General features: G+C 36.3%; 3 protein-coding genes across 3 annotated transcripts; all 3 read right to left on the bottom strand.

Annotated features, from left to right (window-relative positions):
• Positions 1–41,071: 41,071 nt before the first annotated feature.
• On the bottom strand, positions 41,072–59,273 carry LOC114259447 (uncharacterized). The gene is made up of 7 exons (XM_082921871.1): positions 59,027–59,273; positions 58,843–58,905; positions 56,468–56,750; positions 53,894–53,986; positions 53,716–53,808; positions 53,022–53,621; positions 41,072–41,381 (listed from the first exon to the last, which is right to left on the bottom strand). The coding sequence occupies exons 1-6, from the start codon at positions 59,128–59,130 to the stop codon at positions 53,529–53,531; spliced, it is 729 nt and encodes a 242-aa protein (XP_082777997.1). The 5' UTR covers positions 59,131–59,273; the 3' UTR covers positions 41,072–41,381; positions 53,022–53,528.
• A 10,317-nt stretch (positions 59,274–69,590) lies between these two features.
• LOC145822151 (protein FAR1-RELATED SEQUENCE 6-like) lies at positions 69,591–94,145 on the bottom strand. The gene is made up of 4 exons (XM_082918754.1): positions 91,962–94,145; positions 91,703–91,873; positions 91,495–91,612; positions 69,591–69,814 (listed from the first exon to the last, which is right to left on the bottom strand). The coding sequence occupies exons 1-4, from the start codon at positions 94,143–94,145 to the stop codon at positions 69,591–69,593; spliced, it is 2,697 nt and encodes an 898-aa protein (XP_082774880.1).
• Positions 94,146–96,392: 2,247 nt separating this feature from the next.
• Positions 96,393–97,576, bottom strand: LOC114259448 (zinc finger protein ZAT10). The gene has a single exon (XM_028199470.2). The coding sequence runs from the start codon at positions 97,275–97,277 to the stop codon at positions 96,549–96,551; it is 729 nt and encodes a 242-aa protein (XP_028055271.2). The 5' UTR covers positions 97,278–97,576; the 3' UTR covers positions 96,393–96,548.
• Positions 97,577–144,179: the final 46,603 nt, after the last annotated feature.

Raw genomic sequence — 144,179 nt, 5'->3', positions numbered from 1 at the left:
AAAGGTTCTTAGGTTCCCTCAATTACATTGCTGAGTTTTACAAAGATCTTAGGAAAACTTGTCAACCTTTATTTGATAGGTTAAAAGATAATCCTCCTCCTTGGTCTTCTGTTCATACTTCTATTGTTAAACAAGTCAAACAATATGTTAAGTCTCTTCCTTGTCTTGGTATTCCCACTGAAAATTCATTCAAAATTATCCAAACTGATGCCTCCGATATTGGTTATGGTGGCATTCTTCTTCAGCAACTTACTCCTCAATCATCTGAACAAATTGTTCGCTATCATTCTGGTGTCTGGAATAAAGCCCAATTTAATTATAGTACTATTAAAAAGGAAATTTTATCCACTGTTTTATGTATTCAAAAATTTCAAGATGATGTTTTAAATCAAAAATTCTTACTTCGTGTTGATTGCAAATCTGCTAAATTTATTTTAGAAAAAGATGTTGAAAATCTTGCTAGTAAACAGATTTTTGCCCGTTGGCAAGCTATTTTAAGTGTTTTTGATTTTGATATTACCTATATCCCTGGTTGTCAAAATTCCCTCCCTGATTTTCTTACCCGGGAATTTTTACAGGGGGGTAAGAGATGACTGCACCATTTACTGCTTACCATAAATCCCGCATTACCTATTTCAAAACTCTCATTAAACAACTTACCCATCGCATTCACCGCCTCAAATCAGCCAGACCCACTACCAAAAGAGCCCAGTATATCAATTACCAACAGATTCAAGCTCGCCACAATTTACTTGCTCACAACTACAATTGTTTACATCATCATCAAGATTATCTAGATCTTCTTTCTGGTTGCTAATCACTGTTTATTATTTCACAGATGTCTCGACCAAGGCCTCCTTCAAAGGCTTTGGCCTCCACTTCCCATAAACCAAATCAACTCATTGTCCCTTCTCCTTTGGAGTCAGTTACCCCCTCTTATTCACTTGACCTCATTAACCGTTACCAAACCCTTGGTACTATTCAACGCCCTGATTATTCATCTGCATTGGCCTCTGATCCTTCTGTATCTAGCCAATCGGTTTCAGTTACTCCATTCCCAGTTAACCCTGTTAAATCATCTCGGTCTGACTATACCAATTCACACGTTACCAACCTGTTCTATAAAGAACCCAGTCACCCAAGAAATCAACCCATCAATGACATTGCTAAATTCCATTTTGGCTCTGGATGCCATTTCACCCTTTCCCATCCAGAGAAAACTTTAGCCTATTACAAGGATATTTTAATCAACCATCATTCCATCTTAATCAAGCCAATTCAGGACCGCACCTATGCCTATAAGGTCCTATACCATTCACTCTATATTCACAACATTGTTTCCATGGCTGAATGGGGAAATCCTAACCAGCTTCGAGATCTACCTGGTCATTCTATTCCATACAATTATCATGATTACGTTGATGCTTGGTTCAAGATTTTCTTGTACCAAAATGAAACTTTTAGTCATTCCTGGTGTAACGCCCTCAAAATAATAACAATAAACCCATCAGGTAAGGCATGCATTTACATTTAAACTAACCGCATTCCAAGACATAAGTATTACATGTTAACCTTATAACAAAATGCCCTACGGGCTTACAGCTTTCCAAGTTAACACTTGGTTACAACAAAGAGTTCTAACTCGTTTACACATTAAGCCCTTGGCTTGAAATTACATGTAATACATCAAAAGTAAAACGACAAAACTATGCCCGCCACTAGCCTCCCAGCTATGTCCTTGGAGGTGGCATGCTTCCTGTACCTGAAAATGATATTCCCATATAGGGTGAGCCACAGCCCAGTAGAAATACACTAAACCAACCATGGACAATGACTAAAACATTAGCAATTGATAGTTGGTCATCACTGATACAATCACATAAATTACATATTTATGTCAACGACTTACAAGTCCCAATTACTTTTCATTTTCCCTTTTTCAACAGATAAGCATGCTAGCTCTATCATCATTTCCACAGATATGTATAAAAACTATATCTTACATTCAGATAAGCATAAAAGCTATATCCACATTCTCAACAGATATGTATATCAACAATATCCACAGATAAGCATACAAGCTGTATCCACACTCTACAACAGATATGTATAACCACAATATCCACAGATAAGCATACAAGCTATATCCACACTCTACAACAGATATGTATAACCACAATATCCACAGATAAGCATACAAGCTATATCCACACTTCACAAAGATAAGCATATGAGCTCTATCTTCACTTCTCTAGACAAGCATATGAGCTCTGTCTACGGAGTTCATCCCCTATCTCCTCCCAATACCTATCCGGTTTAGAGGTACATCCCCTATCTTCCCCTAAACCGCGGAGTACATCCCCTATCTCCTCCTCTACACATAACGTATATAAACACATTGGTTCTATATACAATCACACAATACAAACAATTAACGTATTCTATCAACTGTCAAGTTCCATGACACATTCCATTGATTAGTTCCCATTTACTTAATCATCATGCATTGTCTACAACAATCCCGACTATCCTCCACCGATAGCCCAAAGCAGTTATTTCTAAAACAGAAAATAAATGCACAAATGAATATTCAATCAACATTTCATTTCCTCATTTCTCACCAATTAATTATCCCAATTAATTAAACAATGTAATTAGGCCATTTTCCATAATTACCATTTCAACCCTTAGGTCCCATTTTCATCAATGATTCAACAATCATTCCATTTTTCCATGCCAAACATGCATCTAGGTTTATTATGAATAAAACCCCAATCTTTGTAAAATTACACAAAAGCCCCAACTTTCACAAAATTACCAAACCAACCCCAACATCTCAAAATACCAAAATTTAAAGACAAAACCCATAGAGAGGAGTAGGTTATCCCTACCTCAAATTCGGAGTCCCAAAGGAGAAGACAACAAAACCCAACGTGCTCCAAAACCCGTCATTTTCAGATTAAAATGTAGCCCTCGACGATCAACAACCTTTTTGTAAAGGCCAAAGGTGAGCCAATCACTCCTACTAGATCAAAACCTAGAGAGAAGGTAGTATCTAGAGAGAAAGACTCAACAATGGTGTTTTTGGAAAAGTAAGAGAGAGAAGAGAAAGTGAAAAAGTGATTTGAAAAGTCACAATTTCGGGACTTTAACCCAGGTCTCCGCTCGAGCGTAAAACACCCCGCTCGAGCGGCCACTCACAGACTCCCGCTCGAGCGGCCAACCTCCCGCTCGAGCGCAGAATGCACTCGCTCAGCACTTTTGCAGAACCAGGCCTCCGCTCGAGCTCCCAATCCCTACGCTCGAGCTCACAACACTGCACAACAAGATACTGGATGGATGTATTCCCCGCTCGAGCGCCAACACCTCCGCTCGAGCGGACAGGCCAAAAATCTAGGCAACTAGTTTTGGTTTCTAAACTCAACCAACCTGAAACAAACCTTCCCAACACATCCCATAACTCAAATACTAAGTAAAAAGGATGCAAACAAGATGATAGACAATTACCAACATCCACGGACACATGTCCGGATCACGGTATAACAAGGGTAAACCCGGGATCGCTATAACCTCCCCCCCTTAAAGAATTTCGCCCCCGAAATTAAGCACAAGTTGCAAAACAAGCTTTCCTCCATTTTAAACAGTGTTACACTTGAACAGTCAACAATTCGACCCATTACCGGTCATCCCATCCCTTAAACAAGAGACATATCACAATATGTAAACAACATATGTACTTTCAACATGCATCAACATTATGCACTATCCTTTCAATTCCAACAATATATTCAACAGATATAATGTTACATTCAACTTCCATATGAGGCAAGTTCCAAAACATACTTTCAATAAACCAAACATTTTCAATGTTTCACAACTTAAGACATATATAAAAGCTCTTAAGTTCAACAAAACGTAAAATTTAAATACAAGATCACACATCAACAAACAAGTCCGGATATTTCTCACGGACTTCCAACTCACGTTCCCAAGTGGCTTCCTCCACTCCGTGATGTTTCCACAAGACTTTCACCAAAGGAATGGTCTTGCCACGCAGGACCTGATCCCGCCTATCCAAGACCCGAACCAGTCTCTCCTCATACGAGGCATCCTCATCTACCTCTAAATCGGTCCAATCCAGCACATGTGATGGATCTGGCTCATACTTCCGAAGCATACTCACATGAAACACGTCATGCACTCCGGACAACTGCGGCGGTAAGGCTAACCGATAAGCAACCTCACCTATCCTCTCAAGGATCTCAAAAGGACCTATAAACCGAGGGGATAACTTCCCACTCTTCCCAAACCTCATCAGGCCTCGTCTAGGTGATATCTTCAGAAAGACATGATCACCTACCTCAAATGCCAAAGGCCTCCTCCTACGGTCGGCATAACTCTTTTGTCGACTCTGGGCTGTAACAAGCCTCCTACGGATAAGCTCAACTTTCTCCGTCGTCTCCCTAACCAACTCCGGACCCAACAAAGGTGCATCACCCACCTCGGCCCAACAAACTGGAGACCTACACGGTCGGCCATACAAGGCCTCAAACGGTGCCATACCGATGCTAGACTGAAAACTGTTGTTGTAGGCAAACTCTACCAATGGCAAGTGCCTCTCCCACGTCCCACTAAAGTCCAGGACACAACCCCGAAGCATATCCTCGAGGATCTGAATAGTACGCTCGGACTGCCCGTCAGTCTGAGGATGATAAGCCGTACTAAAGGTCAGCTCAGTGCCCAGTGCACTCTGCAAACTCTGCCACAACCTAGCAGTAAAACGAGGATCTCTATCTGAGACGATCGTCACTGGGACCCCGTGCAATCTCACTACGTCCCGAATATACAAATCGGCTAGGTGATCTACCGAATCTCTCACGCGCATAGGAATAAAGTGCGCCGACTTAGTCAACCGGTCTACAACCACGCAAATGGCATCACTACCTCGCTGAGTCCTCGGAAGACCTACAACGAAGTCCATAGTGACATGCTCCCACTTCCACTCGGCAATAGGCAAGGGTTGCAACAAACCCGCTGGCCTCTGATGCTCGGCCTTCACTTGCTGGCAAGTAAGGCATTTCGATACGAAAACAGCCACATCTCTCTTCATACCCCGCCACCAAAACTGGCGGCTCAAATCCTGATACATCTTAGTGCCTCCCGGATGCACCGCAAGGCGCGAATGATGAAACTCTCGGAGTACTTCCTCTCGGCAAGACTCCGGTACAAACAAACGGTCTCGGTATCTCACACTCAGGTCGGGATACACCGTCAAACCCTTCTCAACTTTCCCACTGGAGATCTTCTCTCGGATGGATTCTACCTCAAGGTCACCTCTCTGTGCCTCTAACACTCTAATCACAAGTGTAGGTTGCGCAACAACGGAAAACAAGGCCGCAGCCTCAACAGATTCGCCCAGTAGCAAATCAAACTCGCCAAGTGCTCCCAACATCTCCCATTCCCGGATGGCTATACAAGCTACATCACTAATGGTTTTCCTACTAAGGGCATCGGCCACAACATTGGCCTTTCCCGGATGATAATGCAACTCAAAATCATAATCCTCGATGAACTCCATCCATCTCCTCTGCCTCAGATTCAAGTCTCTCTGTGTAAACAGATACTTCAAACTCTTGTGATCCGAGAATACCTCGAACCTCTCACCATAAAGGTAGTGCCTCCAGATTTTCAAGGCAAAGATCACAGCTGCTAACTCTAGGTCGTGTGTGGGGTAATTCTTCTCGTGTATTTTCAACTGACGTGAGCCATAAGCTACCACTTTCCCCTCTTGCATCAACACACAACCCAAACCCTCTCGTGAGGCATCACAATAAACCGCATAACCCAACCCTCTCTCCGGAATAATCAATACCGGAGCGGTGGTCAATCTAACTTTCAACTCTTGGAACGACTTTTCACAAGTCTCACTCCACACAAACTTGACTCCCTTCCGAGTCAGTCTAGTCAACGGTGACGCTAACCTGGAGAAATCTTTCACAAACCGACGGTAATACCCAGCTAATCCCAGAAAACTGCGGATCTCAAACACACTCTTAGGCTGTGCCCAATCTTGCACTGCCTCAACCTTGGATGTATCAACAGACACCCCTTTTCCGGATACCACGTGGCCTAAGAATTTGACTTCCCTCAGCCAGAACTCACACTTCCCAAACTTGGCATACAGCCTATGGGCTCTAAGCAATTCAAGCACCACTCTCAGGTGTTCCTCGTGCTCTTCCTCAGAAGGCGAATAGATAAGAATGTCGTCCACGAAGACGACCACAAATCGGTCTAAGAACTCCCGGAAAATCTGGTTCATCAAGTCCATAAAGACTGCCGGTGCATTGGTAAGCCCGAATGGCATCACCAGAAACTCGTAATGGCCATACCGCGTACGGAATGCCGTCTTCAGAACATCTTCCTCCCTGACCCTCAACTGATGGTAACCCGATCTCAAGTCTATCTTAGAGAAACAACGAGAACCCTTCAACTGGTCGAACAAATCATCTATACGGGGCATAGGGTACTTATTCTTAACCGTAGCCCGATTCAACTTCCTGTAGTCAATACACAATCTCAAGGCACCATCTTTCTTTTTAACAAAGAGTGCCGGTGCTCCCCACGGTGAAACACTAGGGCGAACAAAGCCCTTATCTAGCAATTCCTGGAGCTGAACTTTCAACTCAACCAACTCTGCTGGAGCAAAACGGTAAGGTGCCATAGAAATCGACGCCGTACCAGGCACTAAATCAATAGAGAACTTTATCTCTCGGTGAGGTGGCAAACTAACAAGATCTTCGGGAAAGACATCCGAATACTCACAAACCACCCTCGGTAACACAACCTGGGTCTCACCACTCTCACCACTCTCACAGCTAGCAAGTAGACTACTAAGCTCACTTCGCCCTCGCGAATCAAACCCCGGTGGCAAAACACTACCAACCCGGTCTCCCAAGAAATGGAACCACTCCCCGCTCAAGGTACATAACGTGACCCTCTGGCGGTAGCAATCAATAACAGCCCGGTATGACGATAACCAGTCCATACCCAAAATAACATCAAAACCCTTCATGGGCATGACAACAAACGGAAAAGGAAGCCTATAGTCGGCGACCTCTATATCACATCCTCTAACACCCTGTTTCAGGATCAACTCACCGCCCAAAGGCGATACCACACAAATAGGAGATGCTAACTGTGCTAACTCCAATTCCAAAACAGATGCAAATGCAGCAGATACAAAAGAATGAGATGCACCCGTGTCTATCAACACATTAGCAACCGAGTTGCAAAATAGAAAAGTACCTCTCACTACTGATGGAGCCGGTACTAAATCCTGCGCGGTAACAGCATACACGCGCCCCGTAGGCCCCTGGTCTACCTGCTCACCCCTCGGAGCAAAAGACTGCTGCACAGACTGAGATGACGAAACTCCTGGATTGGCCCTCGAGGCCTGCACAGACTGAGCTGGCTGAAAACCCTGCGTCTGCCTAGAACCAGACGCTCCCGAAGTGGCACTCAACTGTGGGCAAAACCTCTTCATGTGCCCAGGTTGTCCACACTGATAACAAGTCAAGAGCTGCCCCCTGCCCAAACTCTGACTCTGCGGTCTAGCTGAAGAAGAAGCAGCTTTCTGACCCCCACCCTTCTGCGGGCAAACCGAAACCTTGTGACCCAACTGGCCACACTTGTAACAAGTGAATTCCCCCTGACTGCCTCTCCCCGAGCCTACACTCGGCACTGGGAAGGTCGATCTAGAGACTGCACCCTGAGACTGCTGAGGGTTATAACCCTTCTGTCTCCTGCCATCACTCTGACTATCCTGGCTCCTCTTGGAGCCTCTCTGACCCTCATCCTCCTCCTGCATCATAAGCTCCATATGAGCTGCAGCGTCCACTAGGTGTCTATACTCTCTAATATAAGACCCACCAATTCTCAACTTGAGGCCCCGCCTCAACTTCCGCTCAAACTCATAGCAACGGCGTTCCTCAGACGCCACCAGTTCAGGTGCAAACCTGGACAGACTGGTAAAAGTAGCCTCAAACTCGGCCACTGACAAGCCCTGCTAATTAAGCCGGCTAAACTGATCCCTCAGCTTCTCCCTAGCTACTGCAGATAAAAACCTCTCCTGAAAAGCATTCACAAACGCCTCCCAAGTACCACCAACACGAGCTTTCTCGTACTTCCACCATTGACCCGCATCTCCCTTCAGTTGAAAGGATGCCAAGGTCACTTTCAGTGCTCCGTCCTCGATGCCAAGCATCTCAAACGTCTTCGTTGTCTGTTCGAGCCATTCATCTGCCTTAAGCGGCTCTTTAGGATCCCCGATAAACTCGTCCGGATTACACCGGAAGAACTCCCTCTTCAAGAAGGAAGGTCCTGTCTCAGCTGCCTGATTCCCAGCTCTAAGAATACCCAAAGCTCCTGCTATCTCTCTGGCCAAGGCACCCATAGCCTGCTGACCTACTGGCTCGGCCACATTGGCCTGCCCAACTCCCTCCTGCACTGCCGGAATCTCACCCTGTAACGGTACTTCCTGCCTCGCAGGTCTACCACGCGTAGCACCTCTTCCTCGTCCTGACATCCTAATAAAGGTAACACTGAACGTTAGCACATTCATAGGTGTGCCGAAACTGAACACTCACGTCCTAATGCATGGACAAGTGTAATTCACTCCACATAAGCACATAAACACATAAGCACTTACGAATTTCATTTCCGGATAATGACAGTCCGAGGCGTTACTAGAGTTCCGGTTAGAAACAGCATTGATCAAGTGCTTTTCCAACAAGACTCCCAGAAACTCAAGGATCCAATCAACATCCCAGAAATTAAATCCCATACCCACATAGTCACATAAGCATGTTATCACTTAAGCACATAGCATATGGTACTACATCTACGTCTCTATCAAGCGAGACAAACCCATTGTGATCCTAATCACTTCCCACGTACCCAAAGTATTCGAACCCGGTACGCTCTGATACCAAGTTGTAACGCCCTCAAAATAATAACAATAAACCCATCAGGTAAGGCATGCATTTACATTTAAACTAACCGCATTCCAAGACATAAGTATTACATGTTAACCTTATAACAAAATGCCCTACGGGCTTACAGCTTTCCAAGTTAACACTTGGTTACAACAAAGAGTTCTAACTCGTTTACACATTAAGCCCTTGGCTTGAAATTACATGTAATACATCAAAAGTAAAACGACAAAACTATGCCCGCCACTAGCCTCCCAGCTATGTCCTTGGAGGTGGCATGCTTCCTGTACCTGAAAATGATATTCCCATATAGGGTGAGCCACAGCCCAGTAGAAATACACTAAACCAACCATGGACAATGACTAAAACATTAGCAATTGATAGTTGGTCATCACTGATACAATCACATAAATTACATATTTATGTCAACGACTTACAAGTCCCAATTACTTTTCATTTTCCCTTTTTCAACAGATAAGCATGCTAGCTCTATCATCATTTCCACAGATATGTATAAAAACTATATCTTACATTCAGATAAGCATAAAAGCTATATCCACATTCTCAACAGATATGTATATCAACAATATCCACAGATAAGCATACAAGCTGTATCCACACTCTACAACAGATATGTATAACCACAATATCCACAGATAAGCATACAAGCTATATCCACACTCTACAACAGATATGTATAACCACAATATCCACAGATAAGCATACAAGCTATATCCACACTTCACAAAGATAAGCATATGAGCTCTATCTTCACTTCTCTAGACAAGCATATGAGCTCTGTCTACGGAGTTCATCCCCTATCTCCTCCCAATACCTATCCGGTTTAGAGGTACATCCCCTATCTTCCCCTAAACCGCGGAGTACATCCCCTATCTCCTCCTCTACACATAACGTATATAAACACATTGGTTCTATATACAATCACACAATACAAACAATTAACGTATTCTATCAACTGTCAAGTTCCATGACACATTCCATTGATTAGTTCCCATTTACTTAATCATCATGCATTGTCTACAACAATCCCGACTATCCTCCACCGATAGCCCAAAGCAGTTATTTCTAAAACAGAAAATAAATGCACAAATGAATATTCAATCAACATTTCATTTCCTCATTTCTCACCAATTAATTATCCCAATTAATTAAACAATGTAATTAGGCCATTTTCCATAATTACCATTTCAACCCTTAGGTCCCATTTTCATCAATGATTCAACAATCATTCCATTTTTCCATGCCAAACATGCATCTAGGTTTATTATGAATAAAACCCCAATCTTTGTAAAATTACACAAAAGCCCCAACTTTCACAAAATTACCAAACCAACCCCAACATCTCAAAATACCAAAATTTAAAGACAAAACCCATAGAGAGGAGTAGGTTATCCCTACCTCAAATTCGGAGTCCCAAAGGAGAAGACAACAAAACCCAACGTGCTCCAAAACCCGTCATTTTCAGATTAAAATGTAGCCCTCGACGATCAACAACCTTTTTGTAAAGGCCAAAGGTGAGCCAATCACTCCTACTAGATCAAAACCTAGAGAGAAGGTAGTATCTAGAGAGAAAGACTCAACAATGGTGTTTTTGGAAAAGTAAGAGAGAGAAGAGAAAGTGAAAAAGTGATTTGAAAAGTCACAATTTCGGGACTTTAACCCAGGTCTCCGCTCGAGCGTAAAACACCCCGCTCGAGCGGCCACTCACAGACTCCCGCTCGAGCGGCCAACCTCCCGCTCGAGCGCAGAATGCACTCGCTCAGCACTTTTGCAGAACCAGGCCTCCGCTCGAGCTCCCAATCCCTACGCTCGAGCTCACAACACTGCACAACAAGATACTGGATGGATGTATTCCCCGCTCGAGCGCCAACACCTCCGCTCGAGCGGACAGGCCAAAAATCTAGGCAACTAGTTTTGGTTTCTAAACTCAACCAACCTGAAACAAACCTGCCCAACACATCCCATAACTCAAATACTAAGTAAAAAGGATGCAAACAAGATGATAGACAATTACCAACATCCACGGACACATGTCCGGATCACGGTATAACAAGGGTAAACCCGGGATCGCTATACCTGGTTCATCTCATTTGATCAAAAATTCAAATCTGAATTACCAACTTGGTTTCTGAGATGGTGGTCTCACTATGGCGCCATTTCAGCTATCCTTCCTGATGATCTCAAAAATATAATTCATTATTTCAACTCTGTTTATCCATTTTCTGCTCACCAGAAGCAATTTCCCTTATTACTCATATTCATTGCCAAATACAAGATTCCATGGATATTCAAATGGCATTATGGGATTGATGATAATATTATCATCCGCCAACACACAGTTAAATGGTGGGATAAATTCAATGTTCCCAGAATTCTTGAAATTGTTCCAGCAGAATTTCCACCTGATCAATATGCTCCAACTCCTGCTCTTGCTCAAGCCCAGCAGAACCCAACTGCTGCAAGCACTCAAGGCAGCCAGCCCAGTCTTCCTCCAGTCAACCTTGGCAGCCCCTCATCCAGTGGCTCCAAGCCCAAATCAACAAAATCAAAGTCCAAAGCTGTTGCTGCTCAACCAGCCCAATCCAAGCCCAAAGCACAATCCAAAGTCAAGGCAAAGCCCATTCCACCTCCTGTTCAGCCCAAAGGGAAATCCAAAAGTAAAGCCCAATCATCCAAAGCCGACATGATCCAGTTAGCCCATCAATTGTTGAATCAAGCTAAAGCCCAATCCACCGATTCAGATAATTCAGATGATTCAGCTCAGGACCATTCCTCTGAAGAATCAACCAATCAATATTTCGGACCAGAGTTTCAAGATGCTCAAGACCCATTTATCTGATCAACATTGGATTCCATATAGATACAAATTAGCTTCAATCAATACTCTTTTGAGAAAAGCTGCCAATTTGTATTTATATTGATTCATAATTCACATGTTCCACCGAAAGTAATGAATAGTAAAAACTACTGTTCACTTTTACTGTTCACCGTCACTATTCAACCAATCAACTTTTGCTAAAGGCTGCTCAGTTGTGTAATCACTCCACCGAAAGCATCCGACAGCATCTGCTTTTCACCTGCTCGGCCAGCTGCTTTCAGAATTCACATGCTCACTGTTTTGCTTTTTATTCCTTTATATTGTAATCAATTGTAAGCATTCAGGCATTCTTCAATTTTCTTCTCCATCGTTGTTGTAAGAAAAACCAGAGTGTTTTGAGAGCCTTACCCGTTGCCCCGTTGTACCTATTTAAGATCCTTGCAGTTGCTACTAATACAATTGTAAGTTATGTTAATGTTGTAAGTTTTAAGTTTTCAGTTAATTAAATGAATTTTAATTAAATTCCAGTGCTTTCCAGTACTTAATATTCCTGTTTTGATTTCGTAATCCATCTCCTTCATTTGTATATGCTGCTTCCGCCTTATTATTATTATTATTATTATTATTATTATTTAATATTTATTATTTATTTATAAAAAATTATTTTTAATATAAACATTATATTGGAGAATTCATCATACCAAGTTCAGTTCTAATATAACAAAATTGTTCTTCGTTTAGAGGCTTGGTCAATATGTCAGCTAATTGACGATTTGTAGGCACAAATTCGAGTTCAATGTCACCTTTGAGTACATGATCTCTTAGAAAATGATGCTTTATTTCAATGTGTTTAGTGCGTGAGTGCTGAATAAGATTTTTTGAAAAGTTAATGGCACTTGTGTTGTCACATTTTATAGGAATATGATCCTAGTGAAGTTCAAAATTTTGAAGTTGTTGTTTCATCCAAAGCAATTGTGCACAACACCCAGCGGCAGCAATGTATTCTGCTTCAGCATAGACCATTGAGTTTTGTTTTTTGCAAAACCAAAAAGTGAGAGAATGTCCAAGAAAATGACAAATGCCACTAGTATTTTTTCGAACAAGTCTACATCCCGTAAAGTCGGCATCCGAGTAATCAAAAAGTTCAAAGTGGTTCCCTTAGGATACCATCACTACAAGAAATCTAGGCTATTGTGACAAAATTTGGTGACGAAACTTTTTTTTGTCTTAAAATTTAACCCAAAGATGACAAAATATTAATTTTGTCATTTGTTTTAATTTTTCTCAAAAGTATAGGAGATGAAAACAAAATTTCGTCTGCAAAAATGAGGCGCCAATTTCATTTGCATTGGCACGAATTATTTTAGCTCATTGGAGACGAACATTTTTGTCGCAAAATATAATTTTTTTTGTGACGAACATAATTCGTCGCCAATAAATTCCATACCTATTAAACGTTGTCGTTGCATATTTCCATTTATTAGGCGACAAATATATTTTTGTCTGGGAAGGATAAGTTATGGAAGACGAAAATATTTCGTCACCTATAAACACTCCATCATGCAGACAATGTCATTTCATCTTTCTATTAAATAGGCGACAAATATATTTTTGTCTCGGAAGAATAAGTTGTGGGAGACGAAAATATTTCGTCAGTAATAAATTCTAATTGATTGTGTGACAAATATATTTTTCGTCTCATAAGGTTAAGTTGTGGAAGACAAAAATATTTCATCACCAATAATAAATTCTTTGTTCTGGTATTTAAGGATACAAAAATATTTTATCACTAATCATTTTTCTTTATTAAAATGTCGTGGTTTTGTGTTTCGAAACATTGAAACTGTGACCCCAAGAGATACACTCTAACGCTTATCACTCATTTTCATGCACACGGACCTTGAAGTCGTGACCCAAGAAGACACTTTCTACAAACCCTCATTTCTCTCTCGCACTTGAGTCTACTCCTCTCTCACAAGTATTGAAGTTGTGACTCAAGAAGACACTTTGTAAACCATTTCTTCTTTTTCGCGCTAAAGCCCCTCTCTTCTGTCTCACCCTTTGTGCATCCCAGCATTGAAGCTATTATCCAAGAAGGCACCCTATGCAAACCCACTATTCTTTCTCACAGTGAAGGCCCCTCTTGCACGCAAGCATTTTTTCTCATTGTTTGAACCAACTCTACCCTTTTCGTCTAGAGCACCCATTTCAGAAAATTCGAAGGTCAAAACCTCTCTCCACAAAAAAAAAAAAAAAAAAAAAGATAATTAATGTAGCTTTTTTTTTTTGAGAAAAAATACAGAGAAACAAATAATAAAAAATTTGTAATTTTCAAAATTAATAGAAAACATTACCTTGTTTAGTATGGAGTTTTCAATAATTAATTTTTAAAATTTGGTGATAAAATTTATTTTCGTTTTAGAACGTATCCCAAACATGACCAAATATTACTTTTGTCGTTTCGTTTAATTCTTCTCAAAACTATAGGAGACGAAAAAATAAATTCGTCAGAAAAAAAAGAGGCGCCAATTTTTTTTCTTGTTGGCGCCAATTGTTTTAGCTCATTGGAGACGAATATTTTTGTCACAAAATTTAAAGATTTTTGCGACAAAAGGAATTCGTCACCAATAAATTCCAAACTTATAAGACGATGTCGTTTCATTTTCTTATTTATTTGGTGAAAAATATATTTTTTGTCTGGGAAGGATAAGGTATGGGAGACGAAAATCTTTCGTCACCAATAAACTCTTTGTGCTCGTTTTATCTTTCTGTTAATTAGGCGACAAATATATTTTTGTCTTGGAAGGATATGTTTTGGGAGACGAAAATATTTCGTCACTAATAAATTCTCCATGTGTTGTGTTGCATTTTGATTGATTGCGCGACGAATATATTTTCGTCTCATAAGGTTAAGTTGAAGGAGACGAAAATATTTCATCACCAATAAATTCTCCATCCCCACACAATGTTGTTTTTGTATTTTTGTTGATTAGGCAACGAACATATGAGTTTAAGATGAAAATATTTTATCGCTAATTATTTCTCTTTATTAAAATGTTGTTAGAAACTAAGAGGCATTCTCACCTTAATCATTTACTTTCACACACACACAAATACTAAAATCATGACCCGAAAAGACACCTCTACAAACCCTCATTTTTCTCTTGCACTTGAGTCTCCTCTCTCACAAGTATTGAAGCTATGACTCGAGAAAACAATCTCTATAAACTATCTCTTCTATTTCGCACTGAAGCTCCTCTATTCCCTCTCACATTTAAGCCGTTTGTGCATGCAAACATTATTATCCAAGAGGACATTTTGTGTAAAGCTACTATTCTTTCTCACAGTAAACCCCTCTCCACAAAAAGAAAATAATAATAATAATAATTAAACAAGGAAACAAAATATAAGAAATCTAGGCTATTATGACAAAATTTGGTGACGATTTTTTTTTTTTTTTTTGTATTAAAATTAACCCAAAGATGACAAAATATTAATTTTGTCGTTTGTTTTAATTTTTCTCAAACGTATAAGAGACGAAAAAAAATTTTGTCTCCAAAATTTAGGCGCCAATTTCATTTGCATTGGCGCGAATTATTTTAGCTCATTGAAGACAAACATTTTTTGTCACAAAATATATATATATTTTTTGCGACGAACGTAATTTGTCACCAATAAATTCCATACCTATTAAACGATGTCGTTGCATATTTCCATTATTAGGCGACAAATATATTTTTGTCTAGGAATGATAAGTTATGGAAGACGAAAATATTTCGTCACCAATAAACACTCCATCATGCAAACAATGCCGTTTCATCTTTCTATTAAATGGGCGACAAATATATTTGTCTCGGAAGAATAAGTTGTGGGAGACGAAAATATTTTGTCACTAATAAATTCTGATTGATTGCGCGACGAATATATTTTTCGTCTCATAAGGTTATGTTGTGGAAGACAAAAATATTTCGTCACCAATAATAAATTCTCTGTTCTTGTATTTAAGGAGACAAAAATATTCTATCACTAATTATTTCTCCTTATTAATATGCTATGGTTTTGTGTTTCGAAGCACTGAAACCGTGACCCCAAGAGACACACTATGACCCTTATCACTCATTTTCATGTGCACGGACACTCAAGTCGTGACCCAAGCAGACACTTCCTGCAAACCCTCATTTCTCTCTCGCACTTGAGCCTACTCCTCTCTCACAAGTATTGAAGTCGTGAAGCAAGAAGACACTCTGTAAACCATTTCTTTTATTTTCCCACTAAAGCCCCTCTCATATGTCTCACACTTAAGCCCTTCATGCATGCTAGTATTAAAGTTATTATCCACGAAGGCACCCTATGCAAAACCGACTATTCTTGCTTATAGTGAAAGCGCCTCTTGCATAAGCACTTTTTCTTATTGTCTGAACCAACTCTATCCTTTCCGTCTAGAACACCCATTTTAGAAAAATCGTAGGTCAAAACCCCTCTCCACCAAAAAAAAAAAAAAAGAAAAAAAAAAGATAATTAATGTAGCTATTTTTTTTTGTGAGAAAAAAAAAACAGAGGAAAAATTAATAATAATTTTTTAATTTTCAAAATTAATAGAAAACATTACCTTGTTTAGTATGGAGTTTTCAATAATTAATTTTTAATTTTTAATCTATATTTTTTTAGTGAACATTTTTTAATATTATATATTTTTTTCTTTTTTTACTTTTTAAATCCCTTTAATTTAGATGAGGGCAAATTGCAGCAGTTGTCCCGGTACTTTGGTCCTTGTGTCATATAAATGGTATGTGCCATATCTATATCTATCTATCTATATCTATATCTATCTATACTATATATTAAGCAAAATGGGGTTTTTAACTCATAGGCCTTGTGAGAGCTCCAATATCCTAATCCTCATTTTCTAATTTTTTATTTTTTTTCTAACCCCCAAGCCTTGTGGGAGCTCCAATCTCCCAATCTTAATTTTCTAAATTTTTTGTTTAAAAAAAAAACTCAGCATTTATTGATTTGGTCAAAATCTCCTGATCAGCATTTATTAATTTTTTCCAATCCACATGTCTTTCCACATGCCTGCATTTATTGATTTGGTTAAAATCTCCTAATCAGCATTTAAAATCCTCTCATACAAATAATTATAGATGCAATCTGTGCATAGTTACTACAATACCCTTTTCAACTTCTCTCATACATTATGATTAGGGATGAGATTGTTAAATTATTTTTATAAAAATCTTTAAAAACATAATTTATGTATTAAAAAAAAACTAAAACAAATATGAATATCTATAATTATCCCATGCAGAGCACGGGTGATAGGCTAGTATCTATCTATACTATATATTAAGCAAAAATGGGTTTTTAACCCCAAGGCCTATGGGAGCTTCAATATCCCAATCTGAATTTTCTAAATTTTTTATTTTTTAAAAAAAAAAAACTCAGCATTTATTGATTTAGTCAACATCTCCTGATCAGCATTTATTAATTTTTTTCAATTAATCTTAAAAAACATAATTTATATATTAAAAAAAATCTAAAACAAATATAAATATTTATAATTATCCCGTGCATAGCACGGGTGATAGTCTAATCTATACTATATATCAAGCAAAAGGGGGAAAAGATAAATGCAAAACACGCAAAAATCCAAAGCACTTCAATTTACGACCCCTACAGAACCTTCCTATTCTAACTATTGTTGGGAAAAAGATAAATGCAAAACATCTCTCTTTGATCAATATCACATGCCGAGGTAACCATTTTTTTTAGTCCAATAGATGAGTACCACAATTTGCCTACAAAAATTCAGATGTAGCATAAGTTGTACAAGCTCAGGCCACTAAAGTAGAGCATCAAATATTTAACATTACATGATAGCACAAAAAAGTAGAAACCTAAGCAGTGGTCTTCTGCTTAGGAACTGCGTCAACACTTGAGTATGCAGGGTGGAGCAGATGGCCTTCCTTGGGCTCAACATGCACCCACTTTTGTCCACTCAACTTATGCCGTTCAAACTTGACACAACCTTCCTTCATAGCATAGAGGGTGTGATCATTTCCCATTCCGACATAGTTTCCTGGATGGAAGCGGGTTCCTCTTTGGCGAACAATGATATTCCCAGGAATCACTCTCTGCACAACGATGAGAATATACTTAATGACGTGATAAAGGTTTATATGAATAGGAAAAATATGATATCAGTATTTGACTCACCTCTCCACCAAACTTCTTCACCCCAAGATTCTTTGGTTTCGAGTCTCGCCCATTCTTTGTGGATCCTACTGTCTTTTTAGTAGGCCCAGCGCCTGAATGTCAAACTCAATCCTCCTCCAGTAACATCTAAATTAAATGTAATAGAAAGGTCAATAAAGCAACAAACCAACAATTTACAGAAATACCAAATTCTACGAAGTAATAGGAAAGCTTTACCACTAGCAGTGCTATAGATAGGAACATTTGTAACTAGAAATTGGAGGGTGTAATCAGTTTTCCTATCTACTGAGGTTTCTAATAGCCAAGGTTTTGTAGAAACAGGGGGGCTGATTAGTGGTTTTGCAAAGGTTCAGTGTAATGTGGGTGTTGTGTGTTGCTTTTTTCTTTCTTCTTTATCTTTTTTTTAAAACTTTAAAACAATGCTGACCTTTATCTCCCCATGTGCGTGTCTCTCCCTCTTTCTAACGTTTTTATTTATTTATTTATTTATTTATTTATTATTATGACTATCTCTTTTTCTTTTTGAGATTTTTCTGTCAACCACTCAATTTCCTTTTGATCAATGCCCATCTGTGAGCTCCCCCAAATCATCATAATCTATATTCCATCTTTTGTTTATTTTATTTCCACCATCGAAACATCATCACGCATGTATTCTCTTCTTTTATTTATTTTATTTTATTTATTTATTTATTTTTATTTTTTTGAGTCATTATAACCTACCCTCCTTAAAGAAATTTCGTCCTCGAAATTAACTCAAGTAATGTAATACATTCTACAGTCACCCACAAACTATCTCAGGTACTTACCAATGCATCAACAAAAATTCTTCGACTACTACATGAGTCTCAACGAGTCACACCGGTAACGAACTAAACCATTACTTTTGCACCACAATTGGTTATAAAAACTCTTACTAGTATAAACCATCAAGTGATTCTTCTATCCACATCAATACCCTGAAGTAACAAAAATAGGATCTAATCCCTTAAGCGTAACACAAATTTTGACAAAATGTCTCCTCAAAATACTAAGACACCATACCTTATTGGTGATAACCCAACTTCAACGAACTATCTCCATCACTTAATGCACAATGCACCCCAAGGTCAAAATAACTACCGTTACTCCGTAACATATACAATGTACATCCTAATATCAAAATAGCATTTCTATCACAATTCCCAAACGTCGATAAGAAGGTCCGGATACTTCTCACGGACTTCAGCCTCACGTTTCCAAGTCGCCTCCTCAACCCTGTGGTGTCTCCACAACATTTTCACCAAGGGACAAATATGAACAAAAGATACACAGACACATTTGGAGAATATGCCGTTACTGACAAGGAATATTCTGTCTACGGACGTCAGTGAGCATATGTCGTTACTACGATGGAATATTCCGTTAGCTGACGTCATTACGCGTAAGCAAAACATGCAAAAAGGAAATAAAACACGAATGCAGGGACACAGTGTTTCGAACCCCTAACCTCAGGCTTTGTCCCTTGATCCCTCAACCACTGAGCCAAACCATTAAACCCAAGTCACTCTTGTGACCAGATATAGTCAAATAAATGTATATAATGCGTAAATATACAATATAGATACTTATATGTATACAACTTTCCCGCTTCTCTCTCTTCCTTCGAAAACTGTGTTTGACACGCAGCCTTGTTTTTGCATCAATTGGCTGACAAAAGCAGACCTCCTCGATTTGTAAGCTCGCCTCGGCTCTCTCTCCCTCTTGTCTTCTTCTCTTCTGCATTCTTTTGAATCAGTATCTTCCCTCTTCTACTTATTCACTCATTTTTCCTTCTTCTTCATCATTCTCTTCCATCTCCTTCTTCTTCATCACTTTGTTTTTGTTTCTTCTTCCTTATCGAGAGAAACGGAAGAGACAGAATAGAGGAGAAAAGTTGTCCCCAAACTCAATCTATTCTCTGCTATTTCTCGGACTCTTCTTTCTTTCTCTTTACATCTCTCACTACACATGGCCTCATCCCGTCCTCTCACTCTTTTTCCGGACCTCAATGATCCAAGCTCTCCTGGACTGAGTGCCTCTACTCCTACTCTTCCTAACCTTCCTAGACCAAGTGTTCCTGCTCCCACTCTTCTTAAGTTTCCCATGATGTCAGTTGAGCAAATCATGGCTGCTCAATCTGGCATTGAGGCCAACCACTTCACACTGAGCTATTGCATGGAAACAGTGACTGCGGTTACCAAATTATCTCACCGGTTGCAGAATAGGACCACTGAAGTACAACAGTTAAATTCCCAACTTTCTCTACTCCAGCACACGTACGAAGATGCGCAGGCAGAGATTTGTGCCCTGAAGGCAGAGAATAAGGAGTTGAAACGAAAGACTACCGTCTTGACTCAATTCGGAGCACCTTCGTACTTCACCTTTGACAACCAGTAGGGAGTCAACTCTTTCGGCGGTCCTATACACACTGAGGCGGAGCCTTCAAGGGTCTCCCAAGGCGACAAAAAACAGAAAGAGCTCGGCGAGAGAGTCGAGTAAGTGAAGTCGGCATGTGACTATTATTAAAAACAAGATCCCTCTTCCTTTTTTCTTTTTTTTTTTCTTTTTTTTGCCTATGTAATCGGGATGTCATCCCTGACTTCAATAAAATCATTTTCTCTTTTTTTTTATATTTATAATCTAGTGCAATAATTTACTTAATATCCATCCAAAGTGATTACCTCAAGACTCTTAACCAACGAGAACACCCTCCCTTTAAAGACACAATTCAATGAATTATTTTTGACACCCAAGCAAAATCTCAAACGAAGGCCTTTCACATTTAAATACTAATTTAAATAATTATTATTTAATTTTTTTATTTAAATATAACTTTTCTTACTTTTCAAGATGCAAAATTACTAAATTTTTACAAATGAAATTTTTCTAACATAATTTTTAGTTTATAATATTTTTAATCGATTTACTTCTATCCCTTTTTTGGGCAAGATAAGACATCATTGCGCATCATACATATAACGACCCCGGTCTTTTCTCTTTAAATTATTGTATCCGGACTTAGGTTCCGTGGATCCTGTCATTACTTATTGGTTGTTGTTGTCCTTTAATCTCTTTGTATTTGAAGTATAGGTTGTGTTGGGCGGGTCTGTTACAGGTTGGTTGATTTTAGATGCCAATAGGTGATGCCCAGATTTTGGCCTTCACGCTCGAGCGGAAGTTTTAACGCTCGAGCGGTCCCTTCGTTGTTGCTTCTCCGCTTGAGCGGGAATTTTGACGCTCGAGCATGATTTTCCATCTCCCAGTATTTTGCTCTGCAGTTCTTCCGCTCGAGCGGTAGTTTTTACGCTCGAGCGTGATCCCTTGTTTTTGCTCCTCCGCTCGAGCGGGGAGTTTGACGCTCGAGCGGGTGCCAGCGCCTGCAAAACTTCTGGAAGGGTGCAATCGACGCTCGAGCGGCTTTCTTCACGCTCGAGCATGATTCTGTGTCTTACGCTCGAGCGGGGCTTTCTACGCTCGAGCGTAGAGTCGATTATATCAGTCCGTGATTTCACTTTTTGGATCACTTTTTGACCTACTTTTCCTTCATAACTTTTTAAAAACCGCCCCTGGAGTGTTTTTATCTCTCTCTCTCCCTCTACACACCTTCTCTCTTACGATTGATCTACTTAGAGTGAGTTTCTACCTTAGATCCTTTATTAAAAAGTTAGAGCGAGTTGAGGGCTTCGTTTTAATCTGAGAAACTTGGGATTTGGAGCACGTTGGTCTTTGGTCTTCATCTCCATCTTCTCCATACGGGTTATTTTCTTCGAGGTAGGGATTTTCCTACTCCATTTTATATGCTTTGTTCTAAGTTTTGGTATTTTAATAGGTTGGGGACACTTTGAAAATTTTGGAAAAAAAAACCCTAGTTTAATTGCTAAATTGATTTGAGTAATTAATTTAAGGAAATTGGGGAATTTGGTTAAATCCATGAAATTGGGGAATTTATTGATTAAATGGTGTAGTTGGATAATATAAATCACTCGCCTATTGAATTGTTAGTATATTTATTTTTTTTCGAGTCTAGAAATAACTGATTTGGGCTATCGGTGGAGAATAGTCGTGCTTGTTGTAGACATTGCATGCGGATTAGGGAAAATTGAAACTAATCAATTTGTTAAGTCATAAATTTAGACTATTGAATTAATACAGAAATTACATGTATTGATTGAGCATTGCATATGCATATTGTTTGGGAGGAGATAGGGGATGTACTCCACGGTTTAGGGGAAGATAGGGGATGGACCTCTAAACCGGATTTTTGTTTGGGAGGAGATAGGGGATGGACTCCATTAGCACCATTTTTATGTGTGCTTATTATATTGAAGTGTTTTTACATGATTATTGATACAGCACTAAAATGTGTATCAAATGGGAAGTATGAAGTGTTTTGATATGAGCATGAGTCTCATTTGTTTTGTTGATATTGGAAGTAATGGGAATATGATATATAATTCACTGTTGTAAGTTTGGCCAGGTTCTGAGCCATGTTGATAATAATGGAAAGTGAAATGTGTCTTAGACATTAGTGTCATGAGACTGTTTAATGATAAAATTGATTATCTTGGTTAACCATCTATTGAATGCTATAACTTTATTCAATGCTTATATTTGGTTTAGTATTTTTCTACTGGGCTGTGGCTCACCCTTTATGGGAACATCATTTTCAGGTTCAGGTGATAAGCTACCTCCATGGACTTAGCCTGGAAGGATTTGATGTTTGGGATTTTGAAGACTTGTCTTTAGTTATATGTTTTATTTTGTTATTTTTGAGATTTCATGTAAACATTCAAGCCTAGGGCTTAACTTGTAAATGAGTTAGTACTCATCCTTTTTGTGTCCAAGTGTTAGCTTGGAAAGATGTAAGCCCTTAGGGCATTTATTTTGATGTTGCAGGATGTTACATGTGATGTCTTTCAATAAGAATACTCTGATGAATAACTCAAATGATTTGTTTTCTTTTATAAATGTATGTTAATGTTATGGTTATTATGGGTTTATTTTGAGGGCGTGACAATACATCAGCCTACAAACTCTTAATTATAATTAACTTTATAGAGAGGATATGTTAATCTTCATATATGTTAATTAGACTTTTAGCACACATTATTATTTTGAGGCCAAACCCAAAAAAAATAAAAAAATGTAATTTTATCTAAAACATTCTAGGATGTGTGTTCCATTACAAATATAGAAGGAATAAAAAATTACATGTAGCTTCGCTGCTGAGTTTTTTTTTTTTTTTTTTTTTAATTATGATTTGGGCATGTAAGGCCTTATCAACTTCATTTTTAGATTTAGAGAAATAATAAACTTCATGAATTTTGTTCATTACTAGAGTCTTCGTTTAATATAACAATATATATATATATATATATATATATATATATATATATATATATATATATATATATATATATATTGTATTTGATAATGAAAAAATTTAATGAAAAAAACGACTTGAACCACCACGTGAATGCCATTTACCAAAAAAAATATCTCTTGTGTGTTGCTCTTTTCTTTCTTCTTTATCTTTTTTTTAAAATTTTAAAACAATACTGACCCTTATCTCCCCATGTGCGTGTCTCTCCCTTCCTCTTTCTAACCTTTTTATTTATTTATTATTATGACTATCTCTTTTTCTTTTAGAGATTCTTTCTGTCAACCACTCAATTTCCTTTTGATCAATGCCTATCTGTGAGCTCCCCCAAATCATCATAATCTATATTCTATCTTTTGTTTATTTTATTTCCACCATCGAAACATCATCATGCAAAACCATCTTTAATGGGGTTTCTAATGAGAAACCTCATAAGCCTTACCCTCATATCTAAAACAAATATTTTAGTTTGTCTTTAAACAGTTTGTCGTTTGTCTTTGTTGATTTTTTTTTCATATTTTAGTTAGTTTTTATTTTTTACCATTTAGATGTCCAAAAAATACCCCAACTTTTCGAATTCAACAACCGACTCTATTACATGCCCTGTTTGGCACGTCTTTTTTCCAATCAAACTCTAAAAATACCCAACCTTTTCGCACTCAAAATCCTTCTTCCTTTGTCTCTCTACTTTCCTGCTTTTTCTTTTTCGTTCTAGGGTTTTCTCTCTCCACCAGCCGTTTTTGTGGAGGTAGATAGATTCAATTTTCCTTTCTTCCTTTCCCTCATTTTCTTATACATTTTCTGTTTGTTTCTCGTCAAAGTTCAATTTTCTCATTAATCCTTTTCTTTTCCCTTTCAATCTATGTCGTCCGTTTGTAGGTTCCGAGTCTGACATCTCCACCTGATTGAACAAATCAGGTATTGCTGTTGCTTCCATTTTCTCTCACTTTCTCTCTTGTTTTCTTTGATGATGGAAAAATTTCTAGGCTATTTTATGCAATGTTGTTGGTTTCTGGTTTCTTGTGCAAGATTCATGCTTGGGTGTTCTTTTTTATTATTTTGTGATGAGGTTTTTTTTTATCATTATTTAATTCCAACTAGTTTCTAACCACCTATTTTGATCGTCTTTGATGACCACCTGTTTTGATCGTCTTTGATGAATTATATATCAGGATATTCTATCTTGTGTGTATGTGTATTTGTATACATAAATATATATTAGTGGTAACCCATGCTATGCACGACATGTAAAAAAATTAATAATATATTTTTATATAAAATAATATAAATAGTTAAATTTTTGTATGCAAATTATGAAAACAAAGAAGATTGAAATTTACAATTTAAGTCCTACAATTTTATCACAATTTATTTATTATTATTTAATTTGTCACAATCATATAACTTTCAACCCTTCTTGCTAGAATTGTAAACTTAGGTGAGCTCAACCTAAGCAACTTGAGTCGAGCTTAATTGTAAAAAGTATTTATTTTCGAAAAAAAGTAAAAAGTATACTTAATTGTATTTTTTGGGTCACATCACAACTCTACTTTTCGGTACATATTTTTGTGAAAAGTAAAAACTATATTTATTTAGCACTTCCCAAACTATCACTAAGTTGATATTAAAAAAATTTACTTTTTATAATGGCATAAATAATTTAGATATGATTTTTTAGAAATTCTTTTTAGTTTAAAAATTACAATAAAATATTAAATAGAATAAAAAAAATTTCTTAAAAAATAAAAGTATTTGAATAAAAAAAGGTAAGAAGAAAATTTAATATGGTATTTTTATTTAATCTGAATATAATTCTAGATGAACAACTTTGTCCATGGACAGCAGCAGCTGCTCTTAGTGGTCTGGTTCATAATTTGTTTTGTTTTGGCCAAATTCAAACAATTTGAAAATACATTAGTCTACATTGTACTTTGCAACTTTACTACTTAAATATGTTCCATCTCAATCTATGTTATATACTTGGAGAACTAAGGAAAGATTAGAGATAGACAACGTCATATGATTTTCTTTGTATGATACACATTGTGCATTCCTAAATGGAATAGGTTAATAGTACACATGATGTGTTTTATGACATAAACAAATTAAAAAAACTTGATCTTTCATTTGTGATCAGACATGGACAAGAGTTGGATTGCATTGGGTAAGACACCTAATGGAAGGATGAGTCAGCCATTTATTGATGGGGTGACATCATTTATTAAATTTGCAATGGCAATTGTTGACCAAGAAGGTAAAATTTCATGCCCATGTTTGAATTGTGTGAACTATTATTCCCAAAATCTTCAAAATGTGCAAATTCATTTGCTTCAATATGGGATTATGCAAATGTACACTATTTGGCATGAGCACGGGGAACCGCGTGTATCAAATGAGGCTCACCATGAAATGGCAATTGATGAAGATGAGGTTTTAGGTGGTATTGAAGCCTAAGTGGAAGATCGAATATGAGGAGAACCCAACGATGCACCCCAGAATGAGGAAGTACAAACGTTTGATAAACTATTGAATGATGCCAAACATGAGGTGTACTTAGTGTAACACCCTCAAAATAATAACAATAAACCCACCAGATAAGACATGCATTTACATTTAAACTAACCACATTCCTTTCATTCATTAGAATTCCGTTACATAAGTATTACATGTTAACCTCATAACAAAATGCCCTACGGGCTTACAGCTTTCCAAGTTAACACTTGGTTACAACAAAGAGTCCTAACTCGTTTACACATTAAGCCCTTGGCTTGAAATTACATGTAATACATCAACAGTAAAACGACATAACTATGTCCGCCACTAGCCTCCCAGCTATGTCCTTGGAGGTGGCATGCTTCCTGCACCTGAAAATGATATTCCCATATAGGGTGAGCCACAGCCCAGTAGAAATACACTAAACCAACCATGGACAATGACTAAAACATTAGCAATTGATAGTTGGTCAACACTGATTCAATCACATAATTTACATATTTATGTCAACGACTTACAAGTCCCAATTACTTTTCATTTTCCCTTTTTCAACAGATAAGCATGCTAGCTCTATCATCATTTCCACAGATATGTATAAAAACTATATCTCACATTCAGATAAGCATAAAAGCTACATCCACATTCTCATCAGATATGTATATCAACAATATCCACAGATAAGCATACAAGCTGTATCCACACTCTACAACAGATATGTACATCAACAATATCCACAGATAAGCATACAAGCTGTATCCACACTTCACTTCACAAAGATAAGCATATGAGCTCTATCTTCACTTCTCTAGACAAGCATATGAGCTCTGTCTACGGAGTACATCCCCTATCTCCTCCAAATACCTATCCGGTTTAGAGGTCCATCCCCTATCTTCCCCTAAACCGCGGAGTACATCCCCTATCTCCTCCTCTACACATAACGTATATAAACACACTGGTTCTATATACAATCACACAATACAAACAATTAATGTATTCTAGCAACTGTCAAGTTCCATAACACATTCCATTGATTAGTTTCAGTTTGCCTAATCAACATACATTGTCTACAACAATCTCGACTATCCTCCACCGATAGCCCCAAGCAGTTATTTCTAAAACAGAAATTAAATGCGCAAATGGATATTCAATCAACATTTCATTTCCTCATTTCTCACCAATTAATTATCCCAATTAATTAAACAATGTAATTAGGCCATTTTCCATAATTACCATTTCAACCCTTAGGTCCCATTTTCATCAATGATTCAACAATCATTCTATTTTCTTCATGCCAAACATGCATCTAGGTTTATTATGAATGAAACCCCAACCTTTGTAAAATTACACAAAAGCCCCAAACTTTCACAAAATTACCCAACCGAGCCCAACATCTCAAATTACCAAAATTTAAAGACAAAACCCATAGAGAGGAGTAGGTTATCCCTACCTCAAATTCGGAGTCCCAAAGGAGAAGACGACAAAACCCAACGTGCTCCAAAACCCGAGATTTTCAGATTAAAAAGAAGCCCTCGACGATCAACAACCTTTTTGTAAAGGCCAAAGGTGAGTAAATCACTCCTACTAGATCAAAACCTAGAGAGAAGGTAGTATCTAGAGTGAGAGGCTCAACAATGGTGATTTTGGAAAAGTAAGAGAGAGAAGAGAAAGCAAAAAGTGATTTGAAAAGTCACAATTTCGGGACTTAAACCCAGTCTTCCGCTCGAGCGTAAAACACCCCGCTCGAGCGGCCACTCACAGACTTCCGCTCGAGCGGCCAACCTCCCGCTCGAGCGCAGAATGCACTCGCCCAGCACTTTTGCAGAACCAGGACTCCGCTCGAGCTCCCAACCCTACGCTCGAGCTCACAACACTGCACAACAAGATACTGGATGGACGTAATCTACGCTCGAGCGCCAACACCTCCGCTCGAGCGTACAGGCCAAAAATCTGGGCAACTAGTTTTGGTTTCTAAACTCAACCAACCTGTAACAAACCCGCTCAACACATCCTATAACTCAAATACAACGTAAGAAAGGATGTAAACAAGATAATGAACAACTACCAACATCCACGGACACATGTCCGGATCACTATACAACAAGGGTAAATCCGGGATCGCTATACTTAGGTTGCACAAACTACACTCTGTTGAAGTTTGTCATCGAGCTGCTTAATATGAAGGTAACAAACCACTGGAGCAATAAGTCGGTTGACACACTGTTGGAGTTTTTAACAAAACTTTTACCAAAAGATAATTTGGTTCCAAAGTCATTTTATGAAGCTAAGAAAATATTTCATGATTTGGGCTTGTCATATGAGTTACTTGATGCTTGTATAAATGATTGTGTACTCTTTTGGAAAGAAAATGCAAGGTTAGGTAAATGTCCAAAATGTAAGGCATCCAGATACAAGATCAATCGTGGCAGGGGTAAGAAGATTCCCCATAAGGTGTTGCGGTACTTCCCATTGACACCAAGGTTGAAAAGATTGTACATGTCAAGGAAGACTACTGAGGACATGAGATGGCATAAAGACAAACGTATAGATGACGGAGTATTGAGGCATCCCGTCGATAGTGATGAGTGGAAGGAATTTGATGTGCAACATCCTCAGTTATCCCTGGAGCCTCGAAATGTGAGGCTAGGGTTGGCTATTGATGGGTTCAATCCTTTTAGGAACATGAGCAACTCATATAGTTTGTGGCCTGTAGTACTCATTCCTTATAACTTGCCACCTTGGTTGGTTATGAAAGATCCCTTTCTTATGATGTCATTACTTATTCCTGGAGAATCACAACCAGGGATTGATATTGATGTCTACATGAGACCTCTGGTGGATGAGTTGAATGAGTTGTGGGAAAATGGTGCATTATCTTATGATGTCGTAACTGGTGAGTCTTTCCCGATGCGTGCAGCTTTGATGTAGGAATTAGAGTACATGTGTCATAACAAAGTTGTATTATTCCAGTGTGAAGGTACAACACAGGAAACACAGGTCGAAGTAGAACATTGCGAACCGATGATTATTGCATAAGTATTGATGTCATAAGTCGGTGGTGTCAACACGATCCTTTCATCTTGCCTAGCCAGGCTAAGCAAGTCTTTTACCTAAATGATACCAAATGGGGACAACCTTGGCAAGTTGTTCAACGAGTGCAACATAGGGGTGTCTTTGATGTACCAGAGGTAGGTGATGGAGAATCATTAGATGAACCAGAAGAAAACGATGTGTTCTAACAACAAAATATTACCGATGTTGTTCCAATTGACAACGGCCCTAATGTTCAATGTTATAGAGATGGTGTTGAAGCAGAAGTTGTTACAAGGGTTAGGTCATCTGATGAAACAATGATAGAGAATAGAGCTGACAAACAAAATGAAGAGTATGACGAACTTGATGTGGATTACGATATGGATCTTGATGTAGACTAGGATTTGTAGTTATTTTGCACTTTCTATGTGAACATTGTTCTTAATTAATGTAGTTGAATTTCAATTGTGGGGTTCATCCACTGTTATGTAGGTTTATCGTTGATTGGTCATATTATGTGTCTGATGGATTTATAATTAATTTGTTCTATGATAAGTAAATGGTAAAAACAAAAATCATCCATCTCACTCCAGCCATATTTCAATGATTTAGAGCCTATATGACATATCCACTTGTTGAGATTGTTGTTGTTTTATGCTTTATATATAGAAATATATAATTATCTTTTCTTTACATCTAACGTTCAATTATGCGTATCCACCAAAAAAATGTTCAATTATGCTTTATAGTTGGGCAAAATGGACGTTACAAAAAAACAGTTGACCAAACCAAGTACCGCAACTAAGAAGGTAACAAACTATGAGAAACAAAGAATGAAGAATATTAATAAAAACCGTGAGAGAATGAATGCTCTAGGAGTGAAGAATATAACAACTTGTTTGAAGGCTGCGTTCAACATAAGAAATTAAGGAAGGAAAAATAAATACCAATTGAGGAAAATGACGATGATTATCGACCGTCAGAGGCTGAAGATAGCAGTGACACTGAATCCTATGATTCGTTTGAGCATGAGGTACTATACATTTATGCATTGTGAAATATATTCTTTCTTGTTACTTTCAATTCATACACACATAGACATGTATATCTTTCTACATATATTCATATTTTATTATGTTATTCAGCTGTTAAAGATACCATCGAGAGCCCGTTCACAATCTCATCGTGAGGCATTGACCCACGCATCAGAATAGCGGGATACCTCTTCACGTCCTGAGGTGGCTAGACATCTGCCACCACCTCTCAATGTGGAGCCTCAACTTGAGGTGATTGCTGGTAATACTATTGGTAAGACACACTCTTTATTTACATTGATTTGAGATCTTAATTAAATTTGTTCACGTACTATTTCAATATTATGGCTTCACAATATCAGTTGCTAAGCATGTTCATGTCCTGACTCGAGGTAAAGAGGTTCAAGGCCTTGTTGATAGAGATGGAAAGCTTAGCGTGCCTATCTCTCCAGAATTTTGTGCACCGGTAGGGGACTATGCCTTAAAACTAGCCTCAAAGATTGGTGTAGAAGTGCGAACTCGTTTACCAAATCCAAGTGTTCGTAGGTGGAAGTATGTTGATGCCTCCGTTAAGGAGGCGATGTTTCAACGCTTGAATGTAAGTTCATTGTCTACTCTATTATAGGACATTTTACTCATTTTTATAATAGGTTAGAAATCTTAATTATTTATTGTAATTATTTTATTTTTTATAAGAATTAACTATGACTTATCTATTTTTTGCAGGATCAATTTGATTTACAAGGAGACCCTGTTGATATAGAGAAGGCAATGAACATAAAATTTGGTCGGAGATTGAGTAACCATACCTATAGGCTGCACAAACAATTCATGGAGCTGAAAGAGGCTAAAGGGGAGGAGTATGCAAGAAACCACCCATCGAAGAATGTTGATCCTACCAAGCGGATAGATCTTATTGATAAAAAGTGGAACACTAAAGAATTTCTGGTAACATTTTCATCTTTTTTATTATATTAGCGAAGAAAGAATTTGATTAGAATAGGGAGAGATTTAAAAAAAAACTAGAAAGAACACAATCAATTTGCTGTGAAATTCCATGTCTTCTTTTCCCTTTATCTTCTAGGCATGTAAGTGGAACATAATAAAAACCAAATAAGTGGGAAAATGAGAAAGGGAAACTATTAAACATGGATTGGAAGGCTCACATAATAGGAGATTAATTTATGGTTCCTTAAAGTGCATCTTTCACATCATAGAATAAAGAACTAAGATTTCAATTTCTATGATTGTATTTTATGTTTGTTCATGTGTTTGGTCTGAAGTTTCATGATAATGGTAAGCAACTAGCTAAGTAACTAATACAGGGTATTGAGACAGAACTTTAGATTTGATAGAGTTGTGGAAGAAAGAAAGGGTTATGAGTTTGGTATCAGTAATTGTTCCATATCTTGTGAAATGTAAATGGATATTTTTGCAATCTATCTTGCCCATGCTTATATGCCCCCTATTTGTGAACGGTGTAAATTACTCGTTTTTCTTTTTTCACCTAGAAAAATCATCTTATGATGAAATCTCAACAAGTACTCTAATCTATTTTTTAAAGAATTGAATGAAACTAGTGCATAATTTGAAATATCTTTTAAGTTGGAACGATATATAGGAAAATGATAAAGAGGAACAATGCAATTTCTTTATTATCAAGCATTAAATTTGTTTTACTAGTGATACATTTCATTGTTATATTGGTTCATTATTACTTACAAGAACAATCAAAAGCCAACATATTTGTCTTACTAATGATACATTTCATTGTTATATTGGTCATTCTTCCTTATAGGAACAATCAAAGGCCAACATCGCGAACAGAGAAAGGATGTATACAAAACATAGATGTGGTTCTAGGTCAATCCCTGTTAGAGTAGAAAAACTGGTACGTATCCTTGCACTTTCAGAATTATATTAGATTCTTAGCTTTATTTATTGAATATTTGGACTATCGAATTAGGCACGAGAAAAGAAGATGCTACCTGATCTAGCAGAGTTGTACAAGGAAACTCACTATAATGAGAAAACACCTGAGTGGATCTCATCTCAAGCTCAGTGTAATTATATGAGTATATATTGCAATTTTTATTAACAAAATTTTAGAATACTATTTGTTATGATCTTATTTAATTTTCTAATAATTATTTAATTTTTTTTATATTTGATAGGAAAATATGATACAGACACAGGCTGATCACCTCTCACAGCTGGGATCAACCCCTTTGACTGCAGAAGAGTTGTTAATCAAAGTCCTAAAGCCAAGGTCTGGCTATGTGAAGAGACTTGGCATGAGACCTTCATCCTCTATTAGGAGGACCACTACCAAATATGCTGAAACAAATGATTATGTGAAGCGCCTTGAGATGCAAATAGAGACACAGAATGAACAAATACAAATGCAGAACAATAAAATAGAAGATCTTGAAGAGAGTAAGAAGAAGCAAGGGGAGATAATGGTTGATGTTGTCAACTTTTTGAGGACCAAAGGATTCACTGGACACTTTGGAAGTGGAGGGGACTCATCCACAAGTGGACATGCTTCTTGGTAAAGTATATTAACTTTAATATAACAAATTTTATAAAAGAATATATGTTTGAAGAATTAGGAAGTAATGGAAACATGCATATGACATCCAATTTGAACAGGTGCACGGGATGTATAAATTGTGAATTAGTCTAAAAAATATATTTTTTCTCTATACTTAAAGCTTCAAAAAAGGCCGTCGAAATGCTAAATTATCACACAACTACAGATTTGTACAAGAACCAATAGAAACACCTTAGGAGGGACCAATATAAGTTGTATGAACTTACGACACATTAATGGGATGCATCATTTGTGAATTAGCCTTAAAATTAATTGTTTGTTCTCATAATCTCGAAAAAAAGTCTGTTAGAGGAATAAATTGTATAATTGATCTAATTGTAAATTGATGAGTTACTAATGTTTTTAATCTTTTGTATAATTGATTAATTACTAAAACTTTAATTTATTTTTTTGCAGATTGGATTGGGGTGACATTTTTGACGTGCAACAATGATATAATTTGCTTGAATGTTCATTTTTGTTTGATAAGGATACACATACTTTGTGAAGTTGCACTAGTTATTGTTGGATGTTTGGTGGAATTGAACAAGTTATAACTTTTGGATATTTTGTGGATATTTCACTATTTTATTGTATTAGGATGAAATTATTTGTAGTGATGAATGGATATTTTCATTTTGTTAATTCATAAATGTGTTGATAACAGGTTAGGTTAAGTTGTGATAGAATTGTTATATTCAACAGGTTTCAACATGAACAGGGTTATATTTGTTGAACTAGAATTTAGATTTTGATAAAATAGGTATATAATGTGGAATAAAATATTATGGAATTATTGACAAAATTTTCCATCCTTAAAGAAGGTTTTTTTGTCTCTTATTTGGTTTAGGTGGATGATTAATTTTGTCATGAATTCTTTATTTCGTCGCTAAATGAATTTGTCATGACAAAAAATATTGTCATATTTTGTCACTATTACTCTCAATGTGTGACGAATTTTTTTTGACATTATTTCATCATTTTTAATGATGAATTTGTTTTTGTCTCTATTGGTAGCTTCTTTGACAAAAAAATTTCGTCTTCGTTTATATTAAACATGACAAAATTATTTCGTCTCTATTTCTTATATTTATGAGAAAATACTTTTGTCTCTAATTTCTTCCTTTAATGACAAAATATTTTGTCGCTAATTACTTACAAGTATGTTCCCAACAGAGTGTATTGGAGACAAAAAAATTCGTCACAAATTTATCATTTTTAATGATGAATTTGTTTTTGTCTCTATTAGTAGCTTCTTTGACAAAAAATTTTCGTCTTCGTTTATATTAAACATGACAAAATTATTTCGTCTCTATTTCTTATATTTATGAGAAAATACTTTTGTCTCTAATTTCTTCCTTTAATGACAACATATTTTGTCGCTAATTACTTGCAAGTATGTTCCCAACAGAGTGTATTGGAGACAAAAAAATTCGTCACAAATTTATCATTTTTAATGATGAATTTGTTTTTGTCTCTATTGGTAGCTTCTTTGACAAAAAAATTTCGTCTTCGTTTATATTAAACGTGACAAAATTATTTCGTCTCTATTTCTTATATTTATGATAAAATACTTTTGTTTCTAATTTCTTCCTTTAATGACAAAATATTTTGTTGCTAATTACTTACAGGTATGTTCCCAACATAGCGTATTGGAGACAAAAAAATTCGTCACAAATTGATCATTTTCAATGACGAAATTGTTTTTTCGTCTCTAAGACCCTTTAGCGACGAGGCTTTGGCAACAAAACGGGTGACGAAAAATTTTCGTCGTAATTAGTTTGAGTGATGAAATATATACATTTTGGGACAAATTTGTTTCGTCTTTAAATCCCAAATTTGTTGTAGTGCATAATCTCAAATTTGGAGTGCCAACAAGATATCTGAAAATACGTTTGACTGCAGTGATGTGTGACTCTTTCGGTGCAGATTGAAAACGTGCACACATACAAACACTAAACATTATATCAGGTCTACTTGCAGAGGGAACCAATCATACCTCGATATTTCTTTTCATCTATAGGTTTACCTTGCTCATCTTTGTCAATTTTTATTGATGTGCTCATTGGAGTTGCTGCAGGCTTTGATGATTCCATTTCAAACCTTTTGAGTAGATCCTTGATATATTTCGTTTGATTTAAATGGATTCCATCATTAGTTTGTTTAATTTGTAGACCAAGGAAGTAATTTTACTCTCTCATCATACTCATTTCAAATTCACCCTGCATATCTTTAGCAAACTCTTTGCACAAATTTTCATTAGTAGCATCAAAAATGATATCATCAATATAAATTTGAACAATTAGCATATCTTCCTTTTTAGTTTTTATAAAAAAATGTTGTATCAATTTTTCCTCTAGAAAAACCTTTGTCAAGTAGAAAATTACTCAATCTTTCATACCAAGCTCTAGGAGCTTGTTTTAAGCCGTATAAGGCTTTTGAAAGTTTGAAAACATGATTCGGGTATTTATGATTTTCAAAACCGGAAGGTTGTTCAACATAAACTTCCTTCGAAATGTACCTATTTAAAAAAGCAATTTTAACATCCATTTGATATAATTTAAAATCTTTAAAACATGCAAAAGCAAGTAACATTCTAATAGCTTCAAGTCTAGCAACTGGTGTAAAAGTTTCGTCAAAATCAATACTTTCCTATTGATTATAACCTTGAGCTACTAATCTAGCTTTATTTCTAGTAACAACACCGGATTTATCCATTTTATTTCGAAAAACCCATTTTGTACTAATAACGGGATGATCCTTAGGTCGAGGAGTTAAAAACCAAACTTCATTCCTTTCAAATTGATTTAATTCTTCTTACATTGCTAAAATCCAGTTTTAATCATTTTCAGCTTCTAAAAACGATTTTGGTTCAATTTGCGAAACAAACGCTAAGTTACCACAAACATTTTTAACAAATGAACGAGTTTTTATACCTTCCGTTGCATCACCTATGATGAGGTCTTTGGGGTGGCCATGAGCATACTTTCATTCTTTTAGTAGATTTGAGTTGTTTTCTAGAAGAGCATATATTTCTTGAAGTTTCTCTATTGTCATTTTTTCTTCACATTCGCGTAATTGATTTTTTTCATTTTCTTTTATGTAAATGCTCTCCATGCTTGGTTGATTTTCTACAATATCATTACTTACAAGATTCTTGGAAATAATGTTGTTAGATTCATCAAAAGAAGCATGCACAAATTCTTCAACAAGTAGAGTTCTTTTATTGAATACTCTATAAACTTTACTGAAAATTGAATAACTAAGAAATATAGCTTCATCTGATTTAGCATCAAACTTTCTTAAGTTATCTTTATTATTACAAAGCATTTACAACCAAATGCACGCAAGTGACTAATATTAGGTTTTCTACCTTTCCAAATTTCATAAGGTGTTTTTCTTAATAATAGGTCTAATCATAGCTCAGTTTACAACATAGCATGCAGTGTTAACGGCTTCCGCCCAAAAATATTTAGGCAAATTATTTTCACAAAGCATAGTACGGGCCATTTCTTCAAGAGTTCTATTTTTTCTTTCAACTATACCATTTTGTTGAGGAGTTCTAAGGGTAGAAAAATTATGATCAATTCCAAACTCATCACAAAACATAATAAAATCATCATTTTCAAATTCTCTACCATGATCATTTCTAATACTACAAATATTAAGATTTTTTTCATTTTGAATTCTTTTACAAAGTCTTGAGAAATTATAAAAAGCTTCATTTTTGTGTGCTAGAAAGAATACCTATATATATCTAGTATAATCATCAACACAAACAAGAGCATACGATTTTCCTCCTAAACTTAATGTTCTAGATGGTCCGAATAAATCAATATGCAAGAGTTGAAGTGGTTTAGTAGTTGAAACGATATTTTTGGATTTAAAATAAATTCTAGTTTGTTTTCCAAATTGACATGCATCACAAAGTTTGTCTTTATCAAAAACAATTTTTGGTAAACCAATGACTAACTCACTTTTTGAAAGTTTGGAAATTAAATCAAAACGAGCATGTCATAATCTTCTATGCCAAAGCCAACCATTATTATTTATAGCGGATAAACATTTAATATTAAAATGAGAAGACATATTATGCAAATCAAACACATATACATTCTCATGTCTATAACCTACAAATAAAGTTTTGTTTTCTAGGGCGTTCTCAATAGTGCAATCAGTTTTCTCAAAAATAACTCTATATCCTTTATCACATAATTGACTAATGCTATGCAAGTTATGTTTTAAACCTTCAACAAGTAAAACATTTTCAATAATAGGAGAAGGATTTTTACCGATACTACCTACACCTATGATTTTACCCTTGCTATTGTTGCCGAAAGTCACATATCCACCATCCTTTGGTTGGAGTGTGGCGAACATAGCTTTATTTCTAGTCATGTGCCTCGAACATGCACTGTCGAGATACCATCTATCGTTACTGGATTTTGTCTTGAAACATACCTACACAAATTTGATTTTTCTATTGGTACCCATATTTTCTTTGGTCCATAAAAGTTAGAATTTGTCACTCTTGAAATGTCTTTAGGGACCCACATATTTTTTATTTTAACGAAAGGATTTCTTTTAACTGAACATGAAGGTGAAATATGACCTTTCGTACCACAAAAATGACATATGAGATGAAAGTGACTAGAAGATGCATACACAAAACGATTTTTGACAGTTTTTACTTTTGAAAAAGGTTTATATCCAATTCCGACTCTACCAAAAGTACGATTTTGATTTTTAAGAATTTTATCTAAAGTCTCTCTACCTTGAGTGAATTTTGAAAGAGTATTTTTCAAGTCTTCAATATTTTCTTTCAAAACAATTTGCTCTTTTTTTAAAGACTCATTTTCTTCTTGTAATACAACTAATTTTTTCTCATAAATTGAAAACTCTTTTCGAGTTAAAATCTCATTTTTCTTTTTCATTTTCATGGCTTCATTTTCTAAAGTATTTATTTTGGAAGTTAAGGATTCATTTTCTTTTGATAAACTTGAAATCATTTTCTTTTAACAGTTACTTTTCAAACTAAGTTTTATAAATTCAGCATGTAATTCATCAAAAGCTGATTGTAATTCATCAAACATAAAATATTCGTTATTTACCTCATCTTCGTTTCCAAGTGCCATTAAGCATAGGTTAGCAACCTCATTTTTGCAAACTTCAGTTTTTGAGTTGCTTTCATTGTTATCTTCTCTCCATGCTCCAATCATGGCTTTCTTCTTGTCTTTCTTGAATTGTTTCTTAAGTTCCGGACATTCTGATTTGTAGTGTCCAGGTTTGTTGCATTCGTAGCAGGTAACTTCAGATTTTTTGTGATTTTCTCCCCTTTGAAAATCCCTATTATTGAAATCTTTTTTGAAAAATTTTCGCACACCTTGTTTCTTTTTCACAAACCTTTTGAATTTCCTAGTAATGAATGTCATTTCCCCCACATTATCAGAATCATCTTCCTCATCCTCTTGATGTTTCGAGGTGGATTTTGTCAAAAGAAGACAACCCATCAATATCACATTTGTCAAGATAATACAACCAATCAATCGATTTTGTCAAAATAATACAATTAATCAATTTTAATTTTGTCAAAAAGTGAATAGTGATCAGCCAGCTAATCAATCAATTTTTCAAAAATATGAATAGTGATCAGCCTAATTTTTCAAAAAGTGAATAGTAGAGTTTTCAAAAATATTTTTATTTAAATAATATTTTGTGTTAAATAATATAAAATATGTATATTATTTACAAATTTTCAATTAATATTTTAGACATTATTAAAATTAAACAACATGATTAACACAAGGAAAATTCAAGTATTTTAAAGTTTTTAGGAAGAGAGGTCTCATCTACCCAATAAGGGTATGACTTTCTAAATATTGGCCCATTAGGCCTCCTTAGGACTGGGCCATACATTTCTTGTATTATTTCTATGATCTGATGTATGTTAACCTGGGCTAGCTCAAAGTTTAGCTCCTTATGATAGGCGTTATATCCCATCCCTTCATTCATTTGTGGCTGAAAGTTCGGTGCAGCAAACCGCTTATATAGTTAGAAGTGTTGTTGTCGAGGTGGGTGAAGACCAACACCTCCTTCCTTAAAATGTTGAGGGGTAGTCCAGGCCTTCTCTGTGGCTCATGATTTCTGAATCCCTGCTCTTGGTATACTTGCTGCCTAGGTCTTTGGTTGCCTCTTGGCCTTGGGGTTATCATAATTTGGCTGTCAAAACCTCTGGTCCGCAAAGTTGTACTGCCCTAATCTTGGTCTGTCGACGGTAGCTTCTTCATACCTAGGGGCTTTAAATTGCCCCTTGGCATAGGCCTGACCATGTCATTTATTGGTTCTTCCTGTTCTGGGAGCCAATTTTGCCCCCCTTGCATCGGTCTATTATTCATTTCAAAGGTTGGATTATAATGTGACTTCCCTTCCAGTGTCTCTCTTTGAGCAGAAGGCCTAGATAGACTAGATTACCCTCCATAATTGATGTTAATTTTAGTTTCTTTATATATCTAATTAGGTTTCATTTGAAACCTCTCTTGCTCTTCCTCTTGGAGAGTTAGAGGCCTATAAAAAGAGGCATTACCCTAATGAATTTTACTTGCCTTAGGAGTTTGGAATTATACCTTAATCACATATGCTTCCATTTTGGTTAATGGTAAAGGACTAGTAGTAAGGCTGAATCCCCAAAACATCTTGAGTTTGGCCATCATACTTTCTATGAGGTGTTTTGGTCTCATTTCAAAAGTGTAGCCAAGCAGGATAATCATTCCTCTATCTGTTCAACCACTAGGCTGTGGTACTGGCATGCATTAGTCGTATCCTAGTCATCTTTCAGTCCTTCTCCATACTTGGCTGCCACTAATTGGTTGTCTACAATGACGGCCATGTTTTCCCTGAACTAGGGAAAGCCAATACGGACACCTGTATCTTCAGCAGGCCTCTTACTTGGATCTCCAAGAAGGCCTGACTCGTTAGTAACTTTTATGCTGGCGTCAGTAGTCTTAGTTTTTTCAATTTTTTTCTTCACAATTACTCTAAAGTTAGAATGGACCTACCAGGCGTGCCAATTTATGTTAGCAAAAATTCGGTTTAAGCCCAATCGACAATGATTGATCAACAAACTTAAACATATTTTAAATAAACACAAAACATCAGACTTTGTGGTTGAGTTTTATGCCTTAAACAGATTGAGGACTTCCCTAGAGGTAATTAAATAAAGAATAAATAGAATAGAACAGAATATGTATTTATTCAATTAAATTGTCACTTGCTATTAATTACAAAAACTTAAACAAGAATAAAAAAATGAAACAATACAACAATCAACAGAAAGAAGAGAAGTGGGGGTTAGAAAAAGCTATTATTAATCTACTCCTAACAACGGCTAAGTTAAACTACTCTTAGTTCTCTCTTTTATACTTGACTTCTGGCCTGACTCTTAGTTCTAATCTTCCTTGATTCTCTGACTTTCTTTATGTCTATCTCCATATTCTAGGAACTGCTTCTTTGAGTTTTTGATTTCACTACAAGAATTCGCACTTTTGCCGACTAAATTTTTGGTCGGCAAAAGTCTATTTTTAGTCGGCAAAAGTTATTCGCGACTAATTTTTTTGGTCACCACTTTGGTCGCCAATTGAGGGTCGCGGAAAGTAATTAGCGACTAAAAAATTTTTTAGTCGTGAAAAATTATATTTTCCCGACCAAACATGTTAGTCGCCAATTCGCACATTCAACGACCAAAAAGTTTGATCGGCAATTGTAATTCCTTTTCCACGACAAAAAACCTTGGTCGACAATTGTGATCCATTTTGGCGACCAAAAAATGTGGTCGCCAATTGTCACATTCCACGACCAAAAACTTTGGTCGGCAATACATTCCGCAACCAACAAATTTGGTCGGCAAATAACACATTCCACGACCAAAAAGTTTGGTTGGCAATTGTGGCCCGTTTTGGCGACCAAAAATTTTGGTTGCCAATTGTCACATTTTGCGACCAAAAAGTTTGGTTGCCAATTGTCACATTCCTCCACCACCAAACATATTAGTCACGAAAAAGAATGTTTACGCAACTAAAACTTTAGTCGGCAATTGACCTATTAACGACGAAATCCTTTGGTTGCCAAAATTAATGATTTTAACGACTAATTATTTAGTTGCCAAATGTACCCTCTCGCCTACCTTATTTAGTTGGCAAAAATATTAGTTATCTTTCCCGACTAATCAATTGGTCTCCAAAACCAAAAAAACAAATTCAAAATTTGGTCGCCAACATCCAACAAAATAAACCTATAATTCATAACAATTCATCCAATCCATTCAATATAATATGTAATTTGCAAGAATCATTCAAATCAACTGAATTATAAACATTCGACAAAATACATAAATCATCCAATCTTGAACCTGTTTAATGAAAGTCATCAACTATTATAAGTTTTCATCCACAAGTAATTTCAAACTATATATTCCTCCAATTAAAAATCCACTTGTAATCTATATAATCATCCAAGTCACATCCATCTAACATAACAATTACTTGTTATTATGTTTTAAATTGTTATCCATGCGCATCTATCAAAAAATATACACACTAGTAATCTACCCAAATATTTTCCATACACATCCATCCAAAAATATAACTACTAGTCTATCCAAAAATATAACTACCAGTCCACCCAAATCTTTTCCATACATACATCTATCCAAAAATCTATATTCCTTCCAAAAATACTTATACTGCCAATTAGTCCTGTACAATTTAGCTTCGTGCACGAGATCATCCATCTGTACCAAAGAAAATGAGAAATAATGTCAGGCAAATTTTTGTTGAAAATATTTGCACATCACTTTATTGTAAAGTTGGACAAAAAATGAAAAAATTTCAGTGGAAAGTAAAGGAAACATTAACAAATTAAATTACTAGCAATACCATTTTGTAAATAAAACATCATTCATATGTATATATCAATTCTAACTATTGTTCAACTTTACAATAGTTAAACATCATTAACATCATCTTCTAACCTGTTACAGGTGTTCATAACAATGACAGCAGTTACAATTGTGCAATTGATTCACATTGCCAAAGCAGCTGTAATGGGTAGCTGTAACGCCCTCAAAATAAACCCATAATAACCATAACATTAACATGCATTTATAAAAGAAAATGAATCATTTGAGTTATTCATCAGAGTATTCTTATTGAAAGACATCACATGTAACATCCTGCAACATCAAAATAAATGCCCTAAGGGCTTACATCTTTCCAAGCTAACACTTGGACACAAAAAGGATGAGTACTAACTCATTTACAAGTTAAGCCCTAGGCTTGAATGTTTACATGAAATCTCAAAATAACAAAATAAAACATATAACTAAAGACAAGTCTTCAAAATTCCAAACATCAAATCCTTCCAGGCTAAGTCCGTGGAGGTAGCTTATCACCTGAACCTGAAAATGATGTTCCCATAAAGGGTGAGCCACAGCCCAGTAGAAAAATACTAAACCAAATATAAGCATTGAATAAAGCTATAGCATTCAATAGATGGTTAACCAAGATAATCAATTTTATCATTAAACAGTCTCATGACACTAATGTCTAAGACACATTTCACTTTCCATTATTATCAACATGGCTCAGAACCTGGCCAAACTTACAACAGTGAATTGTATATCATATTCACATTACTTCCAATATCAACAAAACAAACGAGACTCATGCTCATATCAAAACACTTCATACTTCCCATTTGATACACATTTTAGTGCTGTATCAATAATCATGTAAAAACACTTCAATATAATAAGCACACATAAAAATGGTGCTAATGGAGTCCATCCCCTATCTCCTCCCAAACAAAAATCCGGTTTAGAGGTTCATCCCCTATCTTCCCCTAAACCGTGGAGTACATCCCCTATCTCCTCCCAAACAATATGCAAATGCAATGCTCAATCAATACACGTATTTTCTGTATCAATGCAATAGTCAAAATTAATGACTTAACCAATGTGATTAGTTTCAGTTATTCCTAATCCACATGCAATGTCTACAACAATCACGACTATTCTCCACCGATAGCCCAAAACAGTTATTTCTAGACTGGAAATAAATATATCAACAATTCAATAGGTGAGTGATTTAAATCATCCAACTACACCATTTAATCAAAGAATTCATCAATTTCATGAATTTAACCAAATTCCCCAATTCCCTTAAATTAATTTTACAAATTAATTAATTAATACAACTAGGGTTTTTCCCAAAATTATCTAAGTAACCCCAACATCTTGAAATACCAAAACTTAGAACAAAGCTTATAAAATAGAGTAGGAAATCCCTACCTTGAAGATCACAACTGAAATAGAGAAGATGGAGATGGTGACCCAAAATCCAAAGTGCTCCAAATCCTCTCTTTTTCAGATTAAAAGAAAGATCTCGCGAAGCTCTACCTTTCTTCCAAAAGAACTAGGGTAGAAGATCACAAGGAATAGATCAAATCTTGGAGAGAAGGTAAGAGTAGAGAGAGAAACTCTCAAATGGCGGTTTTTAAAGGTTAAGAAAGAAAAGGTAGGTCAAAAAGTGATCCAAAAAGTGAAATCACGGACTGATATAATCGACTCTACGCTCGAGCGTAGAAAGCCCCGCTCGAGCGTAAGACACAGAATCATGCTCGAGCGTGAAGAAAGCCGCTCGAGCGTCGATTGCACCCTTTCAGAAGTTTTGCAGGCGCTGCACCCGCTCGAGCGTCAAACTCCCCGCTCGAGCGGAGGAGCAAAACAAGGGATCACGCTCGAGCGTAAAAACTACCGCTCGAGCGGAAGAACTGCAGAGCAAAATACTGGGAGATGGAAAATCCCGCTCGAGCGTCAAAAATTCCGCTCGAGCGGAGAAGCAACAACGAAGGGACCGCTCGAGCGTTAAAACTTCCGCTCGAGCGTGAAGGCCAAAATCTGGGCATCACCTATTGGCATCAAAATTCAACCAACCTGTACCAGACCCGTCCAACACAACCTATACTTCAAATACAAAGAGATTAAAGGACAACAACAACCAATAAATAATGACAGGATCTACGGAGCCTAAGTCCGGATACAATAATCTAAAGAGAAAAGACCGGGGTCGCTATAACCTCCCCCCCTTAAAAGAATTTCGTCCCCGAAATTAAGCACAAGGTTTTAAAAACAAGTTTTCTCAAATTCCAACAATATGTTAACTCAATAAAAAACAACTTGACCCAACACCGGCCATTCCATCTCTTAACTAAGAGGCATGCCACAGTATGCAAAACAAACATATATTTCAACCTGCATTAAAACTATGTAATTTTCTTTCAATTTCAAGGATTTTCAATATATTCAACATATACAATGTTCCATTAAACTTCCATTTCGAGACAAGTTCCAAAATATTTCCATTAACCAAAACATTCACAATGTTTTACAGCTTAAGACATATATATATAAAGCTCTAAAGTTCGACCATATTACAAAATCTACATACAAGATTACAAATCGATAAGCATGTCCGGATATTTTTCGCGGACTTCCAACTCACGTTCCCAAGTGGCTTCCTCCACACCATGATGTTTCCACAAAACTTTAACCAAAGAAATGGTCTTGCCTCGCAAGACTTGATCCCGCTTATCCAAAACTCTAACCGGTCTCTCCTCATACGAGACATCCTCGTCAACTACTAAATCGGTCCAATCCAATACATGTGATGGATCCGGTTCATACTTCCGAAGCATACTCACATGAAACACGTCATGTACTCCGGACAACTGCGGTGGTAAAGCTAAACGATAAGCAGCCTCGCCAATCCTCTCAAGGATCTCAAAAGGGCCAATAAATCGAGGGGACAACTTCCCGCTCTTCCCAAACCTCATCAATCCCCGTCTTGGTGATATCTTCAAAAAGACATGATCACTCACCTCAAACACCAAAGGTCTCCTCTTACGGTCGGCATAAGATTTCTGACGACTCTGGGCTGTAACAAGCCTCTTACGGATAAGCTCAACCTTCTCCGTCGTTTCCCTCACTAACTCCGGACCCAACAGAGGTGCATCACCCACCTCGGCCCAACAAACAGGAGACCTACACGGTCGGCCGTATAAGGCCTCAAACGGTGCCATACCGATACTAGACTGGAAGCTGTTGTTGTAGGCAAACTCCACTAATGGCAAGTGCCTCTCCCACGACCCGCTAAAGTCAAGAACACAACCCCGAAGCATATCTTCAAGGATCTGAATAGTACGCTCGGACTGCCCATCAGTCTGAGGATGATAAGCTGTGCTAAAGGTCAACTTAGTACCTAAGGCGCTCTGCAAGCTCTGCCATAATCTGGCAGTAAAACGAGGGTCCCTATCGGAGACGATCGTCACTGGAACCCCGTGCAACCTCACTATGTCCCGAATATACAAGTCGGCAAGATGATCTACTGAATCTCTAACGCGCATAGGAATGAAGTGCGCCGACTTAGTCAACCGGTCTACAACCACCCAAATAGCATCACTGCCCCGCTGAGTCCTCGGAAGACCTACAACGAAGTCCATAGTGACATGCTCCCACTTCCACTCGGCAATAGGCAAGGGTTGCAACAAACCCGCTGGCCTCTGATGTTCGGCCTTCACTTGCTGACAAGTAAGGCACTTAGATACGAAAGCTGCCACATCTCTCTTCATACCCCGCCACCAAAACTGGCGACCCAAATCCCGATACATCTTAGTACCTCCCGGATGCACCGCAAGGCGTGAATGATGAAACTCTCGAAGTACCTCCTCTCGATGAGACTCCGGCACAAACAGACGGTCTCGGTATCTCACACTCAGGTCGGGATACACCGTCAAACCTTTCTCAACCTTCCCACCAGAAATCTTCTCACGGAGGGATTCTACCTCAAGGTCGCCCCTCTGAGCCTCTAACACTCGAGTCACAAGTGTAGGTTGCGCAACAACAGAAAACAAGGCCGCAGCCTCAACGGATTCGCCCAGAAGCAAATCAAACTCTCCAAGTGCACCTAACATCTCCCATTCCCGGATGGCTATACTAGCTATGTCACCAACAGGTTTCCTGCTAAGGGCGTCGGCCACCACATTGGCCTTTCCCGGATGATAATGCAATTCAAAGTCATAATCCTCAATAAATTCCATCCACCTCCTCTGCCTCAAGTTCAAGTCTTTCTGTGTGAACAGATATTTCAGACTCTTATGATCCGAGAATACCTCGAACCTCTCACCGTAAAGATAATGTCTCCAAATCTTCAAGGCAAATATCACAGCTGCTAACTCTAAATCATGCGTAGGGTAATTCTTCTCGTGAACTTTCAACTGACGTGAGCCATAGGCAACCACTTTCCCCTCTTGCATCAACACACAACCAAGACCCTCTCGTGAGGCGTCACAATAGACTGCATAACCCAACCCTCTCTCCGGAATAATCAAGACTGGAGCAGTGGTCAGTCTAACTTTCAACTCCTGGAACGACTTTTCACAAGTCTCACTCCAAGCAAATTTGACTCCCTTCCGAGTCAATCTAGTCAAAGGCGAAGCTAATCTGGAGAAATCTCTTACAAACCGGCGATAATACCCAGCTAATCCCAGAAAACTGCGGATCTCAAACACACTCTTAGGCTGTACCCAATCTTGCACTGCCTCTGTCTTGGATGTATCAACAGACACCCCTTCCCTAGAAACTACATGGCCTAAGAACTTCACCTCCTCTAGCCAGAACTCACACTTCCCAAACTTAGCATAAAGCTGATGGGCTCTAAGTAAATCAAGCACCACCCTCAAGTGTTCCTCGTGCTCTTCCTCTGAAGGTGAATAGATAAGAATGTCGTCCACGAAGACGACTACAAAACGATCTAGAAATTCCCGGAATATCCGGTTCATCAAATCCATAAATACTGCCGGTGCATTGGTGAGCCCAAATGGCATCACCAAAAACTCATAGTGGCCATACCGCGTACGGAATGCCGTCTTTGGAATATCCTCCTCCCTGACTCTCAACTGATGATAACCTGATCTCAAGTCTATCTTCGAGAAACAACGGGAACCTTTCAACTGATCGAACAGATCATCTATACGGGGCATAGGGTACTTATTCTTAACCGTAGCCCGGTTCAATTTCCGGTAATCTATACAAAGTCTCAAAGCACCACCTTTCTTTTTAACAAAGAGGGCCGGTGCTCCCCAAGGCGAAACACTAGGACGTATAAAGCCTTTATCTAGTAACTCCTGGAGCTGAATCTTCAACTCAACTAACTCGGCTGGGGCAAAACGATAAGGTGACATAGAAATCGGCGCCGTGCCGGGCACTAAGTCAATAGAGAATTCAATCTCTCGATGCGGTGGCAAACCAACAAGATCCTCGGGAAAAACGTCCGAGTACTCACACACCACCCTTGGCAACACAATCTGAGTCTCACCGTCCTCACTAATCGAAAGGTTAGCAAGTAGACCACTAAGCTCACTCCGTCCCCGCGGAACATACCCCGGTGGCAAAACACTACCAACACGGTCCCCCAAAAAATGAAAACACTCACCATTCACGGTACAACAAGTGACTCTCTGGCGGTAGCAATCAATAACTGCCCGGTATGACGATAACCAGTCCATACCCAAAATAACATCGAAACCTCTCATAGGCATAACTACAAAGGAAAATGGAATTCTATGGTAATCAACCTCTATATCACAACCCCTAACACCGTGTTTCAAAATCAATTCACCCCCAAGAGGCGACACTACACAAATAGGAGATGCTAACTGTGCTAACTCCAACTCCAAAACAGATGCAAATGCAGCAGACACAAAGGAATGAGATGCACCCGTATCAATCAAAACATTAGCAACCGAGTTGCAAAACAAGAAAGTACCTCTCACAACAGATGGAGCCGGTACAAGGTCCTGCGTGGTAACAGCATACACGCGCCCAGATGACCTCTGATCAACCTGCTCACCTCTAGGAGCATAAGATTGCTGCACCGACTGAGACGATGAAGCCCCCTGATTGGCCCTCGAGGCCTGACCCGACTGAGCTGGCTGTTGACCCTGAATCTGCCTCAAACCAGATGCACCAGGTGTGCCACCCAACTGTGGGCAATACCTCTTCATATGCCCTGGCTGACCACACTGATAACACGAGAGTGGCTGGCCTCTACCCTGACTCTGGCTCTGAGATCGAGCCGCAGATGATGCTGCTCTTTGCACTCCTCCCCTCTGAGGACAAACTGGAGACTTGTGGCCCAGCTGGCCACACTTGAAGCAGGTAATGCCTCCTTGACTGCCTTTCCCCGAACTAGCACTCGGCACAGGAAAAGTCGATCTAGAAAAGCTACTCTGAGACTGTTGGGGATTAAAACCCTTCTGTCTCCTACCATCACTCTGACCATCCTGACTCCTCTTGGAGCCCTTCTGTCCTTCCTCCTCCTCCTGCATCATGATTTCCATGTGGGCTGCAGCATCAACCAAACGCCCATAATCCCAAATCATAGTTCCCCCAACTCTCAGCTTGAGGCCACGCCTCAACTTCCTCTCAAACTCAATACAACGGCGTTCCTCAGACGCCACCAATTCAGGTGCAAACCTGGATAAACTAGTAAATGCAGCTTCAAACTCGGCCACTGAAGAACTCGACTGCTTAATCTGGCAGAACTGGTCTCTCAGCTTCTCCCTAACTGCTGGAGATAAAAACTTCTCCTGGAAAGCATTCACAAAAGCCTCCCATGTACCTCCTATACGCCCCTTAGTGAACTTCCACCACTGACCCGCATCCCCCTTCAACTGGAATGATGCCAAGGTCACCTTCAACCCCTCGTCTTCGATGCCAAGCATCTCAAACGTCTTCGTTGTCTGTTCGAGCCATTCGTCTGCCTTAAGCGGCTCTTTAGGATCACCCACAAATTCATCCGGATTAGACCGGAAGAACTCCCTCTTCAGAAAGGAAGGTCCTGCATCCGCAACAACAACCTGGGCTTGATTCTCAGCCCTAAGAATGCCTACTGACTCCCTGAATGCCCCTGCTATCTCTCGGGCTAAAGCGCCCATAGCCTGCTGGCCTACTGGCTCGGCCACATTGGCCTGGCCAATTCCCTCATGAACTGCCGGAATCTCCTCTGGCACCGGTACCTCCTGCCTACCCGGCCTACCACGCCTACCGCGTCCTCGTCCTCGCCCTGACATCCTAATAAAGGAAACAAACAAAGACGTTAGCACATTAATAAATGTGCCGAAACTAAACACTCGCGTCCTAATGCATTGGACAAAATAATTCATTCCACGTAAGCACATAATCACATAAGCACCTACGAATTTCATTCCTGGATAATAATAGTCCCGAAGCGTTACTATAGTTCCGGTTGGAAGCAGCAGTGATCAGGTGCCTTTCCAACAAGACTACTAGAAACTCAAGGGTCAAATCACCATCTTAGAAACTACATTCCATACCCACATAGTCACATAAACATATTATCACGTAAGCATATAACATTACACTAAGTCTCTATCAAACGAGACGAACCCATTGTGATACTAATCACTTCCCACGTACCCAAAGTATTCAAACCCGGTACGCTCTGATACCAAGTTGTAACGCCCTCAAAATAAACCCATAATAACCATAACATTAACATGCATTTATAAAAGAAAATGAATCATTTGAGTTATTCATCAGAGTATTCTTATTGAAAGACATCACATGTAACATCCTGCAACATCAAAATAAATGCCCTAAGGGCTTACATCTTTCCAAGCTAACACTTGGACACAAAAAGGATGAGTACTAACTCATTTACAAGTTAAGCCCTAGGCTTGAATGTTTACATGAAATCTCAAAATAACAAAATAAAACATATAACTAAAGACAAGTCTTCAAAATTCCAAACATCAAATCCTTCCAGGCTAAGTCCGTGGAGGTAGCTTATCACCTGAACCTGAAAATGATGTTCCCATAAAGGGTGAGCCACAGCCCAGTAGAAAAATACTAAACCAAATATAAGCATTGAATAAAGCTATAGCATTCAATAGATGGTTAACCAAGATAATCAATTTTATCATTAAACAGTCTCATGACACTAATGTCTAAGACACATTTCACTTTCCATTATTATCAACATGGCTCAGAACCTGGCCAAACTTACAACAGTGAATTGTATATCATATTCACATTACTTCCAATATCAACAAAACAAACGAGACTCATGCTCATATCAAAACACTTCATACTTCCCATTTGATACACATTTTAGTGCTGTATCAATAATCATGTAAAAACACTTCAATATAATAAGCACACATAAAAATGGTGCTAATGGAGTCCATCCCCTATCTCCTCCCAAACAAAAATCCGGTTTAGAGGTCCATCCCCTATCTTCCCCTAAACCGTGGAGTACATCCCCTATCTCCTCCCAAACAATATGCAAATGCAATGCTCAATCAATACACGTATTTTCTGTATCAATGCAATAGTCAAAATTAATGACTTAACCAATGTGATTAGTTTCAGTTATTCCTAATCCACATGCAATGTCTACAACAATCACGACTATTCTCCACCGATAGCCCAAAACAGTTATTTCTAGACTGGAAATAAATATATCAACAATTCAATAGGTGAGTGATTTAAATCATCCAACTACACCATTTAATCAAAGAATTCATCAATTTCATGAATTTAACCAAATTCCCCAATTCCCTTAAATTAATTTTACAAATTAATTAATTAATACAACTAGGGTTTTTCCCAAAATTATCTAAGTAACCCCAACATCTTGAAATACCAAAACTTAGAACAAAGCTTATAAAATAGAGTAGGAAATCCCTACCTTGAAGATCACAACTGAAATAGAGAAGATGGAGATGGTGACCCAAAATCCAAAGTGCTCCGAATCCTCTCTTTTTCAGATTAAAAGAAAGATCTCGCGAAGCTCTACCTTTCTTCCAAAAGAACTAGGGTAGAAGACCACAAGGAATAGATCAAATCTTGGAGAGAAGGTAAGAGTAGAGAGAGAAACTCTCAAATGGCGGTTTTTAAAGGTTAAGAAAGAAAAGGTAGGTCAAAAAGTGATCCAAAAAGTGAAATCACGGACTGATATAATCGACTCTACGCTCGAGCGTAGAAAGCCCCGCTCGAGCGTAAGACACAGAATCATGCTCGAGCGTGAAGAAAGCCGCTCGAGCGTCGATTGCACCCTTTCAGAAGTTTTGCAGGCGCTGCACCCGCTCGAGCGTCAAACTCCCCGCTCGAGCGGAGGAGCAAAACAAGGGATCACGCTCGAGCGTAAAAACTACCGCTCGAGCGGAAGAACTGCAGAGCAAAATACTGGGAGATGGAAAATCCCGCTCGAGCGTCAAAAATCCCGCTCGAGCGGAGAAGCAACAACGAAGGGACCGCTCGAGCGTTAAAACTTCCGCTCGAGCGTGAAGGCCAAAATCTGGGCATCACCTATTGGCATCAAAATTCAACCAACCTGTACCAGACCCGTCCAACACAACCTATACTTCAAATACAAAGAGATTAAAGGACAACAACAACCAATAAATAATGACAGGATCTACGGAGCCTAAGTCCGGATACAATAATCTAAAGAGAAAAGACCGGGGTCGCTATAGTAGCAATATTATGTAATGGTGTTACATAACAGTTTCAGCCCATTTTTAAAACCTTGCTCCCCTTTATCCTGCCATCTCCTTTCATCTCATCTAGATCCGTTACAATACTCACTTTGCTCACCCACCACCCCTATAATCCTTTTTCACTTCCACAACCATCTCCTGTCAACCCCTCTCCCCAACTTAGCCCACCCCGTCTCCCCTCACCCACTAGCCTTGCCATTCCCTCACCCCTCACCCACCATTCTATACAAACCCAATAGCACCCACTACCATCACACATTCTAGTCCTGAAAATCAATTCCAGTACCGAAAATATGTCTTCCAATTTGAATAACTCCAGTGTATTGTTTCCTAAAACTTGTTCATTTATATATACAATGTTATATGTGTATAATATGATTAAATTATAAATTAAGATATAACTTACAAAATAAATTATAATGTTAGGGTGTATAGGCTAATAATTTATTTGGTTAACCTGTAATTAGAATAAAAAAAAATATATTATATATAACAGAAGAGAGAGAATGAGAAGAAAGTAGATAGGTATTAAGATTACGGAGTTAGTGTTGCAATTTAGTCTAAAAGCACATGAGGAGTCTATGGTATTTTTAATTGACAGGTAGTTAAGTGCTCCAAGGCCAAACCCTTAAGGGATAAAGAGGATTTTCCCTTAAATTAAAATCATGTTTGATAGTTGATTTACCAAGTGTTATAGTCTACATTTCTATGAGATAGTAGAGAAGAAGCTTGCTTATCTATGACATAAAAATACAAACAAACCCTTACCACATCTCAAATCTATTGAAAATATATTATTAAATGCAACCTTGGATGAGGTGCCTGTAAGGGTCTCCTACAAAAGAAAGTTCGATAGAATTTTCCAAAGTGTTAGGGAATGAGAAGCCATTTCAATGTTTAGATACTGTAGCAAAAATATTGAATAAAGCTTTACAGTAAACAAGCTTCTAGTTGTAACAGAAGTCCCAAGAACCTAACGCTATAGACACCGACTAGTTTGCCTTCAATATTTTTAAGATCTGATGCAAAACTGATGAAATTCGGTCCATGTAATTTCTAAAGCTAAAAGATTTCAATTAACTAGCTAAATTATAAGCAGCTCTAAAAATATAATCATGAAAATTAGGGATACTAGTCTTTACTAGTAATTCAGTAGATTGTGGGTTTCTTTCTTTCCATAACATCATCCTAAAATTATATGAGTCAACTTAATGTTCCATTCATCAAAGCCACAAATAGAAGGTTTCATAAACGCCATACCACTAGGAAACTAGGAACACCCAACAAGGAAAAAACTTGACAGGGCTAAAAAAAATCTAAGGCAAACCAACATAAATATCCCGTTTTATCTAACAAAGACTCTTCACTTGCATCAACAGACTCTTCACCTCTCTCACCTGCTTCAACCCTAGTCCTATCGACACACCGCTTGGTCCCACAAGTTTCTTTAATCTAGTCGGAGGTGACCATGATGATCTCCAGGATGTTTGGGGTTTTTTAGTTTATATTGCCCCCCAAAAGGCCCATTTTTTCCTTTTTCCTCACATTTTTTTGTCTAACTCTTTAACCATGCGTCCAATCAATGCGCTGCTTCCTCTCACACATTTTTTTAATGTAGGCCGAGGTGCCTATTATGATATCGAGGCTATTTCGATGCTGTTTCCAATGTTTGGCCCCAAATGGGCTGTTTTCCCCTTTTTTGCCTCACAATTGGTTCTCTAATATTCTCATAACACGTTTATTTGCCTTGACTTTGAACATAAATATAATGCAATTTGGTTAACACACTTACCCATTACCATGAGTAGCTATGGTGGGGACTTTGATGGATTGAGCATTTCCAAAACTTGCACCACCATGCCTTGAAGTCCAAAAATCTGCCCCTACATCTCTTGACGTTGTCTTGCATTCTCTGCATCTTTTATTTGTTGGTCCTCTTCTTTTTTTTGATGCTCCTCACGGTCACTCTGCTGCTCCGCACGTAGTATCTCCAACTTGGATATAAGCCTTTTCAAGTGCTCCTCACGTGCTTGTGATGCCGCATTCAACCCAGAATCACAAGACGAGGGCTTTGGTTTGACCCCAAAACCTCTCAGGTATCCCTTCTTCTTTCCAAGAACCACTCTTGATATATTCTCTTGTGTCATGAGCGTTCCAAACTCGATAGACTCATCCCGCACCATCGTCATTTGCTCTTGTAATTGTGACACTGGAATATTGTTAATATAAATCAAACACAGTAGTTAGTATAAGTGTCCAAATGATTGGAATACTTGCATGTAGAGCACCGCATATAGGATCAATCCATTCTTTTGTCTTCTTGTGCTGATGAGTGTCCTTGTAGAAATCGCAAATATCTGGCAAGAAGCCACCATTTTCCTTCACCTATGATCTGCCAAACACTGAGATCAACACTCCTTCATTAATATGATAACATATGAAATAAGTGTGGATAAAGTTAATAAAATCAATGACACACATCTCACCTCAATGCTCATCGCCGCCGGAAAAGATCGCGACCCACTACTGTGATTGTAGGGTAGCTTGCTCCTATTAAGTTTCCCGGTGTCGTAGCGACGCTACATAATCCATATTGTAAGGGTTTGTTACATATATAGTTAAACAATGATAACAGTACTAACTAATAACTAAATCATAACATACCTTACAATCTTTATGTAACGCATAACACTTCCTTTCCACAACTTGATGGGATAGTGAATTCTCCTCGTAATTCTCCCCAATCTCAAATTTATCCTACAATCAATACAAACCAAATAAGTAACTTAACTGATGTAATGTCAAAAGCTGAAAATTTGTCAAGAGTGAGAAAACCTTAAAATGGTGTCATTATACTAGTTTAAATGAGGGAGAAGACTCCCTATAGTCTTGCCATGATATATGATCCACCACTTTCATAGTTCAATATGTGAAGAAAGAATTTGCTAACCATATCATTTTAATGTTAAATGCAAGTTAATTGTCATGGCTTTGCTATATGGTGCAATACCTTTTGTGTGTGTATATATGTATATATAGACATAGAAACCTATCTATTGACAAATAGATTTGATGACTTGTTTGTAGACTGACTATCCAAAGGCTTGAAATTACAAAGAATGACTTGTGACACAGGATTGCAAAAACAAAATTTGGCTACCATCTGTGTTAGGCTAGAGGAAATGCTATTTTACAGGCTACCTTAGAGAGAAAGAAGCAAGCTTTTCATGAGCGTTGCTTTGCCCTTGAACAAGATGTATACTCTTTTTTGCCCATTACATATGGAAACAATTTGTAGTTGTTTTCCCATTACTTGGTTTCTTTTGATACTATTTTCTATCTCTATTTTTTTACTCGATATGTTCAGTATTGGGCATGAACTTCAGGTCTGTCCCTTCAGTTAAATATGTTCATTTGCATGCCATTTTATGCCTTGGTTTTGTTTCACAGTTTTTCTAATAGTGAATTTTCTGATGCAATTGAAAATAATCCATAATAGGTAAGATGTTGAGTCACTTTTTCTAATAATATCTCTTCATAGAATCACATAGTAAAATGGCAATGATTTTCCTTGTCACCACTTTGCAGAATAACAGGTTACAAGAAGTTATTGATGCATGGAAAGACCTTTATTTTGTGTGTGTCTATGTGTGTGTGTGTGTGTGTAAGAGAGAGAGAGAGAGAGAGAGAGAGAGTTGTGAAATTCGTGAATGAACTGCCTTTTATGAGATAAGTTAAAATTTGGGTCTTAGGAAACTACATAGCACATTAGAGCCAATTTTAAACAGGAAGTGAGACGTTGCTTGATTGATAGATTAGAAGGGAAAAAATAGCCTCTGAGTATCATCTACTGTTTGAAGAGAAGGCCATTGTGCATATTTTGTTGATATGACAGAAAGTTGTAACTATTAAAGATCCTAATTTTTTTCTGCCAAACTGGTGTGGACAGAGCTGGGCATGACAATTACGTGGTTCTGTCAGCTGGCTGGGGTTCTGTCAGCTGGCTAGATGAGAGGCAGATGATAGCCTGTAACTTCACAAACAAATATCTACGAGAAGAATACTTCTTAGCAGTATTGTTACTAGGAAACAATAACAATTCTTAGTTTTTTTTCCAGTCTAAACAATCAAAAAAGAGAACGAAAAAGGGAAAAAAAATAAAAGGATTGAATAGATTTATTAGGCAATGGGGAAAGTAAGAAGGCATGTAAAGAAAATTAAACTAGCCGAATATACCAAAATATCATATCTGCATTATGGAGTTTGCAATATTCACATAATGACTTATTATTAACTAATAATATTTTCAAATAAATTAGTAGTGATCTCTATAGATGGACATTTTCCCCCATAAATATACAAAACAAACAATTCAGGAAAAAAAATTAAAAAATCTACGCACACATAATTAAAACCTGAAAAGAGGAAGCGAACTTGTGATGGATTTGTAATTTCCTTAAAGAGTGAAAACTTCATTGTTTTAGTTTCTAAATGGCCATATGAAAAAAATTGAAAAGCTTTTGCAATCCGACCGTGTATAACTGATCAAATAAATTGGCAATCCAAAAATGAACCCCAGCCTTGCTGCCATTATCATTTAAGGAGTACCATAACCTTAATCAACTCATCAGCTAGAACCATAATGAAAAAAAAAAACGGAGGAACAGTTAATATGACTATTAAAAACAAAAAATAAATTAACTAATCCATAATGAAAAAAAAACACATATTGAGGAACAGTTAATATGACTGTTAAAAGGGAAATTAACCCCAGAATGTTCTTTAACAATGCACCAAACTGTTATTCAATTTCAGCCAAGTGTGCTACTGACTATGAGTTTGCCTTCAAGCTACAAAAGGGAAAAAGAAAAAAGACAACAAAGAGATGAGTTTGTCTTATTTTATTGGAAAACATTCGTCCAATCAAAACCTTCTTTATGGGAGTTAAAGAACAGCTTCTCCAACGTATTAGCAGTAAGCTCTGTTATTTGGATTTTAAAGGCAATTTAATAGTGAATACATTTTTACATACTTGTATCCTAATTAGTTTTATGTATATTTTTGTATCTCAACAATAAATCTTATTACATGGGAGAGTTAATCCAACAATAAAGCTAATTAGACTTTTTCAAGCTTTCATAACCAACAAAGTAAACAAAGAAAACAAATGAGCTCCTATATGCAAATTAAAACAGGACTGTTTCCATCATCCACACTATGAAAGCAATTGAATCATACCCGGACAGCTTGTACAACAGCCCCTTTTGTCGTTGGATCAGCAACAGTCCATCGATATTGCATATATGGATCAGCTCGTACATTAGTTTCAAATGGAGATGGTGCAACAGTCTTAGATCTTGACAATGCATTACTTTCAGACGGAGATGGTGCAATAGTCTGAGATCCATCTGCTGTAACACCTTCAAGAGCAGGTGTAAGTGTATCGGTCGGGGATGAGTATGGTTCAATCAATGCCCTCTTTGGTAAAGGAATACGGTGCATCTTTTTCGCAGGAGCCATTCTGTTACATTTTAACATAATCAAAGGCAAAGAGCACAATGAGCACATGGATACGCACAAATTTTAAAATGCGTATAGACATATACATCAAGATTGATAATTAACAAACATTTACATAAGAAATGAACATCCATGAAGCATCCTAATTTCATATATATCCATCTATGTAAATTTGCCAGTGATATTGACGACATAGATAACAAAAACTATAATAAAGTATTGACTTTCACAATTAATTGTTTTTGTCAACGCTATAATTCATAAAGTAGTTTAGGTGAAATCTATGATTTGAGTGACCTATGAATGTGTATGGTTCTAAACAAATGAAAAAACTTCATTCATAAACATCAATGCACCTTATGACTCCAAAAATAACACCCACAAGAAACTTCATTCATAAACATCATTCATAAACATCAATACATAAGTAAGAAGAATAAGTGAACAACATACGCATGCGTGCATTTAAGTATGAAAAAATTTCTTTTCGGTGTATGTGGACATATGTTTGGATTAACTTGCAATTAAAACAAGAGTTGATAAGTCAAGTTTTCTGGTACTAGAAATAGTGATAATTCAAGTTTTTGGGAACTCATTTCAGGGGACTGTCTGCTTCATTTCATTGAATGCTTTGGTCTGTGCTGCTTGATCTGAAGAAAATGACACATGTTGAAGACATAATAATTCAAAAGGTCGATCACTATGATTCGAAATGGTGATCAACACTTCAACAAAGCATTCAAACCAAATAACCACTATGATTCGAAAGGTTTTCTCTGGAAGAACTGAACATTTCAAACCAAATGACCACCTATGCCATATAGCTTCAATGCAAACTGTTGATTATTTCATGACCTAGTCAGATTTAAATAATTCCTCTTATTTTCAGATGTATAATTAGGTCACAAAAGTAAGGTAATATGTAGGAATTTTTTCTTTTGTTGACTAGGCAAGACAACAAGAATTGAGCCCCTCACATCAAAGTTGAGAGACCAACCAAATACCATTTGGCCTACAAGGCCAGTGAGTAGTGTAGCACCTAAGAACCTACTACAAAAAATAGCTATAGCTTTGGTCATCTGTGTGCACTGAACAACATAACATTAAATGTTTGTGCTGCTGTATCATTTATGTTGTTGATCTTTCCACTCTTACATAATTGAGAACTATTCCTCTTCATTTTAATGACTGAACATGGTTTTGAGCAAGCCTGAAATTGCTCTGAGTTGTGTAAAAGCACTTTTGGCTGTAGATATGTTCGTACCTATAAACCTGAGTTTGGAAATGTATTATGCCGTTGATTAAGTATTTCACCAAGTTGTTTTTGGCTCTTAAAGCTGGCTTACTGTTAAGCCATGAACAGAGCTGCTTATGCAGTAACCTCCTCACGCATCCCACCATGTATAACGTGTTTATTTTGGTTGGTTTGCTAGAAACTCTGGCGATTCAAGCTGAAACCGGAGTCCCCCTGATACTTTCGTGGTGCTTATGAACTGAAAAGGGGAAAGTAAGGAGCTTTTGCCATTCTTATCTCTCACCTATAAGATTGCAAGATGGTGTTGCAATGACACTAGTCACTTCGAAAGTGAGAGGTCTAGCCATGTTTATCAAATTGCTGAGATAGATCGACCCTTTGAATACCAATCAAGAACACATAAGGGAAACATTGTTTTTGAGAAGTCTTTAAGAGATGGGTGAAACCTCACAGGAAGAATTGAGTTCTAGAACTTGCACATACAAGTCTTGTTACACTGTTGAATGGAACCTCAAAATAATGGTGATCAACACTTCAACAAAGCATTCCCAGTTGGAGCCAAAAAAGCACAATAACAACAGAATCCACAAATTACTTGAACCCTAAACACAATGGCAACTATTTTTTTACAGAACAAACAAGAATATACATATATATATATATATATATCAGTTTTCATTTTTTGCATTATCTGGTGAGTATGATTTTAGTCCATCCCTTCAAGCATTCACTCAATAGGGTTTTAAAATTAGGGATTTTCAAAAAAATTGGTTTTGACAATTAGGGAAAACAAAGGAAAATAGAGAAATTGAGCGACAGAGAGAGAGAGGACCCATACCTAATGTCGGGGTTGTTTGAAGATAGGCGAACTGGTTGTAGTAGAAAAATGGTGATGGTGGTACTGTTAAGTGCGAAAAGAGAGAGCAACCATGTGAGTAAGAGGAGTAATGGAACACAACTACAAAGATTGAGAGAGAGAGAGAGAGAGAGAGAGAGAGAGAAACAGAGATAAAAATACATACCTAACAATGGAGGCCCAAGTACTTCTCGAAGCGCCACTGATGCTTGGTCGAAAAATCGACACAGGCGACTGCGATGACGGAGGAGGAGCAACTTTGTTGAACATAATCGAGCAGGAGAATCGACGATGAGGTGCGTATGAGGAGTGGTGCGCGGGAGTGACTGTATAAAGAGTTTGAAAAATTCACTCGGGTGATAGGGCAATTTTTTCCCTACTAAACTGTTTGGTCGGTATTGAATCAACATTTACTTAAATAACATTCAAAACGGGGTCATTTCAAGATCTGCGACCAAATCTTGGTCGCTAAAAATTTTACAGATGTTTCTAATTACAATTTTACAGATGTTTCCAATATTATCAACTAATTTTTTTTTTTCAAATGTTTCCAATTTTGAAATTTTTTTGTTTTTGTTGTGTAGGTATATACAAAATGTATTTACGTAGTAGTTTAAACCAATAGTGTAGTACGACATCTTATGGATTGAATATAATTAAGTCATTATTTTAAAGTAGTTGACAAACTATTTAGTGTAATTTGTGATTTCTCATATTTTGAGCATCACATAGGCAACACCATATGGTACTCGAAGACTATGTAATAATTTACGTTCAAAACACATCATTTATAACCAATAAGATCTATTTAAAAAATTTTGTCAAATAAAAATTAAATAGATTTTATAATATTTTGTGCTATAAATGTGTTTTTATTTTCTAAAATTAGGAATTTTGAAACCTGGTAAATTTTTGTGCCAAAATTAGAAACTAATATTACCATCCCGCACCGATGTATTACACACTATTATAAAATTATTCTTATCTTTATATTGATCATGATTTTTTTTAAAATAACAAATTATAATTAATAACTGTCCTATCTAACTTAATTTCCTAGCTCCGCCACTGGCCACCGCAACATGAAGCCCATCTCCAATGGAAGTAAACAAAGCCGAAAAGCCAGCAGTGGAGGCTCCACCAGCTCTAATCCCCAGCCTAACAATAAGATCAAGCGTGGTCGGCTTGTTTCCATAGAACGACAGTGGACCCACCATCAAATTAGTCAAACTGGTGGCAACTTAATCGATGTGGAGCCCTAGCCTTAGCCTATGGCTATTGATGAGTTGCTCTGTGGTATCACCACCACAAGGCTTACAGTCATATGTGCTAATCGAGATGTACGTATGAATATTTTTTTGGGTAAACTACCAATAGGTCCTAATAGTTAGACTTAATTCACATCAAGTCCTATTGAAAATAAGTCTTGGTAAAATTGTTGCCAGTGATAATTTTTTCGTGACAATTTTTAATATATGTCGCTAAAAATAGACAATTAGTGACTTTTTTTGGTCATGATTTTTATAAATTGTCGCCAAAACTTACAATTAGTGACTTTTTTTATGACAAAATTTTCTCATAAGACTTATTAGACAATACGTCCACCTATTAGGATCTACACGTAAGTAGCCCTATTTTCTTCAATGGGTTGGATCTGTAGGAGATATAGAAGGATGGCTTCGACAATGCAGGGTGATGGATAAATGGCTTGAAGGTGTTCTCACTTCTCGCCACACCAACCCTTTCAACTCCGAGGTTGATTTCTCAATCAAGATCGGTACGATTTTTATCAGTGGAGGAAGATCTTCATGCCTTAATCGATTCTCAAGTGATAGATAAATGCCTCTTTCCTTGTTACTAGCCTAGCTATTAGGCCAAGACCGCCGATGGTGTCGGCGATGGTGGCAAAGACATACAGAGCGACTTGAGGGATTGAGATCGATGACCCACAAATGGGGAAGAGAGAGCTCCTTCAGATAAGCAAATTCAATTTTTATACATTCTGTTTTAGTCGCTAAAAATAATAATTTTGCAACCAAACTTTTGGTCAACAAAGATAAAAAGTAAATTTTTATTTTTCATTCAGCGACTAAATTATTTTAGTCGCCAAAACTATCTATACAATGACTAAAATATTTTTTTAGTCGATGAAATTAAAGTTTTGCCGACTAAAACTTTGGTCGCCAAAGATAAAAAGTAAATTTTTCTTTTTCAACGACTAAATTATGTTAGTTGCCAAGACTATCTATACAGCGACTAAAATATATTTTAGTCGCTGAAATTAAAGTTTTGCCGACCAAAATTTTGGTCGCCAAAGATAAAAAGTAAATTTTTATTTTTCATTCAGCGACTAAATTATTTTACTTGCCAAAACTATCTTGCCGACCAAACTTTTGGTCGCCAAAGATAAAAAGTAAATTTTTCTTTTTCATTCAGCGACTAAATTATTTTAGTTGCCAAAACTATCTATATAGCGACTAAAATATTTTTTAGTCGCTAAAATAAATTTTTTGCCGACCAAAATTTTGGTCGCCAAATATAAAAAGTAAATTTTTATTTTTCTTTCAGCGACTAAATTATTTTAGTTGCCAAAACTATATATACAGCGACCAAACTATTTTTTAGTCGCTGAAATGAAATTTTTGCCGACCAAACTTTTGGTCACCAAAGATAAAAAGTGAATTTTTATTTTTCATTCAACGACTAAATTATTTTAGTGGCCAAAACTATCTATACAACGACTAAAATATTTTTTAGTCGCTGAAATTAAAGTTTTGCCGACTAAAACTTTGGTCGCCAAAGATAAAAAGTAAATTTTTTTTTTCATTCAGCGACTAAATTATTTTAGTTGCCAAAACTGTAACGCCCTCAAAATAATAACATAAAACCCATCAATATAGACATGCATTGATATATAAAAGCTCCACATTCTTCTATTCATCAGAGTTCCATTACCAAAAAGTATTACATGTTAACGACAAAAGCAAATGCCCTAAAGGCTTACAGCTTTCCAAGTTAACACTTGGTTATAACAAAAGAGTGCTAACTCATTTACACATTAAGCCCTTGGCTTGAATATACATGTAATACATCAAAGAAACTAAGCAACAAAAGTCTGTCCGCCTCTAGCCTCCCAAGCTACGTCCTTAGAGGTGGCATGCTACCTGTACCTGAAAATGATATTCCCATATAGGGTGAGCCACAGCCCAACAGAAATACACTAAACCAAATATGAACAATGACTAAAAGATTAGCAGTTGATAGATGGCCAACACTGATACTTTCCCTTATCCCACCTTACGGTTTCATGACATACAAGTCCATGTTACAATCCATTTTCCAATTCTTTTCAATTCTCAATTTATAACCATGGCTCAGAACCTAGCCAAACAACTTATATCAGACAGTAACTCATACTAAACTTCTTCCCAATTCGTATTAGATAAGCGTACTAGCTATATCAACACATCAACAGATAAGCATACAAGCTATATCATCACTTCCATAAATATGCATAAGAGCACTATCACACTTCCAAAGACAAGCATATGAGCTATGTCAACACATTACTAGATAAGCATATGAGCTCTATCTATGGAGTCCATCCCCTATCTTCTCCCAACAACATCCGGTTTAGAGGTCCATCCCCTATCATCCCCTAAACCGTGGAGTACATCCCCTATCTCCTCCAACACGACACAATGCATATAAACAATAATTATACACATCATCACACAACACATAAATTTAATGTATTCTTTCAACCGTCATACTCAATGACACATTCCAGTGATTAGTTTCAGTTTGCCTAATCATCATGCATTGTCTACAACAATCAAGACTATCCTCCACCGATAGCCCAAAGTAATTATTTCTATACAGAAAATAAATGCAACAATGGATATATAATCAACATTTCAACCAGGTGAGTGATAAATAACCCAACTACATCCTTTAATTCCATACATTTCCAAATCAATTTCTCATTCCTCATAATTAATTATGCGAATTAATTAACTAATGTAATTAGGGCATTTTCCATAATTAACATTAAAATCCTTAGGTTCCATTTTCATTAATGTTTTAACATTAATTTCACTTTTCCATGCCAAACATGCATCTAGGTTTTATATAGCTAAAACCCCAACTTTTGTAAATTTACACAAAAGCCCCAAACTTTCACAACATTACCAACCCAACCCCAACATCTCAAAATGTTAAAATTTAAAGACAAAACCCATAGTGAGGAGTAGGTTATCCCTACCTCGAAGTTAGAGCTCGAATGGAGAAGAGACCAAAACCAATGTGTTCCAAAAGCCAAGATTTTCGAATCAAAACGACGCTCTCGACGATCAACACAACTTTAACAAAGGTCAAAGAGAATGAGGACACTCTAACTAGATCAAACCCTAGAGAGAAGGGAGTTTCTAGAGAGAGAGGCTCTCAAAAAAAAAGGTTTTAGAAAAGGTAGGAGAGAGAAACAAAAGTAAAAAGTGATTTAAAATCACCCAGCGGATAACTCATATACGCATGACCCGCTCGAGCGTAGAATAGAGCGCTCGAGCGTAAAGCACAAACATCTGGTCCAGCTCGAGCGCATAGATAACCGCTCGAGCGCTAAGAAACAAAAGCAGAACACATCCGCTTGAGCGTGAAAACCAGTCCGCTCGAGCGCAGATTTTCATCTCCCAGAACCTTACAGGAAAAGGACAACCCGCTCGAGCGCCAACAATACCGCTCAAGCGCGACCCGCTCGAGCGTAAGAAACCCGCTCGAGCGTAGAAAACACACCTGCAGAAGTTTTGCAGGGCCACGAAATACTGGAAGTGTGTAAACCCCGCTCGAGCGCAAGAAGACCCGCTCGAGCGGACCGCCTAAAAACTGGGCAACAAGGAATTGAAACCAAGGCCTAACCAACCTGTAACAACCCTGCCCGAAACATCCTAAAACTCAATCAAGTGGAATTAAAGGACGATAACAAGATAGATACAACTACTAACTTCACGGAACCAAGTCCGGAATACAACAGAACAGTAAAGGAACAACCGGGATCGCTATAAAAACTATCTATACAGCGACTAAAATATATTTTAATCGCTGTAATTAAAGTTTTGCCGACCAAAATTTTGGTCACCAAAGATAAAAAGTAAATTTTTATTTTTCATTCAGTGACTAAAATATTTTTTAGTCGCCCAAAATAAAAGTAAATTTTTGTTTTCCATTTAGCGACTAACTTATTTTAGTTGCCAAAACTATCCATACAACGACTAAAATATTTTTTAATCGCTGAAATTCAATTTTTGCCGACCACACTTTTTGTCGCCAAAGATAAAAAGTAAATTTTTATTTTTCTTTCAGTGACTAAATTATTTTAGTTGCCAAAACTATATATACAGCGACCAAAATATTTTTTAGTCGCGGAAATTCAATTTTTGCCGACCAAACTTTTGGTCGCCAAAGATAAAAAGTGAATTTTTATTTTTCTTTCAGTGACTAAATTATTTTAGTTGCCAAAACTATATATACAGCGACGAAAATATTTTTTAGTCGCGGAAATTCAATTTTTGCCGACCAAACTTTTGGTCGCCAGAGATAAAAAGTGAATTTTTATTTTTCTTTCAGCGACTAAATTATTTTAGTTGCCAAAACTATTTATACCGCGACTAAAATATTTTTTAGTCGCTGAAATTCAATTTTTTCCGACCAAACTTTTGGTTGCGTAAGATAAAAAGTAAATTTTTATTTTTCTTTCAGCGACTAAATTATTTTAGTTGCCAAAACTATATATACAACGACCAAAATATTTTTTAGTCGCTGAAATTAAATTTTTTCCGACCAAACTGTTGGTCGTGAAAAATAAAAATTAAATTTTTATTTTTCTTTCAGCGACTAAATTATTTTAGTTGCCAAAACTATTTATACCGCGACTAAAATATTTTTTAGTCGCTGAAATTAAATTTTTGCCGACCAAACTTTTGGTCGCCAAAGATAAAAAGCAAACGTTTATTTTTCTTTCAACGACTAAATTATTTTAGTTGCCAAAACTATATATACAGCGACAAAATTTTTTTTTAGTCACCAGTTGTGGCAAATTTAGCGACTAAATTTTTTTTAGTCGCCAATTGTGAGATTTTTAGCAACAAAATTTTTTTGTAGTCGCCAAAAATTAATATACCCCGACTAAAAAAATTTAGTAGCTAAATATTGTACTTTTACCGACTAACATAATTTTTGGTCGCCAATTCCACAACTTTTGGCAACCAAAATATTTTTAGTCGGCAAAAGTGGTCGCCAATTGTGTATTTTCTTGTAGTGTTTCTTCCTTGATTTTATGCCATTTTCTTCCTTATCCTTCTATCTTCAACACATCATTCAATCATATTAACCAATCTTGCCATGTCATTCTTGCCACATCATCCTTATACTTTTTTAGCTTTCTGTCGACGAAAGATTTCTAAATTTTAGTACCAATAGTACTATGATTCTATTCTAGTTTCTAAGAGCTTTTCTGTGGGAGAAAAAATAAATGAACTATGACTTAAATCATATTCCAAAAGGTACTAAGATACACTAGACATATATTTTTATATTCAGTTGGGTGTGGTCATTGGCATAGAAAGGTTTCAAAGAGACAAAGATAATATTATATGTTCATTCAATTTAGAATTAAAAGAAGAAAAAGAAAGGTTTGGTCTTGATTAGGCCTGTGAAAGAGGTCAAAATAGTGCACAATAACTGTCAAATGGAATGTATTTAAACTATTTGAGGAACAATTTTTTATTGCCACTACAACAAAAAGCACAATCGGCAACTAAAATATCATTTTTCGTCGCGGAAAGTACGGTTTTTGGCGACTAAAATGGAATTAGTCGCCAAAGTTGATCAGTTTTTCCAACTAAAAGAGTTTAGTCGCCGAATATAATGGTTTTAGCGACTAAAAGGCAGTTTAGTCGCCGAATGTAGGGTTTTTAGCGACTACAGGTTGTTTAGTAGCCAAAAGTGACGGTTTTTGGCGACTAAAATAATTTAGTAGCCAAAAGTGATGGTTTTGGCGACTAAAAAATAGCTTAGTCGCCGATTATAGCTATTTTGCCGACTAAAATCTGTTTGGTCGCTGAAAGGTCAAGAATTACCGACTAAATTGCACTTTAGTCGCCCAAAATAGAGGTTTTGGCGACTAAAATTCAATTTAGTCGCCAAAAGTGCTATCCTTGGGCGGGATTTAATTCTTTTAGCGACAGAATACAAATTAGTAGCCAAAAAATATTGAATTGGCGACTAAAATTCAGATTTAGTCGCCAAAAGTGCAATCCTAATTTTTTTAGTAAATAATTAATTTTTTACATAAAATATATTAAATAAAAATAATTATTTATATATATATAACTTTGTATTAATTCCGGTCGATATAGTATATAAATAATATATTTTGCATTAATATTTACAGAATGTATTAGTGGCGTAGTGGGGATAGAGTGTTGGTAAAGGTTGAGGGTTGGGAGGTTGGTGGTTCGAAACTTGGGATAAGCAGAGGCAAATTTTTTTTTCCTGAAAAATACTTTTGGCGACTAAAGTCTGCGGTCGCCGAAAGATAGGGAATTGGCGACGAAACGTTTAGTCGGCAAATGTATAATTTCCCAAAATGAAATTGACTATTGGCGACTAATTCTTTGGTCGCCGAAGACATATGTATTGCCGACTAACAAATCTTTAGTCGCCAAAGGTATTCGCGACCATGTATTGGCAACCACAGCGGCGACTAAAATATTTAGTCGGGGAAAGTGAAAATTCTACATTTGGCAACTAAAAAAGGTTTAGTCGCCAAAAGTGTTTTTTCTTGTAGTGTGTCAAATAACTCTTCTCTATGCATATATAAAATCTGATTACAGAATCAAACATAATTGTTTTATATGAAGTGTCTACCTCATGTGGAAAGTTGTATTCGATAATATAATTGGATTATGTTCATTTAAAAAAATTATTGCCAATATATTATTATTGAGTTGTTGATAACTCGCTTTATAGATGCATTAATGTCATTTGGAGAAGACGGATATGAGAAGAAATATTCATACAACCGATCTCATTTGATGGGACTTAAGACTTTATTTGATTTGATTTGATTTGGTTATGAGTGTCCTACCAACCTGACAAATTATTATTATTGTCTTTTTATAGAAGGGGAATAAATGAAGAAAAATTGTACTAAGAATAATAAAACTGGAATCCAAGTTGTCTAATAAGGTAATGCAAAATATTATGATCGTACTACTACCCTTTTCTGCTCCTTTCACTACAAACTACTAAATTAACAAAACAAATTCAAATAGAGTATTGCCATTCAAAACTAAAAATTAGACCTAATTTTCAAATCAAATGATGTGGCAAGCAATTAAGATATTAAAAATAGCATTCTCTCTCACATCTTCTCTAATCACCAACCAATCATATCACTTACAAATCATTGAATCTATAAAATAGATTTAAAAAGTAAACTTGTATATAATTTTCCATTCAAATAATACATAACTAGCATCAACCCATATTATGAATCAATGTCCAAATAACTTTACTTTCTAGATTTGATATTGTTATTGTTAAAGATAGCTAATAAGACGCGCATTAAAATATTATTTTTTATTAAAAAATTAATAGATATGAACAACTGACCAAATATTGTTTAAAAATTAAATTTTAAACTAATACAATAAAAAAAAAAAGATTTAATTTGTTACATTGATTTTTTTTTTTTAGGTATAATGCACAAATAGTGCACAAACAATACACAATTATCACATTGATAAGTGTCTCCCTTTTTCTTTTCTTTTTTTTAATACATCTATTTAATGAACCATGCTTAATAACTAAGAAATTGGAACACTTTCAGGCCCCGTTTGTTTTGGGCTATAGGGATGGTATTGGGATGGTATTACTAAAGCCCCTGTTTGTTTGCAGAGAAAGCTATGGGACTATTAGTCCCTTGGTATTGCTAATACCCTTGGAAGGGGGATTGGTAAAGAGGAGGTAGAGATGGTATTAGAAAATAGTGAGGGGATTAGAAATTTTTTTATTTTTTATATATTGGGAATTTTTTTTTAAATATAATGTTTAATTTTTTATATTTTTTTATTTGTTTTATTATTTTATATAAAAATAATTTAACAATTCATCACTATCAATCCCCTCACTATTAATCCCCTCACTAACAATCCCCTCACTATCAATCCCCTCCATTCTATCCCCTCACTATTAATACTCTCTGCATAAAAGAGATCGTGTAGCCATTTCTCCAAACCATGCACACAAGCAGACAAACAAACAAACGTCATCCTCACCAACAAGCAAACCAAAAACATAAATAAATAAATAAATTCATTGCAAAAGTACTTTTACTACCTATTATGCCTGTTTGGTGCAGCTTAAAAGTTATTTATTTCAGCTTTCAGCTTAATTTAAGTTATTTTGATGTGTTTGATTTAGCTTAACAATGCAGCTTATAGCTTTTTGTAAGTCAAAATCAGCTTATTCTTTGAGTGGGGCAGGAGATGCTTAATTTATAAGTCAGAAATCAGCTTATATTCATAATTATAAGTTATAAGCTATTAAGGCATAAGCTATAAGTACTTTCCCACAGTTCTACCAAACAGAGCCATTGAACTATATAGGTACCGGGTGCGATGGGGAAGAGGTACGTCTGGGGATTGTGATCCTCCTCATTCTATATTTGTAATGGAGAAGTTTTATTATTTCATTTAATGATGAGTATGATAATTTTTTTAATTTAAAATAATTATAAATTTATTTATTTATTTTATAATCATTAGATATGTAATAGAAATCTTCCATTATACACATGAAATAGAGAGGATCAAAGTCCGTACGTCTCGTATTGAAATCAAGTGCGAAGTTGGGAGAGTGTGGAAAAGCATATTGAGTGTGGTCTTATTTGGTGGAGTACATGACAAGATTAATGATAGCCCTTTTTCTTTTCTTTTTTTATTAGCAAAGAAAAATTTTATTTAACAGCATGAAATTAAAGGTACAAGAAGATGATATGCATTGAGAGAGATTCGGAAGTATAAAAATACTCCTACTACTGCTACTCACATCCATACAACTAACCCCTAAGCCTCTCAATTTTATTTTATTTTTTAAAAAGAGTTAAGAAAAACTTAACTAGAAAAATAAAATACATGAATTTCCACATAAAATACATGAAAAATAATGATAGCCCTTTTGATGGCTAATAAATGAAATTCATAATTTAGTGTGGTTAGTTTTAATTTAGAATTGACCTAAAAGTTAAGTGAGTTAGTTTGAAGGCATCACGTGCTTCAAATTATTATAAATTTTTGTTAAAATTTAAATTAATAAAATAAAAAATTTAAGATTTAATTTGTTACGTCAGCAATGCACAGATAATGCACAAATAGAGTGTATTGATAAATGCATGAATTCATGATCGAAAAACATGAAAGTAGCCGGAAATATTTTTACTACAAACTGAGAACACTTTCGATTTTTATTCACCAGAAAAGAAACCACTCTACTACACTTTCTTGTTTACTAATTCAAAACACCTACTTGCTTTGTTTGTATTCATTCAAAAAGGTTCAAAAGCTTTGGCTAATCTTCAGTTCTCTCAGCCTCTTCTCACCACAATCTCCCCCTTCACAGTTCATCAGTGTCTCTAATTCTTTTGATTTAAAATCAGAGTCAGAGTTAGAGTTCTATTTTTGAAACTTCAACGATTCTAAGTGGAAAGCCTCGAAAGCTTCATCATTCTCAAGGGTCAAAACTCCGGTGGAGAGTCGCCGTAAAGTTCCTCCCTCGAGAACAGTCTCCACGGTAGCCTCACATATGTTACAATTTCTGGTCAAAAGCAGACCCAGAGCTCCATTCACAGGATTCATTGTCCGACCACATGCTTCAAACAAAAGTGACTGAAACAAAGCTAAAACAAAAACAAAAAAACTTAGAAACAAAAGAAAGAACAAAGAAAGTTTAGCTATGATGATGGATTTGTTGTGGTTGAATTGGGTAGTGAATTACCAGATCGACGGGGACAGCGGCGATGAAATTGATGAGATCACTGTGGCCGAAGAACTTGGAGAGCAAGAGAGTGGCGTTAGCTTGGGCTTTGGGGGTCTCGATCTACTACAAACTTGACCTGAGTATGCATGCCTCGCTGCATCCCCTTCGCAGAACTCTATAGCCATTGCAGCTCATCTTCTCACTCTCTCTCTTTTTCTTTCTTTCTCTCTGGTTTTTTCTTCTTTTCTTTCAGCTATGATTCTTATGGTTTCTGTAAAGGAGAAGGAGACACCAAAAGAGGCTTAGACTTTTGTGTGTGTGTGTGTGTGTGTGTGTGTGTGAGAGAGAGAGAGAGAGAGAGAGAGAGAGATGGTGGATATTTGTTTAGGGTGGCCACAATATATACATATAATTGGCAAAAAATTATTCAATGGTTTTTGAGGAAGAATATTTTGTACTCAAATTTTGTATTTTATATAATGTGCAACACCAATAATGAATATGGTTTAATGTAGATTCTTAGGTACTTTTTTAAATAATTTTTATGAATATGTGTTATTGTTGTATTTATAATAATACCTTGATATATGCACTTGACTTGCACTTTATGAAAATACACATAGAAAGTGAGGTTTATGGCGTGCATTTAAAGTTGATGTGAAATACCGCTTTAATGGGCAAACAACCCAACCCTTGGAACATATTACAGCCCCACCCCAGGTGGCGAAGAGCTAACATCGAGATGCTAAACCTTCTTGTCAATATGAGTTCTTAGAGAAGATCAGTCTGTTATTCCTAAAGTAACTTTTATCCGCAGAGCGATGGCTCTTCCACTCGGCACTGTCGGATCACTAAGGCTGACTTTCGTCCTTGCTTGACGAGTGGGTCTTGCAATCAAGCTCCCTTTTACGCTCAAGGGCCAATCTTCATTTGGCACAAGGAAACCTTTGCACGCCTCCGTTACCTTTTGGGATAGGCTATGCCATATGCATTTGGATCATCTAGGGTGTTTCTCTCTAGGGTGATGGTGCAGTACACAAAACAAAATCATTTTGTGTACTGATGACCCAAAAAAAATGAAAAAAAAATAATGAAAAAATAGGGCAAACGCAAGAAAACGAAGAAGGAAAAGTAGTCATAGCAGCCATATGTTCAAACCTTCACTTTATTTTCTTTCATGGCAGCCATATGTTATGTTTTAGTAGCTTCAACACCCAAACCTTTCAAATAGAGCCCTAAATTACTCTCCCAATTTGTTCAATCCCAAACCCTTTCTTTAATCCTAATAAGCCCCAAACCCTAAATAATTTAGGGATTGAGGAAAGGGTTTGGGATTGAAGAAATTGAGAGAGAAATTTAGGGCTTTGTTTGGATTGAGAGGTTTGGGTGTTGGAGCTATTGAAACAGAACATATGGTTGCTATGGAAAAGAATGAAGTGAAGGTTTGAACATATGGTTGCCATGGCTGCCTTCTCTCCTTCGCCTTCTAGCATATGCCCTGTTTTTTCTTTTCCTTTTTTGGATCAGCAGTACACAAAACGACGTCATTTTGTATACTACACCATCACCCCAGAGAGAAATGCCCTAGAGATTTGAATGCCACGCCACACCAATAATTTTCTAAGTATGTATCATTATTGTTCTTGGAGTAACACCTTGATACATGCACGTGACTCACACCTTATGAGACTGTGCATACACAAAACCACACTGGCCATTTCTCATGCTCAATCGATGAATCTATGTCACAATCATGCTATTGGACTAAGATTGTTCTCTTACATTGCATGTATCGCAACACACTTTATAAAATATTTTACGTTATATAAATTTAAAAATATATAAATAATTTAACTAAAATTTTCAAGAAATTATTCTGAAAAAACAAATTTTGTTTCGTGCATCACACGTGCCTCGCGTGTGAATTGCTAGTTATACAATATTCTTGAAGTAACCTTGTGATATCCACACGTCATGACTTTAAGAGTAAAAATAAGGATAGATCATGCTGTTCATTTCTTACTCATTCTGTTATTAATACTCTTATTAGTTTAGCATCACAAATTGACATTGTGATATTTACTCTTTTTTTTTTTTTTACACGTCAAGACTTGTGAGACTACACAAAAGAAGATAGATTACGTTGTTCATTCCTCACACTCAACCAATCAAACTAAGTCAAGTTGGCTTCACTAATCCTATTAGTAATACTCTTATTAATTCAACATCACAAGTTGATAATTTGAAAATATTAAAGCGAAGATCACAAAACCGTTCCTTATTAAAACTAAAGTACAAAACGAAAAAGTTAAGAAAGATATCCTGCTAAGTAGGTGCTAGCAATAAATATTTTAATTAAACTACTCCGAAATTTTGGAAAAAATTCAAAGATAATTGCATTTAAAAGCTCATAATAGTTTGATGTATAAATAGATTTTATATTAGATTTGTTAGTCACTAGACACAAGACCACACAAGAAGAAAGATCATACCAACTATCTCATATGACCAACCCATCAATCTAGGTTGGGTCGACTTTGTTAGAAAATAATGATTTTTCGGTAACTTTAATTCGAAATTAAAGTGGGACCCAACCGTTAGTTGAGGTAGATCTAAGTGGTTTTGTATTCTCTTAAGTGAGAAGATTGCAATACAAAAATAATGAGCTAAAACCATTGAGTTATGAATGAGAATTGTCTCATAAACTGGGCATCAATAAAGTTGGGTTTAGATTTGGACTTAGTATTGATTTAGACTGGGTCTAGACTTGTACTTGTGCATGTGTTAGGTTTAGTCTTAGATTTGGACTTGGACATAGTCTTGAGCTTTGGGCTGAACTGTGTTGGGCTTAATTTGTGCATGTGTTTAAGATTGGGCTTGGATCGGGTTGTAACTCAACACCCGTATCCATTTTGCAACCCATCTAGTTTAATTCTCAAAATTTATACATTATATACATATTATGATTTATATAATGGTTTTGAAGTTTTGAACCTTTGTAACTCTAGCCCTAATGGCTATAGTTGATGGCATTTGATGACCCCATTGATGTTAGTCTTTATAGCTAAGGCTTTCCCCTACTAGTATAAATAAAGGTCTTTCTCCTCCAACTTAGTAGGTTGGTTTTAGAAAGGTTTTGTGATGGAAAATGAGATGATGTTTTGAGATAAAAAGTTGGAGATGGTTTCTACACTAAAGAAAATTTTTCCTATCTTCTTTTGTTAGCCTCTTCTTTGGTTCTTGTTAGAGAGAGTGTATCCATTGTCAAGTTCGCCTAAACTATTAAGAAAGTGCTTCTGCATTAGCTGGTTTCGACCGTCGTATACTGGGAGGCAGACGCCGGCATACCTCCGGCACCCATCGAGAGGCGGTGAATCTGTTTTAAGGAAACTGTGGTATCACACAGGTTTCGGTTTGATTCTTTTCTTATTGTTTGTTCTTTAATTTTTATTTAGTTTACCTTGACGAGTTCTAATCTTTACTTATCCATGTTAATAATTTGTTCTTTTAGTAATGTAATCTAATTTATTTTTGTATTTAGTTATGTCGTTTATTCTGTATTTCATCCTTTAATAAAAAAAAATTGTTTTGTCATTTCTATTTAATTTATTTTATATATTTTTCTTGTATTATTATGAAAAAATACCAACAGACTTTACTCATCCTAGTATTAATTCTCTGCATTTAAAAGCTCACAACAGTTTGATGTATAAATAGATTTTATAATAAATTTTTTACTCACTAGACACGAGACTACACAAGAAGAAAAATGACGTTAAATATCTCCTACGCCCAACCGATCAATTTAGGTTAGGTCGACTTTACTTATTCTATTATTAATTCTCTTATTGATTCAGCATTAGAAATTGATAATCCAAAAAATTATATAGAGACAATTGAAGGAAGGACGCGAATGCACCACTTATTGAAAACTAAAGAAAGAAACAAGAAAGTTTACTAGAATCTTGCTTTGGTTAGGGCAAGTAATAAATATTTTAATTAACACTCTCGGAATTTGGAAAAAAAAATTCAAAGATAATTGTATTTAAAAGCTCACATTAGAAACAAGATTATGTAAGAAGATAGATAACACCAATCATTTCTCATGCCTAACTTAGGGGTTGTTTGGGATGACCTAATTAAGTGTACTTTTTGTCTTTTTACGAAAAGATGTGTAAAAAAATAGAGAGGTGATGTGATGAAAAAAAGATAAAAAGATGAATTATTTTGTGTATGCCAAACTTGACCTAAATCCAGGTATTTTTATTCATCTTACTATTAATAGTCTTATTAATTCAACATTAACTCCAATAATTTGTTAAGCGGTAAGATTTGAGGATAAGATTCACATTCAAGGAATCACTAAAAATTTATTTGATCGTTAACTTTAAAATCCTAAAATTAATTGAGATGCGTTCAAATTAATCTAAACACCTAGTTATCAAAAAAAAAAATCTTATTAATTCAGCATTAGTAATTGATAATACAAAAATATTACTCTATGATGGGCATAGCCCTGGAGGGCCCGACCCACGATTGTTTTGGTTTACTCGAACAGTCACTCAATTAAGACCCAACGAACAAGCCCACGCACAGAGGCATATGTTAGGTTAGAAGTTAGCCACATGGCAAGACGAAGATCTTGCAGAGTTATTGCAACCATACACCAAGCATTAAATGAGGCTGATATGGCATTTAATGCTGTAAGACTTTTTACTCTAGGGCATGGCGAAACCACCATAACCGACGACAAGTAAACTATAGACTTTCGGCCAATAGGACAACATGAATTGATAGGAGAATGATTAGTAAGTGATATAAGGAAGAACGCTCAAGGGATAAGTGATTAAACTCTCTCTCTCTCTCCCTCTCTATGTATATATATATAAATATATCCTTCATCCACCTTGTCTTTCTAATTGCTATTTCGATCACATTTACTTCTAACTTGTTCGTCGGAGAGTCCACAAGAAAGAACCACCCCCATTTCGGAACTTTCATGTTGGGCTTATTGTAGGTGTAATTCAGAAGACAAAGGATCGTCAATCTGTGAAGTGTTTGGATCAGTCCAACCAATCTTACCCCGATCGAATTGCATTATCACTCTAGAATTGATATGTGAGTTAAGGTATTAACTATAGTTAATTATGTTGGAATGGTCGTCGAATGAAGTGGGAGGTGATTCGAAAGGAATATCCTCCGATGTCTGGGCACTAGAAGAGTGACTTCTTTTTTTGCGGCCTTTTTGGTCTCAACTATTTCCACCGTAAGATTTTGATTTTTTATTTGGATAAACTATTTAGTAGTGAACTTTGCTTGGGCATGAGCTCAAAAATACCTCCTAGGTATAATACCCCCATATCTATAATGCTACTTTTTTCTCTACCATTGGATTTCCAATTTCTTTACTTTCTTTACTTTTAATCGTGATCTCAGCCAAAGTTGTTGGTGGGTTCTTTTAAGAAGCAATTTTTGCATATTGCAAGTAGGGGTGTAAATCTAGCCCGGGTCACCCGGGCCCAACATGTCTGGTCTTGCGGGCTCCCTCCAAAATTTAGGGTGGGTCGGGCCACAGGCCAAAAAATTAATTCTAAGCCCAGGGATATTCGGGCCTTAGGCGGGCTGGTGGGCCAGGCCTCGAGCTAGTCCGACCATTTTTTTTTTTTTTTTTTAAATTTTTTCTACCAAAATTTTATTATTTTTCATTAAAAAATACACTGGGCCTCGGGCCAGCGGGCCCTAAGTGGGCCTTAAGCGGGCCGATGGACCGGGCCGAGCTTCAAAACAATGGCCCAAGCCCTGGCCCGAGCCCAACCTAAGCTCAAACGGGCCTAAACGGGCGTGGCCCATCTCGGGCCGCGGGCGGGCTTCGGGCTGCGAGCCATTTTTACACTCCTAATTGCAAGGTTACGGTCTAATTTATTGATTTTTAATTTATTTTGAGTCATATCATTTTTTTTATTTTTTTATACTCTCTTTGTCCCAAATCATTAGTTCCTTATTTTGTTTTTTATTGTCTTAAAATGTTAGTCCATGTTCAAAAATCAATGATTAAAATAGTATGAATTTTTTATTTTGCCCTTCTTTTAAATTTATTAACAATATAAACAATACAATTATGACAATTGATATTCCTAAAAAAATATATTATCAAAGGATAATTTTAAAAAATCAATATTTTTAAAGTGTAATAATTGTACTACAAAAAAAAAGTTGAATTCCCCAAAAGGAATTATTATTTTAGGACAAAGGGAGTGCGTTTTTTTTTTTTTTAAGTTTTAAAAAAATTAAAAAATCAGCTTTTAATTAACTTTCCAAAACAACTCTTAATTAACTTTCCAAAACAACTCCACGTGTCATTGGTATCTTCTTTTTATTTTTAAGTAAATTACATTTATTTTTTAGAAATTAAAAAAATATATATACATTTAATGTCACACTTTAATATAATTATATATACTAGTCTCTATTGATATTTTAATTCACATAATACTTAAATTATTCTTTATTAGCAATTTATTAGTGATATGAATAAAAAAAAATATTGTTGTTATTTATTTTCTACTAAAATATATATTTAATTTTATTTATTTTAGTTTTCACCTATCACATATATTAGTTTCGATTGTTTTAATCTTACTTAAAGAAAAGTAAATATAATTATTCTAAACTTGTAGAGTTTATTATATATATATTTTCAAAAAAATTAGAAAAAATGATTGTAATTTACCCTTTATTTTTTTTATTGATTTCAATAATAAAGTGTACAAATTTATGTCAGTGATTAGGAGGCAACCTTGTGATTGATTGAAATTACCATATTTTCCCGGTACCTAACAATTCCCCGAGTGAGGCTCTAAAATCACATAAAATTATAGAACATATTTTTATGGGTAAATTTCACTTTACCCCTATGGTTTAGGCTATGTGTGGATAACTCCTGTGATTGATGGAGCAATGTGCACCGTTAGCTTTTCCGTCTATTCAAACCGGCTGTGCAGTACATGCGAGTAATGTAAAATTGGGCATAGAAAGATGATTTTTCATTTAAATTAAATGACTAAAATACCCTCATCTTTATCCCCCATTTTCAAAGCAACCTTTCTTCTTCATTTTTCAAAACCTAGATCTGGAAAACTCTAACCAAAAAAAAAAAAATTACAAACTCAAGAGATCTAAATCGAATAGATTTGTTAAATCCTTTCTGCCAATATTCCTGGGTCAAACAAGTACCTAAAATGACAGGATGATTTTTTTTAAAAAAAATAAAGTTTTTCAAGTGGTAGCCTCCTCCATCAGAGAGATGAACAAAGCAAACAAAACGAAGAGAAAAATAGTTTATTCAATGTTTCAATTTCACCACAACCATTTTTATGTCTGAAAAGAAATTGATCAATCTAGAAAAATGACTGTATGAAGAAGAACACATGTTTAAGATGAGTTTACCACAAATCTAAATCTCAGATCCAGATCTACCACATCTCAGATGCAAATCCCAAAAATTAAAAAAATATTTAAAAAATCCAACAATGATTCCACCAAGTTAGAAGTCAAAATGCAAGACACAAAACCCCATTACATCACAACCATATGAGAGAGAGAGAGAGAGTTCGAATAGATGATGATGAAGAAACAGTGTCCGAATTAGCACTCTACCTCTTCATCGTCTTCGAATCCATGCCCTATCTACCTTGGATCTCTTCTTCAAGAATCCTATTTGGATCAATGTTTCCGTATCTACTCCTCTCTCTCTCTCTCTCTCTCTCCCTCCCTCTAATTTCTAACTTAATAATTGGTGAATTTGAAGCTTCTTTTTGGAATTATTAGTCAGAGATCTATTTATTATACTGCCCACTCATATGTCCTATTTGGTAGGACTTATTTTTAGCTTATATAAATTTTTAATTTAATTTAAGTTATTTTGATTATTTTAATGTGTTTGGTTTAACTTAACAATACAGCTTATACTTTTTTGTAAGTCAAAAATCAACTTATTCTTTGAGTGGGGAGGAGAAACTTAATTAATAAGTAAAAAATCAGCTTATGTTCACAGCTATAAGTTATAATCACTTTCTCACAGCTCTACCAAACGGGCCAATAGAAACAAACTAAAATTGCAAGGTTTTAAGCTATTGTAGACTGAGAATCACAACTTCTGTTTTTGGGTTTTGTATTTTTGGGCATGTTTACTTTAGTTTTTGTTTGGGTTAATTACAATAATAGTCCCTATAGTTTGGGACTTGTGTCACTTTGATCCTTAACTTTTCAATTGTGATACATTTGACTTTGAATTTTGAATCTTGTTCCAAATAAGAACAATTGAAAATATCATTAGATTTTTCAAGGGTAAAATCGTCAATTTGATAAAATATAAACTAATTTGATAAAAATAAATGTCAAAAAAATATTTTTAATTTTTTTAAAATTATTTTTATCCACCAATGATAAAATTATGTAAAATTAATAAAAATTACATGATTAATTTTTTTTAATTAATTTTACATGATCATCATCTAAACACGTAATAAAAATTAATTTGGTAAAAATAAATAAATAAATGTCTAAAAGATTTATCAATTTTACATAATTTTATTTTTAGGAGGTAGAAATAATTTTTAAAAATTCAAAAATATTTGTTTGACATTTATTTTTGTCAAATTAGTTTATATTTTATCAAATTGACAATTTTACCCTTGAAAAATCTAATTATATATTCAATTGTCCTTATTTGGAACAAGATTCAAAATTCATGATCAAATGTGTCACAATTGAAAAGTCAAGAACCAAAGTAACACAAGCCCCAAACTATAGGGACTATTTGTGTAATTTGCCCTTTTCGTTTTCATTTTTTGTGTTTTCCAAGTAAAAAAAATGAATATTTTTTTAAAAAAAATACCCATCATTTTCATAACAAATTTGCCAAATAAGTTTTTTGGATTTTTTCAGACTTTGAAGAGGGTTTGCTGATAAAAATTATGTTGTTTAAATTAATTTGTTAAATCAAAACCCTAATTTCATATATTGAAACCCTAAGTTCTCTCTCTTACTCTTCTCAAATGTACAACTATTAAATGGGAAATGCTAAACATAGATTATATATACAAGGGCAAAATAGTCTTTTTACTTCTAATGTTAATGGTGTTAACTGTGCACATTACTCCATCAACCACAGGAGGTTATGTGGTGATATTTGAAAGTCATGGAGTAATCCGCACATAGCCTAAACTATAGGGGTAAAGTGAAATTTGGCCTATTTTTTTTAAAGGGTTGTTGGATGAATTTTATTTATATATATATTTTTTATTTACATAAGTTCACATAATAAATATTATGTGTATATAAAGAATCTATTGTTATTTATTTTAATTTTTTTTGGATATAATTCCTATAAACAAACGACATTGGTTATGTAGATCCGCTTATAAAATAAAATAATTGTATAATTCATCTGATAACATGTATAATTTTTTGTGCACCTTTCTCCTAAAGAAAAACATGGTTTCATGTCCCCACTACTTTTAGTTTTTATTATTAAAAATTAAAATAGAAGGAGCTGATAATTTCATAGCTCTCTTCCGTTTAGGTGGGCATTGGAAGGTGCTAAAATGACTACCGAATTATCCACAAGTTGAGAAGCACCTTGGAAAAGCTTTAGGTCGCGTTTGATAGAGTTTTGTAAATATAATTTGAAAGTATAATTTGTAGTTTAAGTTTGTGAGTTTTAGAATTATAATTTGAGTGTGAAAATTTTGTTTGGTGAAGAGTTTTAAAAAGAATTTTGAATTGAGTGGGGAATTTTTGATGTAACATATGATATTTGATACAAAAACTTACAACTCATAACCAAATATACAACTCAAAATTTTATTAAAACACATAAAAAATATTTAAAAATTTTGAAAATATTTTTTTCGAATATATAAAAATTAACATATATCAATTGCAAAAAAAAAAAAAAATACTGTTCGTGTCAACCGGCCGGTCAACCGGTGGGACGACCGGTTAGGCCAAATTTAAAAAAAAAATTCTGAAAACCGCGCTTGAGACAGAGTATTTTGTGCAGAGTTTTAAAAACGTGATTTCAGAGCACGTTCCAAACATCATACTTGAATCAAGAATCAAGGCGTAGAACCATGGTTTGAAAACACAACCAAACACATATATTTTTAAAACATATATATATTTAAAGTTGTTTCTAGATTTATCGAACACACTCGTAATATTTAGCTCAAATGGCTGCTACATCTTTAGGAATGTCTGTTTGGATGGTAGAAGTTCCATTGGGCTTATCTTCTTCGGTCCTTGCTAAAACTTTGTAATCTATTTTGGGTTTTCCCTACTCTAAAAATAAATAAAAACTCTTGTAAATGATCCCAAAAAAAGAAAGAAAGAAACTAAAAAAATTGTCTTGGGTTGTTATAACTTGCAGAAGGATCCTTTGTTCACAAATTTTAATGTTCCTCTATTCCGAAACACTTGCAAATCATTGAATTTCAAGGTAGGATAATCTTAAGATATAATCTAGGTCTCGTTTGAAAAATTGATTATTTTAATAGGCTATTTTAGTTTTTAGTTATTTTAATAGGTTAAAATTGTTGTATTTAAAAAGATGATTGAATTTTTTTGTAATTTGATGTGATATTTTTGGTAAAAAATAAAATAATTATAGATTTGATGTGATGTCTTGTTTTATTAACTATTTTTTTTTATATATAAATTTTAGCTTAAAAAAGAGTCAAAATCCAGTTCCCAAACAGGGCCCTAATGTGATGTGAATGTTTAGTGACAGAGGGAAAAGGAAATTGGGAGACAGATATAATTAAAATCGTCGAAAATTTAACTGTTAGCAAATAGGCCAACAGCTAACGTAATGAAAAGGTTTCATCCTATAATGGGAAACAATCAATACCTCCAAATTGGAGTGTATCGAGTTGCCAACGGAGGCCTATGTTTTCTAAAACAGGCTTATTTTTTTCATACAGGGCCCAAACAAAAACAAAGTAATGAAAGCCCAATTAAAATATTAGCAACTAATATTTATGAAAACAAACAGAAAGGAAACTGGAACGAGGCCCATCCGTTGTGCTCTGATGATGATGGGCTGAGCTGAGCATAGTTAAGAGTTATAGGCTATTTTTCATCTTCTATATTGGGCTGTGACAAGGATTAATAACCTAGTTTTTCTTTGCATCTCCACTATTTTTCATTGATTATGTTAGTTGAATTATATTATTGGGTCGACTTAAATTTTTAAGATAATTTAGTGATTTAATATAATATCAGAATTCTGATTTCAAAATATCTTACATTCAAGTCATCCCACCTAGTTATTTCTATCATTTTACACTCTGTTAATTGATATAACCGTTAATTATGGAAGTCTTGCACATACTATTTTATAATAATCTCAACACCCATTTGACATTCATGTTTAGTGTGATAAATGTTATTTGTGATGGAATTGATGTTGTCCCCTTCCACATGGCCAAACTATACATGACTTCACTGCATGAGTCATCGTTGTCTGGTGGTCCTCTCTCTCACTCCTATGTTTCAAAAAAAAAAAAAAAAAAAATCCATTTTCTTGTGCACAATTCGAGTCAGTGAAAAGATGCCATGGTTGGTAGAACTTCCACTGTGGGGAGCATTCCTCGAAATTGACAACAACAAATACAACATCTTCTGCTTGTATTTCGTTCATAAATTTAGAGAAGGATTAGAAAAAAAAAAACTATGTATGAAATATAAAAATAAAAAACTCATATATTAAATTATGTGTCGAGATTTTTGTTTCTTAAGATTGTTATATGGACAATTGGGTAGGTATGTTTTGAAATAGGAGATAAAGAGAGGACTCCGTTTGGATGGAGGGGTTTGGTAAGAAAAGAAAAGAAATTGTGAGAATTGAAATTTTTTTCATTTATTTGAATAGTTAAGTATATGAGAAATGATGAGAGATTGTGAGAAAATGACTCTCACCAAACTTATGTTTTGTTTTTCACCAAAAGTGGTGAGCTTTGATAAGGAAGGAATTGGATTTAATAAAAAATTTCTAAAATACCAAATGGCACCGTGTGTGGGAAACCTAGCTCTATCACGTGGACCCATACGCTTGGGATGCTAATGTGAGGGCGCTGAATCCGTCCCACATCGGTCTCCTAGGAATTCTTGACCTATCTTATAAAGTGTGTCATACCAACAAACCTTCAAAAAGTCTTTTCTAATAAAGGAAGAAAACAAACCCAGGTTTGCCCCGGTGGTACAAAGCAGACAATATCTTGGTGCGTGCTACGACAGTGAGGTGGAACGCATAAATAGTGTCATTAGTAGAAAAACCACTGCTTGCTTCGTGACGAACTCCGACAATGGGAATCAAAGACACACCCCATTCTGGACTAGTATAAAGGGCTCCAATGATAGAGAGAACCAAAGATAAAGGTTTGACATTCCCTTCAGTGCATGACGACCCTATTGTTGGGAAATTTTCAAAATGAGTTTTTAAAATATATAATTTAATTTTTGGGTGTTTTCAAAACCTTCATTGGTTTTCTTTGGAAAGCTTGAAGTAAGCTTGGGGACTTTGTCCCACATCGAAAAAAAGAGGAAAACATGGAGCACTTAATAAAGTGCTACATGAAATATTCCTTTGAACATGGAATTGTGAGATGAAAGCTAGTGTGCATGCACTCACACTGGAAGGATGGTGCCTCGCACCATTCGTACACGCTCGCGCTTGTGGCGTGGGCAATGGGTTGTGTGGCATAGTAAAGTGGAATACAGTCAACTCCACATGGTAGTGACGTGGCATCCGTTGGCGATGAGTTAACCAACCGATCAAACGGTTGTGTGTCTAATCTAAAGCGGTTTGCCCATAGCCGTTGATTGGAGATACGCGCGATCATACGGATGAGATGGCACCCAATCGTGATCAGGTGTGATTAGTCAAGGCATCTATTCGGTGTGAGAATGATCTACACCGTAGATCGTTGATCCAACGGTCAGATCTGATCAGATGCGATCAAAGGACATGACCATTTGATCAGATGCATCAAGGCCTATAAATGGGTTGCAAAATCAGCCATTTTAGGCCAAGTTTGGGGACTTCAAAAAAAGCCAAAAAGCCAAAAAGTTACTCAAAAAGTTAAAAAGTTAACACTATTCACCAAAAGTCAACAATTACGGCTGCACAATTCCCTTCAAATCAATTTTTACAATTTTTTATTACACATTTTTCAATAAAAAGTCAAAAAGTTAACCCAAACATCCATATTTTCAACCTCAATTTTTTAGTCCAAAAAGACAAAAAGTGCACTTTTTTAGTCTTCCCAAACTTGGCCTTAATCTATCCAAATTCTTGAAAAGCATTCCTGCAATTCTCTCTCTCTTTCTCTCCCTCTCGATTTAGAGTTTTCGATCAAGAGTTTCTTAAGCAAGTTTCTACTTTTTTTTATTGACAATCAAATTCTGCAGACTTGATTATTAGCGTCTTGGTTTTCTTGATCATGTCAAGAGTATTCTGATCTACTTTCGTCAATACAGACGCCAGTAAACTTGATCTTTAGATCAGGCTTCATTATATCCTAGGCGAATTTGCTGTAACCTCCTGCACATCTTTTGGTAGGTGCAAATATTGTCTTTAAGAAAGCGATTAAATAACGTGACTTGAAGTACTAAATTTCTGTTTAATATAGACAAGATCATCGCCAAGTTTTTAAGACCCGAAGACCACCAACTGAAAAATTCAAGACGAATTGTTCCAACACCTATGGACCACGACAACCAAACCCCTGATGAGGCAGAGTGACGTCGTGTCGTTGTTGCTAAGTCGTCTCACCGTCTGATCGTTGAGAGAGACCACCGCGATCGCATCATCGACTCATTGGGTTTGGAGATCACTGAGTTTTGCACCCAGTCGATGAAGTTCATGGCCACCCCGACAACCCTTATGAAAAAACACAATAGATGTGTTTGGTTTGTGTTTGTAGAGTAGTTTTGAGATAAAAAGTACGAAAACTTGTTTAGTTTGTCTTTTTTCAGAAATAATTTTGAAATTTTGTTTTGGGAAAAGAGTTTTAAAAAAAGTGATTGATTTAATGTGTATGAGAGAGAGTGTGATTTTGGAAAGTAGGTAACCAAACAAAATTTTGAAATTTTTTTTGAAAAAATTTGTTTGATTTGATTACTCTTGAAAATTTGTTTGTAAAGAATTTTTTCCAAAATTTTTTCTGAAGAACAAACCAAATAATTTTTTTTCTTTTCTCACATCATAATCCAAATAAAAGCATGAAAGCACAGAGAATCTTTACCCACCAGAACCTACCATGTTTTAGGTTTTGTTTGGTAAAAAAATTGAAATATGGTTTCGCGTTGGAGCCAGGTCTTGAGTCGGATTTGGAGTACTGATCATGTCTATTGACTAACTCCAATTCCAGCCTCAGAATCCAATATTTGACTTTGACCTACACCCATTCACTTTGTTTTTTTTGTAATGTTTTTGTTCCCCGAGCCTACCAAACAGGAATGCCGCCCATACCCAACAGTCTAAATCGTACATGTTTAACTTTTTATTTTTTATTTGGCACAAATAATACAGTTCAATGTTTTAGTACTTGGAAGAAGCTTCTAAGAAACCTCTTTTGGTCCCACGTGATTTACATGGCAGCCGGAAACATTACTAGGTGGTTTAAGAGCCCTATGTATTTTTTTTTCCTCATTAATCATTGAGGAGTGTTTTGAGAAGATTGTTAAAAGTTAATTTTTTTATATGAGAAATGAGATAATTCAAAATAAATTAAAAGTTAATTTTTAACTTTTTATTGATATTTCCAAATAGCCCCTAAATGCTAAGTTTCTCGTTTTTATTATTAACTTTAACACGAAATTGTAGATCTTACCTTTTTTATAACACGGGTACTATCATACTCCAACATCATGAATTGACCACTCTAATTTTTTTATATATTAGATAAGACTAGGTTATCTACACTACAACATAATGCATAAATGAAATACTTGTTTTAATATGCCGAAAGACAATTACAATATATATTACTTTCAACAAGTGCCCACAAAAATATAAAGAAATAAAATACTCAAACACACGTCATAACAAGGAATTATACTTTTAGTTATCAAATTTTTAGTCGTCGAAGGTTATTTTTTAGTTGCCAAAAGTTAATGGCAACTAAAGTCCTTCGTCGCCAATTAGTTGCCGAAACCTTGTCGGTGATAGGCAATAACTACTAAAACAAATTTAGTCACCAAACATAACTTTTTGACAATGAAAAATTTAATCGCCAATAATAATCAAATCAAATTGAAATTCTCTAGTCGCTAATAATAATACATTTAGCGAGTATATATGTTAATCGCCGTTTTATGTCAACATTAGCCACTAGATAGTTTAGTCGTCATTAATTTTCACAATTAAATATTTTAGTCACCAAAAAACCTGATATTTTTATTTTATTACATTTTACGACCAAACATTTGAAATGTAGGGGCTTTTGGCCATGGACTAGACCTACATTGGTTGCACAAGCCACAAGTTACTTTATAACCATTAAAGTAACAAATTTTCTTGTACTTGCAGTCTCTTTCAGCTCTTAAAAAAAATGACTAAAGGTTAAAAGTAAAAAGGATAAAATATAGTAAATTTTATAAGTTTGACATAATTATATCAGGTTTTATTAAAGATTTAATTCATATAATACTTAGTTTCATGTTAATCATTTGGTTATATGAATAAAAAGCTAAGGTTTTTTTTATTTTAATCTTTGTGTTTTCTCACCATATGCATTATTTTAATCCATTGAATATTATAAAATAAGGTTAGTATAATTATATCAAAATTACAAAATTTATTATATTTTTTTCAAAACTCACGACCAAAGTAATTTGTCCAAGTAATAAAGCTAATAGCATGTGAATCATATTTTATTTCTATTTTTTATGGTCTTTTTTTTCTTCTCAATTTTCCAATAAATGATATTAGATTTTAAAAAATTAGCCAAATAACTTGGTTGGCAAGAGAGAGAAAACAAAGAGAAGGATTAATCGGGACCATATAGAGAGAGAGAGAGGATTAATTGGGACCATCCAATTGGCACCATAAGTTTATACTCTTGTATATATTTTAGTTGTGTTGTGCCGACTTCCTAGTTTATGAGTGCCGACCAAACTAATAAAATTAAGCAATCTGAGTTAGTTGAAGCATATTCACCCCAATCACCTATACCAGAGTCTTCTGTCTCCATATGGAAACTGTATAGCTCACTGTAACCTCTCTAATGGTGGAGCCTATTGACACATTGTTGATTGACATTAGATGCATATAATAATTGTAGTTATTATCATCTACTAAATTAATTTTATTATTTATGTAAATTATGTGGCATCATTCTGATAGTTGCACAGAATTAAAATATAAAAAATTACATAACAGAAAATATAGTATGTAGTTGAGATTTCGCTGTGTTTTATGCAGTAATGTTGATTTTTTTTTTTTTTTTTTTTTCTGAAATTTCCTATGTGTTATGGAGATAACAACTAATCTAATTCATTCTATATTAGTTTGGATGGTAAGAATTTTAAATGGGAATGAAATTATGAGTTTTTATAATTTCTTTGGAATAAAAAATATAATTCTTGATTATGTATTCAAACTGAAATAATTTTTCGAAATCAATCAGGAATGTGGCCCTCACAACTACTTGGCAATTTCTCATTCCAACTCAATTCAAAAGGGGGAAAAATAAAATAAAATAAAATAAAATAAATAAAATTACAAATATGCCTCTTGAAATTTGTTTAAAACACGGATTGCCCCATTTGATTTGAAAAATTACAAATATCCCTTGTCAAAAAAACTTATTTAACAAAATTAACTAAAAAAATAAATTTTCTATCTGCTCTCATATAGAGTAATAAAATTACTTTAATTACTAACTGAAATAAATTTGTGACATAATTAAAACTTGTTAATTGAATTGATAATTTATTAATAAAATGGGTCATTTATTATGAAATAAGAAACTTCAGTGGATGGAATGTAATTTTCAGAATCATAGGGAATAATTTATATTTTGAGCAAATTTCAAGAGGTGTATTTGTAATTTATTCCAAAAAAAATTTTCTACTATACTACTATATGTAGAGCAATTGACAAAATTAAAAATCATAGTCGGTCCCTTTTTTCTTTTCTTTTTTTTTTTCTCTCTCCTCTAATCTCTTTCTAACTTTCATATTTGTTATTGTTAGGTGTACCTCTTACACAATTTTATTTTATTTTGTAATGGAAAAATGGTTTCTGAATTTCTTAATTTCTTGATGGAGGACAATAATTAACAAAGGGTATTTCACAATTATTAAAAATAAAAATTAGTACACAAATAAAAATTTTATTTAGTATTTTCACCCAAAATAATGTAGCTCTGGTATTTTTGAGATTACAAGTTGTAATGATGGGGGTTGGGGGCTTAAATTAAGAGAAAGAAAAAAATTTAAAATGACTTTTGTTATAAATTATATCCAATTGTCATCGTAGTCAACTGAACACGCGGACAATGTGCAAGAGCTACCGTATTCTTATCCACTGCAAATATGAATCCCAAACCTCACTAACGTTCTGTTTGGTATGGAGAATTTAGGGAGAAATTTAGAAAGTGAAAGAAAAAAGTTATGTCAAATTAAATAAAATATAGGTATATTTTATTTATATTTTACCTATTTTTTCTCTTTTTCTTCTCAAATTTTTCAAATTAATACAACCTAAAGATTATTTTGGAAGTTAATTTTTCAAGTAATTTTTTTATGAAAAAAAGTATAAGAAAATAGAAAGATTTAATTTTTTTTAATGAGCTTTTGAGTTTTTAACTAAAATATTATCTTTTTAAAATAGCCATAAATACGCATAAAATACATGCCTGGATTAATGGTTAGCCATATATGCTCACCATATGGAGACTATCATCACGTGAGTATTGTGTAAACATTTTTATAAATTTTTTAAAATTTAGGCTTGTTTTGAAAATTAAGAAAAAAAAGTAAATTTATTAGTTTTTTTTAAAAAAAATATGCAAAAAAAATTAAATAACTTATATAATCCAAATAGATCGATAAATTAATAAATTGATGTTTTTTAATTACCAAAATAAACCTTAAAGAATTTTGAACATTTTGTGATGGAGAGATGTTTGGATCAAAATGTGAATAAATACTGAATAGATGAGCTGACTGACAAGACCGACCAAGTCTTTAGAAAATTGATTTTTTCAAAAATGTTTCCGCCCCCCTCAAAATAAGACCCCCTCGACCCCCTCTGAACTGGACAGCACGTGATGGGTCACGTGACATACCAAGCCCGACGCCCCTCCTATTTCAGAATTCAAACACATTTTTGAACGGGAAAAAATAGCTCGAGGAGATTTTTGAATGGGAAAATATAGAGGAGATGACAATGGCGATCAAGAGGCAGAACGACTCCTCCTGAACTCGACGGCTCCAACTCCCAACTCCGAAGGCCGATTCCTTCAGCTCCTCCCTTTCACTCCGACGTCCTTGACTGCGACGCCCGACGCCCGACGCACTCTCTCTCTCCCTCCCTTTCCATCTTATTCAACGGACCCCCTCCTCCCCTTCACGCCCCGACGACAGGTCTGACTCTGTCCTCTCGAGTCCCGACTGCCTCTATTTCAATCTGGTGTATATATATATATATATATATGTATATATGTTGATTTTGCCCTAATTTTGCCAACTTCCGAAATTTCAGAAATTGTCATCCCCAAGTTGAGGTAATATATATGTTGTTGAAATTTTTGAAATTAACATATATATGTTGTTGATGCCCTAATTTATACAGATTTGTTCAGATTTCTGAAATCTGTGTAAAAATCTCTGTAAAATCTGAACAGATGGATTGAATTTCTGAAATTGAAAATCTGTGTAAAATCTGAACATATGGATTGATGCCCTAATTAACATATATTTTATTATTCTCAATTCCATATTTTATTATTAGGTAAAATATGTGTAAAAATCAAATTTCTGAAATTAAATTTGTTGAATCAAATTTATGAAATCAAATTTACCTTTGCTTTTGTTTTTGACTTAAATAAGATGATTAAAATTAAGATAGTGACTTTGGAAAATTAACATTTGAGCTATTTACTTACACTGACCTATTTACTGAATCTGTGTAAAATCTGTGACTATCAAATTTGCCATTGCCGTTGAGTGAATTGGAGTTTGAATTGGAGTTTGAATAGTTAATGAGCTATTTACTTACACTCAGCTATTTACTGAATCTGTGTAAAATGTGTGACTATCAAATTTGCCAAAGTAGTTAAGTGAATTGGAGTTTGAATTGGAGTTTGAATAGTTAAGAGCTATTTACTTACACTGAGCTATTTACTGAATCTATGTAAAATCTGTGACTATCAAATTTGCCAAAGTAGTTAAGTGAAATGGAGTTTGAATAGTTAATGAGCTATTTACTTAACTATTTGAAATTTGCCAAAGTAGATTAAAATTGAAAAGTCACTATCAAATTTCTGAAATCAAATTTGCCAAAGTAGATCAAATAGTTGTTTAACCCTTCTATTTACTTAATGGAGTTTGAATTGGATTTATGAAATGGAACTAGCCCAATGTTCAAATTTCACTTAAACAGCATGAACCAAGGTGTTAATGTTCGAGTTTCACTTACAATTCAAAAATGGAACTAGCCCAATGCACAGAAAATGTAACTTGTATGAGTTCAAATTCAAACTGACAGTGTTTGAATTTTCACTTTTTGATTCAATTTCAGACTATTCCCATATGAGACTATTGAGTTCACTTTCTGATTCAATTTTCAGTTAATGAGGATAACTTGTTATTGCAGATGTCAAGTTCAACTGTGAACGCCAGTAGCTCAGATCGGTTGATGTACTTTAACAAAAATTGTCCTACATGTAAGAAAAAAGCTATCATTCAAATTTCTGAGACCGATCGAAACAAAAACAAGCTATTCTACTCTTGTAATGGTTGTGGTCTTTTCATTGGATGGTGTGTGCCTATGAATTCAGAATGTGGAGATCAAGAAATTCCAAGACAAGTAGAAAGAGAACTGCTAAGATCTATGACGGAACAAGTTCGAGCTATGACCGAACAACAAAGATCTATGACGGAACAAGTTCGAGCTATGACCGAACAACAAAGATCTATGACGGAACAATTTAGCTGTGTTACTGCAAAGATGCAAAAACTAAAATTTGTGATGTTTTTCTTGCTTGTAATTGGTGTGTTATTACTTATGAAGATGTAAAGCTAGTTAGAAGTAGAAGTAGAAGTAGATTGAACTATGTTTTGTTGTGGAATGGAATATGTATTGTTGAATATGTTTTGTGGAATGGAATATGTGTTGTTGTTAATTGTTGAATTTTTGAGTGGAATGGAAATGACCCACTGAATTGTTGAATTGTCATTGTTGAATTGCTGAATGAAGATGTGGAATGAAGATGTGGTATTGTGGAATTGTTGTGGAATGAAGATGTGTTATTGTGGAATTGTTGTGGAATGAATATGTGTACCATGAACAGGTTTTAAACCATGAATTGAACCATGACCCATGACAGATTTTAAACCATGTCAGATTTTAAACAGGTTTGTTGTGGAATGAAGATGTTGTGGAATTGTTGTGGAATCAAGATGTTGAGCATGAACCATGACAGATTTTTTACAGATTTGAACCATGATTTGAACCATAAACAGACATATTTTGGCAACCATGATTTGAACCATACACAGATATATTTTTGCAACCATGATTTGAACCATAACTAGATTTTACAGATTTGAACCATAAACAGATTTTAAACAGCATGAACCATGAACCCTCATTGACAGCATAAACCATGAACCATCATTGACAGATTTTAAACAGCATGAACCATGAACCATCATTGACAGAACCAGATTTCAGACATTTCAGCATGATTTTTACACAGATTACACAGATTTTTAAACCAGATTTTAGACAGATTTTTAAACCAGATTTCAGACATTTGAGCATGAAATGTGAACCATGAACCAGATTTTACACAGATTTGTACACAGATTTCAGATTTTTACCAGATTTCACATCATTGACAGATTTTTGCAAATTTTACACAGATTTTTACAGATTTGAACCATGAACTAAAAAAATCATATTTTGGCTAAAATCATTTTTCTTATAGATTTCTTAAACCATGAACTGTGAACAGAGATTCTGCATGAACTCTCAAAAAATCATGCTCAAACACTGACAAAATGCTCAAACACTGTCAAAATAGCAAAATGAAACAGATTTTTTTACAGAATTTTATAAACCATCAACTATGAACTGAAAATGCTGAAAGACAAATTGTCAAAATAAACCATGCACTCAATAACCAATCTTCGAAATTCATACACAACATGCGTTAGACATGTAATATGGGACTTAACATAATAAGTTTCAATCTCAAAAACAAAATGTCAATGTTCAATAAACTAGTCAAACATTTCTACAATCTCCATCATTCATTCGCGCTGTGCAATGTCCGTCATTCATTCCCGGTGTGCATGCATTAGAACCCGATGGGGTTAGAGATCCAGATCCAAAAAATTGAGTTGGACCATGAATCAAACTTCTCGGTGTGCCGCTTACAAAGTTCGATGGGATAAGAGATGTGCCTCCAATAGCATTTACGACCTATCATAATTCAAGTAAAAAAAGTCATGTTACAAAATATTTGTAAATGAAAACAAAAAATGAATGTAAAGTCGTCTTATGAACACATACCGGTGAATACACACTATTTTGCATGCCAACCATATATGGATAATATGATGTATAAGCTTGAGCTTGAGCTTGAGCTTGAACTTGAGCTTGAACTTCAGCTTGAGCTTGAGCTTGAACTTGAGCTTGAACTTCAGCTTGAGCTTGAGCTTCAAATTGAAGAACCTTAGCAGCCTATATTGGTTCAAGAGTTTGTAAAAATGTAGTTGAAAAGAGTTTGTTAAAAAATTAAAAAACAAGTTCAATTCCATGTACAATTTACCTTTGCTTTTGTTTGTTTTTTTGCCGTTGCCTTGAACCGATTCACTATTTGATCTACTTTGGCAACCTTTCGTTTCGTTACTGGACGACCTCTTCGCCGAACAACCAAAGGACTAACCACCTTCCTCGTACTAGCACCCGATGTACATCCGGTGGCAATTGGACTTTTTGTAGAAGATGGTATCCTATTAGTAGAAGGTGGTAAATTACTCCCATCACCCGATTCATCGTGCATGACTCTATCCTTCATTTCATCCAACCCATGGTCTATAATTTTAATTTTCCCTTCTGAATTACCAGCAAGTTGTATAATGGCGATCAATTTCTTGTTCATCCTCTCATAACAACTTGTATTGAAATCATCTCCAAAGCCAGTGTACGTGGTTTTGATGCATGTGTACTCTCGAACCAAATCTTTCCTCCAACGTGGCAAAATGTACTTACTTGGCACCTCATTTATGCACCTTCTCACTAGCACCGCGAGTGAGTGAGCACACATAATCCCTCTAAACTGAAACAACCGACACATACACTGAACTTCACATTCAATTGAATTAAAATACACAACAAAGTCCACATGCTTCATCTTGTCACAAACTACCATTGCTTCTTGGACATTATATGTACAAATTGCTCCCTCCTCTCTGACAATCACGGCTTGACAGTACACTAATCTCTTCAACTCTCCTTGAACTTCTTTGAATTTTGCATTGGTGTAGGCTTGTTGAAATTGCTTCTCGAAGCCATATATAGTTAGACAATCAAACAATTTGTGTCGAGACTTGAAGTCTGATTTCTTCTCTTTCTCTACCTTACTTCTCAACGCATTGTCATATTGTTCAACAAATTGTTTTAATGTAGTCTTCGGGTTGACATATCCATCAAAAAAAGCATTCATGCTTTCACTTCGTTGTGTTGTTGACATGCCAGCCCAAAAAATGTCTTTAACATATATAGGAACCCATCGATGCCGCTCATAATATAGTACCCCCAACCAGTCATTATCATAAAGATTGAATTTAGTAAGCATCTCTTCCCATTTTTCCTCAAATTCATCTGTTGTCAAACAATCATAAATTGCATTTTGTATAGCCAACTTCATGGGTTCATACTGAGCATATCCTTTCAATTTCTCCGGTATTTTCTTCATTACATGCCATAAGCACCATCGATGCCGGGCCTGTGGAAAGACAATTTCTATAGCATTTTGCATAGCTCTGCACTGATCAGTTATGATAGCTTTTGGAGGTTTATTTGACATGCAACTTAACCACGACTTAAATAGCCAAACAAATGTGTCGGTGTCTTCACTACATAACAATCCACAACCAAGCAAAATAGACTGTCCATGGTGATTGACTCCTACAAATGGAGCAAATGGCATGTCATATTTGTTCGTCAGATAAGTTGTGCCAAATGAAACAACATCTCCAAATGATTCATACATAGCCCGACTCCTTGCATCAGCCCAAAACAAGTTTCTAATGCGAAACTCCTCATCAACATCAATCACATAAAAGAATTTCTCACTATGTGCTTGCATCCTCATAAAATAACTTTGAAGTGATTCAGCATCACCTTCACCAAGCCTTAATCTTCTAGCTCTATTGATGTAATTCCTTGCATCTCGCTCATCAAATGTCAATGACTCGTATCCCCTCGCTTCAACAACCATTGAATGATAGTTCCTAGACACCCCAATCCCTGCTTGATCATTGATTTCTAATCTTCTCTTCACAGGAGTACGAATTTTCTTATTCATTGCAAAATGACGAGAGTCGGTGGGAATCAACTCATGATTATGCTCAAGGTTAACTGTGGTTAACATATATGTCCCATTCTTTTGTAGAGTACCTCGTACCCTTGCTTTGCAACCAATTTTTGTGGACAAAGATGGCTTCAAAGGGTTCACTTCTGATTTCTTTTTTCTCTCCCCCGCTCGAGAACATTCAATTGCAAAGTTTTTTAATTCGCCATCATCTCCAAAATGTTGTGCTCTATGAGCTATAGAAAAGCCAACATACTTAGCATATGTGGCATAAAATGTGTACACTTCTTCCCTTGAGCTAAAACACATACCCTTCTTCGGTTCTTCAACTTGTTTTTGAGGGGGTCGGAAATCAGATTCAACTTGTTCACCCTCATTTACTAAAGGATTGTCACAACCATTTGAATCAACCTCCATTCTACAAGAATCAAAAATGAAATTCAAATAGAATGATTTTAGAATAATAATTTTATAAGATCAAACATCAGCTGATCAACTGTACAAACTGTTGAAATAAACCATCAAACAAATTCAAACATCTGTGATTAGTTCATCTGTGATGTGTAAAACTAATCACAGATGTTTATAAGATCAAACATCAGCTAAAATATTATAAAACTAATAATAAAATTATTAAACTAATCAAACATCTAATAATAAACTTTGTTGAACATATCTGTGATGATTGAAACATAGAAAAAGTTTGCATTTTGGTTTAATTTATCATATATCAATGCTACATGCTGTTGGTGTTCTCACACAGTGCCAGTTTCTTCTCCACTTCTAATTGCATACCATGATCTATCCAGTTTTACTACGGGTTCCTATACCATATATGCAGACCCGTTGAAATTCCTTGGGGTTGAGGTAAGTGGATGTATTCAAGTCGCAACCTATGAAAGATGGATCCAAGAAATTCCAATTGGAGCAATAGTGGAATTCAGGCCTTTCATTGAATCGAGTTGTTGTGTCCAACTTTTATTCCCTCTGTTTTATCCGTATTATGCTTTCATACTTCCTGGTAGGATTCACCTGTATGGTGATAACATAATAACTTGTAATGGTCAAAAATTGGTAGTTATTTTCGCACCTTCTGTAATGTCCAAAAAGTGAATGACTACAATCAAAAATTTGATAATCACAAAGAAATTCTCTGCTTCAATTCTCGGCCAAAACAAACTGATAACATGCAGGCATGTCATCATTTGGGGTTATGAACAGATTTTATATACAACCCCAAATTATGAGCATCAACCATGACAGTTTCAACATGGTTGATGTAGATAGAGAGAGAGAGGGAGAATCAGGGAGAATCAGGGGTTTTCGAGTAACATTACCTGACAAAATGCTATGGTCGACGGAGAGCTATGGTTGACAGAGAGCTATGGCCAACGGAAGAGAGCTATGGTCAACGGAGGAGAGCCATGGGGGACGCACGATGGAAGAGAAGAGGGAAGACGTTCCCGCTTTTTTTTTTCCGTCTTTCTTTTCAGTATTTTTCTTGTCTTTCAGGTGCGTGTATAACACCTTCTTCATTGTGCGATTCTTCTTCAGATGCCTTCATTAGCTGCCACCTCAGAGGGGGTGAAGGGGGTCTTCAATTGAGGGGGTCTGTATCGGAATTGTTTTGAAAAACATATTAAGAGTTATTTTGAGAAAATGGTTATAATCAATTTTTTGGTTAAAAATTGATTATAAGCTAATTATAATCAACTTTTTGTGAGAGAGGGAAGTGGGTTCTACCACTTCCCAAAACAAGCCTAATGAAAGAGAAAATTTTCTCACCTAAATTAATTCATCCAAAATTTTTTGAATAGGTAATTGTATGATAAAAATTAATTTTTATAATGTAAGGTTTATGTAGAATTCATGTGAAATGTGATAGAGATTAATTTTTGACTAATTTTTAAATTAATAAGGATGAAATTACTCTTAACAAAAATACATTTGTTCCTTTGCAAAACACATTATTTAATAAAACAAAATGACTAGTATATATTTCATGAGACCTAGTCATTTTTTAATTCATTAAACATGACATTGGTTTGTGAATGCACACAAAATGTGAAACGCACATGATCTAGCATGAAGCTAATGGACAGCCTAGCTACTGTTTAGTGTTGAGAAATCCATCAATCATTGATGTCTCTAACCCAAGTGGCCTTAAACTAACATGTATGGTTGTATTACAGTCGTCCCACCAAAAACGAATTGAAAAAGCCTACTCTCTGCCTTGAAGGTTACGCGGTAGTAGTAGTCTTAAACAAATTGCAAAGTCTTCATCACGGAAAAAAAATTGAGCACTAAAGAATTGTTTAGAATGATCTAAATAAGTATATTTTTTATTATTTTATGAAAAGATGTACAAAAAAATAAAGAGATGATATGATGAAAAAAAAATAAAACGATAAAAAATATGTACTTATTTAGGATAGCCAAACTTAACCTAAACCTTACCGTTCATTACTGTTTCTTACTCATATCACATCATTATTGTTACATTAAATTTTTATTTATTAAAATATTAAACTTGACATTTATATTGTATTAATTAAAGTTAAATAATTTAAATTAACGATGGGAAATCATATGTAACATTACACATCGACCATAACATTAAGCTTAATTAATTCTAATCCACAAGCCTCCATCACATTATATAAGTTTCTTAAACAATAAATTGAATTTTTCACTATCACAAAATGTATAGAGAGAACAGTCTCGGATCTTATGTACAAAAAAAAAAAATTCAAGGTAAAAAAAACACAATAATCAAATTAAATCCCAAAAATCCCCGAATCGTGTCCCTAAGTTGTAAATCTAGTGAGCTTGAGAGATTTCGGGTTTTGGCGGCAACATAAAGCGGGGCTTCTTCGCAGGATGAGGACTCGAGACCTCCTCGTCGCGGAATCCCGGCCAGAACTCCGGCAAGGCAGGGAGGTTCAAATCGAAATCACGGTGGCTGACGGTGGAACCCGCACCTTCCGACGAGGTGACACCGCCGCTGCTTCCTCCGGCGGCGGCGCTCCCAGCGCCGCCTTCGTAGTGGCATCGCTTGTGTCCACCCAAGGCCTGGCCAGTGGGAAAGCACTTGTGGCAGATGGAGCACTCGTGCGTCCTTCCGCCGGTGGTGATGGCGGCGGCTGTGGTGGTGCCGGTACCGGTGGAGGTTGTTGACTGGTCGTCGGTTCCTCCGGCTTGCTTCCGGTGACTGGCCTTGTGACCGCCTAGGGCTTGGTAGGAGCCGAAGGCCTTGTCGCATACGCTACACTTGTAGACGGGCTTTGAATCGGACGAAGTCGATGGCTGCGGCGGCGGAGGAGGTGTGGAGTGGCTGCGATGTGAGGCGGTGGAGGAGGAGGCGGCGCCGCCACGAGCGAGCATGATGAGGCAGAGAGCGAGGTACTCTTCTTCAGTGGGTGGGGTTTCCATACGCGGACGCTTCGAGCGCTTCCCCTTGGACCACTGTTCCAGATACCGATGGCTCACGTTTTCATGGTGGAACGAAGAGGTTGCTGCGGTGGGTGAGTTGAGAGCTTCGAGAGCCATTACAACTTAGTAAAAAACAGAGCTGAGAAGCTTGAAACAGCTGAGAGAGATGAACAACACACAGACTTTTAGAGAGAGAGAGAAGAGGATGATCAGTTCTAGAGAGAGAGGAGTGTGGGAAGGTTGAATTGGAGTGAAGAGTGGTGTGGGAGGGGTTTATATATACATATATAAGGAGGTGGGAACCGTGGAGAGGACACTAGAAAAGGAAGCTGCGAGACAGGTGTGAGGAAAGTAAGAGAGTGGTGTGGTGCTGTATATATAAAAAAAAAATAGAAATTATTGTTTATTTATTAATAACTTATGACGTAACAGAAGTAGTGGCGCACATTTAAGGAGTGGACTGAAGTCGGTTTAGGTAGAGAGAGAAAAATTGAGCAATTTTTTTTTTTTTTTTTTTTAAAACTTATTCCATACTATTTGGAGACTTTCATAATGTATAATTGTAATTTGAAAAATATTCGGAACTTAAAATTTGGATTTTTTTAAATTAATAGATAGAAAAGTAATTATTCTTTGTTTGGAAAGTGGATTATTTTGGTTGGTTATTTAATTTTTTTAATTATTTTGTGTTTGAAAAGTTAATTGACTTTTTTTTATTGTTGATTGTGAGAAAAAAAATAAAATAATTATGGGTTTTTAAGAAGTGGGTTAAAAATCACTTTCTAACTTTTAAACTGTTTTGGATCACATCACCACTCACATTTTTTATAGTTGATTTGTTGATTGTGAGAGAAATAATAAAATAATTATGAGTTGAATGTGATATTTTGGCCTCTTTTGGAAAGTTAGTTAAAAGTCACTTCTCAACTTTTTAACCCATTTTGGATCGCATGACTACTTATATTTTTTATACGTTTTTCAAAAAAAATCAAAAAATCAGCTTTTAACTATCTTTCCAAAACACCCTTTTTGTCTTATTGACCATTTTAATATATTTTGTCTTTTTGTAGGCTACTTTAATCTAACCCTCTTCCCAAACACCCCCTTATGAAAATATTTATGTCATTAAACAGATGGTTAATACACAAAATTATAAAGTCAATAATAGATCTTATAACACAAAAAAAGTGTTACACAACCAATATGTCAAATGCTTTAATTTTAGTAATGTGTTGAATGAATTAAGTTTCATACAATTGACTGTATAATAAATTAAAAATTAGCATTTAACAAAACATGCCATTAGAGCTATACTAGAAACACAACAGATTATAAAACAATTCACAAAAAATATATGAAAAGATTCACATTTAAAATAAATTTTAACTTGCCGATACACTTTTTATGTTCTATTATACGTTTTTATTTTGTACTTTTAACATTGAAAGAGAATTTTTTTTAGAAATTTTAAATGATTAGAAAAATAAAAATTATAGTTAGGGGTTGTTTGGGGTGTCCTAAATAAGTGCACTTTTTGTCTTTTTGAATTAAAAAATTGAGGTTGAAAATATGGATATTTGGATTAACTTTTTGACTTTTTATGAAAAAATATGTAATAAAAATTTGTAAAAATTGATTTGTAAGGAAAAATTTAAATTAAGAGTTGTGCAGCCGTAATTAATGATTTTTGATGAATAATATTAATTTTTTAATTTTTTAAATAACTTTTTAATTTTTTAATCTTTTTTACAAGTTTCCAAACTTGATCTTAGTTTTCGTTTTTCGTTTATCAGTTTAGGGAAGGAAGTGAGAGTGAAAATGATTAAAATAGAAGACCAAAGACCACTTCAAAGTCAAAACCAGAAACCCAATTGAGAAAGAAAGGAAAAAGATGAAGAAAAAAAACACGCGTTCTAATTTTTTTTTTTTTGAGAACTTTCTAAATAAATTAACCATCTTTTGTATCTCTTTCTTAGCAGCCAGGAGAAGCCGTCTTCGAAGGTGCGGCCGCCTCTCTCTAACGACCTTTCTGCAATTGGGAGGTCATCGCCTATGTAATCTTTAGATATACTTTTTGGTCTTAAAATATTAATTTTTTATTTTATTTTAAAATATTAATCTTTTTTTAAAAAAATTAATAACTAAAATAATATTAATTTTTTATTTTACTTTTCTTTTAAATTCATTAACAATATAAAAATTATAATTATAACAATTAATAATTCCCAAAAAATATACTATCAAAAGATAATTTTGAAAAATTAATTTTTTTAAAATGCGACAATTACACTATCAAAAAAAGTTAAATTCTCCAAAAAGAACTATTATTTTGGGACAAATGAAATATATAAGTTATTTTAGAAAGTTGATTAAAAGTTAATTTTTTTATTTTTTTTAAAAAAAATATTAAAAAATAAAAAAATAATATAATTTAAAATAAATTAACAGCTCACTTTTAACTTTCAGTCATTTTCCAAAAGAGGCTACAATTAATTGACTATATGCATGCATTCATTCATTCATGCACCCTTAAGTGGTGTTCAATCCAAAATCAACTTGTACATTCACATTGAATATATATTATTCTCTATTGGCTTTTAATTGCTTTGTGTCAGTGGGAATAAACAAATATAAGAGCTACTCTTTAATTTTAAAATTCTAATTAAGTTTTAATGATATGACAAAAAACAAAAAAGTCAAAATATCACATCATAATAGAGTTTATTTTCATGAGAACTCACCGTTTGAGAAGTGGGTTGGCTTTTTAACTTTTTGACTTTTTTGACTATTTTAGCCTGGGCTAAAAAGTTTGGTTTGGGAAGGACTTTTTGGCTTTTTGACTTTTTTAATTTTTTTGTGAGAAAAGAATATAATGATTATGGGATGGATGTGATATTTTATCTTTTGTAACTAAAATAGCCAAAAAAGTCTCGTTTAACTCTTACCAAACGGAGCTCATTTATCAAAGTTTCTAATTATTTTTGCAAATATAATAATCAAAAATATTTGAGAGTTGTAAACCAAGAGTTCTAATAGGTGAGACTCACCCATTGATGTGATGTTTTGAATTTTTATTTTTATTTATTTTTATTTATTTTTGCCACATAAGTAGAGCTCAATTTAAAATTCTACCTTTAGAGCTCTCTATCACCATTGTATAATGTTAGACTACGTTTATATACACTGAGGTGCAAAATAGTTACCAATAATGAAAATTTGTCAAGAATCTTATCCAAAAAAAATAATGTGTGATTTAAATTCAATTATTATATAGTGTAATTCAAATTTAAATAAGAATAAAGATTGAGAGCCCCTTTCTCCCACCCCTTTTTTGACCCCCTTTCTTTTTTGATTGGTCACTTTTTCTTTTTCTTTTTCTTTTTCTTTTTCTTTTTTCTCTCCTCCTCCAATCACCACCCGCTACGTGTGTGTGGGGTGGTGGGGGTTGAAGTTTGAGGGGGTCTAAATCACTGCTGTTTAAATAAATCACAATTTTTATTATGTTTTTTAGGTATTTTTCTAAGTAAATTTTTTGAGTTTGTTGCATTTGTGTATTAGGTGACTTCTAATATATGGAGTCTGTTTAAAAAATCTCATTTTGGGTAAGAATATGAGCCGACATTAAGCATAATTAACATTTTGATTTTCATTATAAAATCATGCATGGCTATTTATTGTTTTATGCATGAAATCAAAGCTGATAGCTATTTTGGGAATTAACTATTTTAATTGAATTTTTAACTTTATAAAATAGTAGAGAAAATAGTTGATTTTTTTTGTAATGATTTTTTTATTTTTTTAGAGGAAATTTTATTCCCCACCCCCAAATTATACCCCACTAATCAATTTCACATCCAAACTTTTGATATTGTCAATTTACTCCTAACCTATTTAAATCATGATCAATTTGCTCACTATCGTCACATTTAAATGGAAAAAATTTAAAAAAAACAACCATCACCACCACCACTATCACCGCCACCAACCATCACCACTTTTTGTTAGTTAACGAAAGCTAACAACCATCAACCCTCACGTTATCTTTCTCCTTCCAGTGACCATCACCTAGCGACCCCCCGGTAGCTTGCAACAACAACGTTGCTAGGTTGGTTCAAAGTTTTTCTTCCGTCAACCCATTTGTGGTTTTTCTTCCTAAACCCTTCTCTATCTACAATTCACGCACAATGGACATGCCGTTCGCAACCTCTAAAACCCTTGCGATGTGTTTTGTTCTTGAAGGATTCTTCTAGGTTTGGTTTGGGTCTATAACAATTAACAAATCAATTTAACAATTAACTACTTATGAAAGCCTACCAATCATCAAATCACTCAATTTAACAATTCTTTTATCAGAGAAGCAAAATGTTATCAAATAACTCAATTAACGCCTTTGTTGTTTTGAGCTCACGTAACTAGGGCCAAGTTTGGCTAACAAAAAAAAGTGCACTTATTTCATCTTTTTTGGGTCACATCAATCAACATCTTCTCTATACTTTTTCTACACATAATACAAAAAAAGTAAAAAAATACACTTATTTAGGTCTCTCTCTCTCTCTCTCTCTCTCTCTCTCTCTGTGTTTCCTCCATCTCTCTCAGTTTAAAGATTTGATCTAGATCTGGGTAGGGTAGTAGAGGGAAGGGAGGGGTCATCAATGTTTGGTTAGGATGGAAAAGGGGTGGCGGTGGTGGCAACGTGAAAGGCAGAAAGGTTGAGTTGAGGTTGCGGTGGCGAGTATGGTAAATTAGGGCTTGGGTTTATAGGGGCTTGGGTTTATAGGGAGGGGCTGGGGTAGTGGGAATGGGTGACTAGAGGCGAAAATGGAGGGTTAGGGGAGGGGTTGCAGTTGTGGAGAAATGAGGAGAGCTAGCCAAAGGTGATGGTAGCCGACGGAGTTGTAGAAGTGCAGAAAAGAAAGAGGGTGGGTTTGGGTGGGAGAGAAGAACAGAAAAGATGAGTTCGGATCTATAATTTGAAATTTGACGATAAAATATAATTTTTTTTAAACTTTTTTGATTGAAATGTGACGGTAAGAGACAAATTGATCATGACTTAAATAGGTTAGAGGGTAAATTGGCAATATCAAAAGTTTAGGTGTGAAATTTATCAGCGGGATATAGTTTGGGAAGGAAAATATTTTTTTTTTATTATTATTTTAGTCTATTGTCAAAACAGAATGTGAAGTGAAAGAATAATGTTAGGGATACCAAATTTTTTACTAAATAAATAACCAAATATCTCACATTTTTGCAGGGTCCACCAAACAAATAACCAAATGTCTCACGTGAGGGGTCCACCAAACAAATAACCAAATGTCTCACATGAGTGTAGGATCCATAAATCCCACACCTATGTGAGACATTTGATTATTTGTTTGGTAAAAAATTTGGAACCCTATAACATTTTTCGAGGTTTGATTTTAGCATAAACTTCAAAAGGAAGGAAAATGATACACAGAGATAATTTTTACAAAATTTCATACTAAAATAATGGGATAATAATTTTTTTGAAAATACAAGTCAAATTGGAAGGTTTTTTTTTTAAAAAAAAAAAAAAAAAAAATAAGATTCAAAGTTTCCATATCAATAATAAATCTTTTTGCATAATTTTTTTTTATTTATATAATACTACTTGTACAGGGAGGAAATATTTGTTACACTTCGTACTCCTTGTGTCTAAGCCTCATGTAACGTTGCTTAACTTGAGAAAACAAAGACGGTGAGCTGCCCGGCGGTATGCTGCCGGATAAATCCTCCGACGATCAAGCTAGTACACTTAGAGAAAAAGAGATAAGGTAAAGCACTTTCTAGAGAGAGAGAGTATATCAAAAATAGCTTAGCTCTAACGATTGCATGCTCCACTTTTTCAAGGCTGGCCATGCAGCCTCAGAGATTGTGAGGCACTACCTCTGTTGTCCTTCTCTGGACAGGCGGTTGTGCTCCCCTCCACATTTCTTACACGTGTAGAGACCAAAACCTTCAAACAGTGTTTGTCGCACCGCCAAATAGTATTGACGTATACCAGGAGTGGATTCCCTTCTTCTTATCATTAGTCCACATAAAATATTGAACCGAGCTATTACTTGGTAAAACATAAACATCACGTTAGGCTGCTTAATGTCGAACCGGACCGAACCGGACCAAACCAACCTATCAGCGTCGACCAAAGTAGGGCATGTTGTTCGACATCTCGGCTACACACCACGGCCTCATGGACTGTCTGTCCTCATAACTACACTCCAAACCATCCACAGCTCGACTTTCGCCTTCAGCTTGTTCGCCCAAGTCCGGCCCAACACCATAGCCAGCGCGAGTTAGACTCGGCCTGACACTGTGTTTTGTGAAGTTTTAGCTCGGCCCAATACATCCCAGACAATCCAAATCTGGCGTTGCCCTATGTTCAGTGAAGAATCCAATTCGATCTCACCACGCGCCCCAAGTTCTCCTTCCACAGCCCAATACCATACTCCGTGTTGGTGTAGCTCAGCTCACTGTACGACACAAATCTCCCTCTCACTACTGTTTGAAAGAATTTTTTAGAGGTTGTTTGGGATATCCTAAATAAATGTATTTTTTGACTTTTTATAAAATATGAGTTGAGTTTGAAAGGATGTGATAGAGAAGTGATGTAATTTAAATAAGATGATTTGATTTAAATAAAATAGTAATTTTTAAATTTTTTTTAATTATGTCAAATCAAGCCTTTAATTTTGAGGGAAATTTCCATCGCGGACACAAAGGGAAGCAAAACAAAACTAGCTATTTAATAGTAATCATTTTGAAGAAATTGTCAACAAAAAAAAAAAAAATTAATAATAAAAAAAAAATACGTGCATTGATTATTTATTGGTCGGTAATAGTAATCGTTTTTCTCGTTCACATTGGAAGATGTACCTGCTTTTATAAATGCCAGTTGGAGCCACTTAGGTAAACACGTACCTCACACAATAGCACATGACGTGGCAGTTTCTTTAATGTGACGGTGGATATAGGTTAACTAACTGACAGGTGAAGGTTTTTGGTTGGGGCTCTTTATAATCTTAGAAAAAAGGATTAGGGTCAATTAAGGATGATCCATGTCCATATATAGGGATGTCTTTGATTTTTTTTATTTTTAATTAAGTTTTTTGATTTCTTTAAAAAGCTATATGAAAAATTGATAAAAAGTTTTTTTTTGATTTTTGATTTAATATTTGTTTATATTATCACATCATAATTAAATAATCAAAATACATTTTAAGAAATTTGCACATATAACTTATTTTGCAACTAAACGGTATAATCGTAATTTTATAGATAACTTTTAACTACCATCCTAAATGATTTTTGATACCAAATTAGTAAACTTTTAACTTTTTAACCATACTACAAAACGTAACTTTTATCTTTATTTTTAGGATAAATTACAAACGCATCCTCTAACGTTTACTTAAATTACAAATTACTCTTTGTAATTTTAGAAATGACATTATGCCCTTAAGATTTTAATTTCATAACAAATGTGTCTTTTTATTAATAAATTATCAAGTTAATTAACGGTATTTAATAATATTAAAATTTTATTTCAGTTAATAATTTAAATAATTTTATTATTGTATAGACAAACAGTTAGAAATTTCAACTTTTGATTTAATTCTGTTAAATAAAATTTCTTAATAGAGAAGTATTTATAATTTTTTAAATTACAAAAAACAGTTCGTATTTTAAATAAATCTGAAAAGATACATTTATAATTTACTCTTATTTTTAAATAGCACCATAGGCACGTGGACAGGTGTGGCTGTTCGACATTCGTGTTTGGGGTGCATATGTTAAGTGTCAACGGGGGGACTATTTGTTGTAACATGTAGGAATTGATTATAATTTTTTTTTAAGTGTTATTTGGTATAAATTAAATAAATGTATTTATTTAGATAAATGTGTTTATTTTGATTATATTATCTTTTTATAAAAATTAAAAAATATATTTATTTAAATCATCTCAAACAATCTTTTAATTTAAAAATTTTTATCAAAATATTTGACGTAATTTCTATTTATAAGTTATCGTTTGGCAACAATTTTTTTATTTAAATAAGCACAAAAAGGCAAAATAGACAAATAAACTAATAAGACAAAATATCGCATCTAAATCATAATAATTTTATTTTTTCTTTTACAACCATCACATCCAAACTAAAAAAAGCTAAAAAATTCTTCCCAAATGAAATTAGTTTTGACATATAGCCAAAAAAGCCAAGTTAAATTCAGTATGTTTGGTTTGAGTTTTCTAGATTAGTTTTTTGAAAATTGAATTTTTTGTTTTTCATGATTTTTTGTTTTTAGTGAATATTTTTAAAATTTTAAACATTTTTTTTTAGTTTTTTAGATGCACATTACTTAGATCTATCTAAAAAGTAAAAAATTTGTGAAAAAATATTTTAAAAAATTATTAAATACAAAAAAATATAAAAAATGTACTGAATTCTCGTTTTTTTATTTTTTTATTTTTGGTATTTAGTGAATTTTTAAAAGGTTTTTTTTCACAATTTTTACTTTTTAGGTATATTTATGTTAGGTATATCTAAAAATTAAAAAAATTCCTTAAAATATTAAAAACAAAAAAATACAAAAAATAAGAAAGTAGAATTTTCTGAAAACTGTTTTCAGAAAAACGAAACCAAACAAGCTGATTAGTTTTTTCCAAACTAATGCTAAGAAAAATTAACTTAAATAATTTGAGAAAAAGTTAATTATTTAGAAGTTGGAAGAGGAATACTTTTATCTTTTGCTTTTTTATTATTGGTTTTCAATTTACAATAAACTACACCAAAAAAGTCCAATGTGACTAAGGGTTCGTTTGGAATGTGGTTTATTTTTTTATTTTTTAGCTATTTTAATCTGGACTAAAAAATCTCATTTGGTATAGATTTTTTGACTTTTTTGAGAGAAAAAATATAATGATTATGAATTAGATGTAATATTTTGTCTTATTAGGTTAAAAAGCCTATTTTATTTTTTTGAGTCTATTTTAACCAAAAAGCCTGGGGCTAAAACTTTCCAAAATTTTCTATAAATGTAATAAGAGGAAGGTCAATTAAATTCACCATTTTTTCGAAATTTTCTTATTCTTCTTATATTTATATAACAAAGGACATGTATCATGTATACAATTTACATGTACAAAAATAAATAATAATATCATTTTGTATTTAAATAATAAAATAAGAGTTAACTATAATGTGAATTAAAACGTCAAAGAGATTAGTGTAATTACATTAAAAATGTAAGATTAATTATATTTTAATAATATTATTTTTGTATTTAAATAATGAAATAAGAGTTAGCTATAATGTGAATTAAAACGTCAAAGAGATTAATGTAATTACATTAAAAATGTAAGATTAATTATATTTTAATAATATCATTTTTGTATTTAAATAATGAAATACGAGTTAGCTATGATGTGAATTAAAACGTCAAAGAGATTAATGTAATTATATTAAAAATGTAAGATTAATTATATTTTCTTTTCAAATTCATAAGAGAGGTGAGTGAGTTTGTCTGCCAAAAAAAAAAAAAAAAAATACTAGTTAACTTGTACAATTGAACAAATGCGCTTAGAAGCATGCCTAGGATTATTTGACCTCATGTTTTTCTCGTTTGGCAACGTGGTTATTTTTATTTTTAATTATTTTAATAGATTAAAACATTTATGTTTGAAAAAAGAGTTGAATTTTTTTATAATTGGATATAATATTTATGAGAAAAAAATAAAATAATTATAAATTTAATGTGATATTTTATCTTATTAATATTTGTTTATACTGATACATTATAATCAAATGACTAAAATGCCCACACTCATTTTAGAAAATAATCACTGTCACTCATGTAGCTTATTTAAATATCATAGAGAGTATAAATATAATTTCACAAATAATTTTTAGCTACCTTCTCAATTAGTTTGACGACAAAAAAGCCATTTTGATTTTTTTGCCCAAAGCTACAAAACGCAGCTTTTTTTCCTTTATTCTCAACTGAAGCCTTACTATCCTCTAACGGTTGGTTTGGGAAGTGGATTGACTTTTTAGTTTTTTAATTTTTTTGATTATTTTAATTTAGGTTAAAAAATTTTAATTTGGGAAGAGCTTTTTGATTTTTTGACTTTTTTGACTTTTTTGTGATAGAAGAGTATAATGATTATGAGTTGGATGTGATATTTTATTTTTTGTGGCTAAAATAACTTATTTTGTCTTTTATGACTAAAATAGCCAAAAAAGCCTAGTTTAACTCTTCCCAAACGGTGCCCCCAAGCTCACTTGTATATTCAAACATTTGAAAAAAAAAAAAAAACATTTTAACAAAACTTTAAATAGTTATATGTTTGGAAAATTTATCTATAAATCTCATCTTGAGAAATACTGATCCATTTAGTCTTAAGGATTTTTTTATAGATCAATTAGTCTCATTGATTTTGAAATTTTAATATATTATTTAAAAATTAAATTTACGGTTATACTCTTATTTCTATTATATTCCTTCTCTTTTTTTTCTTTTGTGCTAGAAAAATAAGATACACAATATATGAGATACAAAAATGATTTAAAATATGGGATTCTTTAAATATTCCAAAAGGATGTGAAATTTTTCAAACATTTCAAAAAGAGTACAAAAAATACTTTGTAGGTTTTGGTTAAATGTATAATTTCAAACTGTAATACTCCAATGTAATACTCAAACGAAACACTCCAATTTAATACTAAAAAAAAAATCATAGTATAATACCCTAATATAACACATAAAAAAAGCTCATTACTGTACTTTTTCCAAACGTAACACTCAAATATAACATTCCAAAAAAACTCCATAGTGTCATATTCCTCAAACCATTCCAAAAGTAAAGCTCTTTGGTGTACTTTGGTGTACTTTTGGTGTATTTTTTCCAAACGTAAAGCTCCAATATAACAAAAAAAAAATAAAAAGTATGTGAGATTCTTCAAACCATTCCAAAAGAGTATAAATATTCCTTAGGAAGTTTTGGGCAAACATATAATTTCAAACTATGAGTGTTACGTTTGGAAAAAGTACACTAAATAGTTTTTTTTAGTATTTTTGTATGTTATATTGGAGTATATTATATTGGAGTGTTACGTTTGAGATTACACTTATTGAAGTGTTACGTTTAGAAAAAGTACACTAAGGAATTTTTATTTTTTTTGTGTTATATTGGAGCGTTACGTTTGGAAAAAGTACACTAAAGAGTTTTTTTTTAGTGTTACGTTGTTATGTTTAGAAAAAGTACACCAACAAGTCTTTTAATGTGTTACATTGAAGTATTACGTTATTAGAGTGTTAGGTTTTTGTTCGTAAAGTGAGATTTGTTCTAGAATGAGGGAAAATCCAAAACTTCTATAACACAAATTGTCCAAATGTGTAATTTTACATTTTGAAAAACTCACTTTTATCCCTAAAAAATTAAACCCAAACATGTAAGTGACTACTGTTTTATTAATTTCCATGTTAATGAGACTTTTGGGTTCCTAAGAAAAAAATGGAGGACTAAACCGTTCACAAGATCATATTTTGAGATTTATGGGTACTTCACCCTATATATTTTTATGACAAGCACCGTCATAAAAATTATAAAAAAAATTATAAATCAATATAGAAGTTCAAAAATAATTACAATACGTGGGAGTGTAATTTTTGCTATGCAAAGAAATTACAAAAATAATTGAACCTTATCTGTTGATAAATAATTTTTTCATTTTCTACGGTCTTGCAATTTTTTCTAAAAAATATATAGTTATATTAAATTTATTAACAAGTGTCGTTCAAATATTCATTAACAAAATTGTTTTTGCCAATTTCACCATCTGTTTGTTTGGACGAAAAACGTTTTAAGCAAATTTTTTTAATCATGATGATGGGGTGGTGGAGGCAGGGTGAAGGCACTATAAGAAATGTCACTTTTAGCTATTAAAATATTAGTCGGTGAAAGGTCAAAATTTGGTCGCTGAAACCATTTACCGACCAAATATTTATGTCGCCAAGTTCGTCGCCTATACCCTATCGGTGATAGTATTGGCGACTAAACTTCATTTGGTCGCCAAAAAATAAAACATTTCCCTACTAAACTTCTTTTAGTAGGAAAATGGTATCTTTTCGCCACTAAAACCGTTGGTCACCGAATGTGACTTTTGCCTACTACACTCATGTAGTCGGGAAAAGTGTTCATTTTTGCTACGAAAATAGTGGTCACCGAAAGTGAACATTTAGCTACGAATCCTTCGTTAGTCGGCAAACGTGACCTTTCCGCGACTAAATGTTTAGTCACTAAAAGTTCTATTGTAAAATTTTGACCAACCATTAGAGACTAAATATTTTCGTCACCAATAGAATACATATTTTTAGCCACCATGTCATTAGTCGTGGTGACTTTTACTGACTAAAACTGATGGTAGCCAAAAACCTATTAAGATTTATTTCTTTACTTTTTGCCACTAAACGTTTTAGTCGCCAAATGATACTCTTTTTTTCATGACTAAAAAATTTAGTGGCCAATAGTTTCTTTCTCTCATTCTCAAATTTTTTAGCTACTAATTATTTGGTCGCAAAAACATTTTAGGTTATGTGTTTGCTACTAAATTATTAGTAGCCAAAACTTTTGATTACCTATTTGGCTACCAAAACATTTGGTAGCTAAATAATTTTTTGTTTTGTTTTTTTTTTTTTTAAAAAAATTTGTAAACAACATGTATTCATTATTAGTACAACCTATACCTTGTATAAACAATATAATCCATCAACACTAAAATATATTATGAACCATTAAAGCATTCAACAATGCGCACACATTTCAGTTCCAAGCATCCAAAAAATTAATCTTGAACGTCCAATTCTATATATAATACAAATTCTATACACTCCAAGTCTAATCCAACGTCAATAATTTAAATCCATACATAATACAGGAATAACCAAATTAATTAACAAAAAGAACATATGTACCATAACAAAAATTTAATTTGTTCTGCCCCAAAACTATTTTGTACCATGTGCTATGCTAATTTCTACCAGGCCAAATTTAATCGGATATTTACCACACCAAAAAAGTAATTTGTACAAACCACTATATATACGAATAGAGGTATAAAAACAATGCCCTCCCGTAATTGTCAAAAAATTATATATCCACATTTGTATGTCCAAAACCATCTACAAAAAAAAAAAAAAAAAAAAAAAATTCATTAGTTTGTACACTATATAGCAACTGTATTAATTTCAACTGTATAGCAACTGTATTAATTTCAAACATTAAAAGCCAAGTAGAGTAATAGCTATTAATTAATGAAAGACACCCAAACATGGACTAGTAGACGAGCATCGATTCTATGAATTAATGTCAAAAGTTGTGTTTATGGCAATTAAAAGGGCCACAATCAACAAAAGCACTAAACAATTTACCAAAAATATTGTGCCACGTTTAACTAACAAGGAAAGAGTTAAACAAACTATAGTATTACCCAAAATAGTTACCCACGACATGGGCATTTCATGTTCTACCACGTAAACACATTGTCGACCCCCAAACGCTTTTTTTTACTATTGTTATGACATTTTCAACTCTAACTCCTAACGTAGGTGTCCTATTTATGTATTGTCTGTCCCTGCATGTCACATTTGTCACCAGGAAGCTTTCCGTTACGTAAAAACAGTGGTTCGGGGGCTGTTTTGCATTTTCACCCCCCGAACCCCTTTTTTCAACTAAGTTTATGATATTTTTAACTCTAACTCCCAACGTAGGTGTCCTATTTATGTACCGTCTGTTCTTACATGTTACATTTGTCATCGGGAAGCTTTCCGTTACAAATACATCAGTGGTTCGGGGGTTGTTTTGTATTTTCGCCCCCCGAATCCCTTTTTTCGACTAAGTTTATGACGTTTTCAACTCTAACTCCCAGCGTAGGTGTCCTTTTTACGTACCGTCCATCCCTACATGTCACATTTGTCACCGGGAAGCGTCTCGTTACGTAAAAACAGTGGTTCGGGGGCTGTTTTGCATTTTCGCCCCCTGAACCCTTTTTTTCGACTAAGTTTATGACATTTTCAACTCTAACTCCCAACGTAGGTGTCTTATTTACGTACCGTCCGTCCCTACATGTCACATTTGTCATCGGGAAGCTTCCCGTTATGTAAAAACAGTGTTTCGGGGGCTGTTTTGCATTTTCACCCCCCGAACCCCTTTTTTCAACTAAGTTTATGATATTTTTAACTCTAACTCCCAACGTAGGTGTCCTATTTACGTACCGTCTGTCCCTACATGTCACATTTGTCACCGGGAAGCTTCCCGTTACAAATACATCAGTGGTTCGGGGGTTGTTTTGCATTTTCGCCCCCCGAACCCCTTTTTTCGACTAAGTTTATGACATTTTCAACTCTAACTCCCAACGTAAGTGTCCTTTTTACGTACCGTTCATCCCTACATGTCACATTTGTCACCGGGAAGCTTCCCGTTACGTAAAAACAGTGGTTCGGGGGCTGTTTTGCATTTTCGCCCCCCGAACTCCTTTTTTCGACTAAGTTTATGATATTTTCAACTGTAACTCCCAATGTAGGTGTCCTTTTTACTACATTATGTATGATTGAATGCACAAAAGCTATATATGTCAAATCACTGTGTAATATTAATTTCATTTTGACATTATGTATGATTGAAGGCACAAAATCTATATGTTTCAAATAACTATGTAATATTATCAGATTTCGACATTATGTATGCTTGAAGGCACAAAATCTATATATTTCAAAGAACTATGTAATATTATCAGATTTCGACATGATGTAATGATTGAGTTAATATTCAAAATACCATTGTTCAAAACAACATGCTACTTTAATTGAAACATGAAATTACACTATGTTTTTTTAACATGTTGCTACTATGGTTAATATTAATCAAGTAAATGTGTTAAATAGAAATTCAATGTTTTAGTGAACTCAATACCAAACTCTAGTAACTACACAAGAAATCAATTGCATAAACAACATTTTGGTAGTTTAGGAGATTTGAGATTATTAATTTCTAAAAACTCATAAGTAAGCTTTAAACTTCTAGCTAGTAGAGAGTTGAATGAAACTTTAAATAACTATTTCATTGACTTGGCTAATAGGCATTGTATTGATTAATGAAGATGAGATGCCAAGATATGTATACTGTAGTCTATTGTATTGATTTGCAATAGTCTATCTTCATTTGCATTAGTCTATCTTCATTAGCTTATCTTCATTTGCAGTAGTCTATTGTATTGATTAATAAAGATGAGATGCCAAGATATGTATATAGTATCAAATTAATATTTCATTGACTTGGCTAATAGGCATTCATTTGGGTGCTCTCTATATGAGTAGAGATTTATGGGACAGTTGCTGAGTACAAAGCCTTATAATAGGTCTTTATTTTAGTGCATATTTCAGTCATAAATCAGTCAGCCCTAATGATAGGTCAGCCCTACAGATTTATGCAAATCCTTCATATACTGTGAACCATTCGCATTTTAGTGCATATTAAAGTTAGCCCTAATTAGGGATGGCAATTTGAAACCGCCCCGACGGTGACCCGATCCCTCGACCCCGAATTCAGCGGTTATTCACCGAAAAATATCCCCTACGGGCCGAGGACGGTATTTAAAAATTCATCCCCAATGATATCCGGGCCGGGGACGGGGATATGTGTTTCAGAACCGGCCCTGGCCCCGCCCCGCATGGTCCCTGAGCTAAAATGACCCTTTTGTCCCTGGATATATATATATGCATATGCTTGTCTTGGTTAGGGTTTCACAGAGACACACACTCAAAGCCTCTCACACTCACTCACTCCGCTCCTCTCTCTCTCTCTCTCGCCACTCGTCTGTCCCTCTCTCTTCCCTCCGTCACTGCCGCGCCTCCCTCTGTCACCGGCGATCCTCCCTCCGTCACTCAAAGCCTCTCACACTCACTCACGCCGCTCCTCTCTCTCTCTCTCTCTCTCTCTCGCCACTGGTCTCTCCCTCTCTCTTCCCTCCGTCACCGCCGCGCCTCCCTCTGTCACCGGCGATCACCGGCGATCCTCCTTCCGTCACCACCGCGCCTCCCATCTCTGTTTAGGTATCTCTCTCTCTCTCTCTCAGCTGGATTTGTGTTTTTTTATAGATCTGTTTTTTTTTAATCTATTTTATAGATCTGTCCCTGGATATATATATAGATCTGTTTTTTTTTTTTTTGAATCTATTTTATATTGAACCTTCTTCAGTTGGATTAGGAGTCTTTGAATCTGTTTTTTTTGTCTTTGAATCTATTTTATATTTTTTACAATATAGATTTGGTTTCCCAGATTTCGATCTATTTTATATTGATAATCAGTTGGATTAGGAGTCTCTCTAAGCTTCTGGATGCTTTGAATTTTGGTCTTGATCATGATATGGAACAAAGATTGGTTAGCTAATCTGTAGATTTACATTTATGGAGCTTATTTTGGAAATTATTTGGTATTAAGTGTTGTTTTTGGTATTAAGATTGGAGTAGAGCAGTCTCTATATAGGCTTAAGTGTTGTTTTTGGCTATTTTGTATAGTTTGATAGGGAAGAAGGTTATACTTATTTTTTGAAGAAAAAAAAAAAGAGGGTAGGTGTTCGCAATATTGTTAAATGATGATGTTTTACCTGAATGTTTAAAATTTTATTAAGAACATGCATTGGTCATCTATATAAACTAAGAAAGGTGCAGTATTTTTTGGAGCACATCTTCTATTCCTCTCTGTCGTTTCAAGGTAACAAAGGAACATATATACTTGTTTAATTTGTGTGTACATTTTTGTTGGTTTAGTAACCCAACTTTCAATGGTTTACAGGTCTGGCGTGATAGAAGATCAATCTTGTGAAGCTCTTGAAGTGGATTTTGCTAACAAGTATCTTGGAGGTGGTGCTCTTCACAGGGGTTGTGTACAGGTTTGCTTTCATGGAAAAGATGGACCTTTATTCTGATTATCAAATTATTTGGTCAATTAGAATTGTTCTTGACTTGTACTACTAGCCTTGTTTTATTCTCCTGCACATGTTCATGAAACCAGATTTAATTCAATTTCACTTATCCATGAAATAGCACTGATTGATTGCAGAGTTTAAGAAAAATTTATCTAATTCAAACCTTAGTCTCCAGAAATGTAAATTATTTGGTATTTTGATTCTATTGCTTCCTTGCATGTGGAGCTTATTCATGTTAATCTTAGTCTCCATAGATTGTTATGAAGAATGGGAAAGTTTATTTGCCTCTTTAATTTATATTGTAGTGTTTTATTATCTTCATGAGAGATTAGTTGTTAATTCTATGCTTCCATGATTGCAATTTCCTTTACTTAGTTGGATTAGTGTCTTCAATGGTTAGTTTTCATCCAAGTTTCATTATTTCAAATTGATATTATATATTACAGTGTGGTAATTTATATTTGAAATCTTCTACAATTATGTTTCAATCATGTCATAATTTGTTTAAAAGATGATGAGTACTTAATTTATTTATATTAATTCAATCCATATTATTTTTGTAAAGGTTAAAAATGTCAGATGTTAACTCTGAAGCACCAGTTAACTCTGAAGCACCCGTTAACTCTCAAGTACCATTTGAGAGTGATGCGTCACAACATTCATTGCCAGCTACGAACGCACCTACGAACTCACCGTCTCCCCTCTCTAATCAACATGTTATTGATTTAGAAGAGTCTAATACTACTTGTGGAGGAACTAAAAGAAAACCAAGTACTGTGTGGGAACATTTTAAAAAACAAAAAGTCAATGGGGTGTGGAAGGCAATATGTAATTATTGTAATAAGCATCTTGGAGGTGATTCAAAAAATGGAACTAGGCATTTGCATGATCACCATAAGAGTTGTACTAGGAAAAAAGTGATGGACATGAGGCAAAAAGTGTTAACTAACAACTTTAGTAGAGAGATTCCAAAAATGAATTCTTATATCTTTGATCAAGATTTTGCTAGGAAAGAGTTGTCACATGCCATAATCTTGCATGAATATCCCCTCTCTATCATAGACCATGTTGGTTTTAAACGATATTCAGCAGCACTTCAACCATTGTTTAAAGTGCCTTCCCGAAATACGATAAAGAGTGATATTTTAAAGATTTATGATTATGAGAGGGTGAAGACATTGAGTTTGGTGGAGCATAATAAAAGTAGGGTGGCAATCACAACTGATATGTGGACTGCTAGCAATCAAAAGAAAGGATTCATGGCTGTCACCGCACACTTTATTGATGATTCATAGACATTGCAAAGTCGCATTTTGAGGTATATTTTTGTAAATTTGCAAATCATTTAAAAATTCTATCTTATTCAGTTCAATTTGCATATTAATACTTGTTTATGAACATCATATTTTAGGTTTATTTATGTTCCATGTCCACACACAAAAGAAGTTCTTTGTGATACTTTGCTTGAGTGTATGATGGATTGGAATATTGATAGAAAAATCTCGACTGTTACTGTTGATAATTGCTCCACAAATGATGCCATGATTACCATGTTGATGGATAAGTTAAGTAATTCATCGCTTTTGTTGGGTGGTACTTTATTTCATATGCGTTGATGTGCGCATATTTTAAATTTGATAGTGAAAGATGGATTAGATGTCATACGAGTTGGTGTGGAGAAAATTCGAGAGAGTGTAGCTTATTGGACAGCAACACCAAAAAGAGTAGAAAAATTTGAAGAAACAGTCAACCAATTGCGTATTCCACATACTAAGAAATTAGGACTTGATTGTGCAACTAGGTGGAATTCGACCTACTTGATGCTTCAGACAACCTTATTGTATAAGGATGTCTTTTCTAGGTTGAAAATTAGAGAGCCCCAATATAAGACTGTGCCAACTGAGCAAGAATGGGAGTTTGCTAGAGAGATTAGTGGAAGGTTTAAGACTTTTTTTTCTATCACTGAGTTGTTTTCTGGTACAAAGTATCCCACAGCCAATGTTTGTTTCCCAGCTTTATGTGAGATTAGGATGACACTGTCTCAATGGCTCTCTTGTGAAATTGAAGTGATCAGAACAATGGCATCAAAAATGGTGAAAAAATTTGATAAATATTGGTTAGTGATACATGATGTTATTGGGGTTGCAGTTGTACTTGATCTTAGGTATAAGATGAGTGTATTGGAGTTTTATTTTGAAAAACTTTATGGAGACAAAGCTGAAGATGAAGTTGATAGGATTCGTCATATTTGTTATGATTTGTTGCAAAAGTATCAGCACCGAGTTGGTATGGAGACTGATGTTGTTGTTGGTGACTCTTCTGCTCATCCAGAAATTGTTACAGAGACCCTTTCAGAATTTGATTTGTTTATTAGTAGAAAGAGAAGTCAAAAAATGAAGAATGTAAGATCAGAATTGGACCATTATTTAGAAGATGATGTTTTGCCGAGAACTTCAGGTTTTGATGTTTTGAATTGGTGGAAAGCTAGTGGACCGAAGTATTCGACTTTACAGGCAATAGCTAGGGACATTTTAGCTATTCCTGTATCCACTGTTGCTTCTGAGTTAGCATTTAGTACTAGTGGAAGGTTGGTGAGTCCACATCGTAGTAGACTTCATCCAAACACATTAGAAGCATTAATGTGTGCACAAAGTTGGTTGTGGGGTGAAGAGATGAAAGGTATTATTTCATCCAATTTACATATTATTATTTCACTTTTTATTATTTATATTACCATGGAATAATTTCACTATTGAATTTATATTCTTTACTTTTTAGGAAATTCAACATTGGAATCGGTGGGTTATGCAACTATATATGATGATGATGAGATCGAGTCGGATCAGTCATGTGCCACTTTTGTGTTAGTTGTCATCTTTTTTGTTGTAATTAACATTTTTTACATTTTATTATTAGTATTAATTATTTATTTTTTTTCCTTTTGTTATTTAACAGGAGTTCAAGTTGAAGGAGATGATGGAAGTTGTGTGGTTTGTATGGGTTTGAAGAAACAATGGATTTGCTTTTTTTTGTTATAATGGATATTTTTATTTTTATTTTTAATTTCAATTTTTGGGTAACCTATCCCTTGCGGGTTGTGCTTGGGATTAATTATTTTCTTTGCTACTTGTTGAATTTTCTTGTGTGCTGCTGGACACATGTTTTGGTTGTGTTATTTTGTTCATGTTTTGGTTGTGTTATTTTGTTGCTACAGGATGCTTTGTGTGTGGGTTGTGTATGTATGGGCTGCTGAATTAATGTTTATTAATGTTTTGCTACAAGATGTTTATTGATATTTATTGATTTAAATGGATGTTGTTACAGATTTATGGATGTTGCTACAGATTTATTGATGATAGCTTTATTTATGGATGTTGCTACAGATGATGTTTTTTAAATGGATGTTTATTGATATTTATTGATCTAATTAATTAAAAAAATGATATTCCAACTGATGGATGTTGCTACAGATTTATGGATGTTGCTACAGTTTTAATTAATTAAAAAAATGAAGCTATTAGGGTTGATATTGATAAATTTCAAAATTTATACATCCAGTATTGAAGGGTGATTGAGAATGTTTATTAATGTTTATAGAGTTTTACATAAAAAAAAAAACCGGGGATTATCCGGGGTCGGGGATCCCCGATCCCCGATCGGGGGCGGGGATGGGGCCGGGATAGGGGTCCCCGTCGGGGATCGGGGACGGGGACGGGGACGGGGGGGAGTATTACTTTCGGGGATCAGGGACGGGAGGGGTAGTCCCCGGCCCCGCCTCGTCTCGTTGCCATTCCTAGCCCTAATGATAGGTCATATTTTTCCCGCATAATCTACCTTAACCAAAAGCAGTTCTCATAGTGACCGTTTCGTATTCAAGACTAAACTTTGCACCAATTAAGGAGGCAACATTCTACAAACTAGGAACTCCCAAATTGATGACATTTTCAACTCTTAAAGCGAACATATTTAAACAAAATTAAATATTAATGATATTGTTCTTACCAAAAAACAAACGTCGGATGCCCAACTTAGATTCCTAAGAGTTGTGACAGTTTGGCGACTACGTTATTAAGATGCTCGACCTTTGTATTTGTCTCCTCCCTCACTTTTTGTCCCTCATCCCGCTCTTTCAACATCTCATTGGCTAATTTAATGCGCTTCTCTCGCTCTTTCAATATCGCATTGCAACATCTCTCGCGCTCCTCTCGCTCTTTCATTAACCCGTCATGATCTTTTTGTCGTTCCTCGCGAAGTGCCTTCACCTCAGCTCGCATTGCTTCCATGTCCTTATCGTGTGCTCATGATGCAACTATGGTAGAGGGTTGTGGGCCACTCCCAAATCCAAGCAAGTACCTTTTCTTCTGTCCAAGCACTTTCCTTGAAAGCTCCTCCTGTGTCAATGGCGTCCCCGACTCGATGGCAGCCACTTGTACATTGCTCATCTCTTGCTGTCATTGCAAATAAATAAGACAAAGAATTTAACTAACATATATGTATTATTGGGTACTAAGTCAAGTCATATTGAATACTATTATTTCATTGTTACAAACTTACATGCAGCTCACCGTATTTCGAATGGATCCAGTCATTCGTTTTCTTGGAAGTGTGGCTGTCCTCATAGAACTTAGGAAAATCCAACTCTCTATTTTTTGCTACCTGTTAACACATCAACATATAAAACAATGACATTTTATGTAGATTTTAAGCAGAATTTAGCCGACAGATTTTTTGCAGACACTATGTATAGTGATAGAGTTTTTGCAGACAAATTTGTAGTTTAGACAGATTTCGAATTCAAACATAGAATCATTAACAGATTTTTCCAGATAAATTTTTTGCAGATTTTTTCAAATAGATGTGAGGGGTGGTGGGATCTATCAAAACCAATGCCACTTTAACACATAAGTTGCTTGTATATGCGTATCCCATCACTGTAGGAGTTGGACTTCAAAAACTTAAGCATTTTTTTTCTAAGGACTAAAAGATTAAGGTTAGATATCACACAAATTGTATTTAAAATTAGATACAATTATCTTATAAGTGATGGATCTCACTTCTTTGAGATTTTCCTTCTTGTGTCTTTATTAACCTTTATGAAGCCTTATTTCATATAAGAAAGAAAATAAATAAAATCATGAAGGATTCTCTCATTTCAAACTAACATGTTCTTTTTTTGTAACATCATTACCATACTTGCAAATAGATATTGCTGATCTAAAAAAGTTCTTCCTAATCTCTTTAACCATTAACAATCTTAACATTATTGTTAGGCCTTTTTCCCCAATCTCATGCATGATTAAATGTCTCTCAACCCTCTCTCTCTCTCTCTCTCTCTCTCTCTACACATAAGTATACTCAACAACGAGGCCCTCTTGCTCTCTATCCTATATGTATTGTTTGATATCTCTTGCGAGATTATCATCAAGGCATAAGAATTGATAGGTCTTTCTCAAAATCCAAGCCCTCTTGCTCACCTATACTCCCAAGAACTTCAACTTAGGCTTTACCAAGCTTTTATATTTTCAATACCAATCCTTTTTTCCATAATTTTGTTTCTTTTGTTTTATTTGTTTTACCTCAAGAGGAGGTCCTCTACCCTCTCTTATCCTCCCCCAATACTTCCAATTACTCTGAGCCATTATCATGCTGCTACTTTTTCCCCATTGGTATGCCATCTCTATGTGTGTGTGTGTATGTGTGTTCATCAACAATATATATTTTGTGATGCTCATCTTGTGTACAATATCCAGCTGCATACAATCATTTTGCCAGACAGTGGAGTCATAGATGCATGCAGAGTGCAAGTATATGTAATAATTTTACTTCAAAATGCAATCTGATTTTTAATTTTGTTGACAAAATTGTTATTCATACATAATTTTTTTATAGAATTCATCAGGACGTGGGGGTAACATTTGTAATTAAATGTTATTTATATGGATGCTTAATTTTAAAATGATAAGTCTCCATGCAAACACATCATTCTGTATAGTTTTTCTATTGATATATTTCAACTTTTTTTTCTCTCTCTCTTTATTTATATTGTGTTTGCACAGATTGTAGAGATGGGGTTGAAGGGAGAGCTGAAAGAAAAGCTTCTGGTTGTCCTGTTTGATGAAGGTTTAAGGGAGAAGGACTCACAGTAAGTTCTCTTACATTGATAATCCTATTAACAACAAGCAGTCCATGCCAAGCATTAGGTTCAAGGTAGCAAAACAAACACCTAAACCAATACCAATGCAGATAAATTTTAGGACAAAGTAAAGGTTCCATGCAACAAGAACATACGAGCCAGGGAGAACGAAAATTATAATTTGCAAATGTGTTGAAATAGAATTGAAACAGATTTTTTAAATTAGAATTGAAACAGATTTGTCAAACAGATTGTTCCATGTACAGATTTTTCAAACAGATTATAATTTTTCAAACAGATTGTTCCATATCGATTTTCAAACAGATTGTTTCAATCAAAATTATAATTTGAAAATGTGTTTAAACAGAATTGAAATAGATTGTTCCATGTAAAGGTTCTATGCAGATTTTTTCAAACAGAATTGAAACAGAATTTTCCAGACAGCTTTTTCCAGACAGATTTCGAATTCAAACAGAGTATAACAGAGTTGTTTTCAAACTTAATTGTCTTCAGATAGATTTTTTGCAGACAGATTTTAATAACAGAGTTTAACATATATATATGTATCACAACATAACATTTTCATATCCAAACAACGTATTATGGATTCAAGTTTTAAAAAAATCAATCTTACCATAGCAACCATTGCGATAAGAAATGAGCGAGACCCATCGGTATGATTGTACGGCAATTGACTCCTATTACTCTTGCCAGCTTTTGACCGTTTCTAAAAATAAGACAAGTAAATAAACAATTTTTTGGTAAATATTAAGGCATATCACATTTTCGCATAGATGTAAGTACTCTATCTAGTATATTATTTTACCTGGTGAGATGTATCTTGCCATGCCACATCGATCAAATGCTTCCAATCATCTAAACTCACCCCTAGGGGCGGATGAGCATAGATCTCATCACGTGGAAGTCCCTCTAACAATTCGAATTCTTGCTTCAAGGTGTACCTCCAATCTTTGTACAACCCATAGGCGTTCTTATTCACAATCTGTTGTGCTTGTAAGTCATTGTGGAAATCGTCTCCAATTTGAAACTTGTCCTACAAGCATAACAAATGGAAATTGTAATAATTAAATAAATCTCTTTCTTATAAGCATACATAATACAATTACATCTTGTGGACAAGTAATATTAGTTACAAGAACAGCTTGGATGACGGCAGATTTTGTAGTCTCATCAAGATCCAGCCATGACTTGACATCTTTCACAGGGCACAAGGTCCTAATTTGAATTCCTAACTTGTTAGTTGCTGGAGTGGCATACTTCCCAGTCATTGCATTCAACTCACGATCGATGTGAACATAACATTTTTCTTCTTTCTTGGCTCTAATTATTTTTTGTATGCCTTCACCAAGTGTCGGTCCGCACTTACGTGGGGGCTTCGAAGTCCCTGTTAAAAAAATAACAATACAAAAATTTTTTACAAGGAGAAGGGCTACAAAAAAATAATGGCAATGGCAAGTGATAATTGACAAATTTGATACACTTTAATTTTACCTACGCCACTCGGCTGCGTTTTGGATGGGGCTTGTGTCTCATCAGAATCAACCATTGGTTGGCTAGTGACATGATGAGATGGTCTCACATTTGATCGGACGGGGAGAACACGAGATGGAGCAACGGGTGATCCTAAAGGAATAGCAGCCGGCGAGTCTGTTTCTGGCTGCGTGAGTGTCTTTTTCTGAAGCCGGCTAGTCTTTAAGCCAGGAACCATTTTCCAATCCACAATAACACAAGTAACACTATAAAGCATGATATGCCTACTGTAAAATACATTATAACGCATGAACTAAATGAAATAAATTAGACAAAAATAAATTAAAAAGTATGAACTAACTCAATTAATACATGCTTAATTACATTATAAAGCATGATATACATGAACTAAATTACACAAAAACAATAAAAATAAATAAAACTTTGTCACAGAAAAAAAGTACACCCAAATAATGCCTGATTATTGCACTTTCAAGCTAGAAGAATAAGGAATGCATCACATCAGGGCATCTAACTCTTATGTGAATATGGGACAGAAGGAATAAGTTAACCGACCTTGAACTGTTTGCTGATCTGTTTAAGCTGATATGTTTGCTGCTGTTGATGAGTATTTTCTGCTGCTATTGTTGACTTTTGATGTTTTGTTGCCTGCTGCTATTTGTGGAATGGTGTGTCACAGGAGAGCTTTGATCTGCCTGATGCTGGATCTGTTTTAGTGGGCTGGATCTGTTTTAGTGATCTGCCTGATGCCTGATTGTAGACACCCTATTTTTGACCGACCTTAAGACTCAGATGTCATCAATTGAGCGCTCGGTGATTGCGCATGTTGTGCTCGTTCTGAGGTTACGGAGTCTCGGCAGAGAGCCTTGCCTCCGGACTTCGGGACTCTTTTGTGCTTTACCTCGGTTTGAAAATCAGGTTCTGTTTTCTCTTCCCGAAGGGAGGGAGAGGTCTCATAGACTATCTCTCAGTGGCCATAGGCTACTCTTCGTGGTCGTTGGCCACTTTTCCCGTTTGGCGACCAGTTTTCGGTTTTTAGAGCCGTCGGCTGCGCGCCTCGGTTCGAGACCGCTTAACTTTCTCCATTTGCTTCGGTTGTTGGCACACACCTTGTTTCCTCTTCTTAGAGGGACACTGTGGCCCGGGAGATAACCTTCGTGGTCGCATGCCACTTTCGATGTTTAATAGTCAGTTTTCGAGGCCCTCGGCTGCGCGTTTTGGCCCCTGAACCTTCGTTTCGCATCAGTGTGGGTTTATTTTTGGCATGGACCCTAGTTTCATTGTTAGGAAGGTGGTAGTAGGGTGGGAGACCACCTTTTCTTCTTGGAGACCACCTTTCCCTGGTCGGCCGATTTTTCTTGACAGGTAAGTGGTCTTCCTCACTTTTGAGCCACAATTTCTGGTCTCCCATACCACCATTGAGTTGCATTAACCTGGGAGACCTCCAATATGGGTAGGCCGACCACCTTTTCAGCTTGAACCTTTTGACCCCTGGTCGGCCGACCAGGGTAAGTGGTCGGCCGACCACTTGAACTAGTCTGCCAGCCTTCTGCTTTTTTGTCTCTTTGAGTGCTATCCAGCTGTGCCAGCTGGGAGGCATTTGCCCTATCCTCTGAGGATTGACCCTCTTGTTTTGGCTTCTTAAAGAAGCTTGGTCCCTTTTTCTTAGCTTCTAAGAGAAGCTTGACCCTTTTGGTTTAGCTTCCTTTAGAAGCTTGGCCTCTTTGCTCCAAGCTTCTTAGAGAAGCTATGGACCTCCTCTTCTATAAGAGGGAGCCTCTCCCTCATTAGCCAAGGTTGAGAAATTTTGGCTAAGGCTTACACATACACCTCTCTCTATCTCTCTACATCCAAGCTCCAAAGCTCCATTGTTCTTGCACCATTGCACTACACCTCCTATCCTAACACCTCCACCATCACTCTAAGTACCTTGGAGCTGGTTTTCAAAGGTTGAAGGCTTACTATTTTGGTCCAGAAGCTGCTGGCTCTTTTGACTACAAGGGTAACTCTCATTTTTCCCCTTTTTAACATTGTTTTGCTTCATATCTTAGCCTAGTTTGCAAGCATATTTGGGCTTTGTCATAAACTGAAAAAAGTCATATTTTGAGCTCCTCTTGAAGTTTGTTTGAGGTCATTTTTCTGTTGAGGGTCATCTACCCCCTTGCATGCTTGTTTTCACCTTGTTTTGAGCCATGCATCTAGGCCTTTGAAGTGAGCTTCGTTTGGCCTTCTAGCCACTGAAATCTAGTGGATTTTCAATGGCTAGCATACTGTTTTGAGCCCCAAACTCAGAGAGGGGTGACCCTTTCACCCCTTGTCTTGTTTACTAGCATTGTTGGCCTAACAAAGGGGCCTATATTTACACACTTCTTGAGCACGTTTCAGGCCATTTTTGATGAGTTTTATGACCTGCATGAACTCTATCCAGAGTTGTTTTTGCCATGTTAGGTGTCTATCTTGTATGTGTAGAGTAATCCTCTTTATGGCCTTTCAAAGGAGCCTTCATTTTCATGCTTCCTAGCCTCATTTCAGGCCCTTTTCAGTGAGTTTTAGAGCCCTCATAACCTCTGTCCAGAGGTGGTTTTGCCAATTTGTATGTCCATTATACATGTGTAGAACAACCCTCTTATTGGCCTTTCAAAGGGACATATCATTCTTGCATGCATTGACTGAGTTTCAGTGGGTTTTTGGTCATATTTTGGCATGCCATACTTTTGTTTTTGGTTGGTTTGGTGACCTCTCATGTGCTTCATATAGTTGTAGTGCAAATCATGGTTCACTAGCTTGTTTTGCATGATGTTTTGGCCACCTTTCCTAGCATATTTTGGCCTTGCCTTAAACTGATTTTGTGCATGTTTTGGATTGACTTAGCTCTCTTTTTGGGTCTCATGGTCGAATGATGCTTGTTTTGCATGCCTGCAGTTCAATATCCATGCTTAACTTTAAGTTTTGAGGTCCATCACATGCATATGCTGAGGTGTTTCCATGTTTTGGGGCCATTGCACATCATATTTCAGAGCCTATATGCATGCCATATTCTCATGATTTTCACTCTTTAAGTGCATTAGAGAGTCGGGCTTGTATGTCTCATTTACCGACCATTGCATGGGCTTCATTTGAATGCATTCCGAGCCATCATTTTAGACCAATTTCCCACTATCTTGGACCTGCCTAAGGTCTGTTTGGGATTGGTTTTGCCATTGGTGCATTGCTTTGTGTACCTCTAGTGTAATGCATTTCACTAGTTTCGGTATTCGGGCCATCTAGTATGCATCGGGTGAAGTGTTTGCATGATTCGGGACCATTGTGCATCATATTTCAGAGCTGGATCATGTGCTGTTCTATTCCATATTGTATCCTTTTCCATGCTTTGTTAGAGTTGCATGTTGAGTTTTAGGATCGGTTCTTTGCATTCGTGCATGTTTGCATGTATTTCGGTTGTCTTATTTTCATCATATGGCTACTGATTTGGGTGTGGCTGAGGTCCACTCATGTTGGTTTAAGTCCATCTTGCATTGTGTATGCCATTTAGTTCACGTTGTTGCATGATTTGATCATTGCATTGTGTATGCCTTGTTCATTTCATTGTGTTTGTTAGTCTTCATATGCATTGCGTATGCCATATAGAATCATCTTGCATTGAGTATGCCATTGATTATTTCATAGCTTTGTGTATGCTAGTAGCATGTTTGCATGTCATTCCTTGCATGTTTGCGTCATTCAGTGGCATTTGCATCTAGGTTGCATATTAGAGTTGCATTCATCCATGTTATGCATATTGCATTGTGTTTGGAGTAGGGTTTAGTCCAAACATGGGAAACTAGGGACGTTTCGTACTCCGAGTGATGAATCGTGCCTCGATTCTCGGTCGCCGACACTCTTGACTATCCATGATAGAGTCGTTGGCTTTAGTTGCTTATATGTGTATTCATGTCCCATTGAGTCGTGCAATTCGATTCCTCGGCCATTATGCATCGAGATGCGTAATTGATGGCACAAGGATCGAGAACTACACTCCCTAGAGCTTGTGCAATGATAGAGAGAGTGGTCATGCACACATTTGTTGAAAATACATTGCCTTTTCTCTCTCTTGTCTTTGTTGCAGAAAAACCAGAAACCAGAGGTGGAAACTAGTCGGCCGACCAGATTTTCTGGCAGGCCGACCACCCTCTTTGGTCTCCACCATAAAGGGTGGTCGGCAGGTGGTCTCCCATGCTAATAACTGGTCGGTGGCCTTCCCAAGGTGGAGTTTCAGCCTTCTGGAGCTTTGTGCAAGTTTCTGAGATCAATTGCAAACAAGGGTGAGGCGAGGCATTGCAATGGAATTTACCGACAAGGCGACTCGAGCATGCATACACCTTTCATCATTCAGAATAGAGCTGAGACAGTCCATTTAGCTTGCATGCTAATTTATTTGCTTTTCTAGTTAATTTGTTGATTAATTAGGGTTTTGTAATATTTAATTAGCTAGAGTAGTTAATTATTTATTCGGTCTGTATTATTTATTCGGACCCTCCGAGGAGGGCTATGTTGTAATAAGTGTGCGTGCGTGTGATGTATGTCTTCCAACCCCACGTCTTTCTCCCTTTTATTTACCAACTTATGATGGTTAGTTTTAGGGCACGTTTCAATTAGCATCCTTATGCCCGCATGTTTGCATCATTCATTTGTATTGCATGCACCAGGCTCAGCGCATCATGCTAACTGTATTGTATTTCAATTCCAAGTTGAATACATGTTATCTGTTGCATTTCATATGCTATGTTTAGAATAGCCGAGCCTATCCTAGTTGCATTTTTGCATGTGTTGCATTAGCCATCTTAACATGAACTAGGATCATGCATTGATTACTAACTAATTTCTGTTTTGGCTTGGAGTACTCGGTAAGTATTTATGCTTTAGCATCCTTGCATGTGTGTGAGTGACTGCCAGGATAGCATGCTTACCATGAGGCTATGTGCTTATGTGATATACCTGCCTGAGTGCCTGTGGGTGAAGGTTGGGTTGCTTAAGTTGGAATAATTCGTTGAAACCCGTGTTTTAGCCTACTTGCGAGTAGCAAACTTCAATCCATTTTCGAAACAAACGGAAATGCGATGTTTTGTTCCAACTTAGGCAATCCAGTCTATACTTGTATGTTGTGTGCATCACGTAGTAATTCTAGGCTAATAAACCGGAACAAGAGTACATAATGTTTTCAAAACTCGATATCATGGTTAGTAGAGGCCGATCTTTTATCGAGCGAGCGGGGGTGCTCACGAAGTGACCTTCCCTAATCGTACCCAAGTTCCCGAGCCGATACAACTTTGGTGATGACGAACACGTGGCCTTAGGCACGAGTCAGGGTTTCCTAAATTTTCTCAAACTAAAATATTTAGGTAGCGACTCTGTATCTGGCAAAGCAGTCCATGTTTGGCACTTCTTTCTAAAAATTAATTTTTCAAAACGATTTGCCGGATTTGGACTCTTTGATGATTCATCGGTCTTGCATTGCACTTTACGAGATTAGATACAGGACCGTGACATTGAGTCCGAACTATAGTGAGCCCAATGAACAGAACGGGATTCCCTCCCGGGACGTTCGGGGACGTCTACAGTTTCTGGCGACTCTGCTGGGGAGTTAGAGAACTTGACTCGAACTCATGATATCTTATTTTGATTACACTTATGTGTTTCTTTGCATTGCATTTGCATTGGTGCACCTAGGACACCGTGTTTGCCTATGCTATTCTTGAACGGTTTGTCGGAGGCTCACTTCGAGAAGCGTGCCATAAGGCTGACCGGTTGCGGCCTCGGCCACGACGGGAACACAAATCCCGATTTTACCGGGGCACCCTCTTTGACCATTCGACCTAGCGTATATTCGGAATCCATAGTGACCATTCCAAACTAGGACAGGTTGCTTACCCGATCATAGGTTGTTTGAAACCGCTGCGTGCGTAGTGAAACCCTAGTTCCTGACAAAATAGGACAGGGAAACCCTACCCCAACATAGGGGTGTTTTGGCTCTCACTTGCTTGCTATGTGCTTTTAGAGTGCGTCTCTACAGGAATGCATGTATCAAGTTTACAAGTTTGGGCATCAGGCCTGAGGGCATCAGTGTTTTGCGAATCAGTTATATCTACGGGTATCAGATTCAGTTTTGGGGCAGTGATTTAAGAATAGTGATTAGTGGTCGAATACAATTATTCAGCTATGCTTACATCTGTTCTGGTAAAATTGGGCTGAGATGCTGCCTGTTTTCTCTTTAGGGGGGATCAGAGATTCAGTTCAGAGCAACCAGTGTTCTCCTTCGCTGAGGCAGGGCAGAAAGAGGCCAGTCGAGGCTCACCAATCCATCAGATCCGTCAATTACCAGTCCAGTCCATCTGGTCCGTCAGTCACCAGTCACATCACCTCTGTTCAGTTCAACAGATTCGTGATGACGCAAAGTCTAGAAGAAATTATGGTCATGACAGCAGCATTGAGCCAGGGCCAGGGAATCACCATGCAGGGTGAGGTTGATGTTGAAATGCAATGTCCACCTAGGTCACCTGCCGCGCGTCCGATCTGGGAACCCCAATTATTTCAAGCTCGTAAGCCCACCACCTTTGAGTTGATGGGAATGATTGGCGACCTTCAGAGGTCTGTGGCTGATCTGGCCTACGGAATGTCGGCCCCACCACCAATCACATCGTATGCCGGGAACTTCATGCCAGAGGAGCCCCCGCTATTGGGGCGAATTGTAATTGAGCTCAGCCAACCTGAAGCTATCTCGAGCTCTGGCAATGATATGTCAACAGCAGCCGGACTTCGCACTGGTCAAGCAACCCAAACCTTCCACCAAGCTGAGGCTAGCAGAAAGAACAAGATGAAGGTGGACACTAATCCCTATGAACGACTTCAGAAAGCTGTTGAGGCTCTAAAAGCTGAGGGGTTGGATAAGCAACAAGTACTCGCAGTTGTGGCTAAGATTGTGGATGACATCTTCCCCACTCAGGCCGAGAGCAATTTAAGCCAGAGGGAAAATCGAGATGGGGACCGTCGTACCAGAAGAGTTCCTTCTAATCCTAACCCTGCACCTGGAAAAGATCAGAGAGCTAAGGCAGCACCTGCCGATCCTTTTTCGAGTGCGTCCAGCAAAAGTCAGCAAACCTCGAAGTATCCGCCCCAAGGTTGCAGGGTCTTCCATGCCCTCTACATGCCTTTGTCTAAGGCCCTTCAAATCCTCGTCGAAAAAGGGCATCTCAAACCCCTCGAGCCTCGGCCTCTCCCGAGTCCCCTTCCGGCTAAGCATGATGGTACCCAGTACTGTGCATACCATCAACAAACTGGTCACAACACCGACAACTGCTTCCGTCTTGGCTACAAAGTGCAAGATTTGATTGACAATGAAGTCATCCTCCGGCCAAGCTCGGCAAAGTCTGTCACCACCGGGTTGGTGGATTTCGAGGATAATGCAAGTATGTGATCAGGGGTTGGACCACCTGCGAGCGGCGCACGGTTTACCTCAGATGTGGCGTATGGCACGCACTATTTTGAGCAATTGCGAATGCTAGTTTTGTAGTTTCTGACTTGGATGTTGAGTCAGTTCTGTAGTTTTGTTTTGAGTCTGTCTCATTGTCTTGAGTCAGTCTTTTTGATTAAGGGTTTGTCTTGTTGTATCGAGTCAGTCCTGTTGTACAAAGGTCAGGTGATTCCGGGGGTGTTACCTCGGGCATCACCATTTTGTTTTGCGTTTGTCTTTTCGTTTTGTTTTGAGTCTGTTTCTGCCTGGGGCCAGTTACACCAACAAATTTGAATGGAACAGCAGTAATTTTCACACTCTTGCATTTGCTTCTGCCTTGTGCCGGTTGTGCCAGGAAATCTAGGATGAATTGACAGAGCATCTCACCTGCTCTTCTGCACCTTTAAATCATTGCATTGACCTAAGTTTTTCAAAACTTTTTCTAACACGATGTATTGAAAACAAAGAGGAAGGAATTCCTCAAGATTTGCAAAAAATTGATCAATTGAGAGAAAGAGAGGCATGCTAAGCCCTTAATGATTGAGATCATGTTTGTTAATGTGAGTACTGAGAAGGATCCTGGCTTGATCCAGATTGGTTCCACACTATCTTCAGCGTGAGCGATTAGTCGCTTTCTTAAAAGATTTCAAAAAATATTTTGCGCAGTCCTGCGAAGACTTGTGTGGAATCGCTCTTGAGATTGTGCAGCTTAGGATCGCTCTCAGCCCCGAGACTCGACCCCTCACTTTCAAACCTTGAACTTGAAATTCAGAATGTTCAACGGTCAGCTACAATGTGAGGCCTATGTGGCCAGATTTGAAGCAACCCATGAACTAGGGGCAAGGAGGTCAGAAATAATCAAAAGGAAGCTTGCGAAGCTAGATCAAAAGCCCTCGAACTAGGGGCAAAGATGTCAGATGTGCTCGAAGAGTCAAAAAATTGGGATGTTTCTCAATCTAACAAAGATCGGCACGAATGCCAAATCCCAGAAGGAAGGAAAGAAGAAAGTATTGCTGAAGGATAACTGAGTTCCTACCCACAACACTAGAGGCAGATTCAGCCTCCCTTTGGATGGACTCCTGCATCGTCAGCAAACAGCAGCCATTCTCCTGGATTCAGATGACTTCAGGATCTCAAAACCATTTGACATGGACAAAGCTACACTTTTACCCTTGAGAGGCTCGCTGGGCCGAAAACCCGGAAGGGCGACCCAGGCAAAAGTTAGAGCAAGAAAAAGAAGAAAAAGAACAAAAAAAAAAAAAGAAAAAAAAAAATGCAAAGAATGAAGAAAAGAAAAAAAGAAAAAATGAAGAAAATAAAAAGAAAAGATGAAAAAAGAAGAAAAGAAATGAAAAGAAAAGAAGAATAGAGCTCGCAAGGTTGAAAACCCGGAAGGGCGGCCTTGGCAAAAGTTAGAGCGCAAAAGGAGAGGTTAAATACACGAGTGTACCTTAACCCCGAACTCCGTAAGGCTTGATTCCCATCTTTGGGATACGTAGGCAATTTCATTCTGAAGTCCAGCCGTAAAACACTTCAAATTCGATTGTGTCCATGTGATGGTTCTGGTCATCTTTGTCTTCTCTATATCCGAGAGTTCGGTTGTGATTGTCACACCGAGGACTGATTACAATGCGCTGCGGTGCTATCCAAACAAGAGGCAACTTTCCGTTGCCATATAGTGTGCTGCGGTGCTATTCAGACTAGAGGCAACGTTCAGTTGCCATGCAGTGCCATTCAGACAAGGGGAAATTTTCTATTTGTTTTGGATCTGAGGTTGTGCATATCAAGAGTAAATTCTGCGTTGGTCGAGCAGTGGCCATTTGCAAAAATAGTTTTTGAGAATTTTTAATGAGGTTGACTAATTCTCTCGAAAATTATTCTATTTTTCTAAAACTGGACCACTTCTTGGACCCAAAAAAGGAAAATTTTCAGTGCTCACAGCCTGACTTGCATGATTTTAAATCAGAAAATTGAACAAGCATGTTAATCTAACTCTCATATTAGTCAAAATTGTTTTAGTAGAAAAATAATAAAAAAAAATGGTCAAAATAATGAAACTAGGGGCACAGTTGAGTCAGGTGTTCTGTCGTTTCCCCGTTGTCAACATACTTACCAGAAAAGGGCACCACTAAAGCTGACCGCAAAAGGGCAGAAAGCTCTCACATCCTCCAAGCAACAAGGTATCAAGCCAACTGCGAAGCACGAATTGGAATGGATCAAGATACTCCACTTCCTCATCCGGGGCATCGACTAGACGTCACCGAAAAAAAGAGAATCTAGCAGAATGCTAGGGGCGTGAGCTCGCAACTTCCTGTTTATCCATCAACCACCCAGGGGAGGGATAAAAAATAAGAGATTGAAGAATAGAGAGATGTGCGCTGTGAGGAAAGGGCTTTTTTCAAAAAAACAGAGCCTGAGGGCCGAGTGATGTGAGAATCACAAATTAGAAAGGGTGGGAAACAAATACCTGGAGAAACTGGCTCCTCGCGATCTGAGAGTTCTCTCGTCTTTCCAATACGTCTGAGTGTCGTGTCTTTTGCTTTCTCTCGATTCTTGTTTTGAGCCGTTTCGAGTGTCACTCGGTGTGTTTAGGTTGTTTTACCTTGTTTTTCCTTTGTTGAGTTGTGCTTAGGTTGTTTTATCTTTATTTTCCGTTGTTGAGTCGTTTTGGCTATGGTCAGTTGTAGGCTCAATACCCGGTTGAGAACTCATTCTCAATTTCAATTTAAAAAAAAATCGCTTTGTACTCAGAGTGCTGTACCATTCTCCATGTTTGTGCAAAACAAGATTTTGTTCTTTCAAAAACCGCAGGGTTCAACCCGGGTCATGTGAAAACAGTAAAACCAGGACCTATCTAAAGCTATATAGGTTCCAGACTTCGAAGCAAAAGAAAAAAAAAAAAAAAGGAAAAATGTCGGGTATCTGAGTTTGTTTCAACTTCTGCAAGTTCCGTCATCGTATCCTGTATGTTCAGAATGAGTTGTGTTCAAAATTAAAAGACTACTGTGTTATGAGCCGTGTGTTCAGATCGAGCAGTGTTGTGTTATAAGCTGCGTGTTCAAAATTGAACATGTATGAGCTGCGTGTTCAAAGTGGAATGTGTGAGCTGCGTGTTCAAAATGAAGTGAATGAGCTATGTGTTCATAAATGAAAATTTATGAGCTGCGTGTTCAGAATTAAGAATGAGCTGCGTGCAAATGAAAATGTATAAGCTGCGTGTTCAAAGTGGAATGTGTGAGCTGCGTGTTCAAAATGAAGTGAATGAGTTGTGTGTTCAGAAATGAAAATTTATGAGCTGTGTATTCAGAATTTAGAATGAGCTGCGTGCAAATGAAAATGTATGAGCAGCGTGTTCAGAATTGAAATATGTGAGCTGCGTGTTCAAAACGAAGTGAATGAGCTGTGTGTTCAGAAATGAAAAGTTTGAGCTGCGTGTTCAGATTTAAGAATGAGCTGCGTGCAAATGAAAAGAATGAGCTGTGTGTTCAGAAGTGAAGTGTATGAACTGTGTGTTTAGTATGAGCTGCGCATAAACAAAAAATAGGTTTTGTGTTCAGAAATTCAAAAGTTTGGGCTGCGTGTTCAACTTTCAAACAAATGTGTGCTGCGTGTTCACATTCAAAAATGGGCTGCGTGTTCAGAAGTTCAAAAGTTTGGGCTACATGTTCAACTTTCAACAAGTGTGTGATGCGTGTTCACAATAAAAAATGGGCTGCGTGTTCAGAAATTCAAAAGTTTGGGCTGCGTGTTCAACTTTCAAACAAATGTGTGCTGCGTGTTCACATTCAAAAATAGGCTGCGTGTTCAGAAGTTCAAAAGTTTGGGCTGCGTGTTCAACTTTCAACAAGTGTGTGCTCCGTGTTCACAATCAAAAATGGGCTGCGTGATCAGAAATTCAAAAGTTTGGGCTGCGTGTTCACATTCAAAAATGGGCTGCGTGTTCAGAAGTTCAAAAGTTTGGGCTTCGTGTTCAACTTTCAAACAAATGTGTTCTGCGTGTTCACATTCAAAAATAGGCTGCGTGTTCAAAAGTTCAAAAGTTTGGGCTACATGTTCAACTTTCAACAGGTGTGTGTTGCGTGTTCACAATCAAAAATGGGCTGCGTGTTCAGAAATTCAAAAGTTTGGGCTGCGCGTTCGACTTTCAACAAATGTGTGCTGTGTGTTCACATTCAAAAATGGGCTGCGTGTTCAAAAATTTAAAAGTTTGGGCTGCGTGTTCAACTTTCAACAAGTGTGTGTTGCGTGTTCACAATCAAAAAATAAGCTGCGTGTTCAGAAATTCAAAAGTTTGAGCTGCGTGTTCAAACTTTCAAAAACTGTGAGCTATGTGTTCAGATTTTGAGAAAATGTGGGCCGCGTGTTCACCGCAAGAGTTTGAGCTGTGTGTTCAAATTTGAAGAAAATGTGGGCTGCGTGTTCATGACAAAAGTTTGAGCTGTGTATTCAGATTTCAAAAACGTGGGCTACGTGTTCACGCCAAAAGTTTGAGCTGCGTGTTTAGAAATTCAAGTGCTTGAGCTGTATGTTCAAAATGCAAACCAAATGTTGTGTTATGGATTGAGTGTTCAGATTGAGCAGTGTTATGAGCTGTGTGCCCAAAATGAGCTGTGTGCCCCAAATGAGCTGTGTGCCCGAAACGAGCTGTGTGCCCGAAGAATGAGCTGTGTGCCCAAAATGAGCTGTGTACCCGAAACGAGCTGTGTGCCCGAAAAATGAGCTGTGTGCCCAAAATGAGCTGTTGTAGACGCGCCCGTGGGCCTTATGCTACAGTTCGGACTCAAATAGTCACGGTCCTGTATCTAATCTCGCAGAGTGCAATGCAAGACTGATGAATCATCAAAGAGTCCAAATCCGGCAAATCGTTTTGAAAAACTGATTTTTAGAAAGAAGTGCCAAACATGGATTGTTTTGCCAGATACAGAGTCACCACCTAAATATATTTTGATGGAGGAATTTAGGAAACCCTGACTCGTTTGCCTAAGGCCACGTGTCCGTCATCACCAAAATTCCCTCAGCTCGGGAACTTGGGTACGATTGGGGAAGGTCATTTCATGAGCACCCCCGCTCGCCCGATCAAAGATCGACCTCTACTAACCATGATATCTAGTTTTGAAAACATTATGCATTCTTAATCCGATTAATTAGCTAATCTTACTATGTGATGCGCACAACACAAAAGTATAGACTAGATCGCCTAATTTGGAACAAAGCATCGCATATCCGTTGTTTGGAAATAATCTGAGGTTTGCTACTCGTAAGTGGGCTAAAATACGGATTTCAATGAATTATTCCAATTCAAACAATCCAATCTTCACCCACAAGCATTCAGGCAGTAAATCAACTGAGCAGATAGCCTCATGGTAAGCATGCTGTCATGGCAACACTCACACGCATGCAAGGATGCTAAAGCGTAAATGCTTACCTAGTACTCCAAGCTAAAACGGAAACTAGTTAGTAATCAAATGCATGATCCTAGTTCATGTTAAGATGGCTAATACAACACATGCAAAATGCAACTAGAAATAGGCTCGGCTATTCTAAAGATGGCATGTGAAATACTACAACTAACAAGTATTCAAATCGGAATTGAAATACAATGCAGTTAGTATGATGCGCCGAGCACGGTACATGCAAGACAGATGAATGAATGCAAATATGCTATCATAAGTATGCTAATTGAAACATGCCCTAAAACTAACTATTGTAAGCGGTTAAATAAAAGGGAGAAAGACGTGGGGTTGGAAGACATACACACACTTACGCACACTTATTACACAACTGCCCTCGCTCGGAGGGTCCGAATAAATAATATAAACCCAAATAAATAATTAACTACCTTAGCTAATTAAATATTACAAAACTTCTAATTAATTAACAAATTAAAATCAGAGGGGAGGTGGCCGTAGCCCTGCCTCGGAATGATGGGATGATGCATGCTCGATTCGCTTTGCCCGGAAACCCGTTGCCATGCCACTGTTGCCTCTGTTTACACTGCCTTGTTCCTCCGAAAGTTATGAAAGTTTCCAGAGCCCTTCTGAATCACTCCCTGAGTGTGGTGGGATGTCACCGGCCTGGATGTACCAAAAGTAGGACCACCGGCTAGACTTTGATGGTCGGTCGGCAGTAATAGTGGCCGGCTGGCCATTTCTTCCTGCAGAATACTAGTTTTGCTGCAACAGAGGACAGACAGTATATGGCATGGAATTTTCAAGACAGTGTGTGCATAGCCACCCTCCCTATCATGCTATGATCTCAAGGGAGTGTGGCTCTCAGCCCTCGGGCCACCAACCACGCATTTCGATGCATGATGGCCAAAGGTACCAAGTTTGCAAATCAATGTAAATGCATGCAACAAAACAAATGGATGCTTCACACCCTATCATGTTGAGATCAAAGGTGTCGGCGACCGAGGAGTGAGACATGTTTCATCACTTTAAGTACGAACACATCTCATTCCTCATGTTTGGCTTGACACCCAAACCAAACACAATGCAATGTAAGTATGCAATATGGCTCAAATATGTAAAATGGCTCAAGTATGCAACATGAGGCTAAGTTAGCAAAGCATGCCAAATGTAATGCAAACTAAACATGCAAATGTGCAATATGCCAAAGCATGCAAAATGCAATGTGGCAAACATGAAAAAAAAAAATGCAATGGAACTAGCATGTGACAACACACAATGAACCAAATATGCAACCAACATGCGACAAACATGCAATGGTGGACTTAAGCCCAAAAGGGCAGACCTCGACCTTGCCATAAACAGTGGCCAAAAGTGATGGAAATGATGGACAAGTGCTCATGCAAACATGGACACCAATGGGCTTAAAACTAAGGCATAAAAGGGAGCATTCCACTACAACTATCATGACCACACATGGCATGGATTATGCAACCAAAAATAGAGTTTCAATATGCCAAAATGTCCCCCAAAACCCACTTAGATGACAGCTAAATGACTTAAACAAGGAGGCATGCACAATGGCCCAAACATGGAGCATAAGACCACAACTTTTCAAGACATTGAAAGGGTGGTAGATGCAAGCATACAAGCATAAAACATGGACTGAAATAGCATGATAAATGATTCTAAATCACTGAAATGGCTCAAGCAAAACATGCTCGTGACTCATACACTCGAAGCCTACAAGCTAGAATGCAAAGAAGTTATACAAAGCATGGCAAACATGGCTAAGACAACCAAGGACAGACCTCAAGCATGGTAAAACATGACTAAAAACTTTACAAAGCTAAACCAAAATATGTGAGCATGATGGTCCGAATGCAAGACGCATGTTATGACAATAAAAGGGATTACAAAGCAAGTGTATGATGCATGCAATGAACTATCAATCCGACCAAAAACAGAGGTATAATATGACCAAATAACACCCAAAAGCCTCTGAGATGGAACTAAAACCAACTAAGCATGCATGCTACCTTTATGAACCAAAAACACAAGCATATGAGACATAAGGGGAGAGGGGTGTCCCTTCCCTATGCAAGACCTCAAAAGCCCATCACCACCACTGAAAATCCTTCAGTGGTGAGAAGGCCAATACACGAAAGTTCTCAAAGCTCAAACAAAGAAGGCGCAAAAGGGCCAAACAAGGCCTAAGAGGGGGAGGTTGACCCCAAACACAAAAATGACCTTAATGAAACATCTTAAACATAAAAAATCAGAGCTTTTATTAGTTATACACTAAGCCTAAAATAGCATGCAAGATAGGTTAAAAGTTAGTGCAAGAATGGGGAATATAAAGCAATATTGCTCACCCTTGAAGAACATTCAAGAACAGCAACTCCAGCCCACTCCTCTGATCAAAACCAACCTAAAAGCTCTGAAATCAGTCCCTCAACACCTTAACAACTCAATTATGGTGTAACACTAGGTGTTTTAGTGCAAAACTAAGAACAAAACACTTTAAGGCACTTTAACACACACAAATGTAGAGAGAGAGGAAGATATATATATATATAGAGATATATCAGATATATATGCCTGATTTGTTGAACCTCTCTAAAGGAAGGGGAGGCCTCCTTTTATAGAACAAACAAGGAACCAAAGCTTCTTAGAGAAGCTAAGGCAAAGGGGCCAAGCTTCCTCAAGAAGTTAGACCAAAAGTCCAAGCTTCTTGGGGAAGCTAAGAAAAAGGGTGCAAGCTTTCTGGAGGAAGCTAAGACAAAGGGTCTAAGCTTCTCCAAGAAGCTTAGAGCAAAAGGGTGCAAAGGGTGCAAGTCTTCCATACACGTGTATGGAGGACAAGTCCGTGCACTCCAGCTGGCACAGCTGGCATGCACAATGTCTGAAAAAGGAAAAAATGAGGCACCGGCCAGAAAAAGAGACAATCGGCCAAATAAATGGCCGACCGACCAAATATCTGTGCCGACCGACCAAAAAATTGGTCGGTAGAAAGAAAACAAGGCCGGTGGCTTCATGCCATGGCCGGTGGGTTTAAGGGATGGCTAACAAGCCACTTCCTACCCTCAGGTGCAAAAATCACAAGTCCTTGGTCCACAACCAAGCACAAAAACAATCAAGTCGAGAGATCCTAAGGCAGAGCACGCAGCTGAGTCCTTCGGGATCTCCAAATGAACACGAACACGGATGATCACCGAGTGTTCAAACGATGACGTCCAAGTCTTGAGGACGGTCAAAAATGGGGTGTCTACAGTTGTGTGCCCCAAATAAGCTGTGTGCCCGAAGAATGAGCTGTGAGCCCCAAATGAGCTGTATGCCCGAAGAATGAGCTGTGTGCCCCAAACAAGCTGTGTGCCCAAAACAACCTATGTGCTCGAAGAATGAGTTGTGTGCCTGAAACGAGCTGTGTGCCCAAAGAATGAGCTATGTGCCCCAAATGAGCTATGTGCCCGAAACGAGCTGTGTGCCCGAAGAATGAGCTGTGTGCCAGAAACGAGCTGTGTGCCCGAAGAATGAGTTGTGTGCCCGAAACAAGCTGTGTGCCCGAAAACGAGTTGTGTGCCCGAAAATGAGCCGTGTGCCAAAAATGAGCTTTATGCCCGAATGAGCTGTGTGCCCAAAAGAGCTGTGTACCTAGATAAATAGAGTGCTGTGTTTCGAGCTGCGTGCCAAATAAATAGAATATTATGTTGTGAGCTGCGTGCCAAACAAACAAAGTGTTGTGTTATGAGCTGTGTGCCAAATGAATGGAATGCTATGTCATAAGCCATGTGCCAAGTCTTGCATTGTGCATGCATTTTATCGCGCTATCTTGCGCACCTCATTCACACTGTTTTGTGTATCTCATGCATTTTGCATACATTTCATTTCACGATAGTTTGCGCATCGCGCTATCTTGCGCACCTCAATCGCACTGTTTTGTGCATTGCATTTCAATCGTACTATTTTGCGCATCGCACTATTTTGTGCGTTGCATTCATCGCGCTATCTTGCGCACCTCAATCACACTGTCTTGTGCTTTGCATATCGCATCGCGCTATTTTGCGCACCTCCCTGCACTTGTTAGTACATTGCATCGCGCTATCTTGTGCACCTTACTTGCACTTGTTAGTGCATTGCATTATCATGTATACTTTATTTGTATTGTTATGCACATTTGGCTTGTATTTTTATGCGTCACACTTAGGTTGCATTGTCATGCACCTCTCCACTTGCGTTGTCACGCACTTTTCACTTGCATTGCTATGCATACTTCTAACAGTATTGTATCTGTTAAGTTTCTTTCTTTTGCAGGCACGATATTGTATGTACGGTTCATTTGAAGCTGGTGCGACCAGACGAACCATACAGGTATTGTATCTTCTCCGTGTGAGACGTAGCGATAATTGTAATTCTCTTACATCCTTGCTGTATGAAATGTAGTTTTGCTTTGCATTCTTGCTTAAAACTGTTGCATTTATTGTGAATATTTGCTTCGTTACAGTTTGCTACTTTGCATGATCATGAGTTATGTTCGGCTTTGTGCATGTCTTTTGCATTTTGCCCCTGCCTGCAGGTACGCCTGCGGGCCCATCTGTTGTTTATCTCGCTTGTTTGTCTAAGTCTTCGGCTTTGTCAAAAATGGGTCGTCTCTAGGCTTTGACATTCACTCCCGTCACTTATGACTTTCGAGTTCTGTCAAAGAGGGGCAACTGTAGACACCCCATTTTTGACCGACCTTAAGACTCAGACGTCATCAATTGAGCGCTCGGTGATTGCGCATATTGTGCTCGTTCTGAGGTTACGGAGTCTCGGCAGAGAGCCTTGCCTCCAAACTTCGGGACTCTTTTGTGCTTTGCCTCGGTTTGCAATTCGGGTTCTGTTTTCTTTTTCTGAAGGAAAGGAGAGGTCTCGTAGACCATCTCTCAGTGGCCGTAGGCTACTCTTCGTGGTCGTTGGCCACTTTTCCCGTTTGGAGACTAGTTTCTGATTTTCGGAGCCGTCGGCCGTGCGCCTCGATTCGGGACCGCTTAACTTTCTCCGTTTGCTTTGGTTGTTGGCACACACCTTGTTTCCTCTTCTTAGAGGGACACTGTGGCCCGGAATACCACCTTCGTGGTCGCACGCCACTTTCGATGCTTAATAGTCAGTTTTCGGGGCCCCCAGCTGCGCGTTTTGGTCCCCGAACCTTCGTTTCGCATCGGTGTGGGTTCATTTTGGCATGGACCCTAATTTCATTGTTAGGAAGGTGCTAGTATGGTGGGAGACCACCTTTTCTTCTTGGAGACCACTTTTCCCCGGTCGGCCGATTTTTCTTGACAGATAAGTGGTCTTCCTCACTTTTGAGCCACAATTTCTGGTCTCCCATACCACCATTGAGTTGCATTCACCTGGGAGACCACCAATATGGGTAGGCCGACCACCTTTTCAACTTGAACCTTTTGACCCCTGGTAGGCCGACCAGGGCAAGTGGTCGGCCGACCACTTGAACTGGTCGGCCAGCCTTCTGCTTTTTTTTGTCTCTTTAAGTGCTATCCAGCTGTGCCAGCTGGGAGGCATTTGCCCCATCCTCTGAGGATTGACCCTCTTGTTTTGGCTTCTTAAAGAAGCTTGGTCCCTTTTGCTTATCTTCTAAGAGAAGCTTGACCTTTTGTTGAGCTTCTTGAGGAAGCTTGACCCCTTTGGTCTAGCTTCCTCAAGAAGCTTGACCCTTTTGATTTAGCTTCCTTTAGAAGCTTGGCCTCTTTGCTCCAAGTTTCTTAGAGAAGCTATGGACCTCCTCTTTTATAAGAGGGAGCCTCTCCCTCATGAGCCAAGGTTGAAATTTTTTGGCTAAGGCTTATACATACACCTCTCTCTATCTCTCTACATCCAAGCTCCAAAGCTCCATTGTTCTTGCACCATTGCACTACACCTCCTATCCTAACACCTCCACCATCACTCTAAGCACCTTGGAGCTAGTTTTCAGAGGTTGAAGGCTTACTATTTTGGTACAGAAGCTGCTGGCCCTTTTGACTACAAGGGTAACTCTCATTTTTCCCCTTTTTAGCATTGTTTTGCTTCATATCTTAGCCTAGTTTGCAAGCATATTTGGGCTTTTTCATAAACTGAAAAAAGTTATATTTTGAGCTCCTCTTGAAATTTGTTTAAGGTCATTTTTCTGTTGGGGGTCATCTACCCCCTTGCATGCTTGTTTTCACCTTGTTTTAAGCCATGCATCTAGGCCTTTGAAGTGAGCTTCATTTGGCCTTCTAGCCACTGAAATCCAGTGGATTTTCAATGGCTAGCATACTGTTTTGAGCCCCAAACTCAGAGAGGGGTGACCCTCTCACCTCTTGTCTTGTTTACTAGCATTGTTGGCCTAACAAAGGGGCCTATATTTACACACTTCTTGAGCATGTTTCAGACCATTTTTAATGAGTTTTATAACCTGCATGAACTCTGTCCAGAGTTTTTTTTGCCATGTTAGGTGTCTATCTTGCATGTGTAGAGTAATCATCTTCATGGCCTTTCAAAGGAGCCTTCATTTGCATGCTTCCTAGCCTCATTTCAGGCCATTTTCAGTGAGTTTTAGGGCCCTCATAACCTCTGTCCAGAGGTGGTTTTTCCATTTTGTATGTCCATTATACATGTGTAGAATAACCCTCTTATTGGCCTTTCAAAGGGACATATCATTCTTGCATGCATTGATTGAGTTTCAGTGGGTTTTTGGTCATATTTTGGCATGTAATACTTTTGTTTTTGGTTGGTTTGGTGACCTCTCATGTGTTTCATATAGTTGTAGTGCAAATCATGGTTCACTAGCTTGTTTTGCATGATGTTTTGGCCGCCTTTCCTAGCATATTTTGGCCTTGCCTTAAACTGATTTTGTGCATGATTTGGACTAACTTAGCTCTGTTTTTGGGTCTCATGGTCGAATGATGCTTGTTTTGCATGCCTGTAGTTCAATATCCATGCTTAACTTTAAGTTTTGAGGTCCATCGCATGCATATACTGAGGTGTTTCCATGTTTTGGGGCCATTGAACATCATATTTTAGAGCCTATATGCATGCCATATTCCCATGAATTACACTCTTTAAGTGCATTAGAGAGTCGGGCTTGTATGCCTCATTTACCGACCATTGCATGGGCTTCATTTGAATGCATTCCGAGCCATCGTTTTAGACCAATTTCCCACTATCTTGGACCTGCCTAGGGTCTATTTGGGGTTGGTTTTTCCATTGGTGCATTACTTTGTGTACCTCTAGTGTAACGCATTTCACTAGTTTCGGTATTCGGGCCATCTAGCATGCATCGGATGAAGTGTTTGCATGATTCGAGACCATTGTGCATCATATTTCAGAGCTGGATCATGTGTCATTCTATTCCATATTTCATCCTTTGCCATGCTTTGTTAGAGTTGCATGTTGTGCCGTAGGATCGGTTCTTTGCATTCGTGCATGTTTACATGTATTTCGGTTGTCTTATTTTCATCATATGGCCACTGATTTGGGTGTGGCTGAGGTCCACGCATGTTGGTTTAAGTCCATCTTGCATTGTGTATGCCATTTAGTTCACGTTGTTGCATGATTTGATCATTGCATTGTGTATGCCTTGTTCGTTTCATTGTGTTTGTTAGTCTTCATATCCATTGTGTATGCCATATAGAATCATCTTGCATTGAGTATGCCATTGATTATTTCATAGCTTTGTGTATGCTAGTAGCATGTTTGCATGTCATCCCTTGCATGTTTGCGTCATTCAGTGGCATTTGCATCTAGGTTGCATGTTAGAGTTGCATTCATACATATCATGCATATTACATTGTGTTTGGAGTAGGGTTTAGTCTAAACACGGGAAACGAGGGACGTTTCGTACTCCGAGTGACGAATCGTGCCTCGATTCTCGGTCGCTGACACTCTTGACTATCCATGATAGAGTCGTTGGCTTTAGTTGCTTATATGTGTATTCATGTCCCATTGAGTCGTGCAATTCGACTCCTCGGCCATTATGCATCGAGATGCGTAATTGATGGCACGAGGATCGAAGACTACACTCCCTAGAGCTTGTGCAATGATAGAGAGAGTGGTCATGCACACATTTGTTGAAAATACATTGCCTTTTCTCTCTCTTGCCTTTGTTGCAGAAAAACCAGAAATTAGAGGTGGAAACTGGTCGGCCGACCAGATTTTCTGGCAGGCTGACCACCCTCTTTGGTCTCCACCATAAAGGGTGGTCGGCAGGTGGTCTCCCATGCTAATAACTGGTCGGCGGCCTTCCTAAGGTGGAGTTTCAGCCTTCTGGAGCTTTGTGCAAGTTTCTGAGATCAATTGCAAACAAGGGTGAGGCGAGGCATCGCGATGGAATTTACCGACAAGGCGACTCGAGCATGCATACACCTTTCATCATTCGGAACAGAGCTGAGGCGGTCCATTTAGCTTGCATGCTAATTTATTTGCTTTTCTAGTTAATTTGTTGATTAATTAGGGTTTTGTAATATTTAATTAGCTAGAGTAGTTAATTATTTATTCGGTCTGTATTATTTATTCGGACCCTCCGAGGAGAGCAATGTTGTAATAAGTGTGCGTGCGTGTGATGTATGTCTTCCAACCCCACGTCTTTCTCCCTTTTATTTACCAGCTTGTGATGGTTAGTTTTAGGGCACGTTTCAATTAGCATCCTTATGCTCGCATGTTTGCATAATTCATCTGTATTGCATGCACTGGACTCGACGCATCATGCTAACTGCATTGTATTTCAATTCCAAGTTGAATACATGTTATCTGTTGCATTTCATATGCTATGTTTAGAATAGCCGAGCCTATCCTAGTTGTATTTTTGCATGTGTTGCATTAGCCATCTTAACATGAACTAGGATCATGCATTGATTACTAACTAGTTTCTGTTTTGGCTTGGAGTACTCGGTAAGTATTTATGCTTTAACATCCTTGCATGTGTGTGAGTGACTGCCATGATAACATGCTTACCATGAGGCTATGTGCTTATGTGATATACCTGCCTAAGTGCCTGTGGGTGAAGGTTGGGTTGCTTGAGTTGGAATAATTCGTCGAAACCCGTGTTTTAGTCTACTTGCGAGTAGCAAATTTTAATCCATTTTCGAAACAAACGGAAATGCGATGTTTTGTTCCAACTTAGGCAATCCAGTCTATACTTGTATGCTGTGCGCATCACATAGTAATTCTAGGCTATAAACTGGAATAAGAGCACATAATGTTTTCAAAACTCGATATCATGGTTAGTAGAGGCCGATCTTTGATTGGGCAAGCGGGGGTGCTCACGAAGTGACCTTCCCTAATCGTACCCAAGTTCTCGAGCCGAGGCAACTTTGGTGATGACGGACAAGTGGCCTTAGGCACGAGTCAGGGTTTCTTAAATTTTCCCAAAATAAAATATTTAGGTGGCGACTCTATATTTGGCAAAACAGTCCATGTTTGGCATTTCTTTCTAAAAATCAGTTTTTCAAAATGATTTGCCGGATT

Source organism: Camellia sinensis, chromosome 3, assembly GCF_055761805.1.
Source record: "Camellia sinensis isolate YWXY chromosome 3, ASM5576180v1, whole genome shotgun sequence".
Taxonomy (NCBI): Eukaryota; Viridiplantae; Streptophyta; class Magnoliopsida; order Ericales; family Theaceae; genus Camellia; species Camellia sinensis.
Note: the sequence above shows the minus strand (reverse complement) of the source record. Positions and strands in the feature narration are given on the sequence as shown.

Bases quoted from the DNA above. Each gene is read 5' to 3' on its own strand.
- LOC114259447 (XM_082921871.1), bottom strand. From the start codon at position 59,130: ATGTTCAACAAAGTTGCTCCTCCTCCGTCATCGCAGTCGCCTGTGTCG. The intron at 53,987-56,467 runs GTATGATTCAAT...TATTGATTGTAG, and splicing joins CTGTTGTACAAGCTGTCCGG to GATAAATTTGAGATTGGGGA. The intron at 53,809-53,893 runs GTATGTTATGAT...TGGATTATGTAG, and splicing joins CGTTACATAAAGATTGTAAG to CGTCGCTACGACACCGGGAA.
- LOC145822151 (XM_082918754.1), bottom strand. From the start codon at position 94,145: ATGGAGGTTGATTCAAATGGTTGTGACAATCCTTTAGTAAATGAGGGT. The intron at 91,613-91,702 runs GTATGTGTTCAT...GAATTATGATAG, and splicing joins AAAATAGTGTGTATTCACCG to GTCGTAAATGCTATTGGAGG. The intron at 69,815-91,494 runs GTTCTAATGCAT...TTTTTGTTTTAG, and splicing joins TGGATCTCTAACCCCATCGG to CTTTGTTTCAGTCACTTTTG.
- LOC114259448 (XM_028199470.2), bottom strand. From the start codon at position 97,277: ATGGCTCTCGAAGCTCTCAACTCACCCACCGCAGCAACCTCTTCGTTC.